The sequence below is a fragment of the Crinia signifera genome, chromosome 8 (genome assembly GCF_055691185.1).
Source record: "Crinia signifera chromosome 8, ASM5569118v1, whole genome shotgun sequence".
NCBI lineage: Eukaryota > Metazoa > Chordata > Amphibia > Anura > Myobatrachidae > Crinia > Crinia signifera.
Window position 1 is genome coordinate 55,744,242 of NC_139224.1, and position 144,179 is coordinate 55,888,420.

Below are 144,179 nucleotides of genomic sequence, written 5' to 3' on the forward strand. Positions count from 1 at the left end.
GGACACGACCTGTAAATCTTCTTGGGCTGGTTCGCGGTCTATCCACATGAGTTACACCGGATGCTCTTGACGCGTTCTGGAACGCTGCCGGTGGACCTCTTCTCCCGTGCTTTCTCACAGTCCGTGGGCATACATTGGCTCGGTCAGTGCGTAGTCGTTCTGACCTCCATGGGGGATTCCACTGCTGTCTGCGCCTTCTGCCGCATTCGCGTCGCCATCTTCTATGTTCATATTCCTCCTGTTCTATTCTCTGATCAGCTAGGGTTTTCCTCATCTCCGTCATCATCTTGATGAGTCCATCCAGTGTGACAGACATTTCACTGATGGACTGGTCATATGCGGTGGGGTTGCCTTTATGCACTTCCATGTCCGATCCTGTTCGGTATGACGCCAAGTGTAAGACCCTGCTCAGTGGGTGAGATGTAATGCACTCACCGGGGTCGCTGGTGTCGTGTCGTACCTGGTTTTCTTCTTCCTTAGCAGGAGCCTGTGGCAGAAGGATGAATACCCCAAGCAACACACCCACACAGCAACTAGCACACAAAGTGACAGTGACAACAATATTTATTAACTAAGGAATTAACTGGTCACTGCTGCAAATGTTACTACCAATTTCAAATATTCTGTATCAATGTAATACTCAGGTTAAATCACCTCTTGTAATAACTATCAGGTATAACATCTCACTAGAATATGAATAATATCAAATAACTGCAATAGTCACATATCATAAAATAACGTCAAAGATAATCATCAATCACAGCACAAATATAAGAATAAACTTTTCAGTCTATCAATCCCTTGAGTAAACTGCTCACAAGGTGGAGATATATTGCGAAGTATGAATGAACCTGTAATATATTGTTCCATGCGTGGATGTCCTACAGAGGGCGCTGTAAAGTATGGTTGTATGGTGCCCAGTATTTATAATCCAATAGGTATATTAGTACAGAAACTTGAAGTGGTGGTGCTATGGAGCAGTTATTTGCAATGTACAGCATAGGCTTCCAATAGAGGGTACTGTATATAAACAAAATCTACTAGAACAGTCTCTGTCCCTCTCTGGGCTGCTTGCACTAAGGTGTCCTTTTCCTGCAGCCTTCTGTGCTCACAGGCCTTTGTAGTGGGAGGTGAGTAAGTGTTTCTTTCAGGCCACACTGTGAGGAATTAAACTTGGTTTGCAACTGTGTGGCCTGGGCTGAGCTATCACTGGCTTCTGCAAGTACAGGGACAAGAAGGGGCCAGTGCTGCCTGATATGCACTGCCTGGGCATCAGGGATACTGTGGGGTGCCTTCAGGTGGATACAGGGTCAGTCTCTCAGGGCACATTCTGAAGGGGTTCATTGACAAGGGCTGTGTGTTATCAGAGTACCTGTACTAACTGCTGCAGTTGCTGGTTCCTACTAGTCACTTATTACTTGTGGCTCTTTCTCCCATAGGCACACACTCTGTCTGCAGCTGCTGTCTCTGTCCTCCATAGCATGCCAAGCTGTGTCCTCTCCACATGTGGTCCTGTCCTCACTTGCCACACTGCTTCTTACTCTGCTGCAGCCATGTCATGCTGCTGCTCTCCTCACTCTGTCTCAACTCCACTTTTTTCCTCTCTGACCTCTGCCCAATAGCAGCACAGCTCTGTTTCCCTCTCTTTCAGGGATTCTGACAACTCCCTTGGGTCCTAGTGCTCTACAGATGCTCTCTCTCATTTGGCTGCTCCTGTTACCAGACAACCAGGAAGGGCAGTTAGCTCCTGCAGCCCCAGTTTAAACACACAAACGGGTAACTCAGAAGTGGGGCACCACACATCCTGGTCATGAAGAGAGACCCACGGCACGGACTGGAGCAGAGAGACAGAAAGGTAGAGAGAGAGGAGGGGGGTGCCTGCCTGCTACTCTTGCATACACAAAAAACTTATGTACCTATATTGATGATTGTGTGTCTAACTCTGCTGGGGGGGGGGGTTAAAGGTCGACATGGCTCAAGGTCGACATGGCTTAAGGTTGACATGGTCCAAGGTCGACATGGTTTTAGGTCGACAGTCATTGGGTCAACATGAGTTTTTCACTGGTTTTTTTACCCGAATGTCGACACAGTCGACATGGACACAGTTGGGGTCGAACCGCAGCCCCTCGCTTCGCTCGCGATGCTTCGGGCACGGTGCCTCGCTGCGCTCGGCACACTATTTTATTCTTCCGCCACGCCCTAGTGGATGGTAGGGCATGAAATATCGCCTGTCGGCACATGTCGGCTCAAAAAACAGTGAAAAACTCATGTCGACCTAATGACTGTCGACCTAAAACCATGTCGACCTTGGCCCATGTCGACCTTAAGTCATTACGACTTTGAGCCATGTCGACCTTTAACCCTGTCGACCTTGGGGACAGTCGACCTTCCGTGGTCGACCTAATGACTGTCGTCCTAAGTCTGGTCTGACAGACGACCAGTTCCCTATAGTGTGGGGGAGCAGGTGCAAGGTTAGCAGTGATAGTATAGTGTGCATGGGGCGCAGGTGCTGGGTTAGCGGTGATAGGATGGTGTGCATGGGGAGTGAGTGCAGGGTTAGCAGTGATATACAATGCAGCGTTGGGGGCGGTGGCACTCAGAAATAAATACAAGACTGCAGGCGGTGTGAGTTACCGATGCTTCAAAGCCTGTGGGTTTTTTATCAAGGTGCTGGCAAGAATGTTCCTTTGAAACGTCGGTTTGTATTTATTTCTGAGTGCCACCTACCCCAACGCTGCACCATATATATATATATATATATATATATATATATATATGGTACTTGTTTCCTAGCACGGCCACACCGATTTCTATCGGGGTGGTCGTGTCGGAAAAATCGCGTCCATCGCATGCGGTTTGGTCACATGCGATGCGACCGACCCGATTTTTTTATTGAATCAAATGTGAATAGGGTCACTGGGACCCAATTTTACATTGGATTCAATGTAAAATATTCCCTACACCCCCAATTTAACTGCGTAAACCCCACCCCACGATTGACGTGAACCCGAAGCGTGTCGAGCGCAGCGAGCCCGCGAGGGGAGGCGGTGCACGTCCTCCGACCTTTTCATTCCTCTACTATCCACGTCGGCGTGGAGTTGAGAATATATAGTGTGGCGAGCGCAGCGAGCCACCGAGCCCGAAGCGTGGTGAGCGGACGCGTATTACTTCACAGGTATACGCGTGCGCTCGCCACGCTTCGGGCTCGGTGGCTCGCTGCGCTCGCCACACTATATATTCTCAACTACACGCCGACGTGGATAGTAGAGGAATGAAAAGGTCGGAGGACGCGCACCGCCTCCCCTCGCGGGCTCGCTGCGCTCGACACGCTTCTGGTTCACGTCAATTATGGGGTGACGACGGGGCCATATATAATGTGAAATGCGTCATATTGGCCCATTTCACATTGTTTCCTATGTAAAATGGACTTAATCAAGTCCATCTCATCTTGTGCCATTATAATGGCACAAGACCGACGCGATGCTCCTGATTTCAATTTAAAAAATATTTTAACATTGAAGCCTATGGCAAAATCGGGGGCATTGCGTCGGTCGCATCGGGGGCAATGTTAATGGTCGCGACCGACGCGATGCCCGCGATTTTCCCTTTGACGGCAAAATGAAATCAAAGGAAATCGGGTCCATCGCGGGCATCGTGTACCTTAACTTTAAGGTACACGATGGATGCGATTGTGGCCATGCTAGGAAACAAGTACCGTATATATATATATATATATATATATATATATATATATATATATATATATATATATATATATATATATATATATATACTGTATAGGAGACACTCACCAGTCTTGTAGCAAAGTTATATAAATTTAATCAGGCAGTGTATAATATATATATATTAGCTGCCACTCAGTAAGCACCCACCTAGGAAGCATTGGCATAGCGAAGGGTCCGCAGACACTGCGGTGGCTTGGGGGTGCTGGGAGCGCCCTCCATGGGGGCCCCGGAAAGTTGTTGTACCCGGGCCCATGATTTCTCTTGGCAGCCCTGAGCACGGCAGGAGGCTCAGGCTCCATCCATCAGGCCAGCCCTGCTCTCTGTCCCTGCTCCTATGCTGCCTCCCTCAGACCTTCTCCAGGAATTAACTGCTCCTCCCAGGAAGGAGCAACACAGACATGTGACTGTGCACTGGGGAGAGAGAGGCTGTGTATAATGTGTGTGTGTGTTTATAATTTAATGCAGAGGGGGAGGGGAAGGGTGTATAATGTATCACAGTGTGTGTGTGTGTGTGTGTGTGGGGGGGGTTGTATAATGTATCACAGTGTGTGTGTGTGTGTGTGTGTGGGGGGGGAGTGTATAATGTATCACAGTGTTTGGGGGGGATCTATAATGTATCACAGTGTTTGGGAGGGGGTATGATGCATCACAGTGTGGCGGGGAGGGTGTATAATATATCAGTGAGTGTGTGTGTGTGGGGGGAGGATGTATAATGTATCACAGTGTTTGGGGGGGAGGGTGTATGATGCATCACAGTGTGGGGGGAGGGTGTATAATATATCAGTGTGGGGGGGGGGGGGGCAGGGGGCTGCATGTAATATAACGTTATGGTTATGTGGACAGGCTGTAATATGGGGGGCTGGTGTGCATAATGTATTGGCTGTAATATGGGGGATGTATGTAATATAATAATATAATGTAATATAATGGTACTGTATATGTTCTGCACGTTTTTTTTTTTTAAGAGGCCTGTGATTGATGTTTATAAGTGAATGAGGTGTATGTATGTTTTTTAAAGTGACAGGTGTGTGTGGGATGTATTCAATGCTGTGGGGCAAGCGGCGACAGCGAGCAGGGCTTCCTGCTCGCTGTCACCACTCACCCTGTCAGTTTTAAATTCACCCCCCTCATACGCCAATTCCACCTCGCTCAGTTTTTTGAATGAGGGGGAATTGGCGTATGCCGCTGCAGAAGCAGCGAGACTCGCGGCTATATACAGCGGGTTCACTGCATTAGCCGCGGGTCTCGCTGTTTGGGGGAATCCTCGACGTCCTGTGACGGCGAGGATTCCCCCAGAACGTTGAATAGGGCAAGCAGCTGGCGAGGGGGTTAAACAGGGATGATCGCTGGTTTTCTGCGATCCTCACTGTTTAACCCCCACACCGGCCGCATTGAATACTACCCTGTGTGTGTGCAGTGAAAGGTGTATGTGCATGTGTGTTTTTAGTGAAACAGGTATGTGGTGTATTTAAGTGAGGGTTTTTGAGGGTTTTTAAGTGATAGAATGATGTGTGTGTGTGTGTGTGTGTGTGTGTGTGCATGTACATGTTAACTGAAAGAGGTGTACATGTGTCTGAGAGAAAAAGGTGCATGTGTTTGTGTTGAGTGGCAGTGGCGGATTTAAAGGGATCACCAATGAATGTGCCCCTCTGTCGTTTAGGTGATTTTTAGTTTTACAGTTTTTAACAGCCGACCCACATACCACCTCTAACAGGAGCCAGACGACCCGCAAGCCACCTCTCACAGTAGCCAGACGACCCACAAGCCCCCTCTTGATGGGACACACATCGGGAGCTGTGACACATCAGTGGGACAGAGGTGTGTGTTTTTATTGAGTGACAGAGGTGTCTATGTTTGTGTATATAGATACTGTATACATTGGTGAGGGGACTGTGGTAGACCAACATTTATCTTGCCTCCGGTCAAGGACCACTGATGGCGCATGCAAATGGTCGCCCTTTCTCCCTCACACTCTCTCCCTGTCTGTCTCTCTCACAAACTCTCTTTTCATTCCTCATACTCTCCCTCTCACACACATTCCCACTCTCTCTCCCACCTCTGTCTCACACACTCCGCCCCTCTGTCTCTTAAGCTGTGTACACACGGGGCGATATTTCGCACATATCGCTGGCAATATGGTCGCTGAGCGACCATATTGCCAGTGATTTCATGTGCTATGGGCGATAAATTGCCGGGAGCGCGCTCCCGTGGCCAGCCCTGCAATGGTCGCTTGTCGCAGGAGCATGCTCCTGCCCCCAGCGCTTTCCCCGGCAGTCAGCTGTTTCCCCCAGTTTCTCCTTCTCATCAGCGATCATCTCTGGTCGCTGATGAAAAGGAGACATTGAGCAATATATTGCTTGAAAACAGGACACTGAGCAATATATTGCTAAGTGATATATTGCTCCGTGTGTACACAGTATTACACATGCATTCTGGTGTCTCTTTACTTCTCTCTTTGTCTCAAGAGAGGCAGAAATATTTTTTATAAAACATATAATGCAGTGTTGCATACAGCAGCATCGACATCTGAATCAGGCCCAGAGTTTTCTTCTGCTACTGTAGGGCACACCCCCTAGTGGCAATAGGTACATCTATAGGTGGAGTTAGACACACCCCCTGGGCGGATCATGACTCACGCTCTCAGTGGCATGGAGCATTCCACTAGCAGCTAAAATCTCCCTGAAACTAGTTTTCAAAAGTAGGCAAGTATGATTTAAATGGATCCTCTTGGCGACGAGCATGAACCCTGGCTCTGCCCTGCAAAAAATCCCCATGGCAAGAATGAAACACCTAGCAAGAAGCATGTAACCCCTGGCAACAAGCGATATAGGTAAGCAGCATTTATATGGTATAATTATTTAGTTTAATGGGCATTGCGGTATTGGCATTATGTTTTATGGGCATTACGGTGATGGCTTTATGTGTAATGGGCATTACGGCGTTGGCATTATGTGTAATGGGCATTACGGTGTTGGCATTATGTGTAATGGGCATTTCGGTGTGTGGCATTATATGTAATTGGCATTAAGGTGTGGCATTATGTGTAATGGGCATTACGGTGTGGCATTATGTTTGATGGGCATTACGGTGTGTGGCATTATGTTTAATTGGCATTACGGTGATGGCTTTATGTGTAATGGGCATTACGGTGTTGGCTTTATGTGTAATGGGCATTACGGTGTTGGCATTATGTGTAATGGGCATTACGGTGTGTGGCATTATGTTTGGGCATTACGGTGTGGCATTATCTTTAATTGGCATTACGTCTGTGATGGCTTTATGTGTAATGGGCATTACGGTGTGTGTGGCATTATGTGTAATGGGCATTACGGTGTGTGGCATTATGTGTAATTAGCATTACAGTGATGGCTTTAGGTGTAATGGGCATCACAGTGTAAATTTTTGTAACGCGCATTAGGCGCGCACTTTCCCCGTTTCAGTTGTATGTGTGTGTGGGGGGAAGGATTGTTTAATCCTTGCTGCATACTAGATGGGAGAGGATAGGGTGGTGAAACGATGGCGATGGGCCACTTGCTTGTGTTGCCCCCCAGGCTGAAAGTTGCCAGCCAGCCCCTGTCCAGGGGTGATGCTAAGCGTGCCATATCAGTCCAGGGGTGATGCTAGGTGTGCCGTATCAGACTAGGGGGGATGCTAAGTGTGCCATATCAGTCCAGGGGTGATGCTAAATGTGCCGTATCAGTCCAGGAGTGATGCTACCTGTGCTATATCAGTCCAGGGGTGATGCTAGGTGTGCCGTATCAGACTAGGGGGGATGCTAAGTGTGCCATATCAGTCCAGGGGTGATACTAAATGTGCCGTATCAGTCCAGGGGTGATGCTACCTGTGCCATATCAGTCCAGGGGTAATTCTAGGTGTGCAGTATCAGCCTAGAGGGTATGCTAAGTGTGCCATATCAGTCTAGTGTTTGTGCCGCACACTTGTGTGGCTTATCATAGTTATCCAGCTACCTCGGTGCAACCTTTTGCCCTAAAAACAATATTGTAAGGTGTGAGCTGTTCAGAATAGACTGTAAATGAGTGGAAATGAATGTTATTGAGGTTAATATAGCGTAGGAGCAAAAAAAAAAAAAAAAATATTCTGCGATTTTAGCAGTTTTTATGCTTTTTTAACAAAAAAATCAGAACCCAAAACCCAAGAAATCCAAACACAAAACACTTAGGAGGTGTTTTGGCAAAACCCATTAGAACCCAAAACCTCAAGGTAATCAGAACCCAAAACCCAAAACCCGAAAAGTGGCCGGTGCACATCTCTAGTTAAACTATATAGCTGGTAAAAGAGGGGGGGGTTCTCTCCCCTTCACATCAGAAAATGCAGGGACTAGGCTCATGTCCCTGCATGATCCTGGGACCATATTCCCGGGTAAATCCCTGCTGCATTTTCTGGTGTGAAAGGGGTATTATTACAAATAGCCGGTACCTGCAGTGCTCTGAATACAGCCGGGCAGCCTCCCCGCACTCTGTCCGGCTGTCAATGGCTGTCACTTCTGCCTGGCAGCGGCTGTCCCCCAGTTACTGCGAGCATGTATTCCCCCTTGGCAATGAACATGTAATCCCATATGGCAATAAGCATGGAACCCCTGGCAATGAGCATGTAGGTCAGCAGCATTTATGTAGCTTCAATTTTAATTGGCATTATGGTGTGTGGCTTAACATGTAATGGGCATTATGGTGTAAATTTTTAATGTGCACCTTCGGCGTGCAATGTCCCTGTTTGATAAGCATATTGTAAATTTTGGCTCAATTGGTTTTGGTATAGTGTTGTATTTTGGCTCAATCCATGTGGAAAAATATGAATTTTGCCTTAATCTGTGTGGCATAACGTGAATTTTGACTCATTCCATGTGGCATAATGTGTAAGAGGCAAGTACAATAGAGGGTTACTATTGTGTTGCCGGATTTGTATAAGGGGTATATGGTGTGGTAAACTTAGTTGACAACATAAAAGATGCTGAAATGTTGTCTACCAAGTTTTGGCTTTTAGTATTTTTTTAGGACTGGAATTCCGCCTCACCCCGCAAGTATTTTAGGACATCGGCATCCTGCGGGTGCACCTTTGGAGTGCACCCGCCAATATATCTCCCTGCATCCTGGGAGTGTCAGAATTTGTAATATATATACATATATATATATATATATATATATATATATATATATATATATATATATATACCAACAATAGTGTCTTCAGCGCCCTAAAAGGGTAATGTCCAATCAATAATTCAATAAAATGGTTTCAATAAAATATTGACAAAAACAATTGAAGTGGTTCTTTTTCATATAAGAAACTTTTCTTTTATTTTCAGTACATCTGACCAACATATATATAATTAGTTTATAGTATTTACACAAATAGAGACACACCCATAAGCAGACCACTCAACCAGAACACTGGTCACGCCTGCCACATTATTAGGTGCTGGCCACAACCCCTATTATTGCGCATAATAGGCCCTTGATAATTTTCAGCTCCAGGCCCATTTAGACCTTAATCTGGCTCTGGTCTAATGCAGCCCACACACGCACCGATTTCAGCGTGCGTTGTGGGCTTAACTAGCACACACAGCATCGCATCGTATGCCTTGTGCATACGATGTGCATGCGATGCGATGCTGTGCTAGAAAAAGCAGGTACAAAAAGTATGTGCAGCACATACTTTTTGTACTGTACGATGAGGTGCCGCGGGAGCGCGCACCCCATCGTACAGCATCGCACCGCCGGCATCGGCACGTGTGTGGGCTGCATAACGTCTATGTCGTTTGTTCTGGGCAGTTTATTTGAAGTAGATGAAGTCTCTTTCTTCAGTCACCGGGCTCCGCCTTTAATTTTTTGTCAGTTACCGGGCTCCGCCTTTAATTAACATGATTCGTGGGTCATTGAGGAGGTCACTAGGAAGCAAATGAAATGCAGAAGATCTGCACACCCGTGGGTGCTGGGACCTGCAAAAATGGGCTGCGCACACGCTTATGGGCAGCTGCAGCCGTAGCCTGTTCCCTCTCCTCACACAGCAATGCTGTGAAGAGAAGGCTTCTATAGGATTATGCCAGCTGAAGCTGGTGTAACCCCTACAGCGAAGACCCGCCAGGAGGTGCTTTAGTCAATTTGAATTTTTTTTTTAGTCCATTCCTCCATAGAAGAGATGCATCCTGCAGGAAACTGCGATTACATCACCAACCAACGTTACAAACTGAGAGCCAACATCACAACCATAGGTCAATCAGGAAGTGGAAGTGGGGAACTAAGGGAGACAATGCAAGGCATTGCACAGCTGCAGATACACTATAACATACATACTTACCCTCCTGGAATGGCAGAGAGGGCAGGAAAATCTGGTCCCCCCCCCCGAAAGGGTGGGCAAGCCTCCCACATTTAGCGGTGCCCCCTCACCTCCGCCCTCTGCTAGTAAAATACCGGCATTCATGGCTCTTTGGGGAGGGGGGTGGGCTAACATGACACAATTTGTGGTATTTAGTACCGCCCCCTCACCGAAGAGCCACGAATGACGGCATTTACAGGAATGGGGGTGGGGCTAAAAGACTGCAAATCTGCATTGGAGCCCTACTACAGCCTCCATCTCTGAATCAGGCCTTTAACTGATACTGTACTTATCTTTATCTTGGCATGGTACATAATTTATCCATTCAGTTGTTCACACTACCAGTGCAAAACTTTGCACCTCTGCCAATGCCTCCATTTTAGCCGGCAAAGCCATGTTCCTGCAGGCAGTGCATCTGTGTAAAAGTTGACACTGTAGTAAAAAAGATGATTATTTGTGTTACAGGATCTAATTTGTCGGAATGTCTTGATGTCTTGATTTAATTTGTCCCATCAAAATGTGTCTTTAAATTATGAACATGTGTCCATTTAATTTAGGAAAGATTTCCCTTTTTAATTAAAGAAGAAGCAACTATCTGAGACAATCATTTTTGTTAGGGAAGAGGGCTAATTGATGTAATTACTGTAGAAGGGTAAATTGATGGCATTTACCTTGTTATTGGGCAGCAAAGCTAGATACACCCCTGACTGCTACATGTATAACTCAGCATACTACCAGAATAATCATGTGCTTCCTGCTATCATGGGCAATAGTACAGTTAACAAATGTAGATATTTTCCATCAGTTATATACAGTGTAATGTAGGCTACACACCAGAACGATCATGATCGCGAGCCGATGGTGAGACTACCATAGTGCGATGGTCGCAGGATCTGCTGGAGCACACGATCTGCTAACTATCTGTATCCGATCTGATTCCGATCTGTAGCCAGTTAAAGGTTTGTTTTCAAATCCTGACTGCAGCAGGTAGGATCTGAAAAATGACCAAACCACCAGTGGTGACGCGCATCGGATCGGAATTGGATCTAAAACATATCAAAACATGCCCGATTTACATACAATCGGTCAAGATTGTATTGAAATTGGGGGAATAGAGTCCAAATCGTTCTGGTGTGTACCCAGCATATAAATGGGGCAACAGAATAAATATTTAGAATTCTCTTATGGAATACAAAGAACATTTTTCAGGACATGAGACCAAGGGCACAATTTAGACCTGCTTTCTGGGCTGCGAGTGTTCGCTGCCACACTGCCGAACACATGCCCCTCACCCCTGTGCACACATTGATTCCCACTGAGGAAAAAACACACAGAAATGAGACACCTAGGGGTAACTTTAGTAATCTGCTGATTTCTAGTCGAGTTGCAACTCGGCTGATTACAAACATGATCAGGTCTGTTTTGCCAATAAAAGTTTTAATTATTAACTAAGATGGCCTGTTCTCAGGATTTGTGTTTTCCAATGGTGAAGTGATTCATGTTTGGCTACCGAGTGTGCCGGCAGCCAAACAGTGCAGAACATTCTGTGTATAAAAAGTAAAAGAAAGTATTTTAAAAAATTCAAAACACCTGTGAGTGTCCCCTCTCCAGTGTTGGTCCCAAAAATACAAGGCAAAATTGCCCCTCCAGGGCACCCAAGGGCCAAAAGCTAAAGCCTGTTTTTTCCTTTGAACCACAGGTCCCAGCAAGCCTTCCCCAAATGCTGGTACTTTGAGAACCACAATGTGAGGCATTAAATGACCCGCTGGTACCTGTAGTTCCACCTGTAAAATAAATATTACAATTAAAATTCGCATCCATGCAATCAGATCTGAATAACCCCCAAGGTTACCGAGGATTAGAAATAACAGAGGTTCTATTGTCATCTTAGACTGTATCTTACTTTGTTTTAATTAGCCATAGACTATAGTTTGAGTCAGTAATTAAAGGGAAGAATATTAATATGCATTTATGCTGCACAACTACTTGGAACTGTATTCATATACTGTAAGCATATATCTGAGCTATGCAAGCAGATGTCATATGTCCGCATTTCTGCTGAATCATTCACATGAATGTCACACAATGTAATGATGTATAATAGCAACATAGTAATATTTCCCCAGAATAGCTCAGTGTGGACAAAGGATTACATATTAATTGTTAGCTGACTCTGGATATTATGTCATCATAATTGGTTCTCTTGCCGTGGAAACAAATGTGTCACTGGAGAGTCATGGTAACAAATATCCCTATAATTATATAAAATTGTGTAATAAAGGCATTCTCAGTTTAGGACAATTTAATTACAAATACTGAGAACACCCTTAAAGGAGGCTTACATATATACAGTAATTTAACCTTTCAGAACACTACTGCAGACTATTGCAGCGATTTGTACAGCTATATATTATTAGATTAACCTAATCAGAACACTTCTGCAGACTATTGCAGCTATTTATACAGCCATGGCCGGATTCAAGGGGGGGGGGGGGGGCAAAGGGGGTCATCAGGTTGATGATGAAAAATGTTTGAATACATTAGAAACGTTGGTATATCCGTGTGAGCGTGTTTCTTCTTTGGAGTACCGCCCCTATTAATAGGGCCGTTAATATGAATTAATACGACATTGGAGGGTCACAAAGCAGTCATATTTGACTGCTTTGTAATTTCCCCTCCAGAACACGACTTTGCATACGACATATGCAGTCGTATTCATTTGTAGCAAGAATACAAATAAAAAATTTTGTATTCGTATTCTTAGTAAATTTCCCCCTATATGTTAAAGGATCTCTTCTGTGGCATAACATATATAAGTTGATCTGTGGTGTAACATACATAAGGGGTACTAGTCATGTGCTTTAGGGGTACTACTGTAGTGTATGATTTATGATGGGGTACTACTGTGCTGTATCGTGTATAAGTGGTACTTCTGTGGTGTAATGTGTATAAGGGGTACCACTGGTGTAACATGTATAAAGGACTCTGTGTTGTGTAATGTGACTAACACTACACTACTGTGAAGTGTAATGTGAATTTGTACTATTCTTTGGCCCCACATCTTTTCCATGAAACCACATCCCTACATAGTCCACTAAGGGGTGCCAAAATATATATTTGTTTACCAATAAATTAGAATTGAACCCACCCTAAACATAAGCATAATTACACTCTTTTCTGTGTTCCATTAGTGATGAAAAACTGGTACTTGTTTCCTAGCACGGCCACAAATCTTATGGATCGTGTACCTTTAGTTAAGGTACACAATCCATAAGATGGACCCGATTTCCTTTGAAATCAGGTCCATTTGGCCGGCTAGGATAAAATATCGGTCGGGACCGTTAACAATGGTCCCGACGTGACCGACGCGATGCCCGCGATTTTCCCATAGGCTTCAATGTTAAAAAATATTTTAACATTGAAATCGTGTCGGGAAAGGTAAAATATCGGGGGCATCGCGTCGGTCGGGACCATTAACAATGGTCACGACGCGATGCCCCCGATTTTTCCATCGGGTTCAATGTTAAAATATTTTTTGACATTGAAATAGTGAAAAAATGTGAAAAATGTGAAATGGGCCAATATGACCCATTTCACATTATAGATGTCCCCGTCGTCACCCCACGATAGACGCCAACCCGAAGCGTGGCGAGCGCAGCGAGCCCGCGAGGGGCGGCGGTGCGCGTCCTCCGACCTTTTCATTCCCCTACTATCCACGTCGGCGTGGAGTTGAGAATAGAATAGTGTGGCGAGCGCAGCGAGCCACCGAGCCCGAAGCGTGGCGAGGGGACGCGGATACCTTCACAGTTATACGCGTCCCCTCGCGGGCTTCACAGGTGTCCGTGGCGACGCGGACACCTGTGAAGTCCGCGAAGGGACGCGTTTACCTGTGAAGGTATCCGCGTCCCCTCGCGGGGCTCGCTACGCTCGCCACGCTTCGGGCTCGGTGGCTCGCTGCGCTCGCCACACTATTTTATTCTCAACTCCACGCCGACGTGGATAGTAGGGGAATGAAAAGGTCGGAGGACGCGCACCGCTGCCCCTCGCGGGCTCGCTGCGCTGGCCACGCTTCGGGTTGGCGTCTATCGTGGGGTGCGGTGTACGCCGTTAAATTTGGGGGGGTTGGGAATATTTTTACATTGAATACAATGTAAAATCGGGTCCCAGGGACCCGATTTACATTTCATTAAAAAAAAAAAATCGGGTCCAAAATCGGTCGGTCGCGTCGATCGCATCGCATGCGACCAAATCGCATGCGATGCGATCGACCCGATTTTTCCGACACGACCACCCCGATGTAAATCGGTGTGGCCGTGCTAGGAAACAAGTACCGAAAAACTTTCTGTGCAAAACAACACCAACAAAGCATTTGATCAAGTTTTATCCTTGAAAAAGCATCAATAAATGTGAAATGTGTTGGAGGTACTGGAGCCCCCAGGAGAAGTGATCAAAGACCCAGAGACCCGTGACACAGCCGCTACGAGACGCTGGTGGGTGACATCACTACTGACTGCCGTGAACTCTCGCAGCCTATAGCCATAGCATCGGCTTTTGCTTCACCCCAAAGACAGGGTAAGCTAGGGAAAGTGGCTAAATATTGCACATCCCCGGACTGATACATAACAACTGGTGCACTCCAAAAAACATTTGGGGTGAGATTTAATAGGATGAGAGATTCAGAAAGTGAGAGATTTTATGAGAAATCTCCAGTTTTTTTAAAGCGGCAATCATTTACACAGCAAAATCAAACTGATTTTGCTGTGTAAATGATTGCCGCTTTAAAAAAACTGGAGATTTCTCACCAAATCTCTCACTTTCTGAATCTCTCATCCTATTAAATCTCACCCTACATTTGCATTTCATTTTTAATTTTAATTGTATTATTTATTTTTATTTTATTTATCATTATTCCCCATGGAGGGGAAAATAACCACTCTTGATCCTCTGTGTTGTTCCTGATTGTGTGTGCCTCTTTAATTCGTAATCACCTTCTTGACACTATTCTCTTCCTCTTGCCTCTTCTTGTAATGTGAAGTCATCAAATATGGAAGTGATATGTTTGTAGCTAGCTGTGATTCGGAGAACTTGGTGATCTTTTTCCAGGGGATTCTTCTGTCACTGAAATGATTGGTTTGTTAAACTGTGCATGTCCTGTTTACACAACATAAGGGTGGGAGGGAGAGGCCAAGGATAATTCCATCTTGCACCTCTTTTATTTGTATTATGTGCTCTTTAGAGCAGTTTTTGGCACATCTAAAAAAAATTGCCATCTTGCCTGCCACTGTATTGTTGCCACTCCTAGATGGGTCACGTGTTTATGCCCACTTGTGTCACTCAGGTTAGTTATCCAGCTACCTCAGTGCAAATTTTTGGGCTAAAAATACTTTTGTGAGGTGTTCAGAATTGACTGGAAATGAGGGTAATATTACTGTAGAAACAACAACAACAAAAAAAAACAACACACACATTCTGTGATTTTAGCTGTTTTTATGATTATTTTAAAAAAAAATACAGATTAAAAACCGAAGCCAAAACACGCAAGGGTGATTTTGGTAAAACCAATCCAGATCCACAGCATGGAGGAGATACAGGTGGAAAACCAAAACAGAAAATCCTGAAAATGGTCGGGCTCACACCCCTAATACCATTTGTATTCTACCTTTGAACATACAGTAGTAGTTCCACTGTAGAAGAGTAAACATTTTACAGCACTGTTTTCCAGGCCATCCCTTTACTTGTACTACTCATAGACATCATTACACTCTGTACTGTGTGTAACGATCAGATCAGGTGATCGATCAAATTAACGTATGCCTCCTGTTATGATTATCTGTCCGGTCAATGTATGTCTGATATTGGTGTAATAGTTATGTCTCCTGTGAGTATTGGAATCAGGACATGTCTTGTATGTAAACTGTAGGTGACCCTGGTTTGAGTTTGAGGCCTGTATTCCCTCAGTGTGACATCTGTGGACTCCTCCGGAGTTAGGATGTAAGATAAGATCTGAGCCCCTCATAAACCATGGTCCAGGAGAAGAGGTTAGAGTTTGACCCCTTCCTTCACATCTCTTATCAGTGGGTCTGCTATGCAAGGAAGGAGGATCAATCACTTTGAAAACAGCAGACTGTCAAGGATACATTGCCAGGGACCTTCCACACTCCTTCAGCATGGAAAGAGTGGAATCCCAAGGGTGGGAGGGATGAGGGAGTCTGCAAGGTATAACTAAGACCTTTCTCCCTATAGTCAGTGTCACTACCTGGGGGTCTAGCAATCAGGCTGTAGGCGACGAGAGATTTCTTGTGGAGAACCCCCCCACTTCAGGATTGTAAGATACGGTTCTGTCTTTTTTCTCTTTTTATTTTATTTCTGAAATTTGCATTTAATCGTTGTGTGTACTTTTAAAATCATTGTAATGTCTTGTAACCATTTTGTTTAAAGCTCTGTAGTATTTCTAGGAATAAATAATACATATTCCCAGTTCTGGTTCTGTGTTCCTAAGACTCATTAGCCTCAGGAGAGAAAGGCTGGAAAACGTTACCATTGTTATCTTGTATTGTGTGGTCAGGGGCAAGCCAAGCCGCCCCTTGCGCAGTTTCAGGCGCTAAAATCAGGTTTTGGCTGGTGGCAGTGTACCTCAAGGAAAGGACCCGAGTGTCCTGAGTGAACCCCAGTCACGGCCGGCGCTGCTCAGATTGACGTATCGGAGCAGGCGACCGGTGGGTCCGTGACATTTGGTGGCAAGCGGTGGGGTGGAGAATTCATTTTTCTCTTTAAGAACTTAAGTGAGTGTGGGTAGAATTTTGTGAGAAATACCCACATCACCAGAATCAGAACTCAGAGCTTTACTATAGTTTTAAAAGTCACACAGTGGATGCAATTTCTGTTCCCTCCCGTCTCTTGTTTTCTTTCCTATCATTTTATTTGACAAGTGTGAGACTCAGGATGGCTGATTACCAGCAGATGAGGAGAGATGACCTGGCGGTCGTGTGTGTGCAGAGGAATATCCCTTGGTCTGGCCAGAGTAGAAAACGTATGATTCAGGCACTAGTGGATGCCGATCGGACTCTAGCTGCTGGAGGAAACCAGTCCATGGACAATCCTACCCCAGGGGCTCAGTCAGCACTGGACAGTACAAACGATTCCGCGCCAGGGTCAAACACTTCTGCTGGACCCAGCAAGTCTACACTGCCGAGCGACCTTCTAGCTGTTATCAGGCAAATTAAGAATGTGAACCCCGTATTCGCTTTGCAGCTGGTGCAGTTCTGCCAAGGCATTGTCGACAGAGAGGCTGCGGAGCGCAAAGCCACTGTGGACAGAGAGGCTGCGGAGCGCAAAGCCACTGTGGACAGAGAGGCTGCGGAGCGCAAAGCCGTACGAGAGGCTGCAGAGCGTCAGGCTGAGCGTGAACACCAGTTGGTGCTGGGGAGGCTCAGAGGCCTGATCGCTGTTGGTGAACCAGTGGAGGATGATACAGGGCATCATGATGGCGAACCTTTACGTGAGACTTTATCTGCCGTGGCTACTGAGTTAGCAGGAGATGGGCTTCGTACTGAACTTTTACTGTCTGCGGAAGTAAATAATGTGTTGGATCATGATGTGGACTCTGTTATCAATCATGGGGAGCCTAACAAGGGACAGAGGTCCCAAATGAACGCTGACGCGAATTTCACCGGACCGCGTCATGCACAGTTCCCTGTCTTGGAAGCAGACAGAGGAAGCCAAGTGAGTGTCAGCTTGGTTGTGAGTAAAGAGCTGGCCCTGGACACTACCACCGATGCTCAGAGAGCTGACATCTCTGCTAGCACCAGGGAGACTGTAGGATGTGTGGCAGTCAGGGAGACTGCAGAGTACAAATCCCCTACAGCACCAGAAGAGCCCAGTGAGTATTCTGACTGCATAGTGAAAGTATGCAGGGAAGAGACTATGTCGGAAATAGGAATGGGACTTTCTGACTGTATGCACACAAGTATGTGTGGGACTATTGATGTGGGACTTTTATTAACTCCACACATATCTGTCGCTAACCCTTCTGAACCATATGATGCATCTCAGGTAGTATGTAACCATGCTGAACATTGCAATGTTGTTATTTTGTGTGAAGCCCCTGGGATGATCTGTGATAGTGCCGTACCTTCGGTGGAGGGTGAGTTAGAGACAGGTATAGTGGGTAAACCTTGCCAGTTTGTGGGGTTAAATGAATGCCCTAAGCTAGTTGGGAATGAGACACACTCACTCACCAGTGGTAGGAGTGCTGCTGGTGATGTCATTCATGTTACTGTGCTAGAAGTTAACCCTGTTCTTACAGTGATGTCTGGTTGTGACATGGTGCCCGGGGACGCTAACTGCACAAATGGGACAGATCTGAGTTGGTTGCAGGCAGCTCATGTACCTGCCAATAAGTTACTGGTGACAACATGCTCAGATAACCCCATTCCTGCGCAGAGACCATGGGATCCAGATATAGATGTTTTGCCACGGTGCAATTGTAAGCCAGCAGGATGGGCCCCATGTGTTGTGGAAGATGCACAGGCTAATTTGCAGGTATTGCAGGATGTCTCCCCAGGTTATGATATTGATGTTACTGTTGATAATGTGATGTCTTGCGCTACTGTGGGAAATGTGGTACCAGGTATAATAAGTGACCCGGTGGGTCCTGTGTGCACTGTAGACCTGTCAGATAGGGAGAGAGTGTCCCTTACTGCAGCTTTCCCCCCAAACCCCCCTCCTTACTGTAGCCACACAAACACAGATACAGGAACACAGCAGGGGTTACCTCCAGACACTGCGAACCCTCCAGAGAGTGCATTTTTCCAGCATCACTGGATAACGGATGCCTCTCCTGAGAACCTCAGTGGCACCACCCCAGCCACAGAACCTGAGGGTCTTGGAGGGAAGGTCAGGCTCAGGAAGGTGTCCTGGACTGCCATGGAAAGCTTGGCTTTCCACACAGAACTGAGAATCAACCCTGCACAGGCTGCCCCATACCTGGGAAGTGGGAAAGATACCCCTGGGTACAGTGAGAGGGTTGTTTCAGGAATAGAGCCAGTGGCTAGTAGGGAAGCTGCTGTGTGTGACCAGAAGGGTGGGAGGGCCCGCGAAGCACAGGTAAACTCAGCTCCATTAACCTCAGAAAGGCTGAGCTTGGATGTTCCCAAGACAGGGGACAATGACCTGCTGGTATTCCCCCTTGCAGAAACGTGCCCCCCTTCACAATTCACACACACAGACACAGAGGGCGAATCTCCTCACAAAAGGATGAGGTGTGAGGTGTTGAGTGAGTGGACCTTCCCCCCAGTGAAGGGGAGGGGGGGTCAGTCAGCTCAGGAGAGGTGCTGGGAAGACATTTTTCAGTCTTTATATAGTGCTGGGAGAATGCCCCACACCTGTGGTATAGTTAAACGTGCCGAGTTACGAGTCCCAGGGGGATGGCCATTTGGGGTGTGGCGGAATGGTCTGGTACTGATCTCAGTGAGTAAGGCCAAACTGCCAGCTGCAGGGGAGAATCCATGCCCAGGAGTTCGACGCACAGCTGTGGTGGGCTGTGTCAATGCCAGCCAGGATGGAAAAGGGGGACACAGCTTCCACTATATCAGTGTGCTCACAGACTATGGGTTCGAGGACACCTGTGTGCTTTTAGTTTGCAATCTCCTGCGAGAGGGACAGGGACTATGCCCATTGCCTACCCTAGCCACGGCTATGGCGTCAGGTGGTGCCATGACAGACGTCAAGTATAGGGAAGTGTTAGTACAGATCCCGCAGAATCAGTGGCAGTCTGTCTCAGCACAGAGACCACTGCTGCCCGTCCAGGTGATGTAGTTAATAGCGCACTGATGAGACGGTGACGTGGGTCACCGCCTCTGTGCGCCATTTTAAAAGGGGGAGGTGTAACGATCAGATCAGGTGATCGATCAAATTAACGTATGCCTCCTGTTATGATTATCTGTCCGGTCAATGTATGTCTGATATTGGTGTAATAGTTATGTCTCCTGTGAGTATTGGAATCAGGACATGTCTTGTATGTAAACTGTAGGTGACCCTGGTTTGAGTTTGAGGCCTGTATTCCCTCAGTGTGACATCTGTGGACTCCTCCGGAGTTAGGATGTAAGATAAGATCTGAGCCCCTCATAAACCATGGTCCAGGAGAAGAGGTTAGAGTTTGTCCCCTTCCTTCACATCTCTTATCAGTGGGTCTGCTATGCAAGGAAGGAGGATCAATCACTTTGAAAACAGCAGACTGTCAAGGATACATTGCCAGGGACCTTCCACACTCCTTCAGCATGGAAAGAGTGGAATCCCAAGGGTGGGAGGGATGAGGGAGTCTGCAAGGTATAACTAAGACCTTTCTCCCTATAGTCAGTGTCACTACCTGGGGGTCTAGCAATCAGGCTGTAGGCGACGAGAGATTTCTTGTGGAGAACCCCCCCACTTCAGGATTGTAAGATACGGTTCTGTCTTTTTTCTCTTTTTATTTTATTTCTGAAATTTGCATTTAATCGTTGTGTGTACTTTTAAAATCATTGTAATGTCTTGTAACCATTTTGTTTAAAGCTCTGTAGTATTTCTAGGAATAAATAATACATATTCCCAGTTCTGGTTCTGTGTTCCTAAGACTCATTAGCCTCAGGAGAGAAAGGCTGGAAAACGTTACCATTGTTATCTTGTATTGTGTGGTCAGGGGCAAGCCAAGCCGCCCCTTGCGCAATTTCAGGCGCTAAAATCAGGTTTTGGCTGGTGGCAGTGTACCTCAAGGAAAGGACCCGAGTGTCCTGAGTGAACCCCAGTCACGGCCGGCGCTGCTCAGATTGACGTATCGGAGCAGGCGACCGGTGGGTCCGTGACACTGTGTTTCACAGGTTATGAAAAACCTTTTGTGCAAACAACACCAGTAAAGCATTTGATCTAATGACTTAACTAGAGTTTTATGTTAGTTTGCAGTGAACGTTCACAGAGGTTAAATGATGTATAATACAGTGGACTCCCCCCTGTTCTTTTCTAATAGAGAAATGACAGATGGGCATTGAACGGCTCCACAAAGGACCAAATGCCCCTTCTCACATTGTTCCCCTGTCTATGTCATAGAGCGAACAGAACATGCATTAATAGGAAATGAAGTGGAAAAAGCAGGTGCTGCTGTAAAGTTCTGCAGATGGGACACCGATACTGGCTTCTTTTAACACTATATACAGACTGTCCACATCATTTTCTTTTTATTATTTGGAAAACATTTCAGTGCACATATGGTATAGGAAGTTCTAAACTTATGAAGCGAGTGTTGTTCCTGGTAATTTGTAATGTATATTTTTACTGCATTTAACTTTTAAATAACAGTAAATAAAGGCAGATAGTGGCTATTGTGTTACTGTGTAAAGGGCCCCATACATCAGCAATTAATTGTGACAATTTTCAGATATGGAGATGACTGCCACAATTAATTTTAGATGTGTGGGCTCCCCCTTTTGGCAATCCCAATCAACATCTCCAATCGATTGCTTAATCAGGTTTTTAAACATGTTTAATAATCTGGTATTATCTGCAGATCTTTTTTATATGTGTGGGCATTCCCAATTCGTCTTCTTCATCTATTTACATTATGAACAGCAATCGATTGGGCAATTTCCAGATATGAAGATGCAATCTTTAGATTGTAAAAATCTGCTAATCACTGAAATAAATCTGTAATGTGTGGGCAAAGTCAGATAGATTGTAAACTCCATTTATCTGGCCAAAAAATCCCTGTATCTGGAAATCCATAAATTGTGATTGCTGATGTATGGGGCCCATTATTGTGCACATACGGCTGCCAAATACATATATGGATTGATATGAACACAAACGGGCACAAACGAGTACCAACGGCTACGACATTGGAAATTACGGTACTTATGTATTATCTGGACTCCCATGTTAAATGCACCCCATTTTTTCATACCCCTACTATCCAACTACGCATGGAGTTGATATTATATAGTGTGGCGAGCGCAGAGAGCCACCGTGCCCGAAGCGTGGCGAGCGCAGCGAGCCCCGCGATGGGACGCGGTCTCATAAGAAAAACGGGAGCCCAGATATTACATAAGTACCGAAATTACTAATGAGGAGAATACGTCAGCTTTGTAAATTTGTCGTATTCACCATTTGTATTTTCCGAGTTGTATACGGCCGATCCCGTTTGTACCTGTTTGTACGGGGATCAGCTGTATATGGCTGGCTTAGTAAATTTCCCCCAATGATTTGTGAGCTTTTATGTAAGCTTTGTGGGTAGTAAGGGGATGTCACAGCTACTATGTGTGAGTGCTGCGGCAAAGGCAGATGGCTGCGGGAGGTGAGAGGGATAGAGGTGCCACCCCCGCTATGTTTTGGGGGGGAGAGGGGGATTGCGGATGCATGTGTAAGGTGGAAGAGGGAGGTGTCATATCCCAACTGGTGTGTGTGGTGGTGGGGTGGGGGTGTCGGATGCTGGTTGGTGTGTGGAGCGGGGGGGGGGGGGGCAGGTAAGGGATAGTGGCTGATGTGATGTGGAGTTTGGGAGGGAGGTGTTGGATGGCAGCTGGTGTGATTTGGAGCGGGAGGGGGGGGAGGTGTCAGATGCCAGCTGGTGTATGTGGAGTGGGGGTGGTGGTGTTTGTGCTAGCCATGTTGTGTTCTTAGGCCAGGGGTGGGGGGTTTATCGTCCTGCCTGTGAGGTGCTGTCCAGGTGCTGTACTGGAGGAATGGCCACTGCTGTGTGCTTGGGGTAAGGGGGATATAGGACAGCTGCTGTGTGTGTTGACGGCAGGTGCTTAACAATGCCTCCCAAATTTCAGGTCCCGTGATCAGGGGCGCCTGCTTGGCGCACCCAAAAATGTGGTGTGGTCTAAGCATGAGCCCCCATCTTTCAGCACTATGGGGGCATGACTAGCTCTCTGTGAGCTTCTAGCCATGTCACCAGCCCCTCTGCTTCATGGTCTATTCCCTGCTGCTGAGCAGAGCAGTGGCAGGCAGGGGGGATCCCAGATGCCTGTGTGTATTGGGTACACTCTGTGTGATACATAAATATTAGAGGGGCTGCCTGTTCTGTATTGGGTTTTCTCTGTGTGACACATGATAATTACAGGCGCTGTCTGTGTATTGGGTACACTGTGTGACACATAATAACATGGGCTGCCTGCTGTGTATTGGGTACACTGTGTGACACATAATAACAGGGGCTGCCTGCTGTGTATTGGGTACACTGTGTGACACATAATAACAGGGGCTGCCTGCTGTGTATTGGGTACACTGTGTGACACATAATAACAGGGGCTGCCTGCTGTGTATTGGGTACACTGTGTGACACATAATAACAGGGGCTGCCTGCTGTGTATTGGGTACACTGTGTGACACATAATAACAGGGGCTGCCTGCTGTGTATTGGGTACACTGTGTGACACATAATAACAGGGGCTGCCTGCTGTGTATTGGGTACACTGTGTGACACATAATAACAGGGGCTGCCTGCTGTGTATTGGGTATGCTCACTAAGACACCATTTTTTCACTACAGAAAAATAATGGAGAAAACTTGGAGGATAAAATAGGGAAAGACCAAGACCCACTTCCTCTTATTGCTGAAGCTGCCGCCACTAGTCATGACATAGACGATGAAAGGCCATCAACGTCGTCTGCCAAAGCAGAATCCCAATATCATAGTAGAGGGCATTTCAAATCCAAAAAGCCAACGTTCAGTAAAATGACCAAAAAAAAATAATTTAAATCATCTGAGGAGAAACGTAAACTTGCCAATATGCCATTTCCAACACGGAGTGGCAAGGAATGGCTAAGGCACTGGCCTATGTTCATAACTACTGGTTCAGCTTCACATGACGATGGAAGCCCTCCCCCTCTCAAAATGAAAATAAAAAATAAGCTGGTAAAAAGCACAGCACAAAACTTTACATTCTAAGATGGTATCACAAATCCCCAAGGAGACTTCAAGTGTGTTGGTGGTTACAATGCCTGACATTCCCAACACTAGATGGGAAGTGTTGTTCCAGCATTTGCCCTCTGCAAATGCTGGAAGGAGCACACACAATACAGTTCCTGATATTGTGATTGATGGTGTCACTGTTGAAGTACACCAGGAGGAGGATATTGATGTAGCTGGTGCTGAGGAGGACATAGATGTAGCTGGTACTGTGGAAGTTAATTACAAGGATTTTGATGGTGATGTGGTTTGTTTAAATCAGGCACTGGGCAAGACAATTGTTGTTCATGGGTGTAAAAGCCCATCAACATGCCTGGGCAGAATACCAAAACATCCACTTCATGTGTCTGGAAATATTTGTACCCCAATCCGGACAACAACTGTGTCACCATATGTAGTACCATATGTGAAGGTAATCTTAGTAGGGGTAAGGATGTTAACCACCTAGGAACATCCACCCTATCACATCATCTACAGTGCGTTCATCATAAGTTACTATCAAGTCCTGACACTTAGGCTAAGAGCGTAAGCAGTCCAGTGACAGCTAAATCCCTTTGTCCTCCTGTTGTATCCAAGCGCCTGCAATCCACACCACCAATTCCCTTCTCATCAATTTCCTCCTCAATTAGGATGGAAAGTACTCCTTCAGCCCATGTCACTGGCATGACTGACTACTCTCCGATCCGGGGAGGATATTACAGTGCTACATCTACTGCTGCTGCTGCTGCTGGGAGTCATTCATCAATCCAGAGAGGAAATCGCAACACCAGTACTTTTACTAAGCAACTGACCATCCAACAGTCCTTTGTGAGGAAGTATGACAGCAGTCATCCTATTGCAACTACGGCATTGACAATTATGTTGGTGTTAGACGTTCGTCCAGTATCCACCATAAGTACAGTGAATTTTGACAATTTATGGAGGTAGAGTGTCCCGGTACCAAATCCCATCTCGATTAGGCAGGTGATACCCAGGATGTACAAAGTGTTGAGATTTTACAACAGACTTGATATGCAATAATACTGGAGGGACAGCAGGTGGAGCTGTCATGCATATGTGCATGTATTTTAGTATCTGTGTTGTATATTGTACTTGTTTGTTCCTGTGTGTGATGGAGTAGATCTGAATGTGACATGAAGGTGAGATGGAGCATGCAGTGATTGCTGCTCATATACAGTTAGCTTGTTCTGATTAAGTTTGTATTATGTATTCAGTTTCATTATATAAACAAGTTTTACTACAAAGAGCTTTCTGATGTGTGTGCCTGTGATTGAAGCAAAACTCCAGAGGTGATCCTGACAGATGGGTAAAGCACTCTATGCCAATACAGAGACATTTTAGAGAAACTGAGGGAAATCATCGCACAATGGCTTACCCCACTTATACTCTCCAGGGGATTTGTGGTATTTGATAACACCATCAATATTGTGTGGGCATTAAATCTGGGCAAATTCTAGCATGTCCCATGTTTTGCCCACACAATAAATTTGGTGGTGCAGCATTTCCTATATATACCATTTCCATTACAATCTATAAATTGCAGCAGGGCCCTCTAACCCCCAAGTCTGTCTGTTGTTACCCAGTTTGTTTTATCACTGACTACTATTGTAAAGCGCAACGGAATCTGCTGAGCTATATAAGAAACTGTAAATAAATAAATAAATTTCCTGAAAAGCGACAGAGGTGTGCAGGAGATGCTTGCGGTGGCCTGCAAAATTGAACCATTTTGCTATTGCCTGCAGAAGTCTGGAGCACCAGCAAACCCAATCACCTTAAACAAGAGGTAGTGACAAGGTAAAACTCTACCCTCTATATGCTGCAGAGAATGGAAGAGGAGCAAAAGGCAATTCAAAGCTACACAGTCACCTATGACATAGGCAAAGGAGGGGAGATGTACCTTACTCAAGCACAGGGTTTCTGAGTCATGGGGTAAGCAAAAGAATTGTCAAAGGATCTGTGGGAAAAGGTAATAGAACTGAATAAAAAAGGAAAGGGATATACAAAGATATCCAAGCAATTGAGAATGCCAATCAGCAGTGTTCAAACTCTAATTAGGAAGTGGAAAATGAGGGATTCTGTGGAAACCAAAGCAAGCACTTTCAGGTAGACCAAAAAAAATTTCAGCCACGACTGACAGGAAAATTGTTTGGGATGCAAAGAAAAATCCACAAATAACCTCAGCTGAAATACAGCTGAAGATGCTTTGCAAACCAGCATGCCTGCAGCCTGATGTAACCCTCTCCCAGTCAAGATGCAATGAGTTTGCTAAATTCTTCATCAATCTATCATCTGGGCTGGAATCCCCACAGTGACACCAAAGGAGTACCAACATGCCAAGCCTGCCAGTGTAAGACACCTGCCTTCATGGGACATCTTTGACCAAGTGGATACATTGCTGGAATTTCCAGACTCTTGCGTCCCTCTTTCTGTGATCTGGGCCCTGCCCCATCCAAGCTTCTTTTAGGGTATATAGAAATAATTGGCCCTGTATTAGCAAAAAGAGTTCAATGCTCTTTGCAGACAGGCGTTTTTCTTGAACCACTAAAGGAAGCAATAGTCAGACCACTTCTTAAAAAATCTAATTTAGACCCTATATGCATGACCAACTACAGGCCAGTATCAAATCTACCTTTTCTGGGAAAGGTTATTGAGAAAGTGGTTGCAGCTCAACTAGAGCCCCACTTGTCAACCCATGACATTCATGATCCATTCCAGTCAGGATTCAGGAGAAGACATAGCACAGAAACATCTCTGGTATGTGTGCTCAATGATCTTCTAATACCAAGGGATAGAGGAGACTGTTCAATCATAATCCTTCTGGACCTCTCTGCAGCATTTGACACCGTTGACCATGGGATTCTAAATGAGCGCCTGAAGAATTTCTGTAGTCTGGTTGGAACAGTCCTTAGCTGCTTCAAATAATTTCTCACTGGCAGGTCACAGAGAGTTTCATCAGGAGTATACTCTTCACCACCAGTGCCTATACTATCTCCCATGCTTTTTGCAGTATACATGATTCCACTGGGTGACATATTCAGACGTCATGGCCTGGTCTACCACTGCTATGCAGATGATACAAAACTGTACCTGTCCTTTGCTCCAGGCACTGATAACACAATAACAATCTTAAATGGCTGTCTAGCTGAGCTCCAGGAGTGGATGAGTGCCAGTTGGCTGAGACTGAACCTAGATAAAAGTTCTGATAATAAATCATAGGACAAGGCAGCAGCATAGCCAACTGACAGGTCTTACCCTGGGGGGCACAGGACTAAAAACTCTGATCATGTGTGGAATCTTGGTGTTGTCCTAGATAGTGGCCAGACACTTCAAAATCAGGTGTCAGCCACAATCAAATGCTCTTTCTATCATCTAAGGAACATAGACTACTGCAATGCTCGCTACCTGGGTCTCCCAAAAACACAATTGCACCACTTGCAGCTGGTAGAAAAAGCAGTCACCAGACTATTAACTAACCAGCCCCACTCCTGCCACATAACTCCCATTCTCTACACCCTTCACTGGCTACCTGTAAAATGGCAAATCTTTTTCAAGATTGGCTTACTCACTTTCAAGGCCCTACATGACCAGGGCCCAAGGTACCTGCAGCAGCTTCTGATTCTTTACTGTTTTTACTTGATCACTACGATCCGCTGAAGAAGGACTACTAACAGTACCCAGAATTTCCATGAATTCATCTGGAGGTCGAGCTTTCAACTTTGATGCTACAACTCTCAAAACCTCTGGAACTAAGTCATTTGGAGTGATGAGACCAATGGAACTTTTTGGCCACAACCATACATGTTACATTTGGAGAAAGTCAACAAGGCCTATGATGAAAGGTACACCATTCCTACTGTGGAACACGGAGGTGGATCACTGATGTTTTTGGGATGTGTACAAAGGCACTGGAAACTTGGTCAAAATTGATGGTAAGATGAATGCAGCATGTTATCAGAAAATACTGGAGGAAAATTTGCACTCATCCACCTGGAAGCTGCGCGTGGGATGTACTTGGACATTACAACATGACAATGATCCAAAACACAAGGCCAAGTCGACCTGTCATTGGCTACAGTAGAATAAAGTAAAGGCTGGAGTATCCATCTCAGTATCCTGACCTCAATTTCATTGAGCCACTCTGGAGAGATCTCAAACGTGTAGTTCATGCAACACAGCCCAAGAATTAACAGGAACTGGAGGCTTTTTGCCAAGATGAATGGGCAGCTTTACCATCTGAGAAAATAACGGGTACTTCTTTACTTTCACGGCGCCAGCATGGCCCCGCGCGTCAGAGTCCCCTTGCGGGGCTCGCTTCGCTCGCCCACGCTGCGGGCTCGGTGGCTCGCTACGCTCGCCACACTAATTAGAATCAACTCCATGCCAACATGGATAGTGGAGGTATGAACTATCCATGTTGGCATGGCGTTAACTTTGTTTATTTTACTTAGTTTGTGGCGAGCGTAACCCGGAAGTAGCGCGGCGCCATGCTGGCGCTGCGAAAGTAAAGAAGTACCAATAACGAGAGTCATTCACAACTACCACAAAAGACTTCAAGCTGTCATTGATGTTAAAGGAATCAATACACGGTATTTAGAACTGGTGTATGTAAACTTTTGATCAGGGTCATTTGGGTAGTTTCTGTTGTCATTATGATTTACAAAGAGTACACACAGTTGTTTGACAATAAATGGCTTCACCCAACCACTAACCATGAGTGAAAGAAAAGTTTGTAAGTTATCATTCATTCGTCATAATAATGGGGGATTTCAATAACATCATGGATCCAATATTGGATAGAAAAAGTGTGGGGAGTGCTGGGGGAGCGAGGCGGAGAACTGGTTTCGCTGATATGATAAAAGAGATGGGGCTGAGGGATGCTTGGAGGGAAAAATTCCCAGATGGGCAACAATACTCCTGTTTCTCTAGCACGTTTAACTCCTTCTCAAGGATCGATATGGCTCTGGTAACAGAAGAATTGATCCCTAGTATTCAGGAAATTAACTATCTAACACGAGGCATATCAGACCATTCCCCGCTAGTATGCAAAATAGACCTGGGAGAGAGAAAGGGCTATTCATTCTGGAAACTAAACACGTTTTGGCTAACACAATTTGAGTCAGGGGAGGAATGGGAGGACAGGTGGCTTGAATTCCTTTCGGTTAATAATGGTTCTGCTCCAGTAGAGATTATATGGGACGCTTTTAAAGCCAACATTAGAGGAACTTTAATAAGAAATATAGCCGGTCTTAAGGCATCAATCATAGCCAAAGAGAGGAAATTGGAAGCTATTTGCTGTAGTCTAGAAACTAAATACCTCCAGGATAATAAAGAGGAAAATAAAATTAGATGGAAGGAGGCCCAAGAAGTATGGCTTCAATGCCTATCTGATAAAGAGAAGTACCGGGAATTATATGCAGGCCATAGGAGATACCTAGATGGGGACAGACCTGGAAGCTTCCTCGCAGGTATTGTCAGACAGGACAGATCAGCCAATACAGTGACGGAGATTAAAGTAAGTGGGGGGAGCTCAGTCTTCCAAACCCCGGATATAGCTGAAAAATTTATGCAGTTCTACCACCAACTATATAAGTCTTCCCAGGTACATACAGCAGCAGAAACCCGTAGCTACTTGTCCACTATAAGTCACCCTACTTTGTCGTCAACTTCAAGGGAGGTATTGGATGCTCCCATTACTGTAAAAGAGATAGAAGATGCAATAGCTGCAATTCCAGGAGGCAAAGCCCCAGGGATGGATGGGATTCCCCAGGAATTGTATAAAAAACATAGAAATTTTTTTTCTTGTGAATTCCTGGCCTTATTCAATGATATGTACAAATATAATAAACTCCCCGCTTCAATGTCTGAGGCTCTGATAACAGTGATTCTAAAAAGGATAAAGATCCTAAAGAAGTCGAATCCTATAGGCCAATTTCATTATTGACTAATGATGTAAAAATTCTAGCTAAAGTATTATCAAACAGGTTAAACCAAGTTATAGAAGAGGTGATACATAGGGATCAGGCAGGCTTTATGCCCGGAAGGTCCACAACTTCCAACCTGAGAAGGCTATTTCTACACCTACAGGCCCAGCAAGATGGTATGAAGGATGCGGCCGTTATCACACTTGATGCGGCCAAAGCCTTCGATACCATAGAATGGGGTTATTTATGGGAAGTTATGGACTGGGTGGGGATTGGCCCAGTATTCATTAACTGGACAAAGCTCCTATACCAGTCTCCAACAGCAAGAGTTTCAGTTAATAGCTATATCTCCCCTAATTTTGAGATTAAGAGGGGTACACGTCAGGGGTGCCCGATGTCCCCTGGCCTCTTTGCTATGGCCATTGAGCCTTTGGCATGCCTCATAAGGGAAAGTACAAAAATTAACGGTATTAAGATCGGAATAAGGGAGGACAGGATTGCATTATATGCGGATGACATCCTTTTGTTTGTGAATAATCACCTTGAGGCAGTGCCGGAGGTGGTTGGGATGGTGGAGAGGTTTGGGGGACACTCGGGACTCAAGATTAACTGGAATAAGTCAGGCATTCTGCCCCTGGAGGGACCCTGCCCGCCAGTGGTGGTTACCCCGAGCCCTCTAAAATGGGTTGAGGAGTTCCTGTATTTGGGCATTTGGGTGGCAAGAGATGCCCTCAAATTCGAGGAGCTAAACATAACCCCACAAATAGAGTACATAAAATCTAAAATCGAACCATGGGGCCGACTCCCGCTTACAGTCACTGGAAGGGTGAATCTCGTGAAAATGGTTGTGCAGCCGAAGGTTCTGTATGTGCTTCAGCACTTCCCCGTATACCTTCCACGACGAATATTTCGGCAAATAGAGGGGTTAATTTCCTCCCTGATATGGTCCAATAAGAGACCTAGATTAAAACTAAAAACCCTTACTAGGCCAAAGGGGGAGGGTGGGCTGGCACTGCCGAACCTTTGGCTGTATTATCTCACAGCACAAATAGCTCACTTAAAAAACTTGATTCAAGGGGAGCCCAGAGATGACAGCATGGTAGAACTGGTTAAAATTCTGTCCACAGGGCATACACCTCTGCAGTTACTGCTGAGTGGAAATATGAAACGCAAATGGCCACCAATAGTTAAGCAGTTGATTCTAGTGTGGAAGCAAGTGGAGGGACTACTGGGGAGCCAGGGCATAGACCCAGAAACACCTCTTAATAATGCTAAAGTTCTAACACAACTAAAGAAACTGCAAGTGAGGAAAGTCTGGGAAGAGAAGGGAATTAGTGACCTAGGACAATTATATGAGAATGAGCAATTTAGGTCCTTCCAGTCATTAAAGATGGAATTTTCACTTCCTAATAAATACTTGTTCAGGTACATACAACTGCGACATGCTTGTAATACCCAATTTGGTGAAGACACCCCTAATCTGGAATCCTCCCTGACTAAAAAGCTGCTAATAAGAAGCCCTAGGAGACATGAAGTGTCCTATCTGTATGGGGCCCTCTGTCAGGAACTCCATGATGATGGATTAGTGGAGTTGAAAAACAAGTGGGAGGTCGATATAGGACCCATCTCAATGGAGGATTGGCAGGGGGCTTTAGCAGATATACGCTTAGCAACTAACCAAGCGAGTCTACAACAGATCCAGCTCTATATAGTGCATAGAACCTATATGACCTCAGAATTACTGCACAGGATAGGAGGAAGGGAAAATGCCAACTGTCCTAAGTGTATAGGGAATATAGGATCATTTTGGCACTTAATTTGGGCATGCCCGGAAGTAGCTGGGTTCTGGGAAGCCGTAATTAAAGAACTGAGCGCCATAGGAATTCCTAAAGAAATATGTACGCCCCGAGCCTGCATACTGTCTATCACTCAAAGGGGGCCAATGGATAAGTACCAGAAACAATTCTTTATCATTGCAATCACGCTGGCAAAAACCTGTATAGCGAGAAGATGGTTAGCTAAAGAAGGCCCAGATATAGGTACATGGAAAGCTCTGGTCAAGACTACCATGTCACATGAAAAATTTACACATCTAGCAAGAGGTACAGTACCTACATTTTACAAGGTATGGAGTAACTGGAGGAAAGGGCAGGAAAATGTACCTTAGAAGCAGAATACAGATAGGATGGAATAGCGTAATCTGGAGACAGAGTAGTTAAGAACAAGGAAATAGGAGTCAACCTAACGAGGGAGGGAGAGGGAGGGAGGGGAGGGAATGGAGAATTATTATGTTAGGAAGTAAGTTAAATTGTTTGTTGGGATGTAAAGGGATAACCACGAAGACTACTTGGTGACCAGAAGCTGAAGGCAATAGATTAGGATGCAATGACAATCTCTGCTATGAAACTAATTGTACTGATTAAGATAATATGGAAATTGCATGTCGAGCTCCACGGCTCTCTAATAAAGATAAGGATAAGGATAAGATATTAACACTAAAATATAAATCACGTAATAAATACATGTGAACACTGTAAATAAATATGAATATAAACACGTATAACTGGATACAACCGAGATGTGTCCTTCTTATATACACCTGGTTGTGCTATTTGTAAATTGAGAATAGAAATAGAAATAAAGCTCACTGTAAACACGGAATAAAATAATGGAAGAATCACGCACAGTGAAATTAGAGATCACGACACTAGTTTAAGTATACGACGATAGAGTATAAACACAATAGACACCTAAACCACTTGGTAAAAAAAGGGAAGAGAGACGGAGGATCTCGATATGCGACAAAATGGAAAATTGTAAAATTGAATTATGAAATATGTTAAATGACTACTGCCCGGACAACAAATGGTTAAAAATGTATAATGTAATGCCTTTTTTATATATCTTTTAAAAGAAAAAATGAATAAATAAAGTATGAATTTAAAAAAAGTTATCATTCATATTCTCTGACAAATGGGCAGAAAACCACAAATTCTGCTAGGGTATGTAAACTTATGAGAACAACTGTGTATGTATGTATATACAGTGGTCAAAGTGGGCCGGTATGCAGCGGTATGGCATACCAGCACTTTGTTTCCACTGACCCAGGGAAGAATTTTTATTAAATAAAAAGTGTACAGCAGGAGGGTGCTGCTCCGCATCCCGCCACTTGTCCCCAGCGGGTTACCTGTGGAGAGCAGTGGCTCACGTCCCTGCTTCCATCGGAGCCCGGTCCCCCTCCCCCCCGCCTGAGCAGCTAGTGCTGCTCCCCATCCCCCCGCTTGTCCCCACCGGGTTACCTGTGGGGAGCAGCGGCTCTCATCCCTGCTTCCATCGGAGCCCGGTCCCGCCCCGCGCCGCAGCCGCCGCTGGAACTCAGCTCGATGCTGCGGGAGTCTGGCCCTCATGCCTGCCGCTGCATGAACCAGGCTCTCTCTCTCCCACCGCTGCAGCCCCACTCTCCACCACAGGAGCATGGCTCTCCTATCTGGCACCGCGGACGGAAGCTGGGTTCTCTTGATATTGCTGCAGGAGCCCGGCTCTCCTCACTGCTGCCCTCTCCCACCCTTCAACCCCCTCACTCTGCATACCCTTAGTTCTCACCCTACACCCTGCACCACCCCTCTCTCATGCTGCATCACCCTGCATCCTCTCCCACCCTGCACCCCCTTTGCCCCTGCATCCCCTCTCACCCTGTAGCTCTCTCTGCATCCCTGTCCCCAATATGTTCTTCTGCCCTCTCTCCTGGTACTGCTCTCCCACAATAAATTACTCTCCCATCCAGTGGTGGTAAGCCCCCTTTGCAACGAACAACATCCTTGGCATCGAGTTTGAGGACCTGGCATCAAGCAGGAAGCCCCCGGAATCAATCATGTAACTTCAGGCATTGAGAAAGAACCCCTCTAGCAATGAGTATGTTGGTAAGTGGCACTTATGTGCCATAATATGTAATGGGCATCTCAGTGTGTGGCATAACTGTAATGGGCATCACATGGTGTGTGGCAAATGTATATTGGGCATCACGGTGTCTGTCACTTTCTCTCTGTGTTCCCGCTGTCAGTCTCTCTCTGCTGTCACTCTGTCCATTTGTCCTTGCTGTCCTTGAATTTTAGCTCATACAGTGTGGCACAATGTGCAAGGGGCACTAGTACTAGATAGTATAAGGGGTCCTAGTAGTGTGGTATATAAGGGCCATGTGGTATGGTACGCTACACTTAAAGGCACGCCCCATTTTTCAGTGACCACGCCCCCTTTTCCGGAGAGCGCGCATAAATAAATCCTTTATTTTTTCATACCCCCACTTTAAAATTTCCAATTCGAGCACTGTATATATATATATATATATATATATATATATATATATATATATATATATATATAACAAAGGATATAAGAATATAACAAAGATAAGTATATAGCAAATATATAAGACTTCATCAATGATCTGTTATACAGATGTGGATACATATGTGTCCACATGCGTCTTGGTTTTATTGTGCCATGTATGGGACACCTTACCTTGGACTCTGCAAAAATTATGCTTTGTGATTTTTCAAAAACTTTGCTTCTCTAATCTTTTACTTTATACAAATTCTACTGCTGCAGTAATTTTTTAGAATCCATCTACTTGCTACATTTGGAAAAACAGCTAAGCCGTGTTTTACATGTTGTGACAAATTGGTTGTGTTGGACCTTCCCACACTACACCTCTCTAGAAGGAGACGCTGCTTCCATTTTCAAAAACAACAGTTTTCTTCTTTTTTTTCTTTTGATTGCTATTACAATTTGATTGACTTTTAAAGTGTCACCATTTATTGTTTTTTTTTTCTAGAAGTCTCCATTTTTTGTACATTTAATTTATTTAGTAATATTTACTTGGTACAATTTTATATGCTATTCTTTTATTTTTTTCTGGTAAATTAAATGCATTTTATACTTTATCTAATATGACAGTCAGAATTTTATAGAAACTTATGCTGTGTACACACGGTGAGATTTGACATTAGATTTTGACTATATAGTCGAAATCGTATGCAGATCACACAGGTTTTTTTTCCTTGCGATCCCGATGCGATCTCCCGGGACAGCACAAATCGAAACCCAGATAAACAGGGCAGCAATGACTATATAGTGCAAATCTAATGTAGAGAGAGAGAATTGTATGTAAATAGTACAGAGATAGCAAAGATTGTATAGCACTCGAATATTAAATCGAATAGCAACGGAATCTCACCGTGTGTACACACCATAAAACACCTAAGGTCGCTACTTCTATTGCTGTGTGTTTTTCTATCTATCTTTCTACACACGGTGAGATTCCCTTGCTATTTGACTTAAGATTCGAGTGCTATGCAATCTTTGCTACAGTATCTCTGTACTATTTACATACAATTCATACAATCTGCATTAGATTTGCACTATATAGTCATTGCTGCCCTGTCTATCTGGGTTTCGATTTGTGCTGTTGCAGGAGCGCGCATCGGGATCGCAAGGTAAAAAACCTGTACAATCTGCATGCGATTTTGACTATATAGTCAAAATCTAATGTCAAATCTCACCGTGTGTGCACAGCATACTGTATCTGTCTATCTATCTATTTTATCTACCAGTATATATGTTTCACATAAAGTAACACAAATAGAAAAGTGTAATAATTTGCAGTTAAAACAAATGTGAATTTAGCATCTTCATAACTGTAACAGTTTAAACATTTTAACAATTTGTTTAGTTCATTTTTACTAATGTGCAGAGATTATTTGACTAACATATTTAGGTATGTTTTTCCATCATAGATCACAGGATTAGCATCGCAAGGATGTGACAGATAATAACTGCAGGACAGCACAGTCCAGAGCAATCTTGTGTGGACCCTCCCTTCAAGTGATGCGTCTGAGGAATAGTTTGCTAGTAGGCGGGGAACTGGTTCATCAAGAACAGGACTGACACCAACATAAACAGCCGTGCACTCCACACACACACACAGCTCTGACACCAAGAGGGCTTACACCGACATACACTGCCCGGCACTCCACACACAGGACTCAGCTCAGGACACAACCAACCCTGCATCTTACACAAAGGACAAATGCACAGAGGAAAGTTTGATTCCCACACACAGCTCTCCTTCCTTACACTGAACTTCCTCTCATGAATACATGGCTCAGAAAAACACATAGGATGCTGCAAAAGGACTTTAAGTGTCACCAATAATAGGATATCTGTGGCACTACACAGATATGACACATTCACAAGTTGCACACATTATTCCAGGCTCACTAATGTAAACAAGAACAACACAAAAGTTCAAGATGCTTAAAGTTTGTATAGCCACAGAGAGATGAGTGTTTGCATGGAACACATCAGCCATTTATTTTCCCACCGTACAGAGGACGTGACCCCCACATACATTCACCCGAGGATGCACAGGAACCCGTGATCTGAGCATGGAGCTCTTGGATGACCCATACAACCCACTCAGGCCGGCTCGCAGGACACAGTGGCTGGTCAGTGTCCTGGCTCATCACTATGGTATGGACCAGGGGCTGGAGAATGAGATTATCGTGCTAGCCACTGGGCTTGACCAGTACCTGCAGGAGGTCTTCCATCACCTGGACTGGCAAGGTGAGGGTACCATCTCCAGGGAGGACTTCCATACTTTGTGTAAGGTGCTGGAGTTGGAGCCGGGCATAGAGGAGTGTGAGGAGCTTCTGGACAATCTCCCAGAGCGCCTCACCTTTCGCCACTTCCATGCCAGGCTGTGTGGCTACTTCAGCTCTAAAGCAGGGGCACCCCGTCTGCCCATGGGGCAGGAAAGCGAGCACATTCAGGCTCAGATCCGGCTGCGTAGCCCATTGAGGAGGAGGAAGTGCCCAAGTGTGACGGGACAGCCAGGAGCAGTGGATGAGCTCCAGATGCTGGAGGATGAGAACCACAGTCTCAGGGAGTTGGTGGAGGACATGAGGGCGGCGCTGCAGAGCAGTGATGCCCGCTGCTTGGCACTGCAGGTGAGGGGCTGATAAAAGTTTATGAAGAAAACTATTTGATAAAAGGTTTAGAACAAAGATTGATGATATGTGGCTCTCCAGTGGTGACGGACTTAAAATCCAGCAAAATTGGTAGGGCATGCTGGGACTTGTGGTTCCAAAAGCAGCTGCAGAGCCACAGATTGTCTAATCCTGATCTAAAAAGATCACAAGAAGTGCAACTTTACTCAGTATTCATAACTTGCACTGTGATGAAAAAGGCGTAGGGCATAATTTACGAAGATGTGTATTCTACTTCACATGAGATGTTGCTATGCTATGGGCAACCAATCAGAATCTACTTATTTTTTTAGCACCCTCTAGATAGAAGATAGTAGACAGGATCTGACTGGTTGCCCACAGCAACATCACATGTGAAGTAGAATACACATCTTAGTAAATTTCCCCCATAAAGTGCTTAGCAAAAAACTACAAATAATTCTAACATAAAAATGAATTACAGATATTGAGTATACTATACAGAACAAAATAAGTAATATTAGTGTTTGGAGTCTTTCTATTGGTCCATTTAATAATTAGCTATTAAATGATAATTTGCAAGATTATGAGCATGTACCAAAATGTTTCTGGGCATGTAGAAATGACACGATTAGACATCCATGTGTACTTTGCCTACTGTATCTGAATGAATGACTACTGTTTGCCATCGTGCCAGTTTCTTACTTACTAGAGGGCTTTGGTAATTGGTTTGGCAGAACATACTGCAGGGAAAGAATCCCTTAATATAATATTGTGGGAATACGCTCAAACAAACTATTGACAGAAACGTTTATGGTAGTGTGTAAATATTGCAAAACCACTTAAAAAAATTCGTTCTCCTATTCAACCAGATGCTTATTTAAATGAGACTGGACCGTTAATAGCACTGTGTGTGTGTGTGTGGAGGTGTGGTGTGTTTATGTGTGTGTGTGTTTGTGTGTATACACATAGACAGTTTGGACCTTATTCATGTCGGATCGCAAGTGCCGCTCCTTTGCACTGGGACTGATGTTTTTTTATTGCGCTTGTTGCGTGCGGCCACGGTGAACAGATTGTTCGCTGGGTGCATGCAAGCAACCTTGCGGGCGGGGGGGCCGAGAGGGCTGTGGGGCAGCAGCTGCCCTATTATCATATGGGAATGTCCAGCGTTTCATGGGTATTCCCCATGAGAACGCTGAGCATTGTCATGCTAATGAGGCATGACGGACAGGCAGGGGGCGGGCAGCTGAGATCACCGGATGTCAGCTGCCCGTCTACTTCCTCCCGAGCAGACACGCATCTGTAAGGTTGGTCTGAAGCAACCTTACATATGCGTGAGCCTTCGCCATCATTCGATGGTCGGCGGCCTTCAAATGATGGGGGCGGATCCCACCAGGCTGCGAATGGATGTTACTGTGTAACATCCATTCAGATGCCCTGCATGCGAATTTACCTGGTGAACGGGTGGCGGCCAGACACCATTGGAAAGGCAGGGATTGGTGGACTCGCAAGGCTGCAAATTTGCAGCCTTGCGAATCAACCAGAATACCCCCCTATGTGTGTGAATCAGCGGCACTGCACAATGGTCTTGCGACAGCAGTCTTGATGAGAATTTATTGACAGGAATAATTGACAGGGAGCCAGCGTTTGGGTGAGTTGGGGGGGGGGGGGGGTCTGAAAAAACACAGGTGTATGTTGGACTGTTTTCTGGGTTTCGTTTAAGTGTTGCGTTACATATTCAATTGCAGTAGGAGAGGTGAAGGCTTTTTAAATGAGACACCCCATCTAAAAACAGCATAGACTTGCTCATGGATCTGATGTGATTTCCTAATTTTTGTATATAAGTGGCCGATATGAGACACCAGCAGTAACATCTGAGTGATTAACAAACACACTATGGGCCTGACCAGGGATTACTAGCATCAAACCCCTGAATCAGGCCCAGTATCTTGACATGGCATTGCCTATGCCCTCACATGTCAACTCTTATTACATAGCCACTTGTGCGTGGATTGCCAGAATTCCTCGCCAGCAGTCTGGCTACTGGTGAGGGGAGAATTGAGCAGCCTCAGTTAAATTGCAGGCAAAATGCTTTGTAATCATTGCAATATGCAGCAATATGTAATCATTGCAATATGCAGCAATATGGAATGTGGCAACATAAACACCCACAGTCATTAGACCCCTGTAACAGAAGAACAGCATAAATATTACATCCTTCATAAACAACAGGTACTTTGTAAGGCACTACAGTTTATAGTTATATACACTTTTGGCCTAATTCAGACCTGATCGCAGGGCACATTTTGTTAGCAAACGGGCAAAACCACGTGCACTGCATACCTGCAGGTATACTGGGTACACACACAAAGATGTATCTGTCCAATCTGTCTGGTGGGAACAAAAATCTGCAGGTATGGGAGAAAATGGCAATTGATGAATTGCTCCCAAACACTGAAAAATTGTAGGAAATGATTGTTTGGTTTAATTTGATAAATCAAACGACTTTAACCAATTTATCTGAATAAATTTGTTTGTTTTCCAGCATTTGGGAGCAAATTCCTGTGCTCCCATACATTGATGTTCCCCCATATAGATTGGACAGATAAATCTGTAGGTGTGTACCCAGCATTAGATGTGGGCGGAGTGTGTTTAAACTGAAATCTAAATAGCAGTGTAGGAATAAAGCAGCCAGTATTTACTCTACACAGAAATTACAAAAAACTAGTTTCAGGGAGATTATAGTTGGTGATAGAATTTTACACAGAGCCCCATTGAGGGGGCGTGTCATGCTCCACCCAGAGGGCATATCTAGTTCCATATATGGGCAAACCAATGCACTGGGGCCCCTAAGCAATCACATACTTGCCTACTTTTGAAAACTAGTTTCAGGGAGATTATAGTTGGTAGTAGAATTTTGAACAACGCCCCATAGAGGGGACGTGTCATATTCCACCCAAAGGGCGTGTCTAGTTCCATATATGGAGAGATTGTGAAAAGAGATTGTGAACGTGGCACCTAGAAGCGTGGGTGTGCACTGCTACATCTGAGAGGAATTTTTTTTAATTACTTATATACAAATGTAGATGAGCCCCAAAATTAGCAATAGATACTACTGTATAGCTAAAGTGCTAGGAAAGGGAGGGAGATTGGTAGACTAATGAGGGAGAGAGGGAGATTGCTGTCATTTCAGGGAGTCTCCTGGAGAATGCAGGGGGGGGGGGGGGGGTAGGCAACTACTGTATGCTGCACATTACATTTATCCCTCCTGCAGTGCAGCTTGGTTTTGCCCATTTGTTAACAAAATGTGCCCTGCAATCATTTCTGAATTAGGCCCTTTGATCCAGTTGCCAGAACTTGGGGCCAGTTTGAATTCAACACCATTGTATGAAAAGCAGCAGGATTAGACAACAAAACATTTACAGTGATACATTACTAAAATGCAATTTTAATAGCTGTCATTTTTTTGAAAAGGTTGCCAACATTTGGAACCCCCCTGGTACAAATAGAAAATAAACAGCAACCAAATAGTACACTAGCACTGACATCCAATGTTTCAAATGAAGTTCTATAAATGCATATACTGTATAGCGTATGCATGATATATGTACATTGTAGGACTAAAGGGTTTACTTGGGTTAACAATTTGCTGCTGTCTGTGCCACTGCAAGGGATGCAAATACACCTTGTTGCATGCAGAGTAAATACTAAACGCTCTGGCATGTTGCCCCCACATTGTGGACCGCTCAATTTTACATAGAATTTTAGTTAGACTTATAGAGGGTACACACGGTGAGATATGCACTATTTTTCTACTCGATTTTGCTTATAGAAGCAAAATCAAATAGAAAATCAAATGTTTTTTCTAATAGTCTTCTCAGGCATCTGTACTACAGTATATAGTCAAATCGAATGCATTTTACGTACCATTTGATCCCGATTAGATCCCAGTCGAATCAGGATTGAATCACAAGCAACATCGCACTGTGTGATCCCACTATAAACCATACACCTCCCACAGTTTACAACTAATCAGGAATAAGTGGCCTTTCTTCTATCCCTAGAGAGCGCCCAAAATGAGAAGTAGCACAGTGCAATCAGATAACAAGAGATGCTGAACCTGGAAAGAAAGCAGCAGATGATGAAACTCACAGGTACAATCCCTGGGCAGGTTAGATAGATGTTCGCAAGCTTTTTGGGAATCGGTACATCTGTCAGACCAGACTTAGGTCGACCCCGGAAGGTCGGCTGGCCCCAAGGTCGACAGGGTTAAAGGTTGACATGGGTTAAGGTCGACATGGGCTAAGGTCGACATGGTTCTAGGTCAACAGTCCTTAGGTCGACATGAGTTTTTCACTGGTTTTTTACCCGAATGTCGACACAGTCGACATGGACACAGTTGGACTTGAACCGCAGCCCCTCGCAATGCTTCGGGCACGGTGCCTCGATACGCTCGGCACACTATTTTATTCTCCCACCACGCCCATGTGGATGGTAGGGCATGAAATACCGCCTGTCGGCACATGTCGGCTCAAAAAACTGTGAAAAACTCATGTCGACCTAATGACTGTCGACCGAGAACCATGTCGACCTTGACCCATGTCGACATTAAGTCATGTCGACCTTGACCCATGTCGACCTTTAACCCTGTCGACCTTGGGGCCAGTCGACCTTCCGGGGTCGACCTAATGACTGTCGAACTAAGTGTGGTCTGACAGATGACCGTTTCCCGCTTTTTGTAAGCCTTGCACATCAATTCACAAATTTCCAATGGGCGGGCTTTCAATCTGGCTGGACAGTAATTACCTGATCGCAAGGCTCTGCAAATTAGCAGCTCAGTGGTCAGGTCTGAATAACCCCGCCATTGTATTTGCATATACACATTTTTATAGAAGTAAAAGTCATGAACATTCTTCTGCTTTATACTATTATGGGATGCATTTAATCAGGGGCAATGTGTAGTGACCATGTGCAGATGTACTAATCACCGCTAATTCTGGTAACTAAGCATTGCACATTTTTCTGCTCAGAGTGGATTGTGAGGAAAACTCTCAGTACTGACTGTGAGGTGCCAGGGAAATAAACCTCCTCCCCTCCCAGTTATCATTTTTAATTGAATGCACCCATTGGACTTTGTACTAAACAGATTATACCTTGTAGTCTTGAGTTCTAATAGTGGTGCTGCAATGAGAGGTTTCATTGGTTGGTACCACTGTAGTTAGACCGGTTCCACCTCGTCAGAGCGCTGTGCTCTCACATCTGGACTGGCTCACAGTCACAGCCCAGAGTTATTTCAGCTCTATAAAAAGTGGCGTTTTCTTTGCAGCTGCATAAAATAAAGGAAAATGATTGTATTACATGTGGTAGTGATTACATCCAGGGGTCCTTGCAGCAAAGGGGTATTAATCATAGACAAAACTCTCACATGTTAAAAAAAAAATATATATATATATATATATATGTTTTTACCGCATGGAAAATGAAAGACAGAAAATCAAAACACAGGAATAAGCTCATGTGTTGCATTATAGATCTAATGCAACATGTTACGGTAAAAATGGTAGACATTATCTAGGCCGACAGTCACTGGGTCAACCACTAATGGTTGACAGTGACTAGGTCGACACCTTGAAATGGTCGACATACCAAAAGTCAACCTTTTTGAGCCTATGTCGACATATGTCAACATGGGCACCTTATAAATGTAGTGCGTCCCCTCGAGTGGCTTGCTGCGCTCGCCATGCTTCGGGCATGGTGCCATGCTGCCCACTATTATAGCCACACTTCATGCCCACTTGGATAGTAAAGTATTAATAAAAAATGGGGGAAAAACTTGAGAACGCATGTTGACCTTTCCATGTCGACCATAAACGTTTGTTGACCTTTTGTCCATGTCGACCTTGGGGATGTTGACATTTCTAAGTGTCGACCTTTAGTGGTGGACCCAGTGATTGTCGACCTAGACATTGTCTACCCAGTGACCGCATTCCATTGCAACATATATGTATAATGCCAACAACGGAAATCTGTGATGATCCTTATACAAATTGTGCATGCACCCCGGTGTCAGCTTATTTATTTGAAACCTGTGTCCGCTTCTTCTCTAGAGCTAATTGAGAAGTTCTTTCCGTGACTGTCTCACCTATAAAAGCCTTGGGTTAGTTAGCAGGTGAGCTTTATGCCAGGCAGCATACTTTTAGTTTGAATCTGATGTGATAGCTGGTTCTCAAAAATGTCCTGGGGTCCTTTGAAGGGGTCTGTAAACTTACAATCATTGATCAATTCATGAACCAAGACCCCATTATTTATGTATTAAGGTGACTGAGGTTACAATGGTGAGCTCGCATTCTTTCATTTATTTAAACTAATGTTCCCCAACTTGGGTGTGGCGAGTGCAGTGGTTATATATATTTACACAGCATATATAAAACCTTAAAAATGTACATTGCTTCTTCACATATTTTAGCTGGTGTGTGTCATAGTTGCCTACCCTCCTGGATCCTGATGCTGCATCCCGTTTAGCTCCTTTCTCCTGCTGACCTGCATTATAAATCAAATCTCCTGATTCTGTTGGTTGCAACCAGGGTTCCACTAACTAATTTCTGAGCAAGGACAGTCACTAGTATGACTTCTGTTCAGTTTCATCAGCATCTGCTGCTGACTCTCAGCAAAATCTTGTAGACCCTTTGTGATAGAGAATACAGTTTCCTAAACCTGCTGGTGGTGTGGCCAAGGGAGAGTGACACATGTCAGGGGCAGAGCAAAAAATGGCATGTTGGTGGATCCAGGGGATTTTTACACACTGGTGGTGCTGGCCGAGAGACTTGCCCACTCTTCCGGTGGGCCGGGAGCAACAAACAATTTCAGTTTCAGGAGCCTCTGGGCCATTCCGGGAGAGTAGGCAAGTATGGCCTGTATCCTGTGATCTGTGTCTGATTATCTAAGCACCTGCTGCTGCTATTGTACGTAAGCTGTGGAATATTTTATTAGTAATCTTTAGTTACACACTCAAAAAGGACAATACCAAAAAATTTTCATTGAAGTAGGAATTCACACAAGGGCAAATTGCATTTGGAAGTTTATTTATCATGTATAGTGTGCTGAGTGGAATGAAAAAAAAATATCAAAGCAAATAGTTGCAAACAAGGACTCCAGTACTGCAGCAGAAATGTTAGCACCAATATTTGCAAGATTTCCCCAAAAATATATTGCTACTGATGTTATATAGAAATATTTTTCAACAAGCATTTAAGATTAAACACACCCAGCATACCGCTCTTTATGCACCACATTCTACTATAGACTATATTCTCCTTGAAACTATTTTTTTTTAAGTACTCAGAGTATGTCATGTGTTTGGAAGAGTTTTTCCAGGTCTATTTAGCTGTTTTTTCTATTTATGCTGCTTTTCAAAACAACCCCCTTGTAGCTCTTTACTGTACACTATGAGGTCTATTATATTCAGTCATGTATTATCAGTAATGTGCCCGTTACACATGGGAAAACCCTAGCTTCTGCATCTTTATTGTAGGAGCCGGACTGGAGGCAAAGCCTGGGGGGTAGGCTCCCCTGACAGGGTTTGTAGGGAGCTGACTAGCTGGACAGTCATAGAAGGGGTGTCTAAGGAGAGGGTCATAGGGGGAGGGGCTTAACGGGGTGTAGTAAGGGTATATAAGCAGAGTGCAGGCAGGAAATAGGGGTCACTGGGAGATTTTTCTGAACAGCTAAGCAGCACTGCATCTCCCATGGCTTCCCCAAACGCTGATGCTGAGGTATCTGCAGCGCTGGCTGCCCTCAGGGAGGCAGCAGGCACCAGAGGGACAGAGTGGCTGCAGCAGCAGATGTCAGGTCTGCTGGGGGGACTGGGAGCAGCAACGCAGGAGGCTGCTCCAGCGGGCGCACGGCCTCGGAGGTCCAGGCCTCCGGAGCGCTTCAGCCCATCCGTGTCCCCCAGGGTTCAGCGCCGTTCTAGGAGCCCCGTCAGGGACCCTCCAGGCCAGGCTGCTGGCCGGGCACCTTCCGCCCGCAGGACCAGGTCTGGGAGGAATCCAACATGCAGGCGGAACCCTCCGCGCGGGGGGAACCCCCCCCACGTGCAAGAAGATCCGGCGTCACGTGGGTCTGGACCTGGAGCGGCGGGGCATGCTGCTGCCCAGCGCGGGGTGAGTCGTGCCAGGGGGGCAGAAGTACAGGCTGCGGACCGCAGGCCTGGTACACGGAGCGAGAGACGCACAGCTGGCTCCGCCTCCAATGCGGTCACGCCGGCTGGTGCTATACCTGAAGGTCGGGATGACAGGAGAAGAGAGATGGCAGCGTCAGCAGACGATGGAGAGATACCTGGTCCTTCTTCATCTGGGACCCGTCAGGACACTGGACCTGCGGCTGCTGGGTTCACAGCCCCCAGGCAGCCTGGTGAGTCTGTCTCTATGTCTATTAATGCTTTAGCACAAAGTCAGGGGGGGGGGGGGGTTAGCCCCCCAGGGGGAAATGAGTAGGGGCTTTACCGAATTATTGAGTGGTTTTGCAGATTGGCTGGTGGGTTTGCGGCAGGGGGCGGGGCCGTCCCCGGCGGCAGCATGGGCACCGCAGAATTCGGGCACACCAGCTAGCATTAGTGGGGTGACGGTTAGCAGTGGGGTGTCGGTTAGCAGTGGGGTGCTGGTTAGCAGTGGGGTGCCGGGGAGCAGCGTGGTGCTGGTATCCGGCGGGGAGCAAAGCAGCAGCAGGGCAGGGGCTGAAGGGGGCAGTGTGGTGACGCAGGATGAGAGTGGGAGGCTTAGTGACACTGCGAAAGGGGAGGTGTATGTATGTTTTGAGGGGCCATTGGGGGCCCACCTGAAGCAGGAGGTGAGGGAGAAGATTTGGAAAGGGGAATATGTGGATATATTTTCATTACTACCCTTAGAGCGTTTTAACCTGGATAGGCCCCGCAAGGAGGAGAAAAAGGAGGAGGAGGAACGGCGGCGGTATTGGCTGATACCGCGGTCATTCACAAATTGGTTACAGGCATTTGCTATTTTAGCTAGTGTGATTGGGGAGAAGGCACCTGACAATTGTTCAGGCTTATTCTGTTACATGGATGCGATAGGAGAGGCATACCGTGTGTACGGGGGCATGGCCTGGCTCAGGTATGATGAACAGTTTAGGCAGAGGAAGGCGGTTCGCCCCAACATTCGTTGGGATCATAAGGATATTGCTTTATGGTTAAAGGTAACGGCCCCCATAAAAAGTGGGCAGCCCTTTCGTGGGGATGGGGGGGGGGGGCCGAGAGAGGCCACAAGCGGGACGGCCATGCAGAAGGGACTCTGCTTTGCCTTCAACGACGGGTCATGCCGGTTTGGAGCAAAATGCAAATTCAAGCATGAATGTTCATCATGTGGAGGGAACCATGGGGCAAATAAATGCTTCAGAGGGAAGTCCCGAGACAGTAGTTCAAAAGGGGGCGACACCAGTTCGGCTGGAAAGGATGCTGGGTTATCTGCGTAGGTATCCTGACCAGCAGACAGCCGCCTTGTTGGAGGAGGGGTTTAGGGAAGGTTTTAAGATACCTTCTGACGTGCAGGTGTCAGGAAGTTTTAGGAGGAATTTGAAGTCTGCTAGGGAGCATCCTGAAGTGGTGCGGGAAAAACTGTTTAAGGAGGTGCAGCTGGGTCGTATGGCTGGACCGTTTAGGGCGGCACCGTGGCCAGATTTGATAGTCTCTCCGTTGGGGGTGGTGCCAAAAAAGGAGGCGAACAAGTTTCGTCTGATACACCATTTATCCTTCCCAAAAGGGGCGTCGGTCAATGATGGCATTGACCCTGACATCTGCTCGGTGGTTTATACATCCTTTGATGCGGCCGTTAAGTGGGTGAAGCGGTTTGGGAAAGGGGCCATGTTGGCAAAGACTGATATTGAATCGGCATTCCGGTTGCTGCCTGTTCATCCAACCAGTTTGCGCTTGTTGGGATGTTGTTGGGATGGGGAGTTTTTTGTTGATCGTTGTTTACCGATGGGGTGCTCCTTGTCGTGTGCTTATTTTGAGGCCTTTAGTTCCTTTTTGGAGTGGGTGGTTAAGGATGTCTCTGGGTGCAGTTCAGTTATTCATTACCTAGATGATTTTTTATGTATTGGTCCCGGGGGGACCGGTGTATGTGATTTATTGTTGAGGACTGTTGAAAGGGTGTCGGCAGACTTTGGGGTCCCGCTTGCTCCGGGAAAGACGGAGGGCCCTGCGACTGTGATCAGTTTTTTGGGTATTGTCATTGATACTGTGAATATGGAGTGTCGCTTGCCTGAAGAAAAGTTACTGGGTTTGAAGGCCGAGGTAGGGAGGGCGTTGCTGTTGAAGAAAATCAGATTGAGGGAATTACAGTCCTTGCTGGGTAAGTTGAATTTTGCGTGTCGCATTATGCCGATGGGCCGCATTTTCAGCAGGAGGCTGGCAGCAGCGACAGCAGGGGTGGTTCTTCCTCATCATTTTGTCAGATTAGGTAGCGAGTTGAAAGGGGACTTGCGGGTGTGGGCATCTTTTCTGGAAACCTTTAATGGCAGGGCGTTGTGGATGTCAGACACGTGCGTGGCTACAGAGCTAGACCTTTTCACAGACGCCGCTGGGAGTGGCGGTTTTGGGGCTTATTGCCAGGGACATTGGTGTGTGGGCCGGTGGCCGGAGTCTTGGGTGCAGAGAGGCTTGGTTAAAAATTTAGCATTGTTGGAATTGTTTCCTATTTTGGTTGCAGTTGTTGTTTGGGGTGAGCTGTTCCGCGATAGGAAGATTTGTTTTTACTGCGATAATTTGGGGGTGGTCATGGCTATTAATCAATTGTCGGCATCTTCACCGCCGGTGGTTACTATTTGGCAGCAGTTGGTATTGGAATGTCTGGCTTTGAATTTGTGGGTTGTGGCTAGGCACGTTCCCGGTGTCTCTAACGGCATTGCGGATTCTTTATCTCGTTCACAGTGGGAACGATTCCGGGAGTTGGCGCCAGAGGCGGACAGGGAGGGGACCGGGTTCCCGAGTCGGCTCTGGGCTCTGCTGGACGGGTAGTCAATCAGCTCATCAGGGAATCCTTGGCCCCAAATACATGGTCGGCATACAATCAGGAATGGCGGAGCTGGTTAGAATGGCGTGAGGTAGTAGGTTTGAAAGAGGATGATGACGAGTTGGCTGTCTTGCTATACATAGGCCATTGTAAGGAGATTGGTTGGTCAGTGGCTAAGATCACGCGCTGTATGGCGGGCTTAGCTTTTGGGTTTCGTGCAGGTGGGAGGCCTGATGTCACAAAGAATTTCCTGATTGCGCAGGCTTTAAAAGGCTGGAGAAAAGGACATGTAGTACAGGATCAGAGAAGGCCGGTGTCCTTCCAGTTGTTGCAGAATATGGGCAGGAAGTTGGGTGAGGTCTGTAGTTCCAATTTCGAGGAAAGGTTGTTCGGGGTAGCCTTTTCGCTTGCCTTCTTCGGGGCACTGCGGATTGGTGAACTCGTGAGTCCAAGCGTCTCCAGGCCGGGAGGTTTGTTAGGGGAGGATGTGGATTTATACTCGGATAGGGTGGAGCTAGTGGTGATGAGGTCTAAGACGGATCAATTAGGGAGGGGGAAGAAGGTAGTTCTCTTCTCTGTACCAGGCTCAGATATGTGCCCGGTAGCACGGCTGAGGATATTTAAGGAAGTCAGAGTGGGCAGAGAAAGGGATCCTTTGCTGATGCATGCGAATGGGTCCTTTTTATCACGGTTCCAGTTCACAAGCGTGTTTAGAGCAGTCCTGCGGACGTTGGGCCTCAAGGGGGAGGAATACGCGGGTCACTCTTTCCGCATCGGGGCCGCAACTGAGGCTGCTAGGATGGGTTTGGGAGATGAGCTGATTAAGCGCATTGGGCGATGGGAATCGTCTCGTTTTCGTTCATATGTTCGTTTAGGGGATTGTTGAGGCTGATTGTGTTCTTTCTAATTTTAGGGCATCCCCCGTGCCTGATTTGGATTTTAGGACATTCATATGTCTTTTGGGGAGCTTTGCGGGCTGATGTCAGACCGAACGGCCGCCAGCTAGGTTTGGATAGAGAGGAGGCGGTGGTTCGATGGCTGGGGAAGCGCGGTATGGTATGGAGTGGAATGTTACAGGAATTTCACCGTTTTGTTCGGCTCGATAGGGCTCCCGACATATTAGTGTTGCACGTGGGAGGGAATGACCTTGGGAGCAGACCATTTAGGGAGTTGATACGGGATATCAAGTTTGATCTCCTACGTTTATGGGCAATGTTTCCAGAGGTGATCACAGTTTGGTCGGATATTGTGCCGCGCCGTTATTGGAGGGATGCAAGGTCGGCTGACAAGATCAATAAGGCACGGATAAAAGTCAACAGGGCAATTGGGCGTTTTATGGCTAGAAACGGCGCGGTAGTGGTGAGGCACAGGGAACTTGAGTCTGGTGCCGGTGCTTTTTGGAGAGGAGACGGTGTGCATTTGAACGCTGTAGGGATCGATGTTTGGTCCTTGGGATTACAGGAAGGGATAGAAACAGCGTTCCGGATGTGGGGGGGTCGCCCGGGGTCAAGGGCTTAACCCCGTGCTTGGTGGCGGAGGGGGGTCCTCGAGGTTAGTGGCATTGAGGCTTAATTATGCGGCGGGGAGGGCCCCATGAGGGGGCTGGACTCCCCTGGGTGAGGCTAATTAATGAGCACTGGGTGTTGACAATTGGTGCCCTCGAGCCAATCGCTATCGGCTGGGGGTAACAACTCCTGGAAGTGCTTAGAGGTGTGGATTGATTTATTGAGGGCCTCGGGGACCACCTTCCGTGGGGAATGTTTTTGATTATTGTTAATTTTGTATTGTTTCAATAAAGATGGCTGCTGTGGCCAATTTTATCCAACAAGAGAGTTATGTCATTTGTGGGGGGATAATTGGGCACAGCGATTAGACAATACCCTGTCAAGTAATAGGCCCACTCGTTATTATCCACTGGAGCCACTTAATATTCCGCAAGCTTTAAAAACTGAACATTTTTGGAGTTTGGCTGCTGAAACCTACGTCATCTCCAGATGGCATTGGTTACAGAAGCCTCACTGATTTTGATTGGGCACAGAACAGGGATAGAGCTTATCTCACCTCAGAAAGCATGCCCACTGAGAGTCATATGCATTTACTCCACACCCCACCAAAGTTGAATTGCTTAAGTAATTTGGTATCTGACTCAGCAATTTGTGGTGAGTTGGTACCGAAGTCTCTGGACATTGTAGGGACATTTTGTTGAGATGTTGAGACTGTATTTAGGTGGGTTCCAGAAGATGATTTGTGCATATAACATGCATTACAAGTATAGGGCAGTAAGCAGGTACTGGTACTGATACACATTTGATGGGTGTACTATTAGTTGACAGGCAAAAGGTCGACAAATGAAAAAGGTTGATATAAATAAAAGGTCGACACAGGCAAAATGTCAACATGGACATGGACAACACGTGGAAATGATGATACAAGGTTTTCATGGGTTTTTGAGTCTATATCAACATGTCAACATGTTCCCCCAATACTTGCCATGCACAGCGCACTATTGTATTCTCCCGAGTACTAAGAACAAGTGAGTTTAAAAAAAAAAATCATGAAAATCATGTCAACCTTTTCATGTGTCGACTATTACCATGTCGATATTTTGCTAGTGGTTGACCTATTGAATGTCGAACTATCAAGTAGGACCACATTGTATATTGAGAAATACTGTTAATAGAATGTCTTTTGTAAAATCCAGATGCACTTTATAGGAAAGTACACTGAGTGATTATGCTCAGCGTGTATGGACAGCGAGGATCACTGGGGGGAAAGCTGCAAAGTGCATACACACTGTTTCAATTTCCCCCTGCCCGGCGAGGTCAGCGGGGGGCGGACGGCTTTGCATAGTGCTGCTCTATGCAAAGCCATTCCAAAAAAACGCTCATCTGCTGCTAATACCAGCAGATGAGCAGCTTTCCCGGCGATGATGTGGGAGCGTGCATCAGAACTCATTGCCGACCGTATATACTGGTTGGCTTTGAGCTGAAAGCCGCTCAAACTTGGTGTTTTGAGTGGCTTTCAGATCAAAATTGAATACCCTCGATCAGGGGCGGATTGGCCCACCGGGATACCGGGCTTTTTCCCGGTGGGCCGGCCCATTTTAGCCATGCAGCGGCCGCTCGCCCCCCCTGGCTGGGCCGCGGACTGCCAGACCACCTTCTCCGCGGTTAGCGGCCGCGGCCACAGCACTTTTCCCAAAATAAAGATGGCCGCGGCTAGCCTCATCCCTGGCAGCAGTGATGTGTGGTCGCACACCCCAGCAGCTCCCGCGGCCCCCTTGAGTGTGTGTGCGGCTGCTGCTAAGTTGATCCCCAGCAGCCAGCGCAGCACAAGTTTTTTGCGCGCTTGGGATCAAACACAGAGGAAGGGGGCGCCGCGGCCGTTCAGGTGATGGGACAGGCGATGGCACGCCAAACAATCCAGCAGCACAAGTCGCAGTGAGTGCAGAGCGGCGGAGACGGCATCGGATCCCCCCCCCCCCCCTCTTTGGCTGAGCTACAGGTACTGCCCCTCCCTTCTGTATCCTCGCTATGAACCTGTTGGTATTTGCTGCAGGCCGGGGCTCAGGCAGTGCTGCAGGCTACACAGTGCAACAAAAAACTTTCTGCAGGAAGACTGGGGTGTGTGACAGGCGGCTCCTGGGGAGGGAACACGTCCATCCATCAGGGGCACTGGCACATACTACACTGTATGTAGCAATCATGTCATGTAAATGTGTGCTCCTATTGGCTGGCAACCCATCACATGATTTCAAACATCTGAGGGCCCGCTCTAAAGTGTAATGGTCATCAAGCTGTGCGGGATACGTATAATGGGCATCACGGTGTGCGGCATATATATAATGGGCATCACGGTGTGCGGCATATGTATAATGGGCATCACGGTGTGCGGCATATGTATAATGGGCATCAAGCTGTGCGGGATACGTATAATGGGCATCACAGTGTGCGGCATATGTATAATGGGCATCACGGTGTGCGGCATATGTATAATGGGCATCACGGTGTGCGGCATATGTATAATGGGCATCACGGTGTGTGGCATAAGTATAATGGGCATGATGGTGTGTGGCATATGTATAATGAGCATCACGGTGTGCTGCATATGTATAATGGGCATCAGGGTGTGTGGTTTCAAACAGCCGAGGGCACGCTCTAAAGTGTAATGGGCATCAAGGTGTGTGGGATATGTATAATGGGCATCACGGTGTGCGGCATATGTATAATGGGCATCACTGTGTGCGGCATATGTATAATGGGCATCACGGTGTGCGGCATATGTATAATGGGCATCACGGTGTGCGGCATATGTATAATGGGTATCACGGTGTGTGGCATAAGTATAATGGGCATGATGGTGTGTGGCATATGTATAATGAGCATCACGGTGTGCTGCATATGTATAATGGGCATCAGGGTGTGTGGTTTCAAACAGCCGAGGGCACGCTCTAAAGTGTAATGGGCATCAAGGTGTGTGGGATATGTATAATGGGCATCACGGTGTGCAGTGTATGTATGTATGTGTGTGTGTGTATATATATATATATATATATATATAGGCATCACGGTGTGTGGCATATGTATAATGGCATCATGGTGTGTGGCAAATGTATAATGGGCATCACTGTCTCCCCTCCCTGCATCCTCCACCACTTATTGACTTCCCTCCCTGCATCCTCTGCCACTCTGCATTCCCCATCCTACCCTGCATCCTGTGCCACCATGCCCCTCTCACACTCTGCGTCCTGTGCCACCCTGTGTAACTCCTCAATCCCTTCATTCTCAGCCACCCTGCATCTCCCCTCCCAGCATTGTACGCCACCCTCCGTCCCCCCTCCCTCCCTGCATCCTCTTCCACCCTGCCACTCTACTCTCACCCCTCGTCACCCCCTTCTCACCCTTCATTACCAACCCCTCTCACCCTGCACCAACCCCCTCTCATCCTGTGTCTTCTCATTCCGTTGCATAATGCGAACGTTAGCTTTTTTTTTCAACTCGGCGGCAAAAAATTGTGCGTGGCCTCGTTGAAATAGGCCACACCCCCATATTGATAGACCACGCCCCCCCAAAAAATTGAGCGCGCCTCCGGCGCGCAACGGCACGCCCCCCCCCCCCCCCCTCCCCCGTTTAGGGCTGCTTCAAGATATTTCCCGGGCTGGTTTTAATTCCCAATCCGCCCCTGCCCTCGATGATTACCACAATTGATTTCTAATAGTTTTTGCAATGACAGTTCTTCTTTGTTTTTGTGCTTACACCTCTCCCCGCATTCACACATGTCCATCATTAATGGTTTGAATCAACAATGAATTTCCACCAATGGAAGTAAGTTGGAGAACATCGATGGTGGACATCTACTGTATACATTTCTCCCCATTATACATAAGTGAAAAGCAAAACATATCTGTTTATCAAAAATTCACCCCGCTCAAAGATTTAGAAGTTTATGTATTTCTTTTTACAGCAATAATTGGCTTGCACATTAAGCTTACCCTTGGGCACCAGGGGGTTTCTGCATTGTCCTAGGACTAGGAGTCTTATACATCTACATTAGTTATTTATTTATTTTATTTATTCACAGTTTCTTATATAGCGCAGCAGATTCTGTTGCACTTTACAATAGCAGACAGTGATAAAACAAACTGGGTAACAACAGACAGACTTGGAGGTAGGAGGGCCCTGCTGCAAGCTTACAATCTATAGGGATATAGGAGGGAAACACAAGGACAGGCACCAGTAATAGCATAGCTTGTAGGTCCAAAAGAGAAGCTATATAATACATAAGTGCCTCAGAGGGTTATGCGTGTATAACGTAAATATGATAGGCTTGCCTGAAGAGGTGAGTTTTCAGGGAACACTTGAGAGTTTGGAGGCTAGTGGAGAGTCTTATTGTGCGTGGAAGGGCATTCCATAGGATGGGAGCAGCCCAATGAAAGTCCTGTAATAGAGAATGGGAGATAGTGATCCGTGCAGAAGAGAGACGCAGATCTTGTGTAGAGCGTAGTGGTCGAGATGGGAGATATTTAGAGATAAGTAAAGATATATAGGCTGGTGCAGTATGGTTAATAGCTTTATATGCGAGTAGAAGTGTTTTATATTGAATACGGTAAGATACAGGCAACCAATGAAGGGACTGGCCTAGCAGATCAGCAGACGATGAACGTCTTGCAAGGAAGATCAGCCTAGCAGCAGCATTTAAAATTGATTGCAGTGGTGAGAGTCTGTTCTTGGGAAGACCAGTTAGGAGACTATTGCAATAATCAATGCGGCATATAATGAGTGCATGGATAAGAGATTTAGTAGTGTCTTGTGTGAGATACGGTCGTATTTTGGATATGTATTTTAGATGCATGTAACATGATTTGGAGAGAGATTGAATGGGGGGAAGAAAGGACAGTTCATAGTCGAGGATGACCCCTAAGCAACGAGCTTGTGGGGTAGGGTAGATTGTCGAGTTGTCAACAGCGAGGGAGATGTCAGGATGGTAACTGTTCTTCGTTGGCGGGAATATAAGTAATTCCGTTTTGGATTAGTTTCATTATGAGCTTAAAACATGAGGTAATGTACTATAAAGCCGCAATATAATCTAACACATTGACATTCCCGTTTCTATATCAATGCAATCCTCAATTAACAGATTGTAGGTGAAATGACATTGTTTGTCAGTTAGCTTATGAGGTGGGGCACAGCTTATGTTCTTCCTAACCTAAGTATTTTGTGTAGTCGGTCCTGTTAGCAAATACTTAATAATTTATAACGCTGAAGGCTAAGCATGTATACTGTAGTGTACAGTACTGAGCATCAGGTAATATCATACGTAGTTCAGGAATGTATCTATGTATCCACATGCTGGAATCAGTAGCACTGTAACATCTAATGGGGGTTGGATGATTGCTGGGTACCAGCCTCATCACCCTGCACAACGGCCACTTCCTGGGAGGGCTCCTGGGGAACTCTCATCCATGACAGCTACATGATTTGACTACAATCAGGCCATTATGCATGAGAATGCCCAGAATTCTCATGGGAATGCCCATAAAATGCTGGGCATTTCCATATGCTAATGGCCAACCCGCAGCTCCACACCAACTCCTCCCTCCGCACGGATGGGTGCGTGCACCCAGCGAACAGTTTGTTTGCCATGGGCGCACGCACCCAGCGCATGCACAGAAATGCACAAAGCGAAACGATCGTCCCTGTGTGACTGCACACGGCCTTGTGAGCGGAGAAGAATAAGGTCCATTGTTCAGTGCAAAATTTGGGCTGACCATAATACAAGTGTACGAGTGCTGCCCACAGCAATTGGTGCTTTATTGGCCTAATGGGAAATGAACCCTTATTTAGAGGTGTTATAATAAAAAACTAACAGGTCCAAAATGCAGGGGAAACAGCAACAATTATCTGTTTAAAATATTCCTCTATATAAAACAATTTTTCTGTATTAAGCTTGTATTTTGTATATGTATATAATAGGTTGGTCTGCACAGAAGTCATGCATTGAAGAGAATGGATAGCATCCCTACCATTGCAAACAGGCAGGTGCTGTCACAGAGTTACACCGTAACAACAAGATGTGTCCAGAGAGAAGTCAATCTCATACAGAACTCAACAGATGAACAAATGGAGGAGGTGATTCAAATGAACAGAGACTTGGAAGAAGAGTTAAGTAAAACTCAGAAAGTTCTGGTTTACCTGGAGGAATGTAACCAGCGACTGATCAGGGAACAGGTGGAGATGAGGAGAAAAGTCGAAGATGTCCAACAAGCGGTTCTAGTGAGTTATGGGAAAGTTAAGGACTTAGAAGAAAAATCAAGCAAAGTCCCTGCTCTCCAGATGCACATAGACGAGCTGGAGACGGAACTACAGTATTACAGGTAAGACAATTTCAATGTAAGTTTATAATAAGCAGTTTATAACATTGATAGTATTAAAGTAAAAACGCCGCCAGCATCATTTCCAAGCATAAGCTTCCTACATTGCTACAGTAATTCATATAATGTTTCCTGATATTACAAAACACAAATTCAAGCTGGTAAATTCTCAGACATCAAAGGAAAGGCAAAGCCGCCACTGGCAAAAACCAGTAGGCTTTTTAGCACCTCAATTAAGAACTATTATTAATGATTTTGGAGTCTTTATGCCTCTGAGAATTAACACATTTTTAAGCAAAAGAAAGAAATCAATACCTGTTTTATCTGCTGCGGGTTCCTGCCTCAGGCTTCATGACTATAAAATGAATCTGTAAATGATATCCATGCACAAGGAGAGTCATTACGCCTAGAATCGTCTTTATAAATAGGATTAAATCCAGCGCCTGTTTAAAGTAAAAGATCTGCATTGTTGTGATGTCTTTGCTAGTGAATTGACTACAGTTGGACCCAATTATCTGCACGTATATGCTGTGCGCATGTCCAGTTATCGCATGTCCTATTAATTTACAGTATAATGGGGCATACACACGTTGAGATGTGAGCTATACTTTTGTGCTGAGCAATTTAGGGTTATCAATCTCCCGTGAACTTCCCAGTGTCTAGGTCTCCTATACATATATAGCGATTTGTGCTAAGTGACTATTTTGTACTAATTTGAACTCACTTGCTATAAGTGATCTGACTAGATTTTTACGGCATGTGCTAAAGATCTGAGCCGACGATGGCGATGCGCATGACTGCACATCGCCATCGCTATGGGGTGGACACACGGAGCGGTTTGTGCTTCATTTCTAAGTGATCTAGACAGATCACTTATACAATAGCCCCTTGTGTATGCCCCTTAGGGCTCTTTTCTATCTAGTTTTTAAACTGTTAGAATTGTATCTGTATATTAATGTTTTAGTTCATAATCATAATACATAAGCCGCTCAAACTTTCTATTTTCAGCTGCTTTCAGCTCAGTCGCCCAGTGTGTATGGGCCTTAAAGGGTCCAGGACAGTATCACGGGGGCATTTTGGTAAATCGGTCCCCAGTTTTTTCATGCACTTATATGGCTATAACAATAATCCTGTGTTACTGATATTGCTGTAATGATCATTTACTCATTTGGTTACTCTTAAGAGGTTTATAGCTCATACTATCCTCCAAAATAGCTGGAGAATCAGAGGTTTGGCCTTGGCTGGGAGCATCTGTTTAGAAAGCTCATTCTGTGCAAATCTATTTTAAGTAGTTCTTTAGCAGAACACCTATTCAATAGTATGTCTGCATGATGTGTACTAACCTGATGGTGGTGCTGTGATGTGTACTAACCTGATGGTGGTGCTGTGATGCCAGCACCACACAGGGGCGGATTCAGCGTTACATCCAAATTGTCTGTGATGGCGGAACCATTGTTTACATGGAAATAAATGTTGTCTTTGTCCATATTCAGGACTGCACACATCTATGTATCCATCAGCTTGATAAAGTACTCATGATCACTAGCACTGTGTATGTGCACCAAACCTTGATCCATCCAATTCTCGACAAGTCACCATGCTGAAGAGCTGCTGGACCTTAAAGTAGAATAGGGGTGGCAGTCGAAGAGTTAACTATTAAAGTTCTGCATCAATGGTTTGATCAGTGATTGATGGCATGAAACCATTTGCGGGGAAACCATCAATGGTATCACCCATCGATGGACATCCCTGCTTATAGAAGAAAGCTGGCAGCAGCAGGTGTCAGATCAGGGCTTAATGACGTGTCGAGCGTGGGGCTAAGCCTCATTCCACTCTGTGCTGGCTAAGTAAAGGCATTGCTCCCTCTATGCCATTGATCCAAAACAAACCATTGATGATCTATGGCCATCCCTCCGACAGTTCAGATGCTTCAAGTAGCTCTACAGGTTGCAGAGTGCCATTCTTACACCCCTTGCCAGAGCCCTATGCCTGAGATGTGTCTGACTCACCCATAATTGCTCATGGGATGCGGTCAATATGCCAGCGGTCGGAATCCCGGCGGCCAAAATACAGACGCCGGAATCCTGACCGCCGCAATGCCGGCACTTTGTCACTCTATGGTTGTCCACGATACCCATAGAGGGAGAATAAAATAGTGTGCCGAGCGTAGCGAGCACAGCGAGCCCGCAAGGGGTGCCGATCCACGGCCCTCCCTTGTCGGCATTGCAGCGATCGGGATTCCGGCGCCGGTATTTCGACCGCCGGCATACCATACCAGACCCTTGCTCACAGATGTGTCCTAATACATTGTTGCTTCAGTTTTGGTGTTCCTGGTCCCATGAGAATCTACTAGCATCCAACGTCTTTTTGCTTGTTTTTTTTATGAAAATGAGTCCTAGTCCAAAAGGAGACTGTGCTGATTACTTTGATATTAAACACTTGTATATATGTGTGCTACTGTATATGAAGTTCTATGATAAAAAGTCATGACTTTTTTCTATACCAAGTGTGCTCCGTATACAGACTCAGTCCCATACAATATACATATCATAAGTTACATATCACAAGTTACATATCAAATTAATCAGCAAAGTATCATGGTGCATCCTAGTCACATTAATTGTCACAAATGAATTCCGATCCTAGGAATTTTGCATGGGACCTGGTTGTGGCTCCCATCAGGTATCTCGCTCTTCATGGTATATTAGTACTCGATATATGTAAAGCACAATGGAATATGCTGCACTGTATAAGTAACTGTAAATTAATTAAGAATAAAACAACATATAAGTACCCATATGTAGGCTCAGCTTGGTTTTGCCCATTTTAAGAATTAAAACTTAATGAGCCAGTATTTACCCTGCAAAAAAACATAACTCACCCAAAACTAACTCTCTCTCTCAGCACATATTACATTTGCCCCACCTGCAGAGTAAATGGTGTTGCCCATTTTAAGAACAAATTTGTCCTGCAAATATTACTAAATCTAAACCATCCAGAAATACTATACTGTACTTATTACTAAATCTAAACCATCCAGAAATGGGTGTGGTACGGGACTCTGACAGTCAGGATCCCGACAGTCATTATCCCGACGATGGGATCCCGACTGCCCAGACTCAGACAGCATGGCGAGTGTAAAAAAGCCCCTACGCGAGCCACCTATTCTATTCTCCCTCTATGGGGGTCGTGGACCCCCACAAGGGAAAATAGCAGGTGGCTGTCGGGCACCCGGCTGTCTGCGTTTTGACAGTCGGGATCCTGACGTCGGGTAAACGACTGTCGGGAACCCGTCCGGCACCCCCAGAAATACTGTACTTATTACTAAATCGAAACCATCCAGAAATACTATACTGTACTTATTACTAAATCTAAACCATCCAGAAATACTATACAGGTTGAGTATCCCTTATCCAAAATGCTTGGGACCAGGAGATTTTTGGATAACGGATTATTCCGTATTTCAGAATATTTTTATATTTCAATGATGTATCTTGAGGTATCTTGCATTTATGTTGTACATATACATCAAACACATGAAATACACACAAATATATTTTATTTGTGCATAAAACAAGGTTTCAAAACATGAAACAAACTTTGTGTGTAATCTCAGGCACTGAATTGAAATGCCAAGCAATCATTGTCTTGCACATATATAGTGACAGTTACATAACATGTCCTCAGTAGTGCTGTTACAGATGTCCCCAGTAAGTTTTTGGGCAAAAAAATTTTTTGTTCACTTTCTGAACTTCAACCTGTACTGTACTTATTACGAAATCTAAACCATCCAGAAATACTATGCTGTACTTATTACGAAATCTAAACCATCCAGAAATACTATACTGTACTTATTACGAAATCTAAACCATCCAGAAATACTGTACTTATTACTAAATCTAAACCATCCAGAAATACTGTACTTATTACTAAATCTAGATCATCCAAACATATTATACTTAAGGTAGATTCTAATTATAACTATTCTACATCAAAGTTTCCTAATGTGGTTCCTAAGATAAATGTACTAGTTCCTTCAGCTTAAGTTCAACAAAGCACAGATCCAAGAGGAGGGGTTTTGTCAGAATAGTGGTTCAACCTATTGCAGTAGGAATTGGGCGGGATGTTGGATCGCTGGCCAGCCTGGGCACACATGTAATGGGCACACGCAACTACGGACTTGGGTTTCCAGTAGCAGATTTATCAACAAATCAATGAAAAAAAGGTAATACAGTTAGTTTATAAAACTTGATATATTTAGTAAACTAAAAAAAAAAAACTTTTATTTTCACAATAAAGCATTTTCTTCATTGATAGACCCTGCTGGATGAGATAAAAGGATTCCGTTGATATTGCAAAACACGTTGAAGCCACTGCTGGCATATGGAGTTCTTAAATATGGAAAACCCTACCGTATTTCTGCTGAAAATGCGTTTGTGGATGGAAAGGTTTACAGTATCAAGGCAGGAAATCAAAAGGTTGGCACAAAAATGTTTTTGGGTGTCAATGTCAACACCTTTCAACATGGACCCCCAATTAGTGTAGTGCATATGCTGCGAGTCTCCAGGGCATTCTGAGAGAGTAGGTACAGCTTGAGCCAGCCTCATTCATTCTGTTCCTGTCGTGCCAATCGCCGCAGTGCACCGGGGATTCTGGTGAAAGTGCATCTCCGATGCGTGTTCATCCCATTGCTGGCAATGGCATTGCGACTGTCTGAGACGCTTGTGCATCCGCGTGCACTGGCGTGACACCAGACAGATTGTAACCGCTGGTGCGCCAGTGACAATGATGGGGCTGGCTCCATCTGTAAGTGTCTAGATAACCAGGACCACTGTATCACAGGAGATGTGAGTGTCACTGTCAGAATGAAGCCGTTAAATAACTTTAACTTATTAGCAGCCTTTGCTCTCACCTCCATATTATTTTGTAATAAATGTGATTGCCGGGTTGAATGCATACACGGTACACAGACCATATGTTGCTTATCTGAAGATTAATTCAGCATTGAATCTCTGTCTTTGCCAATGTCTGACTTCCAGGTCACATATGCTCATTTGTATAATTAACGTCATATTTGTCATAATTTGGCCAAGCTCAGTGAAAATGAATTGTGAAGGCTTTATTCTGTGGATCACAGTGAAATCCATCATCAGGGAGCAAAACACAGCAAGTCTTCCTGGGACAATTCCCTTCAAAGAAAATGTTATCCATATTGTTATACTTTTTACTTATATTTTATCCTCCATATGCTTCTGCTTCTGCATTGAGGGCCTGGGCAATCCTAGCCTCCACATGCTTCTGCTTCTGCATAGGGGTCCTGGGCAATCCTAGCCTCCACATGCTTCTGCATTGGGGGCCTTGGCAATCCTAGCCTCCAAATGCTTCTGCTTCTGCATTGGGGGCTTGGGCAATCCAAGCCTCCACATGCTTCTGTTTCTGCATTGGGGGCTTGGGAAATCCTAGCCTCCACATGCTTCTGCATTGAGGGCCTGGGCAATCCTAGCCTCCACAGGCTTCTGCTTCTGCATTGAGGGCCTTGGCAATCCAAGCCTCCACATGCTTCTGCTTCTGCATTGGGAGACTGGGCAATCCAAGCCTCCACATGCTTCTGTTTCTGCATTGGGGGCTTGGGAAATCCTAGCCTCCACATGCTTCTGCATTGGGGGACTGGGCAATCCTAGCCTCCACATGCTTCTGCATTGGGGGACTGGGCAATTCTAGTCTCCACATGCTTCTGCATTGAGGGCCTGGGCAATCCAAGCCTCCACATGCTTCTGCTTCTGCATTGAGGGACTGGGCAATCCTAGCCTCCACATGCTTCTGCTTCTGCATTGGGGGCCTGGGCAATCCTAGCCTCCACATGCTTCTGCATTGGGGGACTGGGCAATCCTAGCCTCCACATGCTTCTGCATTGGGGGACTGGGCAATCCTAGCCTCCACATGCTTCTGCTTCTGCATTGAGGGCCTGGGCAATCAAGCATCCACATGCTTCTGCATCTGCATTTGGGGACTGGGCAATCCAAGCCTCCACATGCTTCTGCTTCTGCATTGGGGGACTGGGCAATCCAAGCCTACACATGCTTCTGCTTCTGTATTGGGGGACTGGGCAATCCAAGCCTCCACATACTTCTGCTTCTGCATTGGGGGCCTGGGCAATCCAAGCCTCCACATACTTCTGCTTCTGTATTGGGGGACTGGGCAATCCAAGCCTCCACATGCTTCTGCTTCTGCATTGGGGGCCTGGGCAATCCAAGCCTCCACATACTTCTGCATTGGGGGCCTTGGCAATCCTAGCCTCCACATGCTTCTGTTTCTGCATTGGGGGACTGGGCAATCCTAGTCTCCACATGCTTCTGTATTGGGGGACTGGGCAATCCTAGCCTCCACATGCTTCTGTTTCTGCATTAGGGGACTGGGCAATCCTAGTCTCCACATGCTTCTGTATTGGGGGACTGGGCAATCCAAGCCTCCACATGCTTCTGCTTCTGTTTTGGGGGACTGGGCAATCCAAGCCTCCACATGCTTCTGCTTCTGCATTGGGGGCCTGGGCAATCCTAGCCTCCACATGCTTCTGCATTGGGGGACTGGGCAATCCTAATCTCCACATGCTTCTGCATTAGGGGCCTGGGCATTCCTAGTCTCCACGTGCTTCTGCTTCTGCATTGGGGCCTGGGTAATCCTAGCCTCCACGTGCTTCTTCTGCATTGGGGGCCTGGGCATTCCTATTCTCCTCAAGCTTCTGCGTTGGGGCCAGGGTAATCCTAACCTCCACGTGCTTCTTCTTCTGCATTGGGGGCCTGGGCATTCCTATTCTCATGCTTCTGCATTGGGGGCCTGGGCATTCCTAATCCGAACATGCTTCTTCTTCTGCATTGGCAGCCTGGACATTCCTAGCTTCCCCATGCTTCTGCTCATGAATTGGGAGCCTGGACATTCCTAGCCTCCACATGCTTCTGCTCCTGAATTGCAGGTATCATTGCCAACATCCATTTACTGCTTCTCCCACAAAGGGAAGACAAAGCTTTTATTGTTTTGTTAAAAGCCACTGAAATAAAGATGTTGTTGCAAAAGAAAATTTGTCTCTTTGGGGATTTCAATAAATAGACCCCCTGAGTTACCTTTACTGATGACAAGGCCAAGCGGTACAGCTCTCCATATACTATAACATTTAATAAGTATTTTCTGGGTTGAGGTTTCTGCTCAATTTGTAATTCAGCATGAAACTACAAAGCTTATAGTCACATGTATCCTTGTATGCAGGGCTGAATTTGTGGAAAGGCCACACAGGCTGCGTCCCTTCACATCCTATTCCTACCCCCACTCATAAATTACTTCCCTTTTGTTCTTTATTTAAAGTATCCATATCCACAGACGCTTAGTATTGTAACACTGCTGGTGCTGGGCTTCACTGCAGCCATAATGTTTTAGGAGAACTGAAGGAATTAGATGGTTACACATTATAATAACACCAGCCTGTTATCACTATATACATACATTACTAATACACATAATTCTGAATCATAAAAGTATTATAAAAATATGAAAGGATTCTACATAAAGCTTGAACAGCTGCATGTGATATGGAGCAATGCTATTTCTTTATGGAGTGTTGGAAATTATTTTAGCATGTACAGGACCTTCATAGGCTGATTTTTGAATAAGGCAAAAAGGCCACGAACTGTAGATCTCATAGCATTATATAACATTGGCACATTTAGTTTTGGTTATTGAGGATGTGGGATATCAGTGCAGTGCTCTGGTTGTATGCTAGATGTGATTTTCAGTATCTGTTACTACTAATACCCATTTCACCCCAGAAATGCAGAGACCAACCCGGGAATTAAATTCCAGGGACAAGCAGGGACATTCTTGGGTTGGGACTCATTCACACATGCTTTTGAAGCAGGGACAACCCGGGTCGGCACCTTTCACACTGAACCCGGAATGACCCTGCATTTCTATGAGAATATCATTTAAAATGGTCATTTTTTGGCCCACAAAGATGAGGTAATTAGGGAGAGGGGTAAAGGGAGAGAGGCAGACATTGCAGGCTTTCAGGGGTGACATAGGAAGAAAAGAAAGTGATATTTAGCGCTGATTGATATTAAACACTGCAGCTCGTACCTAAGGGGGATTACCAAACCCCTTAAAAGGATAGTACAAGAAAAATAAGAAGGATGGTACAGCGCTGTGCTTAATATTAAATTTATATTTTTATTAAAATAATTTCAGAACATTAATTGTATCAATGTGGCCAACATTGGGACAAACAAGACTTACAAACATATAATGGACTCTCCCCTCAAAAAATAGGATCCTTTTTACTCAGTCAATGGTTAGCAGCATGCAATTTGGTTATAGTAAATGAGGGTTAGTATTGTTTAAAAGTTAGTAGTTTTAGCCCCTGATTAATTACCGGTACTGATGCTTATGAAAGTGCACAATCATTTAAGTCAATACTTAAGTTGTATCCGGATGGGCAATAGGGGTCCAGTCTGCAGTCTCCAACCAAACCTCTCCGACCGCTGATTGTAATGTTTGGTGCGGTCCTATCTGGGATGGTATGGTGGCTCTGTAAGGCGGCAGCCTCTCTCCCCAAATCCTTGATCCTCTACGCGTTTCTCTGCCTTGGACTGTCAGCGGCTTCCTCAGGAGGTATGTTGTGGTGCCACAGAGCTTGCACAGTGTCTTCCTGTATGCTGTGTGATTGCCAATGCAGACATTCTTGGCTTTCAGGCTGTCAGGGGTTAAAACGCACTTCTGGGGTCTGTGGTGCCACAGAACATGCACAGTGTCTCCCTGCACGCTGTATGCTGCCTCTGGGCGTGTCTGTGAGTGACCACCACAACAGAAATTTGCCCTGCTAGTAAATCAGCATTAGTAGAGGCAACACGGGAAGGTGGGACATGTCCCTGCACCTTTCACACCAACCAGTAGTCCGGCAAGGACCCCGGAGCAACCCTGATACCTAGTATGGTTGAAATGCTGGCAAATTTACCTGGGAATTTGTCCCTCGATCCTTTCACACCACACACCAGCGCTAGTCGCGGGTTGTTCCCGGACCCAACCCGGGAATAGGTCCACCCTATTTAGGTCGACATGCATTGGGTCAACCACGAAAGGTCGAGAGGGCTTAGGTTGACATCTGAAATATGTCAACATTGCCAAGGTCGACAGGGTTGGAAGGTCGACACAAGCATTAGGTCGACAATTGCAAGGTCAGTGAAAAGGTTGACATAAGACTTTCAAAAAATTTTGAGCCGACATATGCCGACAGGCGGTATTTCATGCCTACCGTCCACTAGGGTGCCGAGGGAGAATAGAATAGTGTGCTGAGTGCAGCGAGGCACCGTGCCCAAAGCATGGTGAGCAGACGTGGTACACTTTGACAGTGTCCATGTCGACTATGTCAACATTCGGGCAACAAAAAGGTGTCATGTGTAGGCATCTGCACCTTCTCTGTATGCTATATATGATATCTTTTTAAGTATTTGTTACAGCTATGTTCATCTACACAGTGCCACCTCTGGTACAGAACCAGAAGCACTTGGCCCATCTGGTATGTCCCAGGTTGTCCCTTGAGAGGCAGTCTCAGGTCAGGAACCACCCACCCCCATGCATGCCTCATGTACATTACCTCCCTGAACCACTGGGCACCTAGTAAATACCCATGATGCTGCACAGCCCAACACCAGGGCCAGACCCTCAAGTACTGTAAAAGCTTGTTTCCCCTACTACCTGTAATCCTTACTTATTGGCCTGCCAAACCAAGACTTTCAACACTACACAGGCTAGTAGGATGACACAATCTGTGAAAGGACAGACTTGGGAAGAATATACAAGCTCCACATAGTTGCAGCCTTGATGGGAAACAAGACCATGACTTCAGTGCTGTAAGGCAGTAATGCTGACACCATCCATACTGGTATAATAGTTACATAAAATGAGAGATATTTTAAAAAATGTCTGTATTATTAATTACCAGTTATATATATATATATATATATATATATATATATATATATATATATATATATATATATATATATATATATATGGAAAAGGGGGGTACTGTTGCTGCGCTACCACCTATATAGGGTAAGATCTTTCCACGGTAAGCTGTGCTGTCTTCTTAGACCAGTTCCTTTTGGATTGTCCAAAAACAAATATGTCCGTTTCTATAGCACTTTACAGAGAACATTTGAACATTCACATCAGTCCCTGCCCCAGTAGAGCTTACAATCCCTACCACACTACTATATTCCCTACCACATGTACACGCACACACAGACATTCTAGGGTTAATTTTGTTGGGCGCCAATTAACCTACCAGTATAATTTTGGATTGTGGGAGGAAACCGGAGTTCCCGGAGGAAACCCATGCGAGCACAAGGAGAATATACTTTATAAACTCCACACAGTTGGTGGGAATGAAACAAATGACCCAATGGTGGGAATCTAACCCATGACCTCACTGCTGTCAGGCAGTAATGCTAACCATTTACTGTCCATACTGCCCTCCTGTCTGTATATACATTTTGCAAGATCGGCATTAACATATGTTTCATACTTATCAACCCTCTCTGAATGGCCGAGAGGGTCCCAAAAATGGAGTCCCCCTCCCAGCCCCCGGAATGGTGGGCAAGCTTCCCGCATAAAATAGTGGCATTCATGGCTCTTCAGGGAGGGGGTGGGGCTAAAATGACGCAAATTGTGCCATTTAGCCCCTCCCAGAAGAGCAACAAATCACGGCATTTACCTTAATGGGGCAGGACTTAAGGACAACAAGCTCTGCCCCCACCCCCGGAAGAGCAGCAGAGAGTTTCCTATCTGGGCTTACCACGGAGAGGAAACTCAAAAAGAAGGCAACTATTATATGTTTGTGGCAGGAGTTACTTACTTTCCATAAACATCACGCTGTAGCTGCAGATTATAAATTCTACCTCTTTTCCAATAAACTGTGTTCCTTTTTCTGTCTAGACCAGGGGTGGGCATTAAGCGGCCCTCCAGCTGTTGAGGAACTACACATCCCAGCATGCAAGCCTTATTTTTGCTATTTGACCATCCTGCCAATGATGGAAGGCATGCTGGGATGTGTAGTTCCTCTGGAGGGCCACTTATTGCCCACCCCTGGTCTAGACACAAGGGGGTAAATTTAATAAAGGTTCTAAAAATGAAACCAATCAAATTCTGTTTATGATTTTTTAAGGATCCAATAGAAAAATGATAGACAGAATATCAATGGTTTCTGTGGGTAACATCACATATTTTCATCTTTAGAACCAGTAGTAAATTGTGTTGAATACCCTGTTTTATAGGTATGCCACTAGTATTGCAAGAAAAAAAACACATTTAAAAAATTAGGTTTCTAATGCCCCATACACACGGGGTAATAGAAACAGTGTGCTAAGGGACCTAGTTAAGCACAGATCACTCAGCACAGATCGCTCAGCACACAGCGATGTGTGCTGAGCGATCTGTCACTGCCCATGTTCTCAATTGAGATAACTCTGGCGATGACTAGATATACAGTATACTGCATGCAGTATAAAACCAATCAGGCAATAGCGATAATTAGGACCGCGCATTGCCGTCGCTGGGGGCCATACACACGATGCAATCCGTGCTTCATTTCTAAGCGATCTGAACAGATCGCTGAGAAATGGAACTGTAATCGCCCCGTGTGTATGGCCCTTAATTGTTTGCTGCTATTCATTTCACCATTGTGTTACACATTCTGCACTGCTATATGAGTGTGAATTCCAAATCTGTTGTATTTTTTATAAAATTGTTCAAATATCTGTTATTTAGTCACAGTAACGTGTAACAATGATCAGAGAATGTTTTTGTTACATCTAAAAGAATTAGTTCTGTACAATCCTATTAAATTGACTTCATGCTAAGCCAGTATGACTTCCAAACAAGTAACACGCCTTTGAGTATTTAAATGGAAGGTTCCCTCATTTAATTTAACAATTACCAGGGAGTCATTAACAGGATGGTTTTCCTGTATCCTAATTACTTTTAATAATGTTATATGGTTCCTTGATCTGATTAATTGGTTTCATTATGGGTAGGAAACGTAAGGAAAGTGCATGACAAACAGGCTCAAACTTAAAATAGCGTATAAAGTAAATGAAGAGTTCTCTGCCTGATGATAGCTTCCTTTGATTGGCAAGGAAAAGGACTATTCCACAATGAGGCTGATCCCATCACTATGTCATTTATCCTAAACCACTCATTTTTCAAGGTCTAACGCGTTTAATGCCAAGGGGAAGCCACAATCAACCACAGGACTGCTAATGGGCACATTTAATAAAATAAAAATGTTTCTTGAGAGAGCAGTTGGGGTCAATAGAGTGTTGGTCATTATCTCATTTGACCACAAGTGTTTTTTACCACCTCATGTCAAACACAATCAGACTTGCCATGTCACTTTAACGCAACTCTAGTAGGGAACCTGGCTATCACATGCTGGGTACGCTGTATCAAATCTAATAGAGAGATAGTTAAGAGTAATAAAGCACCTGCCAATCAGCTTCTATCGTTTTTAAAAACAGCCTGTAAAATGACAGAAGATGATTGGCTAGTACTTTATCTCTCTCCACCATTTGACACTTCCCCCTAGTCTATCCTTATTCTTCAGTCACAAGCATGGAGAAAATACACCTGGCATACAGATTTACTTCTACCTCAAGTTGTATTTAAATGTCTTCAAAGGAATTGGGATTTTTGTATGGAACGGAATCTTAAGTCCGTATTCACTAAACGTCTATGGGCACCACCGATATAGGTGTATATATAGTTATATCAGCAGTGCCGCTGGTCAAACGATATTGAGTGTACACACTGAACAATATCGGTAAATGATATCACTCAGTAATGTCAGCGGCATGTGGGTCATTAGTAATATAGCTAAAATCGACCTGCATGTTCAGCCGATGGTTAACAATAAGTGGGAGCGCACAGCATTGACAAGAGTGAGTGTACACACTGTACGATATCTGTAAAATATATCATTCAGTGACATCAGCGGGCCCTGCTTAGCATGTGGGTCAATAGCTAAAATCGACCTGCATGTTCAGCCGATAGTGGTGGGGTTAACAATGAGAGGGGGCGCACAACGTTAATGATATTGAGTGTACACACTGTACGATATCTGTAAAATATATCATTCACAGATGACAGCGGGCCCTGCTTAGCATGTGGGTCATTGGCTATACAGCTAATAATGACCTCCATGTTCAGCCGGGGGGGGGGGGGGTGGGGGTGTTGGGTATGTTTGGTTTAACAATAAGTGGGAGCGCACAATGTTAACAATATTGAGTGTGCACATTGGACCATTTTTTAAAAGATAGAAGGGTCCTTCTGAGCGATATCTTTGAAATTCTTATCTAATGTGTATGGGGCTCTAGGGAAATAAAGTATACTATTCCTCAATATGCTTTGGAGAAACACTTTCTAGTTCTGGCCTTTTGGTGACCTGGGTGAGAGAGGTTTTAAATCATACAGCTTGGATAAAAGGTGAAAAAGACAACATATCTGTGAAATGTGAAAGAGGGCGCTGGACATTGTTATAAAGCAGTCGCCAGCTGGAGCCAGATGAAAACGCTCAGCCTCCTGTTCCCTCCTGTTCATTATCACACAGTGTGGGTGTTCACAAAGGTTCTCCCAGGGAGAAGAGTCTTTTCTCAGCTAAACAATAAGAGTCTGTAAAATGGCTGAGACCCGCACACTTTGCCCTAATTCCCAAGAGTGGGAAAAGGGCCAGAGAACAGGGATCTGCCATTGCGTGTCTCACCCCTCAACGCTTTGAGACAATGGTGTGGTATAATGAGTATTGACAGCTCTGAAAGTTACATTTAATTGCTTCCCTCTGTCTAACTGGGGTTAAATAGAAGAAAATTCTGCAGTTATTCCAGTTCGGAAAAATCAAAGTTTAGTAAAACAGTTTTGAGAACAAGTCTGAGAAACTTATCAACGAATAACTAGTATGAGTATATTTGAATACTGATGCGCCATGAATTGGTGTTTTCTTTCTAGGTCGTCTGTCAGATCAGACCATCTTTGTGAACTTTTTTCAGTTGATGTGAGAATCCCACAAGAGCTACTTATCTCCATAGAGCTCTAGAAACGGCTTCCTTCATCTCGCTGTGTCTCTATCTCAGTCTCTCTCATAGGCACAGACACAATTACCGAAGATTTCCAGGTGAAGAATGTTGCAAAGCTAGCTAAAATGAACGTGAATACATTCTGCAGTTTTATCGCATATTGCAAACTAAATGGCAAAAGTTTCTGCTTGTCTCACATAAAAAAATGCCAGTGGCATTTTTTTCACTTCTCCCATGTTTACAGACTTTGTGCCAGATGCACTAAGGTTCAAAACGTGATAAAGTAGGGAGTGATAAACTACCTGCCAATCAACTGTAACATGGCCAATCTGCCATGTTACAGGGTGGGTTTGAAAAATGATAGCTAAGAGACAGAATCCTCTCATAGCTCACTCCCTGGCTGAGGTTGTGCATGGAAGGGAATGAGACTTTACTGCATACAAACCTACCCTCTCAGAATGGGCGGGACGGTCCTGAAAATCTGGTCCCCCTCCTGGCCCCCCAGAAGTGTGAGCAAGCATCCTGCATTTAGCAGGGCCCATGCATCAGCCACCGCACCCCCTCCGTCTGCCAGTCAATTACCGGCTCTTTGGGAGGTGGCAAGGCTAAAATGAAACAAATCGCATCATTTAGATTTATGATGGAATGCCCCACCTCCCAGACATGCTGACGAGAGTATCCTCTCCAGGCTTTTCCCGGAGACACTAAAGTAGGGAAGTATGCTATGCTGGGAACATTTTCAGCTGAACCTGGTTGGAAACAGGAGGTCAGAAGATGCTATGAGGGAAGGGGGTGGGAGGACAAAGGGAGCTGAGGGGGAACAGATGAGGAATATATAAAGTGGGTGTAGGTTTACCAATACCAGTCCGGGATTACTCCGAACACTCTGGTAATTAATTCCGGGTGGCGTTCCCGGACTATACAATGTCCGGAAATAGGCTTCTAGTAGCGGCCTATTTCCGGACATGGTATAGCTCCACACTCTGGACTCCGGATGCTGGTCTTAATTACAGGAGTAATCCTGGTTGGATGGTAACCCTAAGTGATGGTCCCAGAGGAGGGGCCAGCCCACAGAAATTAGCCAAACTCTGTAGGGAATGGGGCTGGGTGCAGAAGGGTCCTGGATGCAGACTGACAAGGGCTGTTGGAGGAGGTGGAGAACCTGGTAAATCTGACAGCTTTGTTGTATCTACCACAGAAACCATTGGGAGCTGTGGCTGCAGATATAGAGATACAGTATCTGATGCGGTTCCTTTTTCTTACATTCAAGGGAATCCTTAAGGGGATCCTTTACCCCCCCTAAAAAAAAAGAAAACCCAACAACAACAAAGAAGAAAAAAACAGTTTCGGGTGATATGCTGCAAATATTCTTGGCTAAATATGCACCTCAGTATATGAGAATATATAAATCTGCATACCTTCTAGTTATAATGACAGGAGAGAATCCTGTTATTCAGCGTATACACTATGCAATGTGTCTAACCAGCGATAATGGCGGCGGCAGGGACCCGGCGCAGTGCCGGCATCGGAAAGTGCATCCACACTTGCCAATGCTGGCAGTAGGGAGTGACTGAGGGAGAAAGGCTGGAGGAACAGGCGCCATGCTGCATTCTGCAATGTGCTCCCACCCCTGTACATGAAGGACAACGGAGGGCATTGTTACCGACCCACAGGAGAGTATTGAGTGTGCACACTTCATGTAAAATGCAGCGGAATATGCTGCGCTATATAAGAAACTGTAAATAAAATTTCTAAAACAAATATCAACTGATCGATATCTTTTGAAAAATTGTATGGGGCTTAAGTAAAGAAAAAGCGAGCCACCGAGCCTGAAGCTCCCGATTTTTCCGACCCGATGGCTTACAATTAAAATCTGTGGCGCCGTGCTAGGAAACAAGTACTGAAAAAATAATTAAGTACCTGGTTTAACATGAGCAGCCCTTTGGCTATTAATAAGTATATTTTCTACTAAAGATGATTATTTTAAATTGCTTGCATTTTACTTTCTGTAGTTTCCAAAGGGAAGACGGAAGCATTGCTGTGGGGCTAGCTTCAGAGACAGAATACAGGCAGCTGGGATGTGGTTTATATTTAGATTTAAGTTGTGGGCTATTAAACTTTCCAGCCCTACTTATATTATTGTCCAAGTCTTTTCTATAATAAACACAGGAAGTGGCCTGTCTGTGCTGCCACTAACTGCTAACATCTGTGATCACCCTCGGTAAAGTCCAGGGCGGAGCATTCAATTCTATCAGCCTCGGAACCCCTTACCCAACAGGCTCTGAGCCAAACTCCAGAGTACGAAATCCAGGACAGGAAGAAGTAATTATCATAAATCTTCAGGACTAAAAAACATCTGCATTCATTTACCTGATACTGAATATAGGCGCATGCAGTTTACTTGTCACAGTGATCTACAATATGCTGCACTTAGTTTGTGTATATCATTTCCTTTCCATTAAGTGTAGGCTGACCTTTACATGTGATAACAGAGGCCTGCTTTTTGGTTTTCTCCTTATCCTCTGTATTATTTATTTACAAAGTATTAGCATCTTCCCCAGTGCTGTATCATTCCTCCCAGATGTCCCAATATGATCAGGGCAGTCCCAACTTTAGGGAATTGTCCTAACGTTACAGGTTTATGGGAGCCACAGAGCAACTAATTTGTGGAGCAAACCACCAATAATATTGTCAATATGATGCTAACAATGTTATTTAAAAGTATAATGTGTGTGCCAATAAAAATATAATATAATATCACTATACTGCCCTCTGTTTGATTATGCCACATGGAGACTCCAGGTTATACTGGTGATGTAGATATTTGTGTGGGATCCTGGCCAACCTACTCCGGCTGCCCTGTTTCCAGGTCTTTCTTCACTGCATTGGAGGCCATGGGCAAAACAATGCACTGGGGCCCCTAAGCAATCACATACTTGCCTACTTTTGAAAACTAGTTTCAGGGTGATTATAGTTGGTAGTAGAATTTTGAACAGCGCCCTATTGAGGGGGCGTGTCATATTCCACCCAAAGGGCGTGTCTAGTTCCATATATGGAGAGACTGTTAAAAGAGATTGTGAACGTGGCACCTAGAAGCGTGGGTGTGTACTGCTACATCTGAGGGGAATCTTCTAAAATTACTTATATTCAAATGTAGATGATCCCAAAGCAGTTAGTAAGAGCTACTATACTTGCTAAAGTGCTGGGAAATGGTGCTGATGCTTTAATGTAAATGTATCTGTCTCTCATTCCTTTTATCCCCCAAAATGTAACAGTGTAATGTGGGTTAGGTGACATGAGAGAGATTGCTGGACTAATGAGGGAGAGAGGGAGATTGCTGCTATATCAGGGAGTCTCCTGCAGAATGCAGGAGGGTCGGCAACTAAGAGCAATCATGGCCTTCCCCTGCTGTGGTCCCGCAACATCTTGCAGCATGCTTCTTTACAGTGAATGTCTGTCAGCACTTTGGTGGATAGCTCCAGCCATTCACCAATCAGCATGCTGACAGGCATTTATGAGTGGCCTACAGGCTAGGTGGCAGGTAGAGAATGTTGCAGGAAGGCCCCTAGAAATGTGGGGCCCTGGTCAGCTTCCCACCTGCAGAAGATTCCTTAAGTACAAGAGCGGGACAGCGTCATAGCACCCGCAGATCCCACGGTAGCGTAGAGGCACTTCGTGTTTCCCGGGGGGGTGGATTTTGCGGCACAGCTGCCGGGACCTGCAGATCTGCAGGTCCCATCAGCCTGCCACTATTGAAAATGTCCCTCCCAATACAGCCTATACCTCACAGCAGACATTTAAGGATGCTAGAGGAGAGGAGGTGGAATCCCACAAATGCTTAAAATTTTGACTTTGTACCTTCAGGTATCTAACAGCCCCCCTCCATTGGTGTAAAAAAAAACTTTGCGGCCCCCGCCAGAATAGTAAAACTGCGCCCTGTCCCTTCATTGTACCTGCTTGCTGTCACAGGGTTATCCAGTGGTGGTTTTTACCTATGGGCTGCAGGGCTGCAGCCCCCCAGGTAAAATCCATCACTGTCTCTGCCTAAATTGAACCCAGATGCAGTCTGTGAGACTGCTCCGGCTTCCATGTGACTGGCAGTGACTTCCTATTGAAAGTCTGACCTGCCAGTCACTCAAGGCAGTCCCATTGGGAGGTGTTCCCTCCCTCCGGGATGCCTCTCTCTGAGCAAATGCACGGCAGCCCCCAATTCGGGTTCTGCGCATGTGCAGTACCAGAGATGATACTGCGCATGTGCCATACCCGGGAACCAGATTAAGCCTCCGGGGGCTGCTGCAGAGGCAGCCCATGGAGGCTTGGGCCAGCGCATGCGCAGTATGTATGACGTTACTGCGCATGCTCTGGCCCTGTGCAGAGGACCGGCAGCCTGGACAGCATGGGGATCACAGCGGGGGCAGTGGCGGGGGGGAGCCCACATTGCGGCAGCCCCCTCCTCCTAAATGGTAAGAGCCGCCACTGGGGTTATGTAATAACAAGCAGGCAGCATGAGGGGGAGGGTGCACTTGAACTTTCGCTGGCAGTGGGGGGGGATTTTTTGTTACACCAAAGTAGGGGGACTGTTAGGTACTTGAAGGAACAAGGTCAGAATTTTTCGCATTTTCAAGGGATAGAAATCTATTAGTCCCAAACAATATACAAGTCTATTGTCTGCATGGGCAGACCATTGTAATGTAATGCAGTAAATGTAAGAGTTAGACGAGTTATGGGCCTTAATTAGGCATTGCAGGGGCACTTAATTATTGCTCAGTGACAGACGCGGTTGTTTTACCGTGCCACTAAAATGAATGCAGGAAAGGTAAGTGGAGCATTATTTGTGCGCATGCAGCACTTCCAGCATCTGTGACACTCACAAGACCAATAAAACTTTGCTGACAATGGTGTTAAAATATACATCAGGCTGCCACACACTGCTCAATATCAGTCCTGTACTTGCATTATGTCCTAAATAGCCTTGATAGATTTACTCACAAGTAATAAAGGCTGATCTGCAATACTGTATATCAAAGAACAATTTCTCATCCAGTGTTTAATATAAAGTACGGCACAAATCATGAAAAATATACGTAGCGTAGGCTGACACTTTATTCTCCGCCAGTCATAGATGCAGCTCATCAGAATATATTACACCTAAAATTACACTTTACGGCTAGATATAGATATTTTTTTTAATAAAAAAATGAATACAGACTATACAAAATGTATGTGTGTGTGTCAATCTAGATCATTCAAATTCAAAGTTCTCCTAATAATTTTTACTATAGTTACAGATTTGGACATCATTACACTCGGTGGAGATGATTCACAGTGAATAGCAAAAAAGGCATCAGTTATACATAGCCAAAGGGCATTTAAAAGATACTGTAGCATATTTTTCTCATTCTACAGAGTATAAGCTACAAACAGTATACATTCTGCTCTGCACCAGCTATTGCGACCAATTTAGTTTAATACGCTGTAGTCTGGAAATTGCTAATAATAATAATAATAATAATATAAAATAAACAGCTTGGACTCCTCAACTTGCTCCAAATATGACCCTATTTTCATCTTAAGTGCAAATTTAAACTCATTGCTAAGGTGTTGTTAAAAAGACTAACCCCCCCCCCCCCCCCGCATGCACACTGATCCACCTTGATAAAGTTTCCCTTAGTGATAAAATGGAGAGTGATAAACAGCCAGCCAATCAGCTCCTGTCTGACATTTTTCAAACATAGTCTGTGACATGGCAGGTAGGAGCTGTTTGGCTGGCTGTTTATCACTTTTGAATCTTAGAGAATCTTGTCCCTCAGTCCTGTCCAGGTAGACGCTGGTACAATTGACCTTATAGACTATAGTCCATCATCTCTTTGATAAATTTGCTCGTTCCACAGACATTCCCAGAGCTCCAGCAAAAGCACAGGATTCCATCTATTACCATTTTTCAATACCTACAGTTGCATCACTTTATTCGCTCCCTCTTCCCAACTTCTACTATTTGAAATCTTTCACCTCTTTATTGTAACTTTTATACACCTCTATCGAGAGAGGCGACATTTCCAGTTTTTGTCATACAATACTATTCAGATTCTTTCTCCCCCTCAGCCAGTGAACAGACCTGGGAACTTGGTCGCAGGCTATGCCTGGAGGCTTGGAACCTGAGACAATGAAGCACCATCAAATCTCACCACCTCTATCAGTGTTTATATAAAAAAAACAAATAAGATGGCATATGATTCCAAAATGTTTTCAAAATGTACAATAGTGTGTCTCCCAACTGTTGGCTGCATTGTGGCCAACCTGGCACTTATTTCCATATGGGGTAGACATGCCCCTTTCTTACTCCTTAGTGGACCATGATTAAATCCCTCATAGTAGGCACCATGGGCCACTCAATATTTCTCAACCCATTAGAACTACTGCTCTGTCGTCCACCATGCCATATCCCAAACATATTGCCAAGCTAATTTACCACATTGCTTGCTGAGCAAGGTGTCAGCTAACCCCATCTCCAAACAAGATGTGGTGAATCCGGTGTGGTCCATGTGAACAGAGTGCATTATGGGTCTCCTTAACAATGACATCGATAAGGTCCATGCAGTCTGGGAACCATTCCATACCTGGTTCCTGCTGATCTCTCCCACCCCATCCAATCTTTAATACCCTTCTGATTGTCTTTATGTTGATCACTCCCCCACCCCCGACCCCTACCCCCCACCACTACTTTATTACTGTTATTAGAGACCCTTTATTTTGTATAATGTGACATATTATGGGGAAATTTAGGGGCCAGGTCACCCTAAGGCACTACATAATTGGTCATTGCTTTTAATGATTGGCCTTATCTGGCCAGAGGCCTAGCAGGGCACAAAATGTACATTGCAATACTTGTTTGTAGTACTCAAACTAAGAATGGCTGCATATACTGTACATAATAGATCTAATTCTGGTCCACGCACAGCAGTGCAAATTTTGTGGTACTGAGAAAATTTTGTTTCTCAGTACCATACAAAGGAACACTACAGGGAGACAAAACTTAACATTACAGTAAATAAATAACAGAAATAGAGTACAAGTAAAAAGAATGCCACAGTTCAGTACACATTACAGCTGAAATGTAAGTAGTGAGGACTTGATCAACGTACTACTACAGTAGGTGTTGGTGGACAAAGATGGAGATGAGTATGTGGACGAAGATGGTCACTGAGTATTTGAGTATGGGAGAGCTGCGAGTGAAATGTGAATAGAAGAGGGTTTTGACAACAGGAGGGAAGAGGGCCCTGCTCTGAAAAGCTTACAATCTAGTAGGAAAGGGAGACACAAAGATTGCATGTGGTGCAAATGAGTGGAAGGTGGCTTCATAGCAGGATTTAAGCAGGCAAAGATGGTCAAAGTTTGAGGCAGGGGTAGGTGGACCAGCCTCATGACTAGGTTATGCAGCAGAAGGGTACACTTTGATGAATATGTTATTTTTCAGTGCCCGTTGCATGTAAATTATGTATCTAATCCTTAAGCGTATGTCAGGGGTACACACCGGTGCCTGACAACTCACCGACAGTCGGGATTCCGACAGTCATTACCCCGACGTCGGAACCTTGACTGCTCCCTCGTGGGGGTCCACGACCCCCATAGAGGGAGAATATGGGGGCTTCGTTGTGCTCCCCCCCCGTTGTGCAGTCAGGATTCCGAGGTCGGGCTAATGACTGTTGGAATCCCGACTGTCGGTGTGTTATACCACACCCGTACACACAGTTTACAGCAAGAAAGTATTACTGAAATTATTATATATGAAAATAATGGACGATAAATGTGCACCCACTTAATGTGATAGCCTATAGATGAATTCAGGGAAAACTATTTAAAAAAAATCTTAACATAAAAGCACTAGAGCAGCATTAATACCTGCATTTTAATTAGTTCTAGTACCTGTAATCATCTAAAATGTGACCCATGAGGGAAACGCTTCCATGTGCCACCGACATACACAGAAATCTCTGCACTCAGATCCTAAACACCCCCAGTGACGATGGAGGACGGTCTGCAGTGTGGAATAATAATAATACCACAACTCAGGCAGTGGAAGACTGACACACCGCGTCCCTAGCTGACAAACACTGCCCTTTTGGCTTCTGTTTTACATCCAGTGGAGAAGGTCACTGCGTGCACAGACTTTCTAAGTAGCTCTCTGAGCTGCAGGGCAGGTTTGTCAGCCAGAAGGCTGGCACTAAACGCTTTCAAGGTTATGGGAGTATTTGAAATATAAACTGACTGATGCATTACTTAAAGAGATGCAGTTACTAGAATGGAACAGTTGTGCTGCGCAATATAGCTTCCCCACGCAAATCAAGCTCCTTTGCTTGGGCTTTCAGTTTCACTGCACATATGAGAACCAGGAGTGCAGTATTTTAGGCAGACAACAAGTCAACAGTTTCCAGATGGACCTGAAAAGGTCAACATGCAGAAGGTTTAGCCTGCACAGAAACAAAATAACTCACACAAATCTAACTCTCTCTAACATGTTGCATCTGCCCCACCTGCAGTGCACATGGTTTTGCCCATTTCCAAAACAAATTTGTACTGCGATCAGATCTGAATAAGGGCCAGAGTTACAATGTCAACATACAAATGGTTAGCATAATTTCTTTATATTTTTGGGTGTAATTTTGTTTATTTAAACATGTGTAAGCCAAATTGGTGGAAACATGTACCATCGTAGGCTTGCTTCACTTATCATACCACCGGCAGATTGTTATTTCCAATTGTAATCCATGTGGATGGGAACGGAGGGACTGAAAAATAATAAATAAAATGGTGTCAAGCATATTGGTGTCAACCATTGTCATATCAACCCTTTGAACCTGTCAAACTTTTGTACCTGTTAACCTTTAGACCAGGGCTGGGCAACACCGGCCCTACAGATGTTGATGAACTACACATCCCAGCATGCCTTGCATCAGTTTCAGCATGGCCACATAGCAAAACTAATGCAAAGCATCCTGGGATGTGTAGTTCAATAACATCTGGAGGGCCGGTGTTGCCCAGCCCTGCTTTAGACTGTTCATCTATTATCCGAAACCCGGCAAGAAACATGGGTAGTAAAAATTGGGGAACAGATAAAGGGGGGGCGGATGCTCTAACATCCGCGCCCCCTTACCTCCGCCCATCGCCGGTCACTGCATACATAATTAACATATAATCTAACATATGCGATAATTATCACAAAAGACAGCTCTTGCATTAAGAGCTGTCTTTTGACCAGGCAATGAGCGGCGGGTCCCAGCAGCTCCCCCCTCCCTATCTTACCTGGCTGCTGCCTGCTGCTGTTGCAGGGGGGGGGGGGGGGGGGGGGGGGGCTCTCCACCTCCTTGCAGCCAGAAGAGGATCACAGTGCAAGGAGGAGGAGGTCACAGGTCCAGGCAGCACAGCTCTGTGCTGCCCGGACACAGGTGAGGGGGGTGAGGGGCGGCGGTGGGTCTGTGCCGGGCGGCGGGGGTCGCATTAGATGCCCATAGACTTCTATAGGGCATCGCCAGATTTTTCTGGTGATGCCCCCCCGCTGCGGTAACTCGGCAGTGGATGCTTAGAGCATCCCAAAATGCAGTAAAAACCCAGATAACAGGGTTTTTTTTTACCACATTTTCAGTTTAGAGAATCTCCCCCAAAATCATTTGGAAGGTTTTAAAGTGCTGCAGGAACAGTTGTCAGCATGGAAGTAACTCCCACGGGTGACACAAGTATGCTACTGTACTTGTGCATTGTCTTTCTATTTGGCTGTAAGTAAGTGATTAGCTATAGAGAATTTATGGTTTCTCATGTGGCACTAAAACTTGTACCACCGCTATGGGCAGTGGTGCTACCACCGCTATGAATGTTGTAATGTTAGCATTACTACAGTACCTTACAGCACTGAGGTCATGGGTTTCATTCCCTCCATGATCCTAACTGTGTGGTGTTTGTATGTTGATTTTGTTTTTGTGTACAGAATTAAAATATTAGCAAGTAGAGCTGCCACCCTTAGATAAAAAGAAACGGCCACCAAGTGATCGCAAGCTCATTTGCAGCTGCGTATACAATCACAGCCTACCCACAAAAATAAGAAACATCAGCACTAAGGGCTATTCAAACTGGCCATGGCAGTATTGACTCAGTCGCCATATTTATCTGTGTACACGATTGCAGCTGAATGTAGATACACACCCTTCTGCCAAAATACACTGTCCAAACACACGGCCCATTGTCCCCATGCCTGCATGGGTTTCCTCCAGATATTCCGGTTTCCTCCGATAATTCAAATATATACTGGTAGGTTAAAAAATAAACCCTATTGTGTAAGTGTGTTTATGTACGGGGGAGGACTACTGTAGGTGAGCTAAGTGGTTCTTATATGCCACCGAATTGTATATTTCTTATCTTATCTCATTCTGCAACAGGGAGAGGAAACATGGTAGACAAGACAGGAGAACTCAGCCTAAGCTCTTAACAATTAAGGAATAACGGGAAAACTGTAAATTCCCTGCTTTTCTGGCCGACACAGCAGGATGTTCCAGGCAGGCTACAGAGAGCTGCGATGTACAATATCTCATTAGCAATGGTCATGCTTTGTGTTTTCACTTTTTAGCATTAATAATAGGAATTATTCCAGTAGCCCAACAGGAAATAGAATTAATTAACAAATTGCTGCCTTTATCTAGTCTTATGTGGGAGACTCAGCATAGTTTGCAAAAATAAAAAATAAGAAGTGTAAATGGATCTCCACTATATAATTAGTAGAAAGCAGCTTTGCAGTCAGAGTAAAAGAAGCAGGCGAGGACACAGCTAATTTCATGCTTGAAAGTGTTCAGCATAAACACAGGAAACATGAATATTACAGCGAGAGAATAAACCATCGTTACAGCTCTAAGTGAGAAAACATATTTCCCTTAGAGGCTCCGGTTTACACAATAAGGGCTGCTAATCCTATTAAATAAATGTGCATTCTCCGCATTACGATTTGGAAAGCCTAAGAATGTAAATCGGACTTAACTTAGTTGTAAGTGATATTATTAACTTGTCTCTCATTCTTATTTGATTAGAAATGATTTGTCACTGCACTAGCCTGTTGTGTGTGGTAATACATCTGTATACTTGGCTTTTCTATGTGGTGCAGATGCACACTCCATATTATTAATCAAAATCAATCAATAATAGAGGTTCTTGGTATATTCGTTGGCCAAGAAATATTTGCCCACCAACCAGCTTCACGGTAACCTCATTTCTGGTGGGTCCCTAATACTAAGAATCTGGGGCGCGGAACCCCAAAAAGGCCAGCATAAGCCAGTCACCCCAGGGCAGCACACAAGTGAAAAACTAAGCTATAAATGTGTGTTAATAAGAAAGAAGCAGGAGCTAGAGGTTAAAAAGTGTAGTGCTAGGAAGTATAATATTAGTGAAAATAAATAGTGCTAAATAATTGTAAGGGTGTGCCACCCCCGAAAGCAACTCGGTTACACCAACCCAAGGGGAGCCGCGCCCCAAATCCATCTCCAAGACTAGCTCCTGGAGAGGGTCATGTTGGGAGGTATGCTCAAAGCATTGAAGGCCTCCAAAACAGGATGGGGGCTGACCAGTGCCATGATTAGAGGCTTGGTGGCCCCTGGCGAACTCTCAAGGTGGACTTCTTATTTCATATTTGTAAACCATTAGGTTTACATATTTTTATCATATTGTGTACTCTAGAATTACAAGCCATGGCTTCGGGCCTATCTAGGTGCAGTAGCTTGGAGATGCCACTGCAACCACCGGAAGTCAGATGAGAGAGCCTCTACTGCAGCGGGAGAGCAGGGGACCCTAAGGCTAGTAAGGTGATAATGATGGACACCTCTGGTCAATGGAGCTCCCTGAAAATGTATTGATGGTGGTTACACCAAGAGTATCCTAGGGGTAGCAGCTCCAAATGCATTAATATTTTATCAATTATATAAATAATAAATTATTAAACATACACACACACATATATATCTATATATCTATATATATATATATATATATCTATATATATATATATATATATATATCGGTACTTGTTTCCTAGCACGGCCACACCGATCATGATCGTGGGCATCATTAGTAAAAATCGGGGGCATCGCGGCCATCGCATGCACTAAAAAATCGGGTGCGATGGTACCGACGCGATGCCCGCGAATTCCCATAGGGAACAATGTTAAATGCCTCAATTTACCCGCGATGCCCCCGATTTCCCATAGGAAACAATGTTAAATGGCTCAATTTACCCAAATCATCATAGGGAACAATGGTAAATGGGCCAGAAACCCCCCAAAACACCCCTGAACAGTGAAATGTCCCCCCAAAAGTAGTTAACGCCACCCCACGATCAACGCGAACCCGAAGCGTGGCGAGCGCAGCGAGCCCGCGGGGGGCGGCGGTACGCGTCCTCCGACCTTTTCATACCCCCACTATCCACGTCGGCATGGAGTTGAGAATAGAATAGTGTGGCGAGCGCAGCGAGCCACCGAGCCTGAAGCGTGGCGAGCGGACGCGGATACCTGTGAAGCCCGCGAAGGGACGCGTTTACCTGTGAAGGTATCTGCGTCCCCTCGCGGGGCTCGCTGCGCTCGCCACGCTTCGAAATCGGTGGCTCGCTGCGCTCGCCACACTATTCTATTCTCAACTCCACGCCGACGTGTATAGTGGGGGTATGAAAAGGTCGGAGGACGCGTACCGCTGCGCTCGCCACGCTTCGGGTTCGCGTTGATCGTGGGGTGGTGTAAACTACCTTTGGGGGGACATTTCACTGTTCAGGGGTGTTTTTGGGGGTTTCTGGCCCATTTACCATTGTTCCCTATGATGATTTGGTGACATTGAGGCATTTAACATTGTTTCCTATGGGAAATCGGGGGCATCGCGGGTAAATTGAGGCATTTAACATTGTTTCCTATGGGAAATCGGGGGCATCGCGTCTGGACCATTTAAGCCTTTTTTAGCAGCCTACGACGCGACCAACGCGATTTTGACTTTTTTCAATGCATTTCAATGGGAAAATCGGGGGGCGTCGCCCGCGATTGTGGCCGTGCTAGGAAGCAAGTACCTATATATCTATATAGATATATATATAGATATATAGATATATAGATATATATATATATATATATATACACACACATACACACACACACACAGAGACATAATGAGAATGCTTTAAAAAAAAATAGAAGTGTTGATAGGTTATTTTTATCAATTAACAAAATGCAAAGTGAATGAACAGAAGAGAAATCTAAATCAAATCAATATTTCTTGTGATCACCCATTGGCTTTAAAATAGCACAAATGCTTCTACACTTGTACACAGTTTTTGAAGGAACACAGAAGGAAGTTGTTCCAAACATCTTGGAGAACTAACCACAGTTCTGTAGATGTAGTCTTGCTCGAATACTTATGTCTCTTCATGCAATCCCAGACAGACTCAATGATGTTGAGATCAGGGCTCTGTGGTGGGAATATCCTCAGTACCAGGACTCCTTGTTCTTATTTAAGCTGAGGATAGTTCTTAATGACATTGGCTGTATGTTTGGGGTCATTGTCCTGCTGCAGATTAAATATACCAAGATTAATATACCAAGATCTTGGTATTATTGAATGATGGATACCTGCTTGTATTTCTCAGCATTGAGGACACATTGATCCTGATTCAGACCTAAATTCAGGCCTAATTAAGATCTGATCGCAGGGAAAATTTGTTCAGAAAATGGGCAAAACCATATGCACTGCAGGTGGGGTAGATGTAACATATACAGAGCGACTTAGGGGGTATTTAAACCCGGGAAAATTTTCAACCTTTTTTTGGTGACGTCAACTTGTCTTTTTCAATAGCAGTTCTGATTTTTCCTAGGCAAAAAATACAGCATCGGCGAAAAGTGCATGGAATTGCCGATTTTTTTTTTTGCTGCCGTTTTTGCCCATCCCGATCCTCCCCCCACACACAAAAAAAGTGAGACAGCATAGGTGAAAATGGACTCACCTGTGATTGAATACTAATTGGTGAATTGTTGATGATTTTTTTCTAGTCAGGAAATTTGGCTGGGATTGAATACACCCCTTAGATTTGGGTGAGGTGTTCAAACTGAAATCTAAATTGCAGTATAAAAATAAAGCGGCAAGTATTAACCCTCCACAGAAACACAATAACTCACCTAAATCTAACTCTCTCTGCACAGGTTACATCTGCCCCACATGCAGGGCATATGGTTTTGCCCATTTTGGGAACAAATTTGTTATGCAATAAGGTCTGAATAAGGCCCCAAATACTCAACTCAATTTGCAAAAGTGAAGCCCCAAACTGAACCTCCACCATGCTTCACTGTTACCTGCAGATACTCGTTATTGTATCACTCTTCAGCCCTTCAGCAAACAAATTGCCTTCTGTTACAGCCAAATATTAAAAAATAGTTTCATCATTCAAGAGCACCTGCTGCTATTTTTTCCCAATTCCTGCAGTATGTTTTTGTGCATAGTTGAGTCACTTAGGTTTCCATGTTGAAGGTATGGCTTTTTAGCTGCAGTTCTTCCATGAAAACCAATTATGGCAAGACTTTTCCAAACAGTAGATTAACTTGGAAGAAAGCATTATTTTCTTCCAAGTTAAGAAAGCATGTCGTGTTTTTGATCTGATTCACAAAGTTTATTTGGCTGACCACTGCATCAACGGTCCTCGACATTGCCTGTTTATATGTGATTTTAACTGAACAGCACATTTTGAAACCCCAGTCTGCTTTGAAATCTCTGCCTGGGAGACACTTCGCATGTCTGTGCACCAGTTCAAAACGCAAGGTCTGTAAAGACATGGTAAACAAACTTTCTATTGGTAGATGTGTGTTGTGTGACATCATTGCTTTAATAAATCTTATCACTAATTAACTATCATAACTAGAAATAACCACACGGACAACTGTAATGCCTTTTAAAATTGGTCAACCAGAATTTATTTAAATCTTTAAACTAAATATGATGGCAATAAGAAAGAACGGCCAGACCCACAGTGACACTACGACTTAACGCCAACACTCATGTCAACGACATGGTATTCTTTAATTTATTGGCAACGCCAACAAATGCCGGGTCTCCAATTCTCTCCCCAATACACCATAATAGAGCCGGCCAGACAGCCAAACCCCAATGACCCCCAGTAGGAAAGCCACTTTATACAATGTATTGGGCAAAGAGCGCACCCTAAAAACAGCAGCACAATAGCCACTGTTACTGCCGTTGTTTCCCGCCACAAATATAGGTTGACAAACCCCAACCGCCAAAGAAAAAACGGGTGGGGACAAAAAGGTGACTTGGGGATGGAGGGTGGGAAAAATTCCAGAGAAAGAGATGGAACCTTCTAGTGCATCTCACAAAATGTCCGATTAACCCCTCCCTGACTGTTTCACTACCTAACTGAATTATGCAAAGCTCACACAACCCCTCAACCTAGAAGTTTATAATCACTCGTGCTATATGCACTTGTTCTTCATTTCAGTCCAATCCAACACCTTTGGGGTGAATTGGAACAGAATTTGCGATCCAGGCCTTCTTGTCCAACATCAGTACCTGACCTCATAAATGCTCTACAGAATGAATGGGCAATCATTGTGACAGAAACACTCCAAAATCTTGTGGAAAGCCCTCCAAGCTGTTATATCTGTAAAAGAGGGACTAACTACAAACTAAAGTATATGTTTTTGAATACTGTGGTCCATATAGTATGTGTGTGTGTGTGTGCATGTGTATATATATATATATATATATATATATATATATATATACTCACCTCTTGAAGAAGTCTATGTGATGAAACATGTTGGGTGCTGCCTTTGATCACCTCCTACCAAAAAGTGGTCTTTGCTGTTTTCTGTATATCTTTTTATGTATTTATTATACCCTCTGTTTTTTTCTTTTTCTCGCCTATTTTACATATTCTAGACACTTAGGGGGGTATTCAATGTCTGTCGTGCTCCCGCAGCCATCCTCCGAGGGGGGAGATGGATGCGGGGCCCTATTCAATGCTGTCTTCCCCGACAGCATTGAACAGGGGTTCTCGGCAGAACGAGCCTGACTTCAGAAGCTGTCAGGCTTGTGCTGCCAAGAAAAGACGGAAATAGTCGAGCTCCCGGCCGGACCTTGACTATTACCGGCCTCAGCTTGCGGCCACGCACCCTTCTCGCCGCTCAGCAGCCGGGACATTGAATCCCGACCGCCGAGCTCAAGTTGAGCAAAGCGAGAATGGGACAGGGGCACGGCTGTCGAGCTAGCTCAACAGCCGTGCCCCTGACATTGAATACCCCCCTAAAAATGTACTACAGTATACCTGTTTTATATATACTTTGTGTTAAATATATGTATTAGTAAAACCCGTTATATTTTATTGATATATTTTGTTTTCTATCTATTATACTATACTCTTATTATAAAGCATCCCTGGTCGCTGACCCCCTATCATCTTCTGCATGCAAATTTTATCCTAGCTTTACCAAGGCTTGTTATTTAGGGGATAGCTGACACCTTTTCCATACAAGGGTTGCTCTTATACATTTTCTTTTACTGTTTTTTTAACTGCCATTGGCATATCTATTAAAATATTGGACATACGCAAGTGGCGCCTAGCATCTGCTTTTTGAAAAAGAAATAAATATATATATATATATATATATATATATATATACATATAGTTTAAATTTAAACAGGTCTTAATTTTACCTGTACTGTAGGTGACACTTGAATACTGACCTTACTAGGTTTTAAAATTTCATAAACGTTTCTGTCTACTAAATTTATTCTTGCAAAGATGCAGGCCCCGTGATTTCCAGTCTCTGAGACTAGATCATCCTGCAGCTACAGTGATTAATGTGTTCCGTTTATCACTACTCTCATTATCCTTAATTGGTTAATTAGTTGACATTAAAAAAGCAAGGCAAATTAATTTATCATTGGGTAATATTAGCAGCCTAGTCTCCATTGAGAACATCAATATCAAATGCATAAATTGGAGAAAAAGGGTAAAAGGGACATTTATCTCAATAATAAAGTTTGTATTCATGAGAACAAAAATATCTATGGGAAAACATAAAGAGGCCTATTCATCATTCCTTTTGGACCCATGACACATAGCAGGCCCAATAAGGCCGCCTAATATTCAGCAAACTTAAATGTTTTGAATTTGTAAGAACCAATGTCATGTTCAGATGGTATTTGTTCCTGAGCACCACTCCTTCCTATGTGAATATGGTCCAGAATTGTGAAGAGGACACCAAGCTTCCTCACTGCGCAACATTTCTCACTGCGCAGCATTTGGCTGTTTGCAGGTGGAAACTGCTGAGCAAAAATTTCAATAGTCATAACCTGTGGGAAAGATAAATAAGGGAAATGTACGATGGGTGTGTAATGTGTGTGTATGTATGTATATAAAAAGGGATGTGTATATAAAAAGTGAATGTTCGGTAAAAAAATCTTCACTGACATTTTCAAAAATGTATGCAAGTTTCCTTGCTTGCCTAGTCTTGTTAATTTGAATAGCTTTAAAGGGAACCAATGAAAGCCTTGGCAATGACTGTCACACATGAGTGGTCAATGACCATGCATCTGCCAGCACCAAGGTGAGCATATCGTAGGGATGAGTTCCTCCTGTCCCTCCGTGTGCTCTGTAAAACATCTGCCCAGTGCAGTGTAATCGCATGTGATTTTGGGTGCCAGTTTCTGATCGCATTGCAAATGCGATTATTCATAAATGCCCCACCCCCTAGATAGAAGGCGGTAGTGGAGGTGCTGTAGAGCATTGGACAATTCCAACTAGTGACATTTTTCATGTATTTGTGTATTGTGTAGTACATAATAATTCCGAGTTCTTTCTATGAACACAGAAACTGATTTAAAAGCATGGACGAAACCAAAACTTTGTGGACCTCATACCAACAGATTTAAAGTGCCCTGCCATAATGCTTCTTGAGAGACACTTTCCTGCAAAAGTTATTCATTTTATGCCACATTATAGTACTTAGTTAATATTATGACCCATAGTAGTGTCCTAGGTTATTTTATGAACCATCTTAGTTCGCTAGTTTTTACGATGTAACATTGTAAGTCTGCCCTTACACATTATGCCACACTGAATCCCCGGTGCACATTATGACATACAGTACAGTGTCTCTAGTTGACAATATGACATACAGTGTCCTCAGTTTATATTTTGCCACATTGTAGTCCCCCTTACCACTACAGCATCTACTACACACTTTTCTCACTTTAAATGTAATGTCAAAAAATTTAGGCTGGTAAATGGATAGGACTCAGTTGCCAAAAAGGCAAATCTTGGAAATTACTATACAACTTTATAACCAGGGTCCAGGCCCCCCTAAGCCTCTGGACCCCATAGCAATGGCACCCCACATACTCACTATAGCATGTACCTAAAGAAGTAGGGTAATGGTTACCATTCCACCTACGTCTTTCTATGTACATGTTGTGTTTGTTATGAGGAATAGTGTTAATAGAAATCCAAAGTCTGAATTCTAAGTTCAATAGCATTTATAAACTTTTAATACATAAATACTTCAGTTGAGGAACTTCATATTAATAATAGCAATATCCACTTTATGCTGCTAAATGGAAGTTAATGTTTCTAGTACAAAGTTATTTTGCAGACTATTAATTAAAATGGGGTCATCAGTTAATGAAGAGCAATGAACCCAATAATCATGTGTGTAGAAGCTTCGCACGAGTGGTGGAATTTTGCACTTATCTTGACTGTTCTGCACCGACTGGCCCATTAATTACCCTGTTAAGCGTATTTTGTTAATTGACTGTTGTGTGTTCTGCAGTGTGGCAGACTAGTGTCGGCTACAGGATAATTCTTCTGTTCTCAGATATCCATTGACCCATTGCATGCCAATGTATTTCAGCTGCTGTGATTTTCTAGTCTTGTTCCTGTGACAATCACAGTCTTTGTTCCGGTCAGTACAGTTGATTGCAGCAATTTCACCTGTGAGCGCTTGTGGACTGGTTTACATACAGTAGTGCGCACATCAATCTAAATGATATACTTGGGCCAAACCATGTGCACTGGAGGTGGGGCAAATGTAACATGTGCAGAAAGGGTTAGATTTGGGTTGGAGGGTTTTCAAACTGAAATCTAAATTGCAGTGTAAAAATAAAGCAGCCAGTATTTACCCTGAAAACCTCTTAGGAGGCTCAAACCTCTGCTGATCATAAGTACGTTCTGAGATCGGCAGGCAACAATCCTGGAGCTGTATCTGGGTGAGGTTAAGACTTTTCATGGTGGTTGCCACAGTCAGCAAAGAGATTTTCCAGGTTTCTCCAGCATAGACTGATGGCAGAAACCCCCCTCAGTTTGCCTATGCTATGCCTGACGGTATAGCAGGGAATTGTCTTCCTATCAGAAGCACTCTATCTGCAATCACAATGGCCCTTATTCTGGTCAGTGCGGTAATATGCGCGTGCGTTCGTACCGCCGATGTTTTGTGTCTGCGCATGTGCAGAGGCGTCTCTGCGCATGTGCGAGCGGGGCGTACAGCCAAATCCCGCATGAAATGTGAACACTCCGAACAGGGGGTGGAGAGGGGCGTGAAGGGCTATTTGGGCTCATTACCATATGCATACGCCCCGCGTTTCATGGGCGTTCCCATGCAAACGCTGGGCGTACGTATGGTAATGCGGCCGTGACGCACGTGTAGGGGGCGGACATATGACATCGCCGTATGTCAGCTGCCCGGCCAGATCCCTGCTTTTGCACGGAAAAATGTCCATGTGGTCTGAGGTTGCGGGAGCTGGTGGAGCACTCGGTCCTGCATTCGATGGTCTGCGACCATCGAATGATGGGGGAGGTTCCCTGAGATGGAGGAGGCGTATTCCGTGAAAAATACACGTGCGGTCCGTTCGGCCAGCTTCTTACCGCGTACGGACGGAGTTGGCGATCCGTATGGAAGGCGGGGTTTCGCACGCACGGTCCTGGCCGCATAATCGGATCCGGCCGCACCGATCAGAATAAGGGCCAATATCTGCTATCACAATACCTGGGACTGGCTGTCTAGCTGTGATGAGAAGCGAGGCAGTCCAAGAGGGGGGGGCAGCCTATAAGTATAATCCTCCACTGATTAGTCCCATTGTATATCTGCAGCACCTGTAGCGCAACATGGTTTTTCCATGGTGCACTTCAGTCCTATTGGAGGAAGAGCGCTAAATAAATATTATTATTATTATTATTATTATTATTATATATTGCTATTTCTGCTGAATCTAGCTCATTGTATACATATACAGAATTACGTTTGTAATGATCCTTTCCCCCTGCAGTATATATAATATATGCTAATACTTTCTTCTTTTTTTTTTTTTTTACATTCTCAGAAGAATAAATTATAATTCAATAGCTCTCTGGAAGCTGAAATACAAAGGAACATTTTACTTCAATGACATTAGAATGGCTGTTTATATACAATAGCAGGATATCCAGAATTAGATCTGTTCTTGTTCTCTGCAGTGGGTCTGTTGTTCGTTTCAGATCTAATATACAATCAGAAAAGAACATAATTTCATCTGTATTTATCGCTACAATCAATTGCTGGCAGTAATAGATTTGCTAATTCTGTCACCAAGGTTAAATTGCTCATTTAAATTAGCTTGACTGCTATTCATATGTGGAATTAGTGTAAGCAGTCTAAGTTGAGTACACACTGGGCGATATAATGAATGATGTTACTCATTTTGGTCCTTCTGAGCGATATTGTTTATTTTATCACCCAGTGTGTATGCTATGCCCAATGAACAATGTGCGCTCCCGATACCAACCCCTCCCATCATCGGCACATGTACAGACAAGGCAGTACATTGTTAATGAGGGTCATGCTGCAGAATGAGGGTCATGCTGCAGTCGCTTCCCCCACCAGCATTGGTGTACATTACTATTATACCCCTTTCACACTATTATACCCCTAATTACCGGGTTCATGCCGGTTTCTTGCCAGTTCGACCTGGTAATTGGTGCAATCTGAAAGGGGTTACCGGTTACATCTATCCGGTAGCGACACAGCAATACGAACCGAGTAAAAACCGTTTCGTTGCGGTGTTGCTGTGCAGTGTGAACAGTTAATCAGGTTGAGCGTCCAGTTTCCCATTCACACTATGTAGGCGGCAGCACTTGGAGAAGCACCAGCTCTAAGTGCTGCCTTGTCCTCCGCCCCCGATGACACTCCAGCGCTTCGCGGCACCCCCACATGACGTCAGGAAACCGGCAATACTGCCGATTTGCTGATGCGTTCTGAACAGACCGCACATGCAGGGTCACACCAGGACTGAACCGTTTCAAAGTCCCATGGCGACTCTGCGTTTGCGGTCTTAAAGCGGTATGAATGAGTACTGCTTCTACTAGTAGACATGTGAATAGATATATTTCCACTTCTAAAGTAGGTAGAGGCCTGCGATTGGTAGAAGCTTATTGGTTGCTATAGGCAACTTCCCCACTTGTCCATTTAACTTTCTACACTGCTTTATACATCTACCCCATGACATAGAAAATCAAGGCGAAAGGGTAATTATACTAATTAAACCAAACTGCTTCTATAGCCCGTCACAGTGATTCATGCTAACACAAAAACAACCCACAACCCAGACCCCTCCTAAATGTTTCATCCGATTGCCGCTTCAAACTATTTTGCTCATCATCACTCATTTTGTTTATTAAACTGGACTCATCACCCTCCAGGGAGGCAGTTGCACGCCTCCATGATTTCAGTAATTCCAAGTGAATTGGTGACATTTCCACATTTCTCAAAATATCGGTGTACAATACTACGACAGTGATTGGAGAACTTTAGTAAAGTTAATAAAATAGTGATAGAGGAGGGCAGCAATGATGTTTAGAAGTAGCAAGTGTCATGCTCGCTGTACTGGAAAAAAATAGAATGATTTCAGGTTGCCTAGTTAAAATCTCAGACGCTGTACAAAGAATCCCTAAATATTTCAGTTCCTACAATGTGATTTTTGTATAAATATGCTAATTTGAGGAAAGATCTACAAAGTATTGTAAATGTTGAGCGCTTTGTGTGAAATGGAGAAGCATGGAACTTTTTTTTTTCTAAATTAAATTCAATTACCACTTTCCTCTCAATCTGATTGTTTGCAGATGTTAATTTTAGCTGGAGTCTGCTTCAAAACCCATTTCATATGAGATTGTTATCTTGTCCAGCCACCATTTTCCTGAACACAAAGGCTGAAGCATGAATGAGTTCAGTTTGACCATCTCCATAGAAACACGAGTCCAGCATCTCAAACCCACAGCCCACCGGACGGAATCTGCTGTCAGATTCACAGGCACTTTCTACACCACTTTTGCTCTGATCTCTGCCCTGAGCAAATGCAGCCCCCCCCCCTTCCCCCCTACACACACACACACACTTGTAACTGCAAAGTATGAAACAGAATTCTCATACAACATTACACCAAAAAGATATTTACATTGAGGGGCCAGATATACAAATGCATTCTTTTGAAAATATCAAATATGCGGCTTTGAAACAAGATGAACTCAAGGAGATTCTGCATTGCATCAGTGTTCTGCTGACAGTTGAACGCTGGGAAATTATTACATTATATTTAATGCATAGAATTAACTGGACAAGAATGTTTGCGTTTAAGAGGTGAATTTACTAAAATGGGAGTTCTATTGAAAATGGGATGTTGTCCATAGCAAATAACCAATTCGATTCTATCTTCTAGAAGGTGCTAAATAAATACAAAGTAGAATCTGATTGGTTGCTATGGGCAACATCGCATCTTCAGTAGAACTCCCGTCTTTAAAAATGTATCCCTAAACGTGTAAAACTGTATATTATAAGATCTCTGCAATGTAGGGTTGTACTAAGAACCTGCTGTTCAGTGCAGCTCCAATACAGTTCCCATTCCCAGGCAGGGCTGCCATCAGAAATTATGGGTCCCGGGACTGACAAAATCCCGGGCCCCTTCCCCTCTGGTGTATTACAATTACACTAAATAATTAAAATTAAATAAAGGTTGGCATTGGCTGCTCCTTGGTCTCGTCCTCCTTCTTCTGGAGCGTGGTGTGATGTCATTACGTCACGTCTCATGGTGGGAGCTTTCTTTGGTGGTCCTGGCGTTCCTGCTGGCCACTGCACTGCCTGTGAATGTCCTCACGCAGTGGGAAGCAGGTGCACCGTCTCACTGAAAGTGGGAGTAATGTTGGGACTCCGGCCGGGCCAGGGGACTGTGTCTGTGCAGCGGGCTGCGGACAACCCGCGGCCCGCTGTAGTGAAGGGGGGTGATGGTGGCCATGCGGGCTGCGTGGATACAACGGCCCGGGCCCTACCCTCTGTGAGAGCGTCTGGGCCCAAGACAGTTGTCCCCATAGCACCCCCCTGATGGCAGCCCTGTTCCCAGGTCCTGATTAACTAATAGGCTGCTCAGGTTGCAGTCTGGAATGCTGGGTCCTGGGAGGGTGCAGTGCCAGCACAATAGATTGCGCTGAGATGGGAGTGTTCCTGGTGCAGCTGGAGATGGGATTGAGCAGGGGCTCATTAGATTTCTCCTTGGAACTGTGGTATTTTTAGGGACTCTGAGCCCATGCCTAGTCCATACCTCCCAACTGTCCCTATTTAGAGTGGGACAGTCCCGCTGATTGGACACTGTCCCGCTGTCCCACATGCGGGTTGCAGTGTCCCACTGGTGGGGGATCAGGTTGAGGAAGCCAATGTACAGCGCTCCCTGAGCAGTTTTGCAGCCCCCTGATCCCCTTCCTGCTTTGATAGATGCAGGTTGGGGGAGCCGGTGTGGAGCACCCAACATGTGGAGTGCCCAACTTGATAATCAGTCCATTATGGAACCACTGCACATGCATACCATTTGCATTGTGCATGCATGATGGTGAATAGAGACAGATAATGTGTATGGATTGTAAATGCGGTCCACTCTCAGTTTGATTGACAGGAAGCTAACGTTTCTGTGCGGAAACCTGATGTTTTCTGGATGTGTCAGAAAAAACGCATGCCTACAAAGGGGCTTTTGAGGAGGATCTTTAAAGTCAGCGATAACCACTTCAAGCCAGTCTCAGTTGCAGATTAGTGGAAGCCTCAAAGTTAATCACAAGTGCACAGATGGCAAAAACTGTTCGATGGTTCAGGTATTACGTATCTATTTGTGAGTGGATTGCGATGTGCAATTCACAATTCTATTGTAATTTTGCAAGGGGTGCCTTATCCACTGCAAATTCTTAATGTAGCAGTCAGTCATTATCCACTGCAAATTCTCACAGTAGCAGTCAGGTCTGAATTAGGCCCTATAACGGTTACAAACCGCTCTCGGGGCCTTTGCTTAGCAACAGGAATGATGTTTCATTAGCTGGCTGCTTCAGGATACTGATCGGTCCTGGAGTGATAAAGTTTGTAGTAGCTGGGATGATTTGCACTGTGTCAGTTTCTGTAATCATGCAGGCTGAGTTCTCTGTAGATGGCAGCACTCAGCCGGTTCTAGTCAATTTATCAGCTCCTTATAAATAGGATTTCTGTTTGCTCAGTCAGTGTTGGTGATAGCTTTATGTAGGTTGTGTCATTTGACCTGGGAAAACTACGTGAAAGATTCTGCTAAGAACTTTGGAAAGATCCCGCCTGGTGTCCTCTATGAAGATCTTGTGGCGTTACTGCTCCAAGAAGGTCCTATGCCTATGCCGATTCAATCAGGGAAGATTCCAAAGGTAATCTTGGAAGAAAGATTCCAGGTTGTATCTGTGCTTGTATGAGAGATTCTACTAGGTGAACTTTGGGAAGGTCTGTTTCTGTCTAATCTGCTGAAGGATTCTGTTGTATTAACAGTTCCATAAAGGTCCAGTGGATTCTGGGCCAGAAGATCCCTTTTATTCTCTGGTAGAAAGACTCATATCTGCTGCTTCTGTGGTGAAAGATTCCATTTGGAAGGATTCTGGAAAGACCTTATGCTGTGTGTCCATTGGAGGATCCTGTTGTTACCATCTCCAGGAAGGTCCGGTGAATTCCTGTTTAAGGAGATTCTCAGAACACCCGGTGGAAACATTCATCATAGTTCCATTCTGTGTTTTGTCCAGATAATTCATGTCCATGTCAACTGTGTATATCCTGGGATTCCTGTCGCCAGTCAAGCTCAGTCCTGGTTTATTTATCATCTGTACCAGTTGCCTTGCCATGTCCTGTTATATCTGTACTGGCCTTGGCTGTGCTTAGCCCTTCTGGCAGATACCATATATACACCACCTTGAGGGTAGCCCTAGTGACTAGTTTACAGTTGCACCTTCAGCACCTGTATTTTCCTGCCATCTAACACCACCTAGCGGTAGGCAAGAAGACCTGGTAGTGGCCTAAGTACCGGTGTGCCTACTTGCACTATGGGAAAAACGGGTCATTGTTATAGGCAGAAGCCCCTCCACTGAGGCGCTCTAGTTACTTATCGTGCAGTACAGGGTTCACTAACAATAAACTTACTTAGGTATGCTATCATGCTGGGTGTCAATGACAAGTCAACTTTAATTACAGATGTATTCTATTACCAACATGGAAATGTTGCTTGGTGACTTTGAAGAAAAATACAATTGCCATACTGTATTTCACACCTTATTAGTGACAAAAAAAATGTTAAACGGGTTAGAAGTTAATGAATGTGATAAATGGAATACGTCATTTATTCTCCTAAGAAGTTTAGATTTGTCCTGCTATGATCATTTTTTCGCAAGAGATATCTGTAGATGCCAAAATGTGTGTGATATTTTGGTTGATCTTTCACAAACTGACAGCAGCTTTTAGCTTCAGCATAATTTCTACCATTCTCTCCCAGTTATTCTATGCTCTAGACTGGTATTTCCCAACTCCATCCCCAACAGTGAATGTTTCACTGATCTCTTCAGTAAATGTGTAAGACTGTAAGGAATATACCTGTGCATCAACTAAGACATATGTAAAACATGCACTAAATCACTGAAACTCCCGTTTTTAATAGGACTGTCCTGTTTTTTGGAGGGGGGGGGGGTGTACTTTTTATTCAGGCATGGGTCTGCTGGAAGGGTCCAGGTCCCGCTGCCCCCTCCCCTGATGTGGGAAGCTGGTCAGTAAGAAGAGAGATGACAGGCTGCCACTGCAGCACAGCCTCTCTCCTCAGCTCAGCACATGCTGAGCTGAGGAGAGAGGCTCTGTAAATGGGTCTGTATCATAATTGCTGACTTTTTGGCTGGCCCAAAAGTGGATGGGTCTATGAAAAAGGGGCAGTCCAAGATGTGATTGCAGCCAATAACATTACTGGCATTGCAAATGGGAGACAAAGCTATGATGACGTGAATCACTGCTTTTACCTCCATGGCTGTTGTGGTGGTAAGCATGGGGGAAGGGGGGGGGGTCATAAAATGGTGCTGGAGTGGCCTCCCTAATTACTGATCTGAGCCGCATCACTGAGCCTCTGTAAAACATTTTGCTGGGTTGCCTTGTGGACAATCTGGGCCTGACTGCCCCGTCCATCCATTGACCTACTTGAGATGTTTCCTGTTATTGCATATAGGCTGTGAATGTGTAGGCAATTGCCAATGAGATGCAATAGTTGCAGTGGATGTCTGTTTTCATTCCTGGGTGGCAGCTTCACTATGGACGTTAGCAAGTCCATAGCCTTAAAATATGCAATTGCATTAGCCTACAAGTCTGAATCAGACCTTAGCTACATATAGATTGGGTATATAAGAGATAAAATATACCTCCCAACTTTTAAACTGCAGCACTTAGGACTTTTGAATGGCAGAGTTGCGGTCACCCGAAAAGGGAAAGCTGTGATCACAGGCTCTCCCAACTGTCCCCCGCCCACGGGACACTGCGATCCACAGGAGGGACGGACAGCAGGACAGTGTCCACACAGCAGGACTTCTCTGCAGAAATAGGGACAGTTAGGACAGGGCCGAAACTAGGTGTTTCGGCGCCCGGGTCGGCAGTCACTTGGTCGCCCCCCCACCCCCCACAAAAAAAACACACCAAATTACTGCCTTGGGGACAGGCAGCGGGGGTCCGGGGACTGGAGAAGGTTAACTCTGGCTCCTAGCGCTGCCGGCGGTGGGCGGGAAGCAGATTTTGAAAAGACTCAGCCAATCAGCGTCCAGCAAGTCTTTTCAAAACCTGCCTCCCGCCCACCGCCCGGCAGCGCTAGTAGGAGCCGGAGTTAACCCACCAGTCCCCGGACCCCCGCTGCCCGTCCCTGGGACCCCGGTAGGAGCCAGCATTAACCCACCAGTCCCTGGACCCCCGCTGCCCATCCCCGGGACCTCACACTAGCGCCCCCACCCTCCAGCGCCCGATGCGCGTGACCCCCTAGCCCCCCCCAGTTACGGCCCTGGTTAGGAGATATGGCTAATGTATCAACCAATCAGTCCCTAACTTTCATTTTTCAAACACATTCTGTAAAATGAAAGGCAAAAGCTGATTGACTGGTACTTTATCTCTCACAACTTTCTCCGGGCTATGGTACATAAACCCCCTTAATATTTATTCTAAAGAAACTGTATTTTAAACAGAGATGAGCGGGTTCAGTTTTACACGGATTTACTTGGTTCTCAAATCCAAATTCTCAAATTATAGTTGGTAGTCGAATTTGTACAGTGCCCCATTAAGGGGGCGTGTCATGCTCCACCCACTGGGTGTATCTCGTACCATATATGGAGAGATTGTAAAAAGAGATTCTCAACGTGGCACCTAGAATTGTGGGTGTGTACTACTACATCTGAGAGATGTGTCATAAAATTACATATCCAAATATAGTTGAGCCCCAAAGCAGTTTGTAAGATCTACTCTACTTGCTAAAGAAAAGTTACTGACACGTCAGGGATTGTTCATTTATTGTGTTTTACACATGGTTCCATATAAATTGCCACAAGACATGCATGTAGCCATAGGGATCATTGTGGTTTATCACCAATGCTGGTAAATGGCGCTAATGATTCAATGTAATTGTATCTATCTCTCATTCCTCTTTTTCCAAAAATGTAACAGCTACATAATATGGGCTAGGTGAAATGAGGGAGATTTCTAGACTAATCAGGGAGAGAGAGGGAGATCTCTGCTATTTCAGTAAGTCTCCTGCAGAATGCAGGAGGGTAGGCAGCTATGTGCTATGGCTGTCTGGACCAATATAAACATGTCCCCCGATTGTGGCATTACTTTACTTTTACACACAGAAGCATCTCATAGATCTGAATGATCCATGTGGACTTCATGTTCATCTGTGTTTGGCTACCAGCAAACTCGATAGCCAAATACGAGTGAGTTCTCATCAGAAAATGCAAATTCTGCAATCAGGGGATATTAGTCAAATACAAGAATTAAAAAGAAAAAATACTTGTACGTGCATCACCAGTCCAGTAGCAGAAACACAAGAGCAATGTACCGCCACGACTTTATAATAATATCTGGTTTCCAGGTGTCACAGTTAGGTGTTCCGTACTAATCTTGTATCCCATTGTTGATGTCTGTTATATGGTGTCTCATTTCAGGTCAGAAAAGATGATGGTTCACTTGGCAACACAAGAGCAAAAGATCTTGTCCCTGAGACCATATCATGCGCTCGTCAAACCGGGGCACAGATCACCCACTGAAGATGTAGATAATGTTCACAATGGTATGTAGAACTTCAGACACCAAGGATATCTCGGTTGTTCCAGCCCTCTGTAAAATTTGCATTGAGATCTAAGGTATTTACTGCCTCAGCGATGGTGCTGGCTCCAGCTGCACTGATAAGCTGCATTCTCGTTTCAGTGCAATATGGGGTGAAATGCAATAGGACAAGAGATTCAGAAAGTGAGAGATTTGGTAAATCTCCAGTTTTTTTAAAGCGGCAATCATTTACACTTCAAAATCAAACTGGTTTTGAAGTGTAAATGATTGCCGCTTTAAAAAAACTGGAGATTTCTTACCAAATCTCTGACTTTCTGAATCTCTTGTCCTATTGCATTTCACCCTTTGGGGGAAATTTACTGAAGGAAATTTGTAAAAAAATAGGTGTATTTGTATCCAGAAATACACTTATTTTTGACATTTACTATAACGAAAATACGGTAATTTGTGTTCGTATTGATGTGCTATCAATACGAATACGAATTGCCGTATTTTCGGGAAAGTAAATGTAAAAAATAAATGCATTTCTGGATACAAATACACCTATTTTTTACAAATTTCCTTTAGTAAATTTCCCCCAAAGTGTCTGACTTCAGTCTTCCATCGGTTGTGTTATACTTTTCATCCTGCGCTAAGTGGAGATATGTAAAGCTTTAACAAATCTTTCATAATAAATATTTCTCGTTGTAGTGGAAGATCAGATGTTTCGCTCAGTGGAAGGACAAGCGGCATCTGATGAAGAGGAAGAGAAATGGACCGGGGATCCTGAAGCTGAATTGCAGCGGATTCTCAGCAGAGTCTCATGTTGTCCAAGCGAGTGAGTTTGCTACAAGTTAACACCAAATCTAACTCATACAGTAGCCACCTATGTTTTTACCAGGCGCGGCATAATAGGTCAACAGTGTAAAGTTCGACATTGTCTAGGACAACCCCAAATGCTAGACATGCACAAGATGAACATAAACAAAAGGTCGACACAAGCAAAATGTCGCTTGATGTGTGGTTTTGGGGGGTATTTTTTGTGTCAATTTGTAGATTTCAGCACATGGACCCCATATTGTGACCAAATTTGTTCCCAAAATGGGCAAAACCATGTGCACTGCAGGTGGGGCAGATGTAACATGTGCGGAGAGAGTTACATTTGGGTGGGGTGTATTGAAACTGAAATCTAAATTGTGGTGTAAAAATAATACAGCCGGCATTTACCCTGCACAGAAACAAAATAACTCCCCCAAATCTAACTCTCTCTGTACATGTTACATCTGCCCCACCTGCAGTGCACATGGTTTTGCCCATTTTGAGAACAATTTTTTTACTGCGATCAGATCTGAATAAGGGCCTATGTGTAGATTTACTAAAATGGGAGTTCTATTGAAGATGGGATGTTGCCCATAAGAACCAATCAGATTTTACTTCTTATTTAGCATCTTCTAGAAAATAATAGATATGATCTGATTGGTTGGTATGGGCAACATCCCATCTTCAATAGAACATCTTAGTGAATTTACCACCCAGAGTGCCGCATCCCCTCGCAAGTCCTGCTTTGCTGTCATGCTTTGGGCAAAGTATCTCACTCTGCTACCGCTGTGTTTGGCAAACTTTACGGAATCTAACTTGTTTTCTATATACCGGTATGAGAAAGTAAGATAAAACTAATCTCATGACAATTTTTTTATGTGTGGACCATTTAACCAAGACAACCTTTCACCATGTTGACCATATACATGTCGACCATATGTTGTTCACCTATTGATTGTTGACCTTGTGACTATTGGCCTATCACCAGGATACTTTTTCAACAGACCTAACATAGCCAGAACGAAAATGTATTTATAATCTGGATTCCAATTTAAGCGGCTGGTGTCCTGTGACATACATGAAACAAGATCTTACACTCCCAGCCAATATATTAGTACTAATCAGTGGCGGCTCCAGAGGTGGAGCTACAGCACCGTTCAAAATTCAAATAGGGAAGCCACATCAACTGCCAGTGACTCAAATCAAAATGGTTGTTGGTCTCTATGGGAGGGGGAGGAGGCCATTTTTTCCTTAGTACATCTGGCCCTAAGGGGTAAAGCTTCTAAAATGAAATGAGACGATGTTGCCTATAGCATCCAATCAGATTATGTCTATCCTTTCTCTATTGCATCCTAGAAAAAAATAGACAGAATCTGGTTACTATGGGGAGAATATCACCTGTTTTCATTTTTAGAAGCTTTATTAAATTTACCTCTAAGAATACTGATGATCAGAATAATTATAATGAACTGTACAATTTAACATGGCGTAATAATAAGGTTTCTTAGCACATGGTTGGCCAACAATATGAGCCCACTTACCACGGCAAGGTGATCCTTTATCAGGTTGGTCCCTTCATCCCTAATACTGACACATTATCCAGGATTTACCTTTCAAAATGCCCATTCTAATGTATAGGCTGCTATTAACATCACCTGGGTGGGTGGGGTGCTAGTCCAGACAGAAGGAGTCGTACCTTCAAGTGTACAATATATATACCCTAGTTTCAAAAATAATAAGAGGTGCTACCATGCTGAGACTTGTAGTTGCATGCAGAAAACAAAATTATTGAGATCTTCTCTATGTATGCTAGTCCCACTAATTATCTAAGGACTTTACAGATCTATTTTACTATAGTACGTTTAGTAAGTTGTTTCGCATGGCAGAAAGTATGATAATTATAATCATGTGAGATTCATGACGGATGTGTACCTTCATGGCTAAATTTGTTATTGTTCCAGATGCGAGGACAAGAAGATAAGGAGGCTCCTATCTGATGTTGATCACAGGAATATGTCTGTGTTATTGGTTGAGAGGATCACCAGACTGACAGAAGAGCTGACAGTTAAAGAGCAGGAAATGAGGGATCTGGAGGTGATGATGGAAGAGGTAATTAAAGACTGTGTACATTGCTGATCCATCCACAGGTGATGACTGAAGAGCCGGCTGGGGAAATGATCACTTATTGTTACCTGTAGCTGACATTTATTTTACTTGGAATGTGTTAACAAAATGTAATTATAATCTATAATTAGAAAGAGGCAATTTGCTTCCATAAACGAAAAAAAAAAAAAAATCTTGATGGCTATGTCACCAGATTTCCACCCAACCACTAAGCCGCATTTACTGAGCATACTATGTTACTTACTTGGAATGACTTTGGAAATATCTGACACACCTTATTATGGAAGCATTGCCTCTTTCGTGAACCAACTCCCAACTTTCTGAAACTTTTTCCCCAAGTCTATAAACATCTCCTTATTTCCGGTAAGATTTCTCTATTCAACCACCTGCCCCCTGATTTCATCACTCCCTTTCTGACATAGCACATATAAAGGAAACATCTCCTCTTCCTGCACCATGTACCTTTGGATTTTTTATGAAGACAACCAGAAACATAGAGACGTGTGGATGTGAATTTGCCATAGACTAGTTATTCCTAATGAGGCATTGTTAATCCATCTCTCCCACCCTGTCCGTGATGTGAGACTAACTAAAGGTTGGACTTTATGTGAAACTCATAAAGGTAACTGTAGGCATCTTATGTTTTATACTTTTGCATCGGTAGTCCAATTATTCATCTCATATCCATCTTCAGATGAAGGAACCATTCATTGAGGAGCTAGACAGGAAAGACGAGGAGACTGACCTTCTTAGGATAGACCTTCAGATGCTGGAGACAGAAAGGGTTCGTCTGTCTCTAATTGAGGAAAAGCTTTTTGATGTTCTACAGCTTCTTCAACAGCTTCGAGACATGGTGAGTAATATGTCTACATGTCCTATCAGGAAAGTACAAAATAATACTGAGTACATATGAGAATACAATTATAAGGGAGGGGTTATGGAGCGGAGGATATTCAGACCTGATCGTTGCTGTGCAAATTCTCAAGGCTGATGATTATCAAATGACTTCGCATGCGTACCAATCATAGCATGCATGCGCAAGGCCAAACAGCGACAAAATCCAGCATCTGGGGGAGATTCTCTAAGCGAAAAATGCGGTAAAAACCCCGTTATCGGGGTTTTTACCGCATTTTGGGATGCTGTAAGCATCCCCCGCCGGGTTACTGCGGCGGGGGGCATCGCCAGAAAAATCTGGCTATTCCCCATAGAAGCCAATGGGCTTCTACAGCAACCCTCCGCCGCCCCGCGCCGACCCCCGCCGCTCCGCATCGCCCCCTCACCTGTGTCCGGCCAGCACAGAGCTGTGCTGCCCGGACCTGTGACCTCCTCCCTGCACTGATCCTCTTCCGGGTGCAGGGAGGAGGAGAGTCCGGCGCAGCAGCAGCAGGGAGGGAGGGGGGAGCCGCCGGGACCTGCTGGGACCCGGCGACTCTCACCGCAAAGGACAGCTCTTAACGCAAGAGCTGTCCTTTGCTATAATTATCACATATGTTACAACATATGCGATAATTAAATATGCGATGGGCGGCGAAGGGGGGGCGGAGATTCTTAGAGAATCTCCCCCCTAATCTGATCCCAAGCTGCTCACTAGTTGATTGACAGGATGCTGCCATTTGTGGCACCCACAAGTTTTCTAGAGTGTCAGAATATACGCAGGTGGGCACAGGAGTTTTCAGGGAGGTAGTGTGACATCAGCCCCGGGCTCCACCAGCCTGGTTCTATCTAGGCAGAGTAGGTTCTGGGTTACGCACAGACTGCAAAGACTTGGGAAATCATAAGATGGTGAGAGAGTCGCCAATTCCCACATTGCTTGGATCAGACAGTTTTACATGACGCTCAGAGAAATAATGCAGGACTTCTGCACCAGACAGAGATTTAGGGTGAAATTTACTAAGATGCGAAATACACTTTACAGGTCATGTTGCTATGGGCAACCAATCACATCCTCTCTACTATCTTCAAGAGGGTGGTAAATAAATAAGAAGTAGCTTCTGATTGGTTGCCCATAGCATCATGACCTGTGAAGTGTATTTCAAATCTTAGTAAATTTAATGCTGCATACATCCAACATTTCGACAGTAAAGAGAACATTTATTTTAGGAAAACTATGCTTGGCCATGATACAGTTGTACATATTACAAAAAGACAAGTTTAAATCTACTAGAATATACTGTATATGCTTCAGGTAGTCAACATGGCCCAAATGCACCATGGGAATGCGGCTGTGGCGTGACGATGCCTGCACAAGGTGAACGGCTGACGTCACATCATGCCAGCACAAGGCCCCAAATTCGGCGGATAGCGCGCATCTGAAAAATAAGTATGGACCTACCTTTCAGAGCGAAGGCTGCAGAAATCACTCGATGGTCAGCAACCTTTGAATGATTTCTCCTCCAATCGGTCACAAATGCGAGGGGATGTGTTCATGTACACATCCCTTTGCATGCTAGTGAGGAAAGTCAGGTGCCGGAGGGGGAGGGTGGCGTTCGGCGAGTCAATATTACCCCTGTTCACGAGTTTGCGAGCATACGCAACGTAGCGAATAGGTCTGAATCAGGCCCAAAGTTATGTTTATGTTCTAGGGGGTAACCTATGTATTGCAGTAGTCCCCTATCACTTTACTTACTGGGAAGACCCCCAACCATTACATTTACAAGACAAACATTGTTTTATTACTATGTGCTATGTCCTTTCCGCACAATTCCCACAGCAGACAGTGCTTGAGCATGAATGCCAGTACATTTAGTTAGAAATGACTGACAGCTGAGCAGCCACTATAGAATTCCAATTAGAAAGAAGGCAGTAGTGCTCCATGTCTACGGCTTTGATGTCATCCGACTCCCTGATGAGACAATACTCAGAAAATACCAGAATAAGGATGAGCTGTAAAATATCACTTCATTTCTGGATCTAGGGCCTGCATGTTATACAGTTGTACTACCCCATGCCTTCATTCTTCAAGAGCACATACCATCATTTATAATGGTACGTATGCTTGGCTCACAACCAGTGGAGGCACCAGAAGTGAGGCTGCAGCACTGTCCAAAAAATTCAAACATGGGGGCCGCACCAACTGCCAGTGAGTCCTTGCCAGCAATATTAGGCAGCGGCATTGGGTGCGACTCCCCTATTTGGCTTTTGGACTGCGGTGCAGCCCCAACTCTAGAGCCACCACTGCTTCACAACTCAGAATAGCTCACGACATGACTACACACAACAAGCCCACAGGACACTTCTACATGTAGGCAGGGGCCGTTCGCATGTGAACACCCTGCATTTCCTAGGCGTACCCACAAAAACGGTGGGTGCGCCCAGAAAAATGCTGGACATCCGCATGCGAACACAGGTGGGCACCTGCCTTCCAGGGGTGGGTGGATGATGTTACAGGATGTCAGTCACCCGTCCAGTTCTCGGACCAGGACACCGCAAGTCTAGGTCAGTCAAGACCTGACTTTGATTTGTGAACATGGTAAAAATCTTTCGATAGTTGGCGACCAGCGAATAATTTTCGGATGTAGTGTACGGGGGGATGTGCGGACCGTGGCAGGGGGCGGGTGGCGTTAGTTGGTTTGCTAAGCAGAATTTTTTTGCCGCTTAGCGAGTTAATCAGAATCACCCCTAAGTGTAACAGAATCAGCTCCCTAGGCTTTCATTGCGAGGGCCATGATTGCCTCTACCCCAGCTTATTAATCATTTGCTTCTATGGATTTTCAAAGCCTCATTAACAATTATTCCTATTTTCGGACAATCTCTTACCTCTCTCTGCTATTATTTTACTCCCTTATTAATTGTGAATATGTATATGTGCAACACTATAGAACTGCTGAGTCAAAAATAAACATTTATTATTCTAAATCTAAGTAATGACACGGAGCGGGAATAAAGAATTTTAGCACAATGTCAGTCCATTTACGGCTAGGATACGCTGTAAATAATATGCTTATCTCTGATATTCTCTTTCCAGAATGCCTAATGGAAATGACTTTACTTAATGTGCGCCACAAATAAAACTATGTTAATATTTCACTTTATATGCATCCAATAATCCTTTCTGTTCACCAAACGACAAATTTAGTTTAGTTAAAATTCGTGTATCCTTTTCCTATTTGTAGCGGTTTATAGAAGAGCATAAAACAGTAAGTTACAACCGTGTGGGTTTATGTGCCATCGAGGAGTGCTACGGGCTTTTAAGAATAAATTAATCACAGAATATGTTTTCTAAGAAATCAAAATAAAAAGGAGTAACATTAAACTAGTATTCTAATGAAAGTACCCATGAAAGTACCAATGAAAGCAACTAGCAGGAGGGCTATACAGGAAAGAAGGCGGCGGGATCTTTGGAGGAGGAGGAGGAAATAGGCGGGGCTGTGCGGGGTGAAGGGTGGCAGGACTGTGCAAGGAGGAATTAGGTGGGATCTGCAGAGAGGAGAGGTTTGAGTCTAGTGGGCTAAAGGACCTTGGGGATTATTCTGGTTGGCTCGGTAAGCTGCTAAAATCGCAGCTTACCAAGCACCAGAAACTCCGCCCGTACAAACGTCTGCCGCTCCCCTCCCCCCCCCCCGGCCACCGCCGAATCCCTTCCTTACATGCGAGGGGATGTGTAGTGTATTGATATCCTACACAAAAATAAGGATCAAATAAGGTTTGAGGTAACATGTTTAAAAAAGGGGCAGACTAGATGGGCCAAATGGTTCTTATCTGCCGTCAAATCCTATGTTTCCATGTAACGAAGACACATCCGCTCACGTCTCTGCTGCAGGAGAAATCATTTGATGGGAGGCTGGCTGTGCAGGCAGGGAGGAGAGGAAGGGCTGTGCAGGGAGGAGAGGAAGGGCTGTGCAGGCAGGCTGTGCAGGGTGGAGAGGAAGGGCTGTGCAGGGAGGAGACGAAGGGCTGTGCAGGGAGGAGAGGAAGGGCTGTGCAGGCAGGAGAGGAAGGGCTGTGCAGGGAGGAGAGAAAGGCCTGTGCAGGGAGGAGAGGAAGGGCTGTGCAGAGAGGAGAGGAAGGGCTGTGCAGAGAGGAGAGGAAGGGCTGTGCAGGGAGGAGAGGAAGGGCTGTGCAGGGAGGAGAGGAAGGGCTGTGCAGGGAGGAGAGGAAGGGCTGTGAAGGGAGGAGAGGAAGGGCTGTGCAGGGAGGAGACGAAGGGCTGTGCAGGGAGGAGAGAGGCATTGCTGTGCAGAGATGAGGGTGGCAGACCTGTGCAGGGAAAAGGGATGGCAGGGCTGTGCAGAGACAAAAGATGCAGGGCTTTTTAGGTAGAAGCGTGGCAAGGCCGGGTGTGGTAAACGACCCTGACAGTCGGGATCCTGACAGTCATTACCCAACTGCCCGGATTCAGACAGTGGGGGAAGCGCAACGAAGCCCCTTGAGGGCTCGCTGCACTCACCATGCTGCGGGTACAGTGGCTCACTAAGCTCGCCACCTAATCTTTTCTCCCTTTAAGGGGATCGTGGACCCCACAAGGGAGAACAGCCGGTGGCCGTCGGGACCCTGAGTGTCGCGGTTTTAATAGTCGAGATCCCGGCGTCGGGCTAATGACTGTTGTGATCCCGACTGTCAGCTATCCAGCACCCGGCAAGGCCATACAGAAATGAGGGAGACAGGGCTGTCCAGGGAGAAGTCGGCAATGCTGTGCAGGAAAGAGGGATACAAGAGGCAGGCTGCATAGGGAGAAGGGTGACAAAGCTGTGCAGGGTGGAGTGGAGCAGGGTTGTGCAAGTAGAAGAGAGGCTGCTGTGCAGAGAGGAGAGAGGCAGTGATGTGCATGGAGACAAGAGGCAGAGCTGTGCAAGAAGAGCTATGCAGGGTGGAGAAAGGTAATGCTCTGCATGGAGAAGGGTAGCAAAGGCTGTGCAGAAAAGAGGGAGGCAAGACGATGAAGGCAGGAAGAACTGTGCAAGGAGGTGGAAGGCAGATATGTGCAAGGAGGAGAGGGACAGCTGTGCTTGGAGGTTGGGCATTATCAAAAGGTCAGGAGTTTCTGCCCGTAATAGTAATAAATTCTCTGCTATTCCTATCTCAGTTTACTATGGGGAAGTCAGTGAGAAAAGGAAGCTGCCAAAGTGACAGAGGCTGATTGGTTGATATTTATCTCTCTCAACTTACAGCATATGGACAAAAGTGCAGTATTTGGACTCCTGACCAATATACCCACAGGGACTGTAATGACAGTGTATTAAAATACATATACTTTTATATGGAGTCAAACCCCCTTTTGTAGCTATAGCAGCTTCCACAAGTTTTTGGAGTGTTCCTGTGGGAATTTGTTCCCATTCATTCTGTACAGCATGTACAGATGTAGCCGGGCTAATCTTTGCAGGGGCTGGCGATTCTATTGTGGCAACAGAGCCCGCCGCCTCCCCCGCCGTCGCTGCCGGTCCTCCTCGCCACCCCGACCCACCCCCCACGCGTACTGGGCAGCGTCTCCCTGAAGCGGAGATGGGCAGGGAGATGCTGCCCAGCCGCCATGATACTGAGACGCACGCGCGTCCCAGTCCCTATCGCCGGCGTTCGCCAGTGAAAGGGATCTGGCAGGCGCCGGCAACAGATGAGCCCGGCTCCATCTGTATATGGTCAGGCACTGATGTTAGATGAGACGGTCAGACTCGCAATTTCCATTCCAGTTCATCCCAAAGGTGAGCTTGAGGTCAGAACAGTTTCTTTCACACAAATTCATAAAACTTTATAGCCCTTGCTTTGTGCACTGGGGCACAGCCATGTTATAGTAGAAAAGGGCCTTCCCCAAACTGTTGGACAAAGTTGGAAATGTCGTTGTATGCTGAAGCATTAATATCGCCCTTCACTGGAGATAAAGGTCATAGCCCAAACCCTGACAAACAGCCCCATACACTAATCCTCCTCCACCAAACTTCAGTTGGCATAATGCAGTCAGGCAGGTAATGTTCTCCTGGCATCCCCTAAACCCAGACTCCTCCATCTGGCTGCCACACAAAGAAGTGTGATTTGTCACAATGTCTGTGTGCTTTACACCACTCTATCTGACGCTTGGCATTGGACTTGGTGATGTGATTCTTGCATGCAGCTGCTCGGCCATGGAAACCCATTCCATTAAGCTCCCAGTTTTTGTGCTTTCATTAATGCCAGTGGAATTCCAGAACTCTTCAGCTATGGAATCAGCAGAGCATTGGTGACTTTTACACACCATGCGCCTTAGCAGTGAATGACCCTGCTCTGTGATTTAACTTGGGTTTCCGCTTCATAGCTGAGTTGCTGCTGTTCCTAAACGCTTCCACTTACTAATAACATCACTTACAGTTAACTGTGGAATATCCAGCAGGGATGAAATTTCATGAACCGTCTTACTTCAAAGGTGGCATCCTATCACAGTACCACACAAAGGTGGCATCCTATCAGAGTACCACACAAAGGTGGCATCCTATCACAGTACCACACAAAGGTGGCATCCTATCACAGTACCACACAAAGGTGGCATGCTATCACAGTACCACACAAAGGTGACATCCTATCACATTACCACACAAAGGTGGCATACTATCACAGTACCACACAAAGGTGGCATCCTATCACAGTACAACACAAAGGGTGCCATCCATATCACAATAGCAGACAAAGTCATCAAGCTATTCCGAATGACCCATTTTGTATCACAAATGTGTGCAAATGGAGACTGCATGGCTAGGTGCTTGAGCTTATACATCTGTGGCAACGGGTCTGATTGAAACTTCTGAATTCAATAATTAACAGGTGTGGCCAAATACTTTTGTATACAGTAGTGTATCTATCTTCAAGTTTGCTACAACTCCCCCTCAGAGGGAAGGACATGCTCTTGAGTCTGAATTTCTGCCTGCATGCATACACACAGGCACCTACAGTTAGTGACTATCCACTTACTAACATTCAAAACAATATGTCTTCTTGTGGACTTGTGGATAGGCTCTGACCCCAGAATAAAGTAGGCCATCATAGTGTTTAATAATGGATGCCGGATGACGGTCCGACAGTGGGGATCCCGACAGTCAGTATCCCGACTGCTGGTGCTCCGACAGGGGGGATCCCAACACTCATGGGCTATTCTCCCTTGTGGGGGTCAATGACCCCCATAGAGGGAGAATAAAACCTGTGGAGATTGTGTATCGAACCACCCACTTTGGGCTTGCTCCCCTGTCGGAGCACCGGCAGTCGTGATCCCGATGTCCGGATACTGACTGTTGGGATCCCTAATCTCGAAGCCCTATACCACACCCTTTAATAATATGGCCACAGCAAAACATGTCCTGTTATTATAACAATACTTTTGTAGCTTTGTTTCTGTTGCATATGAGCCATTGTTTCAACAGCACTGATTTATTAAACTCGGTGAAGTGATAAAGTGTCTGTTTTTTATCACCGGCCAATCAGCTCCTACCTGTCATTTTTTAAACCAAGCCTGTAACGTCACAGTTAGGAGCTGATTGGCCGGTGATAAAAACCAGACATTTTATCACTTCACCGAGCTTAATACATCTGTCCCTGAAAGCCTTTCAGACCTGATCATACAGCTGTGAATTTGCAGGCCGGACGGCTATGCATAGACTGCACATACGTACTGCCTGTAGTACGCATGCTCAAGGCCAGTTTTTTTTTTTTATTGCTGGCCGTACACATGACAGAAACTCAGCATTTGTGGGAGGTAAGCGGCCATTTTTTAGGAGTGTCAGGGAAAACGCAGGAGGGTCCAGGTGTCTGAAGGGAAGTCATGTGGCATTAGCTCTGACCCCAATCGTTTTTGGCTATGCACAGATCATTAGATGCGAGCAGCTTCCGAATGGATTTGCTGTTTCAGTCCTGTAATATTTTCCCAAGCTTTTCACAGCCTTGCACATTCATTCTCAGGCTTTCACAGGGCGGGATTTTACTCTAGCTGGGTGGCGATTACCTGATTGCAGGGCTCTGCAAATTAGTAGCCATGCAATCAGGTCTGAATAACCCCCAAATCTCTGTGTCTATAAATATATCAGGGTTGCCGACTTTTGAAAGCTCCTCTCTGGCCAGGAGAGGAAACTTTCAGCAGGAGTTCGGGGTGGGGCTTAAGCGTGATGTCATTAAGTCCTGCCCCTATGAAGAAAATTGGTCCGATTTGGAGAGCTCCGTGGAGGGGGCGGGGCTAAATGACGCAATCATGACACTTTAGCCCCTCCCCCCCGGAGACTGTCAGAAAAAGTTTATTTAAATGCTTCGGTCAGGGGGGAGGAAGCCGCAATCAGGGGGGGGGGGGAGGGGGGGAGTGGGGGTCCCCTAGAATCCAGGAGGGTTGCCCACCTTTCCGGGGGGCCAGGAGGGTGACCCGATTTTCGGGACCCTCCCGGACATTCCGGGAGGGTAGGCAACCCTGAAATAAATGTGTTTTCTTTAGTTTCTCCAGATGCAGTCATTGAATTGAATTAATGAATTGTAAATACATTTTTATCATCAGTTAACAGCGAGGGCTATTAAAATAGTTAAATAAGTTGAACACACATTTTAGAAGGAAATCCTTATTTATGATTTGAGGAAGAGACTGTAGTAACAGATAGGATGAGCGGAACAAACATTTATTTATGAGACTTCATCAGCATGCATCATGACGATGGCACCGAGTACTTTATTGTCTCATTATATTTTATGCATACTCCGGTGTGTAATGTTACACATAAATCAGTGCTTTATGAAAGCTCATGTTATCTGTATAGTACTGTATATTCTGATTTGCAATACGGTATTTATAAATGATTGATTTCTGACAGGTCATTTATTTTATGTTTCATCACTCTTTCAAGGAAATACCTAGACAGGAACTGGGAAGAGTATTACTGAACACCCTGAAGATGAGCAGAGAGGCTCAGCACGGTAAGAGAACATACATGTTCTCATAGTAATTAGTACATGTATGAAAGCATACAAACGTGTCCACATGAACCTCAAATCGCAGCAAATAGTCTCCTTTGGAACACCGTGGACTTTGCAGTCACGGCATCATCTTGCTACAGGAAGCTTCCACAAAATATCAGTCTTGGTTGCATTGCTAATAGGACAGTTACAATGCATCCGGTGATGTCTGCTGTCCAACCCCTGCACCCACGTCATCGGACCATTAGCATAAGAACACCCAGCGTTCTCATGGGAACACCTATGAAACGCTTCCATTTCCATATGCTAATGGGCCAGGCCGCTGTATCGAATGACATATCACGTGGTATGTACCATATGACTCACGCCGTTTACTGCAAAAAAAAATATATATATAGGTGAATGGTGCAACACGTGTGTAAAATAGATGAAGTTTCAAGTCACAAATTTCCCTATTTGTCAAATGGAGACTAGGGAACAAATTAAATTGCCTCCAGTAATGTACCGTTAATAAAGTTAATGTCGGTGCTAACCCCCTAATATCATGGATTTTGCTGAGAAAGATGTATTTTTATTAAAAAGATGATTAAACTCAAACCTGTACCAGGCCTTGAATAGCTTGCTGCTATGCATCAGATTTAACATCTTCAATGGCACCTTAACACAATTTGTTTACATAATGCACACCCATGTACACATAAATTACACACATATGCATCCATAAATAATAAACCTACCATCGGCAATCCTTATGCCCCAACACTTTAATAAACTTATCTAATCTTATCTAAACTTAACACTAAAATAAAGAGACAGACACAAGTGCTGGCGTTTCAATATGAATGTCAAATTTATTAATTGACAACTATTTATATTGATTTCTATAAAAAGAGGGAGGCGGCCCTAAAGAACGGTCATAGAGAAAAGGAGGGGTAAGATGACATCACACCATTCACACATCGTAGGTGTTCAAACTCTCCCATGCAACCCACCCGTGCGGATGGTGTAGTCCATCCCCTGTCCAAGGGGCATGGGCTAGTAGTATATGAATGACTGGAGAGCGCACCCCACTTATCCACATATGACTTCCATTTGAACAATGACCGTTCTTTACCGCCACAGCCAAGCCTTAGGCTGCAGCACCGCCACCCTAAAACGCTCAGCACTACCAACTAACAACAACAGAACCTCAAACTAAAAACCTCTAAATAAATCATCCAGGAATATGGCCATTCCCTCAGGACCTAGATGGACACCGTCCGGCCTATACAGGGAACCCCGCTTATAGACGATGGAGTCATGCCTGATGACACCACCGCTATTCGCCAACAGGTATCGCTGCATTGCAGCATTCACCTTTCTCCATGCGCCATCCAAGCGGGGAACTGACCTGGCTGTCCTCCAGACCCGCCTGGGAATCATGGAGGACCACACTAGTCTGCAGCTGGGGAGCGTCTGGGCTACAATGTGCAGGTCTCTGATAATAATCGACCTCAGCTCCAAAGCAGTGCAACGGCCAAGATCGTTGCCGCCCAGGTGCAAAATTAGCACCTCAGGGACCCCAAAGTCCCGCACTGACCTCAGCAACAGGCCCTGCAACGCTCCCCAAAGCATGCCTCGCACTCCCAACCATCTGACCTTTCGCGCTTTCGCACGCATACTCTCATCCAAACATGCACTCGCTTTCGAAGCCCAGTGGACAAACGAGTGTCCCATCACCCACACCATCTTGTCGTCTCTGCGACCTGCAAGATGTAAACAGGTTAGAACATAATCCATCAATATCTCACCGCACTCAACAATTCAAACACACTGGAGAGGGAGAGAAGAGAAAGTACAACCGTAGCCAACCAGACCTTGAGGCACACTGCACAGAAAACCCCCGGAGTAAACTATTCAGGACGCCATGTCAAATTGTAATTAAGCCGAATTGCGCCCCCGGGGGAAAGTGGACCACCTCAAGACTCCCGCTAGAGTGAGACGAGTACTTATGCGTCCAGTCTGCTACGGTCAGGCAGATGGACAGATAAACCAGGCCGAATGTATCTGCGAAACGCTGCCTACCGCCATCGACCCAGAGACTGTATCTCTGTGTTGGAGTGGCCAGCAGCAGCAGCAGATGTGGCCGCCCCGATCCGGAAGGAGTGTGTGCCAAACTCCTTCGGATCCAGGCCAAGTGATACCAAGGCACGTCCCAAAACATGGCAGAACTGGTACTTGGTCAATGAAGAACCATCCAAGTGCATCAACCACGCCCCAGGGCGGTTGGGTCGCAACAGAGAGTAGGCGCTTGCCATCGCCACTGGGCAAACCCCTTCCACCGGGCATGGCTGTAAGGACACCCATTGACCTTTCCCAGCCTGATCCGTCTTGGAACGCCGCACCCGGCACCAAATCAAATCAACCTGAATTAATACATCCTCCAACAACAGCGGTGCCGGTCGATGCCGTGATGCGGCCACCAGCTCGCCGACCCTGAAGGCTCCATGAAATGCCATGGCATACGCCAGGCGAAACAGCTGGACCTCATAATTGAAATGACATATATCCCGAACTGCCCTCAATAAAGGAGGCAGCAGAGACAAGTCAATGGGCCTTCTGCTATCTGGAGCCACAGGGGAAGCGCGCCGCCAGCCTCTCAAGGCCCGAGACACCATAAAAGACCGACTGGGGTCCGATCTCCCATGCAGCGATGAGAAGAACGACACACCGGCCAACAGCCGTCTCACAGCTGACACCAAATGCCCACCGGAGTATAAGCTCCATACAAATGCCAGCATGACATCGCTCTGAGTCTTACCTGTTTGGGATGTGGACATTCTGAATTGTTCCCATTCCAGCCAGCCAGCCTGGTAACAACGCAGAGTCCTAGGAGCAATAGCCCGCATGGCTAGTTCCTCCATGCCGGCCTGATAACCTGCCAAACATAAGGAGGACATGGCTCACCAACCAGGTCCGCCCCCGGAGCCAGTGACCGAAACCTAGCCCAGTCCTGCCTGGACAGGGCGTCGGCTATCGAGTTGTCCACCCCGGGAACGTGCCTGGCAACAAAATGCAAATTCACCTGTAGGCACCGCAACACAAGACGCGCAAGCAGACGCACCACTGGCAGAGAGGAGGAGCTTTGTCTATTAATGGCCTGCACCACCCCCAGGTTGTCAAACCAGAAGGTGATGCAGGCATCGCGCAGACGATCGCCCCATAGCTCCATGGCCACTACAATAGGGAACAGTTCCAGCAGTAGCATGTTCCTGGTAAGCCCCGCCCTTGCCCAGCCCTCTGGCCAGGTTGCAGCGCACCATGAGCCCTGCAGGAAAATCCCCAAACCAACCCCCCCCCCCCACAGCATTGATATCAAGTTGTAACTCCTCGCTGTTGCGCCGGGGGGTGGTCCAAAGTAACACCCCGTTAAAACTGCGTAGGAAAACCTCCCAAACCCATAGGTCCCGCTTGAGCTCTGCGTTCAGCCGAACGAAGAACTGGGGCCTATTTGCCCCGGACATGGCCAGCTCTAGTTTCTGGCAAAAGACACGACCCATGGGAAAGACACGGCATGCGAAGTGGAACAATCCCAGGAGGGACTGCAGCTGGCGCACCTGTAACTTGTCGGAGGCCAAGGAGTGCGAGATCGCCCCTCGCAGCCGTGCTAGCTTATCAAGTGGCAACCTGCAGCACCCGGCCCCCGTGTCTATCTCAATGCCCAAGAAAGAAAGGCACGTAGTCGGCCCCTCTGTCTTGTCTACCGCGACAGGGATTTCGAAATGGGCAAACAGCTGCTGCATTGTGTTCAGGAGAGCCCCGCAACGCGGGGAGTCCACAGGGCCAATGCACAGGAAATCGTTCAGGTAGTGGGTGACCCCCGTCTCGCCCGAACACTCCATGACACACCAATGCAGGAAGCTGCTAAAGCACTCGAAGTAGGCGCAGGACACGGAGCAGCCCATGGGTAGGCAACGGTCTACATAAAAACCAGAGGGCAGCTTAAAACCCATGAACCTGAAGGACGCAGCAGTCTAAAGGCCGACTATGTCGATCTTACCTAGCAGGGCCCGCTCCCCGAAGCCCCGCACTATCACTAATGCCTCCTCGAAGGATTGGTACCGTACCTGACACAACTCCGCCGGAATTGCATCATTTACGGAGGAACCCGGGGGATGGGATAGGTGTTGTATGAGCCGGAATTTGCCTGACTCCTTCTTTGGCACCACCCCCACCGGGGACAGGACCAAATCCGGAACCGGAGGCTCGGGGAATGGGCCCACCATCCTGCCCAGTTTCACCTCCTTCGCTTCTTTGTCCCAGACGACTTGGGGCATGTCTATTGCGGATTTTAAGTTTCTCGGTGACCCAGATGCCACCTCCCCACGTATGGGGAGAAGGAATCCCCACGAGAAACCCTCGGCCAGAAAATCCGCCTCAGTTCTGAGCGGTTACCGCTGCAGCCAGCCGGCTAAGCGGTCGCCCCTAACAGGCGAAGGGGCCTTACTTAGGAGGGGCAGAGGCAGGAGGGGCTACGGTGTTCTGTCTTGGAGTCCCTCCCTCCACCTTGGATGTGGGCAGTCCTTAACGGAGTGACTATCCCAGCACTTTGAGCACTGGTGCTTGAACTTACAGCGGTTCCCCGCTGCGCAACCTGCCCCATTGTAGGCAAAACATCTGCCGCCAGACTGCCCCCCACCAACGCCCCCGCGAAAGGACAAAGGAGCCTTGCGCGGAAAGGCCGGGGGCCGCCGTGACTGCTGCTGCAGAGGTGGTGGCTGGAGAAGTTGACGGCTTCTTACCCATCCATACCTCGACATCCTTGCACCGGAGGGCCATGATATCGCAACCCGACTGCTTACGTTGGAATTGCTCATCATAGGTCCGCCAGACGCGTTCGCCATCGTCCACATACATGGCGTGCATCATATGGATGTACCGTATAACATTCATATGTTCTTGGGGCCTCGTTTCCAGGTAACAGGCTGCGAACATAAACAGCCCCGTCTGCCATCTCTGGTACGTACAGTACGCCTCCTCGCCTATGCCCCCCCCCCCCCCGACGCTTCGCAGCGCGGTAATCTTTTTCATCCTGTGCCGTCATGGTGAAAAAGCTGACATATTTGCCTTCCCTTATCCTATCCCGAACGCTGCGCCTTAGACCCCTCAGTACCGCCGTGTTCTCACAGTGTACCACCTCCCCTCGGGGGAAAAGTGGGGAACTAGAGTCGCCACTGGAGAATTGGGAACACCTGCGATGTCTCCTGGACTGCCTGCGCCTGTGTCTGGATCTACGTCCCCCCTCCTCCCCAGAGGTCACAGAATCCGACCCCGAGGAGGAGGAGGTACGCGAGTACCTGCGCCTGCGCCTCTTGCGCGAACCGGAAGACCCACCTGTAGCAGCTCCTGATGTGGATACTCCCGTGGCCCCCGACGGGCCGGCCACCACGTCCTGTACGGCCACCGGAATGGATACCCCAGCTGTGTGGACCGGAGGGTCCGGCCGTACCCCGGCAGTGGCTGGATCAGATGTGGCAGAGGGAAGACCCAAGGCTGCCAAAACATGTGAGGAAGCACCCCGGACAGCCAGAGCCCCAGAGGAGGGAACTGCAGCAGGCTGGTCCCTAGGACCTGACCCGGAAACCTGAAGCGATGGCTGACCCGCCAGCGGCGTCAGCATCGCCACCAGCTGCTGTACTACTGCCATGTCTATACTGGAGCCCGACGCTTGTGCAGGAGCAGAGGGCAAAACAGGCCCTCCTGTAGCGGGCTGGGCCTGGGCGCCCCCTGAGGGCCTGACGCGTTGCGGGAACAAACGCGCCCTACTCAACCACCTCCTACGTGCTCTCCTTAAGGGGGTCATAGGGGATCATGTATTGGGCTGTCCCAGGGAAGGGGGTGAAGAGCCCCCTCCCCCACTCTGTGCGCGCGGAGGTGGTGCCGCCAGGCTGCTGGCTATAATGGAAGTAGTGGAGGGAGAGACAATAGCACTGGAGGGAGCCGGGGCTATAACCTGCGGGGGTAGGCACGCTACAGGCGCCCGGCGGCCATCTTGCCGCGATACCCCCCTGCTACGGGCAGCCGCCCGACCGCCCCGTCGTGAGGACCGTCCCCGGGACCCGTGGCCTAGCGCCGTGCGCCGTCGCGTCATCAGTAGGTGACGTTGCTCCCCTCGCGCCCCGCCGCCGTGTCCCTGAGCTCCCCGCAGTCCTGCCGCCCCGCCCGGCCACTACAGCAACAAGCGGGGACTGAGCAGCGGGGGAACCGGGCTGCTGGAAGTGGGCAGGGGGGTGGGAGATCCTGCGCGGGCGCGGCATGACTAGGCCGTCCAGCACCAGGGAGAAAAGGCTATCTGACTTCAAGAAGAGACAAAACTGACAGACGCAGCAGAAGGAACAGTGAAAGGAGGACGAAGGGAGAGGAGAGAGAAAAGGCACAGTGAGTTATAAGGGTGAAAAAGCAGTGAAAAGGGGGTTTTTGCAGGAGGGGTGTTCAAAACCAACCTTCTCTTATGAAAAACGGGCCAGACTAACTGGCTATTCCTAACTGTAGGAACTCCTCCCCTGCTCCCTAATTGGCTATTGCTGCAGCATCATAGCCCTTAGCAAACCACAACTTAAAGTGCAGGCATCTCAGATTCCTTCAGTAGTTTATGTCACCTCATGGCTTAATCAGCCTTCGGTTTTCTACACACACACACACACACACACACACACACTACACACACAGTCACTCACCTGGCCTAAAGCCATGTTGTAGATTGGCACCATTGTTATATCCCTCCTCTTTGTGGCATAATGCAGAGATTTGTGGATCAATCTGAAGTGGCGGAGCCAAAAGGACATGATTTTAATAGAATACTGTCATACTGTCATCAAATGCAGGGGGGTGTTTCTGGTTGCCCAGAAATTATGATAATAGCTGTGATATATAATATGATCAATAGAGCTGCCACCACATCATGCAATGTAAAGGACAAAACAGAGCTTCTGCAATTGACCAATGGTAGCAGCTTCTTCTACCACATTTACTGTATGTGTGGATCAGTGCCCTTAAACATCGCAATGGACCAGAGAGCAGCTGCCAGGAGGAAGAGATAGGAGCCTTGCCATGAAGTGGGAGATTGTGAGCTTAGAAAGTGCAGTAATGGTTCTAGTATGTCTGTCTGTGTATTTATTTATTTTATGTTTAAACTTTTTCCTGACCACTTATCTCATTTAAATGTTTGAAAGAGCCTATACTATAAACCATCTGTACTGTTAAATATTAATACTGTATTCCATACAGTATCCATTGTATAAAAGTATAAAAAGACCAATTTTCAGGGTTGTTACCACTCTCCTTTAGACTACCGTACTTACTCCAATGCACTGCAGAGTGGGAGATTATGAGTTACATTTAGAAACCCCCCACTAAAAATCCTGCATTTGCCACTGCTACATACTGGCATTTCCTTTTTCCAGTACCACTTGAGGTGATTTCACAAGTAAATGGAGCTCAGGATCAGCCTATAATGGGCATAACTATGTCTATGAGTCCTTAATAGGTTACAATTCTTAATTTTTTTTTATTTTCTAGGAAAAGAACATGTTTTTGAAGTCTTGGACATGCTGCAACATGAATTGTCAGTCTGCGAATTACTTCAGCGCCAACACGAGAAAAAAAGCAATAAAGGGCAGTCACTGGCTAACTCACTAGTTATCTCTTGTTGAGCAACAGCTCCACCTACAGTTCTGCCATGAATCTACAGCTCAGATGAGGAATAACTAGCTAGATACACAAAGGCTGAGTGAGTGTTATCAACTCAATTGGATTTCCTGACAAGGATAGAATGATGCTAATCCATCTGCCTGAAACTGCTCTCCAGTATCTGAATCACACAGTGTCAATGCAAAGCACTCTGGGTAGAGTCAAACAAATGGGAGCATTAAACATTTTCATTTGTTGATATAGATAAAAAAATTATTTATACTGTTACACCTGCAGGTGCTGTGTCATGTGGGGAACAGCGATGGTAAATTGGAATATTTTCCAGATTAAAATGAGAACACAGCACTAAAAATGATGGATTTCTCAGGATAGTAGTGACAGTCTGTAATATTGCAGTGAGGACATCAGAGCTAATAAACTTATGGCTCCACAATTTACACATCGTGGAATAACGCTGACGATTAAGCATGCAGTGTGATGAATAGATCAATAAATCTTCCAGATCATTCTGTATGGGGCATAAATGCCAAGTCTGATGGATCAATAGAAATCTCCCATGATATCTCACTTTGGGCTACTGTTTGAATATGCTTGTCATGTGTGAGGTATCTAAGTCTGTAGATGAGGTAAAAAGTCGCGTACATATCTGTACCTTTACATAAATGGGTACTTATGTAGTATCTGGGCTGCCGATTTTTTGATTGTATGCCTTAAGTTAAGGCATACAATCAGATGCGATGCGATGCGATGCGATATCGCATCGCATCGCATACGACCATGCGATGCGATGACCCGATTTTTCCATAGGATTCAATGTTAAAATGGACTGAGTCCATTTTAACATGGAATTCAATGGGAAAAGGGGTCCTTTTCATACCCCTACTATCCAAGTGGGCATGGAGTTGGATATAAACCTGTGGCGAGCGTAGCGAGCCACCGAGCCCGAAGCGTGGCGAGCGAAGCGAGCCCCGCGAGGGGACGGTATTCTGTGTCCCCTCGCGGGGCTCGCTACGCTCGCCACGCTTCGGGCTCGGTGGCTCGCTACGCTCGCCACAGGTTTATATCCAACTCCATGCCCACTTGGATAGTAGGGGTATGAAAAGGACCCCTTTTCCCATTGAATTCTATGTTAAAATGGACTCAGTCCATTTTAACATTGAATCCTATGGAAAAATCGGGTCCATCGCATCGCATCGCATCGCATGCGATATGGTCGGGTGCGATGCGATGCGATGGACCCGATTTCAAAATCGGCAGCCCAGTTACTACATAAGTACCCATAAATGTGTACATATTTGGGAAAGTCTATGTATGTTATTTAAGTATTCCAGTAATATTGCTTAGATACTGCAGCTCAAGTAGATTTAGCAAAGCTATACGATATGTAGAAATGTATTTTATATCAGGCATAAATGTATTTATATCAGAGGATTAGATTTTAGTTTTGATAGATTATGTACAACCTGTAATTTTAATATTAATAAAGAACATTTTTCATTGTCATGTTTCCCCATAGCTATTTAAAAGGGTTATGGTCAGGGGCTGGCTGGCAACTTTTAGCCTGGGGGGCAAGTCCAGAGCACCGGCCCATAAGTTACAGCGCATCGTTAAATTGAGGTTTTTAGTTTAAAAAATATGTATTAATTATAAAAAATAGGACACCACAGGCTGCTCCCCTGTATAATATCAGGACACCACAGGCTACTCCCCCTGTCTTATAATAATAACAGGACACCACAGGCTGCTCCCCCTGTATAATAATAATGCCATGACACCACAGGCTGCTCTCCCTGTATCATAATAATGCCATGACACCACAGGCTGCTCCCCCTGTATAATAATTTATTATACAGGGGGAGCAGACTGTGGTGTCATGGCATTATTATTATACAGATACAGGGGGAGCAGCCTGTGGTGCCATGGCATTATTATTATACAGGGGGAGCAGCCTGTAGTGCCATGGCATTATTATTATACAGGGGGAGCAGTTTGTGGTGTCATGACATTAATTTTATTATACAGGGAGAGCGGCCTGTGGTGTCATGGCATTATTATTAATAATAATGCCATGACACCACAGGCTGCTCCTCCTGCATAATAACAGGAGGACACAACAGGCTGCTCCCCCTGTATAATAATAATGCCATGACACCACAGGCCGCTCTCCCTGTATAACAAAATTAATGCCATGACACCACAGGCTGCTCCCCCTGTATAATAATAATGCCATGACACTACAGGCCGCTCTCCATGTATAATAAAATGAATGTCATGACACCACAGGCTGCTCCCCCTGTAAAATAATAATGCCATGACACCACAGGCTGCTCCCCCTGTATAAAAATGTATTATACAGGGGGAGCAGCCTGTGGTGTCATGGCATTATTATTATACATATACAGGGGGAGCAGCCTGTGGTGTCATGGTATTATTATTATACAGGGGGAGCAGTCTGTGGTGTCATGACATTAATTTTATTATACAGGGAGAGCGGCTTGTGGTGTCACGGCATTATTATCAATAATAATGCCATGACACCACAGGCTGCTCCCCATGCATATTAACAGGAGGGCACTACAGCATGCTCCCCCTGAACACATTAAAAGGAGGACACCTCAGGAAACAGTTTGATCCTCACCTGCTGCTGCTGCGGCTCCTAGCTTCTTTTTGCTGCTTGATGCTTCCTGCGGCCACACTCCCCGACTCCCTGTCCACTCCTCCGCCTACCTGCCTGCTGCTCCTAGTCCTACTTCCTTCCAGACGCATGGGCAGGTGGCGTCATCGTCATGATGTCCAGTCCACACCCACCATCTGCCACCGCCGGGCAGCAGAGGGAACAAGCTGCCAGGCCCTCCTCCACATAGCCCTGGAGGCTGGCGGCCATGTTCCTGTAGCCGCAGCCATATTTTAATAGCCAACATGTCCGCTGAAAGTGGAGGAAAAGGTGAGGCGGCCGCGTCTGCGGCCCACAGCACTCCTGTTAGACGGGCCTGGGGGGCACATGGGCCCCTGGCCCAGTCCACCCCTGGTTATGGTATAGCGCAGTGGTTTCCAACCTGGTCCTCAAGTACCCCCAACAGTGCACATTTTCCAGGTCACCCAGCAGGTGCACTCATTATTCAGTCACATTTTAAAAGATCCTCAGGTGGAGCTAAATATTTTGTCTGTGATTCTGTGTGGAGACCTGGAAAATGTGCACTGTTGGGGGTACTTGAGGACCAGGGTTGGGAACCACTAGTATAGCGGATTAAAGTTGTCTAGCTCAACCATGTTATGGTTGTCCACCCTTAAGGTGCCCATACATGTTATAATTATTGTATACAATGTTGCATCTCATCGCATCTCAGTTTTGAAATGAGATAAGATGAGATCTAGTACAAAAAGTATGTGCTGCACATACTTTTTGTACTAGATCTCATCTCATCGGGATGAAGCAGCCCATACACGGTCCGTTTAACGGATCCGTTTGGGACTTAAACAGCACACATCGTGTCGGATCGCATCCCTAGTGCATGCAGTGTGCATGCACTGCGATCCGATACGATGTGTACCTAGTACAAATAGTATGTGCAGCACATACTTTTCGTACCGTACTATGTGATGCACGGGAGCGCGCATCGCATAGTACAGAACGGAGCCGTACACAACGGAGCGTGTATGGGCTCCTTGAGATGCGATATTGTATACAATATTGTATACAATAATTGTAACGTGTATGGGCACCTTTAGTTGAATCGTCTAGGTAGTCGACGAGATTAACAGTAACAGAAGTTAGACAACCTTGTTAGAGCAATGGGAGTGTGGTCGACGGTCACATGGTCGAAAAGAGTTTTTCAAACTTTTTGGGTGCTGAATACACTGTATATGTGCAGTTTCCCCTCACCATGCTTCGGGCACACTATTATAATCTCACTCTATGTCCACTTGGATAGTAATGTATGAACCAAGTTGAACTGTGAATGTCGGCACAAAAAAACTCCATATGACCATCGACCACGCTCCCATAGCTCTAATGCTGGCATCTAATTTCTGTTACTGCCGATCTAGACACAGTTGACTACCTTTAGGCAACTAACTAGATGGGTTTGACTAAGCATGGTTGATCTAGACCAGTGGTTCCCAACCCTGGTCCTCAAGTACCCCCAACAGTGCACGTTTTCCAGGTCACCCAGCAGGTGCTCATTATTCAAACACATTTTAAAAGATCCACAGGTGGAGCTGATTATTTTGCCTGTGATTCTGTGTGGAGTGTAGACATGAAAAATGTGCACTGTTGGGGTACTTGAGGACCAGGGTTGGGAACCACTGATCTAGACAACGTAGATCTTTCGACCAGATACCATTTAAAAGAGGGTGGTGTATAAAATACATTTATAGAGTGGACAGACAAAGGGCCAGATGTATCAAGCTTCAAAAAGTGATAAAATAGAGAGTGATAAACAACCAGCCAATCAGCTCCTTCCTGCAATGTCACAGGCTGGGTTAAAAAAATTACAGATAGGGGGCCAGATTCTCTAAGCTTCAAAAGTGATAAAAATAAAGAGTGATAAACAACCAGCCAATCAGCTCCTTCCTGCAATGTCACAGGCTGGGTTTAAAAAATTACAGATAGGGGGCCAGATTCTCTAAGCTTCAAAAGTGATAAAATGGAGAGTGATAAACAGCCAGCCAATCAGCTCCTACCTGCCATGTCACAGACTGTGTTTGAAAAATGTCAGACAGGAGCTGATTGGCTGGCTGTTTATCACTCTCTATTTTATCACTTTTGAAGCTTAGAGAATCTGGCCCAGGAACTGATTGGCTGGTTGTTTATCACTCTCCAATTCATCACTTTTGAAGCTTGATACATCTGGCCCATACAAACTATGGCACAATGTAAGTTGCCATCTGCTTATGAGCAGGGGCATTTTTTTTGTTTTGCGGAACTCTTATTATTTTTTAATGATTCCGAAAAAACTGCAGAGCATTGCATTGCCAGATTCTTGAAAATCAGATACAGAAATATCTAAAATGATTTTGCATTTGCACTTCCAAGAACACCAGCGCTGATCTCCACACACTAACAATTATCTGGATTGCTGTGAAACAGATAGCCAGTTTATTCTGTGCTGCAGGCGGTGTGCACCTGTCACAGATAGGGAAGGCGATTTCACCTGCCGAGCTCTGGGCTTGAACTGCCTGTCTTGTTCTGACATCTCAGCAGCAGGGAGCACTTTCTTCACTAGCTCAGATCACGTTTCACACTGCACAGTCCCATATCTCCCAGTGTTTTGACCTTGACTTGTACAGGGAACATGATCCAATTTAATCTGTATTCATAAGCCTGATGTCCAGTGGGAGTTTTGTCCTCTCTAGGTTGTTCTACATATAAATGAACCAACCTGTGTGTGCAATAGATGATTCAGTGGAGGTACAGTAAATCAAGTTGTAGTTATGAGGATAAAATGAAACAAGAATTGTAATAGAACCTTTACTATATGACAATGTGAGACCTCAGCTCTGCCATGGGACTGCATCCACCTTGGTCTAGAAAGTGGACAGTGACAGCAGGGAGAGATAACCAGCTAACCCCTCACGTATCTCTTCAGGTGCCTTTTTCAGAAATGAATTTGACTGCGTACTCAAGAGAAATGTATTAATGAAAGCAAAGGGCGGTATTTAATTAGCTGCGCTAATTTACCGCAGTTAATGGATTCCCCAGGGGGCTATCCAATTATCTCCAATAGTCAGGACTTATCAGGAACAATGCTTCACAATCATGCCTGTAGCATGTAGGGGGGGAGGGGGTACTAATCACCCGGGCTTGCTGGAGGGGCCCTGTTCCAAATCCCCCCCTTCTTCACCTTCCCCCTCCCTCCCTCCTGGGCAGCAGCAGCACACACTTCTACAGCATGTGCTGTGCTGACAGCAGGCTCAGCATGAGCGCTCATTGACAGCGTGAGAACTCATGCTAAGCCTGCTATCAGCACAGCACATGCTGTAGGTGTGTGCTGCTGCTGAGGGTGGTGGCAGTGCCGTCTTTCCCATTGGGCACGATGGGCAGTTGCCCGGGGGCCCTAGGACCTAGGGGCCCCCGGCCCAGCCCAATGGGAAAGATGGTGGCCGGTATCCGGGAATCCGCTCACCCTCGCTGGGGGATCCGGGCAGGGGGATCAGGGCGGTGGCGGCAGAGGCGTAGCGAGGGCGGTGCCGGTGCCGGTGGAGCACCAGCTCCGGGCGATGGAAGCTATCCTGGCGCCGGAGCCGTCCCAGCACCGCCAGCTCGCCCGCTCCATCTCCCCCGCTAGCTCCCACCGCGGCTCGCTGTGTGCGGGAGACGTGATGCTATTTAAAATTCACGTCTCCCTCTGGACTGCCAGCCAATAGGCGCTTGCGGTCCAGCAGCCAATCAACTGGTGGCTGCTGGACCGCGAGCGACTATTGGCTAGCGGGGTCCAGCGGGATATGTGAATCTTAAATAGCAGGCGCAGCAGCACACACTAGTGCACTGTTACAGCGGGGACTGGGAGCGCCTGGGCAGCGGACAGCTGGGGGGTCCCCACTGTCAGATGTCGCGCGCAGGGGCGATCCGCGGCACTGCTCCCCTCTCGTGACAGCCATCACAGCCGCCGCAGCTAACATCATCATCCCGCCCACCCGGCTCCCAATGTGCTGGTAAGTTGTGGCCATCAGAAGGGGGACCATGCTCGAGCTCCAGTATAACAAACCTAAAAGAGGTCCAGACTCACCACCCTGGTGTTGGATGGTATGGGTATGTTGGGGACAGTGAAAGAGTAGGGTGTGTAATTGGGAGTGGTGTAGAGGAATAGGGAGTGAATGTGGCACAAACAGGGGGACTAGGGTGTATATGTGAGTAAAGCTTTATAGGGGGTCTGTGGGTGGAACAGGGTGTTTGTGGTGGGGATAGAGGGTTATGGGGTGTATGTTGGGGGACAGGGTGTTTGTGGTGGGGATAGAGGGACGTGGCAATGAGGTCTCTCCTCTTATATGGAATCAGTATGGGAATTCTGTAAGGGGCAGTAATATGGGCAATGTTTAAGGGGCACTACGAGGGGGGAATTATGTGTAAGGGACATTACGCCGGAAGCTGACTGGCTGCCGCACGGAGCCAGAGAGGTGAGGGTTGGGGAGGTGACTGTGGGCTCCTGGGCAAATTAATTGGGGGGGGGGGGGTCCAGTGAACTAGGTTGCCCAGGGGCCCTTCCTAATGTTAAGACGGCCCTGGGTGGTGGTGGGGGGCAATAACACCTCCCCCTCTTGACTTTAGAGTTTTTTTTCACCCCCCTCTAAACATTGTGGGGAATGGCCTAATCGCTGGAGGTGGTCACACCCCCCAAATTTTACCGGGGCCTGGCATACCGCTCGGCGGCCCTCATGATACCTAGGGATGGCCATTGTTGCCTTTGCCATGGATGGCAAAAGTGCAACTGGCCATCGATAGTGTATAACTATGCAATGGATGACCATCAATGTTTTTACATATCAATGGCCTGTGGTCCAATCAAAATACATGGACAGGGCTTTGCAGGTTTTTGGGGGCGGAGCTACCCTTCGTGTCCCGGCCAACAAAACAAAACAAAACTTTTCGTTAAGCTTGATATCGATGGTGGGAAACCATCTGGTTCTATTGATCATCGGCCATAAACCATCGATGAGTTGTAATCATCGATGGTCCATGGCCATCCCAAATGATAACACATGGGTCCAGTAACTTAGCACAAGTTCCATGTGCTATCTGCTAAAAATAGGGGGTGACATTTAATGAGATGCAAAAACTGCAAAATCACACTTTTTCCCGATTCGCATATTTAATGAGATGCAAAAAAACGGCAAAAAACACAGATTTTGCCGCGAAATCGCACATTCTGAAAGTGCGATTTTTAGTCACGCCGGAACTCGCATCCAGATGTTTTCCCATTGAAAAGTATACAATTCGCATATTTAATGAGATGTGAATTCAGGAAAATGTGTCTAAAAATCGCCAAACATGTAGACCAGGTTCTGATATGCGAATTGGCCAGAACCCTGCACAGATCATTGAGATCTGTGGATGGTCCTGTGTAAAAAAAATGTGTGAAAGTGTTTTTTTTTTTTTTTTTAAAGGCGTGGGGTCCCCCCTCCTGAGCAAAACCAGAGCCGCACTGACAGCAGGGTGAGCCGGCTTTCTCCTGTGCAGCTATCACCTGATAGCGTGATCATAGGCAAATCTAGAATTATGGTAATGGGTGGTCCCAGATCTAGACATAACAGTAGGGGGACCTATGCGCAGCGTAGCCGCGCAGCAAAAAAGGGGGCGTGGCCTCATGGGAAGGAGGCATTGCATCACAAAAAGGGGTGTGGTATTACACTTTAGACCATACACAGTAATGCCCATTACACATTTTAGCAAACTCCATAATACCCATTACACATAAAGCCACACGCCGTAATGCCAATAACACATAAGGCCACACACCATAATGCCCATTACACATTGTGCCACACATCATGATGCCCATTACATACTATATCCAGTGGCGTAACTACAGAGGGTGCAGGGGATGCAACTGCTATGGAGCCCGCGGCCCCGGCATCTTGGGGGGGGGGGGGGGTCCAGCAGGTCATCCCCTGCACCCTCTTAAATGTTTGTTTCTGCACAGAGGCCCTTATTCTGGTTGATGCGGTGTTTGCCGCTTGCGGTCGTACCGCCGATGGTTTTTGTCTGCGCATGTGCAGAGGTCACTCTGCGCATGTGCAAGCGGTTTCGCCGTACTTTTTTTTAGACGCCGCACAGGGGGCGGAGAGGGGCGTGAAGGGCTACTTAGCCTCATTACCCTATGCATACGCCCCGCGTTTCATGGGCGTTCCCATGCAAACGCTGGACGTATGCATGGTAATAAAGCCGTGACGCATGTGTAGGGGGCGGGCAGCTGACATCGCCGGATGTCAGCTGCCCGCCCCCATACATGATTTCATACGGACAAGTGTCCGTGTGGTCTAGGGTGGCGGGAGCTGGTGGAGCGTGCGGCCCTGCATTCGATGGTCGGCGACCATCGAATGCAGGGGCTGCTCCCAAGATGGAGGAGGCGTATCCCCGTCCACTTTCATGCGGACCGCCACATATCCGCGTACGGACGGAGGTGGCGATCCGTATGGAAGGCGGGGATTCGCCTGCACGGTCCTGGCCGCATATTCTGATCTGGCCGCACAGATCAGAATAAGGGCCAGAGAGTGAGACCTCTGACGGTCTGACCCGGATGGAAGCAGAAGTGGGGCGGTGCATATTGACACTTCCCGCCCGCTCTCCACTTCAAACAGCAGCAGCTGTGCACGGGGACCCGGCCGCGATATTCACCCTCCTTCCAGCTGCTGTAGTGATGGCTCAACGGAAGCCGCACAAGGAGCTGTACACAAGGAGCGGAGCCGCACTCTGAGACCCCCACCGCTTGACAGCTGCAGCAGGTCAGACTGGGAATGGACGGGGAGAGCTTCAGCAGTAGATGTCTGACACCTGGACCCGCAGTGAGTGCTCTGTGTGTGTGTGTGTGACAGTGGATGCATTTTCTGTGTGTGACAGTTAGTAATTTATATGTGTAACAGTGAGTGTGTGTGACTGACAATGGGTGCATGCTGTGTGTGTGTGACACTGGGTGTTTGTACATTGTATAGCGCAGTGTGTGTCTGTCCTGGCACTGCACCCCAATTCAAGAGAAAGAGCTGCAGTCAGCAGTGGGTGATAAACCACCACAGGACTTGGCAGTAGCGCACGCAGGGGGGGTTTCTGAGTACCCAGAAACCCCACTAGTCTGAAAGCTGAGGGTCCCCTCTTTCCATGGGTACAAGAATTTAAAAAATCGGCCCTTGGGAACTGGAGATATCTGACTTCAAAGCAGTGGTCCCCATCCAAGCCTGTTAATTGCTGTTCCCAGTCAAATATTTCAGGTTCTGCCTGACTTAGCGTTTTTCTGAGGGTATATTCCAAAAGCTGGGACTCCCCCCCTTTGATGAACACTAGTAGCTTGTCTCTACTGTTCCCAGAACCAGAGATATCACCCTTCCGGTAGCTGGTTACTGCTCCAGCTCCAAACACCTGGTATGTAGTTTTATATACTCGTTGGCAGATTGCTCTGCCTCCTGAACTCTGATCCCCGAGTCCCCAATACCATTTGGTAGGTGGGATTCTCTAGTTTTTAATTCCATTAAAATCTAAGAAATCTAGTTCTAGGAACTGGAGATATCTGCAGTCAAGCAAGTTGTCCTCCCACCAGAAAATTATGAATAATAAGCCCACTCCACTACACACCCTTCCTCTGCATATTAAACATCCTCTACCACCCTGGAAGTTATGTATCAGGGCCCCTTCATTCAGCCCAATGACCCCTTCTCCCACCCCCATCTCCCACTATCTGTGCAGTAAAGGGGCAATTAGTGGAAATTAGTGATCCAGGCCCTACATGCTGAGCGGTTGATATAATACCCCCTACCATCTGCGGGACATCAAAGCTTCTGCTCATAGCACCCCCCACCCCTACTGCTGGAGGATTGCTATGCCCAGGGGTCTACACTGCTGTTATATATATATATATATATATATATATATATATATATATATATATATATATATATATTATTGTTATTATTTATATACATTTGGTCTATCTATAATACTTTAACTGACATGGGATATACTGGGTCACCTAAGTGTCCATCTCCGTGCTTTGCTCGGCCCCTCTCTGGAAACCCCCTTCTGAAAATCCTGCGTTTGCCCCTGCTTGGGGATAGAGAAGAAGACTTCAGTAGGGGGTGAAGGGTGGCCATAAGCAGAGAGAAGCACAGGGGTTGTTGCCACCCCATCCTGTAATGTAACCAGGTAGCGCCTCTCCTGCTCGCACAACCTCGCTGAGATGTTCTTGATCTCCCTCTGACACTGACTGTCTCCCTCTCTCTCCCTGGTACACATTATATCCCCTTGACACCCACACTTTCAATCTGTCTGTTCCTCTTTCTCTCCCTAACACTCTCTTGCGCCCCTCTTTCTTTCTCCCTCTCTGACACTAACTCCTGCTAATTCTCCTCCCTCTCTTTTGTATTGTAGTGACTATAGCAGGGGGGGCCCTTTCTAGATTTTGCTATGGGGCCCAGAAATGTCTAGTTACGCCTCTGACTATATATCAAACCGTAATGCCAATTACATATTTGCCACATAATTGCTGCTTACCTCCCTGCTCATTGCTAGGAGGTTCTTGCTTGATGGCACCATAGTACCCATTACACATGATGCCGCACACCATAGTACCCATTACACATGATGCCGCACACCATAGTACCCATTACACATGATGCCGCGCACCATAGTACCCATTACACATGATGCTGCACACATAATGTCCATTACACATGATGCTGCACACATAATGCCGGTTACACATGATGCTGCACACCTCAATGCCCCTTACACATTAAGCCACACATTATGCGTAATGCCCCCACATACCGCCACTTGTAGCGTCCCTTAAGAAATGCCCCCAAAAGTGCCACTTACTGTAAATTTTTATATGAGCCTTCGCTGCTGCTGCAGGGAGAGATGGAGAGTGGTGCAGCTGCTTCTATGGGGAGAGGAGCAGAGCGCAGCGCAGAGCATGCTCCCACTCCCCTCCTGGTGTCCCGTCTAGCCGAGTGGACATTTGAAATATTGTGACGTCAGGGGAGCACGCCGGGCGCCGGCACCACATGATTAAAGGGGGGGCGCGCTGAGGTGAAAGCGGGGAGAAGAATTGGAGTGGAAGCTGCAGGGGTGACAGTCATTGACAGCTGGGCAGAGAGCAGGGGGCTGCCCGGCTGTATTCAGAGCACTTCCGGTCATGGCTGTTTGAAATAATACCCATTTCACAACAGAAAATGCAGGGATTTACCCGGGAATATGGTCCCAGGATCATGCAGGGACATTCCCAGGCTGAACCCTTATACACCAGCCTAGTCCCTGCATTTTCTGGTGTGAGGGGGAGAGACAACCACTCCCCTCTCCCTACCCCCCTTTAACCAACCAGCTATATCTTCAGAACCAACTGACCCATTTACATGAGACCAGTATCATATTGAAGAACTTTTGAGTTGGCTTCAAATGATTTTGGTCCCGTGAAACTGGGCTGTTTGGTTCTAGAGAAATCTGCCCTCAAACAACATAAACAGACATGAAATTTAAGAAATGAAAAAAAAAAACGGTTTAACCTCAATATCCCTGGAACCAATTAACCCATATGGATCCAGCCTGGTATCAGATTGAAGACCCAGCGATTTGGGTTTGACTGAGATCAACCTCGAGCTTCAGTGATGCCGAAGGGGGAACTGGCAGCCATTGAACTGGGTGGGAATTAGCGGAATTAGGTCGGAATTAGCGGGCCCCATGTTATCCTATAGGGAAAACGTTCCAGCTTTGCCTGGCAGTATCTCCGGTTCCCAGGGGGCTAGAGACACGGGGCTGGGCTCATTGGAAAGCCCCATCCCTCAGCTACAAAATGGGTGGTCCTGTGCACCCCCGGACCACCCCCTAGATTCGCCTATGAGCGTGATTGGCCGATGCTTCTCCATGGAGACGCATAGCTCAGCCCTGATTGGCTGAGCTATGCGTCTCCATGGAGACGCATAAGCCCAAGACGCTATCAGCCTCTGTAGCGCTGTAACAGCGCTACAGAAGGTGATAGCTGTGCAGGAGAAAGCCGGCTCACCCCGCTGTCAGTGCGGGTGAGCTGGCTCTGGAGGAGACAGACCAGTGCTGGATCCTGGATTGGTAAGTATATTGGTGTAAAAGTGAGGTGTGTGTTTGTGTATGAAATAAAGTTATACTTTTCTGTGTGTGTGTGTTTTATTTTACCATTCTTTTGCAGGTGGACTACAAGTCCCAGCGGGCCCGTTAATGCCCCGCATGCTGGGACTTGTGGTACTCCAAGTCCCAGCATGTGGGGGAGGTCTGCTGGCACTTATAGTTCTCCTGCATAAAGCAATGTTATGCTGTGTACACACGGGGGCGATAGGGGCTGAAATTGCTGGGAATATGGTCGCTGAGCGACCATATTGCCAGTGATTGGAGTGTGCACCAGCGATAAATCGCCGGGTGCGCGCTCCCGTTTTCAGCCCCTGAATGGTCACTGGTCGGAGGAACATGCTCCTCCGACCAGCGACATCCCCTGCCTCTTCACCCAGCAGTGTTTACATTTTCATCTGCGACCATCTCTGGTCGCAGATGAAAACGGGACACGGGGCGATCATATTGCCCCGTGTGTACGCACCTTTAGGTATGTGAGATTTAACCCTATCAGGCCGGCGTCCACTGGCCATGAACGCCGATTTCAGCCCTGGACGGGTGAAGCCTGGGGGGGACCCCTTTATTGGGGGGGTCCCCACTCCCCCTAGTACCCTGTCCAAGGCTGACCAGCCACGGTGCTCATGTTTTAGCTGGGGGACCTTATATAAAAAGTGTCTCCCAGCTGTGGCATGACACCGCAGGCTGTTGGAGCTCGGTGCTGGTTTCAAAATACGGGGGACCCCCAGATTTTTTTTCCCTTGTATTTTTTGGAACCAGGTCAGGCTCAATGAGCCGGGGCTGGTTATGCTCAGGAGGGGGAACCTCACACCGTTTTTTTTGTTGTTGTTATAAACACAAATTCGCACATTACCTCAAATTCTCACATTTTTATGCCTAAAAATTGCACATTATCGTACTTAATCGCACTTTTTTCCCCTGGAATACGCACCTCATTAAATATGCGATTTTAAAAAGTGCGATAATGGGCGATTGAAAAAAAAATCAGATTCTATTAAAATGTCACCCAGGATCTTTTTCTTACAAAACAAAAAAAAATCTTTCATTGGATAGCCCTATAACATCTATGAAATTGTTAGAACCCTGATGCAAATTCTTACCCTTGAAAGCAATTGAGACAAACTTACACCATCGTGAGAGGAGGATTGAGAACAGACTTCCCACTTTGGGTGTTCAATTGCATGCCCACAGTGGATTTTTGACAATAATTAATACTAGATGACCATGCCTAACTAATGATGCCTGGTATAAAAAGATTATACTGTATAAACAAATTTAAAGCAGGGTTGCCTACCTCACCCTCTCCTTCATGGAGAAAATGCTCTGTTCCTGGACTTCCTGGTAATGTATGATTGCCATCACCTGCGGGGAGCTAGGTAATTGATAAGAAAGGTGTTTCACCACAGGTAATCATAAATTATTGGTTTTAAAGTTATATACCTTTAGATTCAATCCAATTATTTAACAAAATATTGCTGTATAAATGAGACTCCTCGCACACCACATTACAGGTATTGCGGGGGTGCCTCCGTCACCGCACCGCGACGCCAGCCGCATATGTTGGTACATATGTACTGGCATCGCGGCGAAGGGTGGCGATGTGTATATTAATACATTTCGCCCTATGTAATTTTATTGTACACAATACACATCAAACATATTGTTTAAGGAGTTCAATTAAATTAAAAGCGATGAACAGGCCTAGATAATGTAGTTCTCATTTTCCTTATTTGAACAACACCTCTTGTAGGTGATGATACCATCATGATCCTAAAATAAAACGGTTAGGATTTATTAACAACAGTATGAACTTTTTTTTTTTGTATTCCAAATATTTTAAATAGAGCTTTTTGAGAAATTAGAATTTTGATTTTGAAAATGTTTTCACTTAAATTTTTATCAAACCATACTGCTGTATTATATATCATATTGAAGCCCATAAAAAGAAGTTTACCTTTTCCAATTACCCAAGTTTACCTAGCCTAGTTCAAATAGATTGGAATTGCAGCTTTATTGCTATATAACATCAAAACCAGTGTACAATATCAGCCTAATTTTTTTTTTTTTTTGGGGGGGGGGGGGTTTGGTTCTTTACACCAATGGCTGCATTTATTATATAAAATTTAATTATTATTACAGATTGTAAGGTAGACTTTTTTCCGAAGCTGCGATGATTTTATGTGAATTGGCCCCACTACACTTACAAACCTTGGCGCTGAGGCAGTTACTGTACCAATGCTCAGTTGCATTGACATCAAGGTATTTCCAGGAGGATTTGTATCTGTATAACAATTCAATTAACTGTATTATGCTCCTAATGATAATGCTGTTTGACCCTCCAGACATGTCACAATCCCCTGCTTTATAGATCCACATTCATGATTAACTGGAGGCCTTTATAGGCCGTAAACTAGGCAAGCCAATCCCAATCTAGAAATAAATGATCCAGAGTGAAGCTGGCCATACACCTAAAGATGTATTGTCTAATCTGGCTGCTTGGATAAAAATCTGGTAATATATGTGAGTAAATGACAGCTAAACATTTGCTTCAAAATGCTGGAAAGCTGACAAAATGGTTATTCAGATATTAAGAGATTTTTTTCCAACCAGCCAGATTGAACAATAAATCTTTAGGTGTATGGCCAGCTTAATTGTTTTAGTTAGCCTGAGAACAAGAGTAGACCTTGACTCTCTACCATATGTAACATTGGGATAATTCTGGGAGGACATACAGTATGTGGCATCAGGGGCACCAAAGGTGAGGTAAGTTGGTACTGTCTACCAGGACCCAGGTTTGTTGGAGGGGAATGGTGGGGGCTAGGGTCAGAAGCTAAAGTAGTAAGACACCTTAGTATTTTTTTTATTTGGAGGTTGGCTACACCTCTTAGATTTGGCCATGCCCCTAGTAATTAGCCATGTCCCCACTCACGACAGCTCTGTGTGACACATGTCCTCCCCTATCTCCACTTGTCCCACAGCATTCTCTCCATGTGTGACAAAAGCATCCTACCTACACTGCAGCAGGTAGGGGAGGGCAGCTCCCACCACTGCTGCGCCATTCATTGCCAAGCGCTTGCTGCGCCATTCATTGCCGAGTGCTGGTATATTCACATATTCACTACAGGAGGTTTCTTATGACACATTTATACTAAAGTTAAGTTTTATTTTTTTGCCTTTTTTTTTCATTTGAATGCTTTTGTTAAACCTGACAGTTGGTGGAAAAATGTAAATTTTCAGTACAAAAGCCATTATCAGACTTTTCACTGGAGAATATAAACTTACAATAGAGAAATCACGTCTCAGGCAAAATACATCCAGCAGACAGAAAAGACGACAAAGCAAAGTAGTTATCCTCTCAATACATAGAGAACACACTGAATATTCCTACATGTGTCACATTGTGGTAGAATAGCAACCGTACAAGAAGAGCTGAGGATCCTATCAACTGCAGGACGGAATCGGTACATCTGTCAGACCACACTTAGGTCTACAGTCATTAGGTCGACCCCACTAGGTCGACTGGCAGGAAGGTCGACCTGACTTAAGATCGACATGGGCCAAGGTCGACATGACTTAAGGTCGAATTTGCATAAAGGTAGACATGAGGAAGGTCGACTGGTCATAAGGTCGACATGGGTTTTTCACTGTTTTTTTACCCGAATGTCGACACAGTCGACATGGACACAGTTGGCAATGAGAATCGGACCCTCGCATTGCTCGCTTCGCTCGCAATGCTTTGGGCACGGTGGCTCGCTTCGCTCGCCACAGCTTTAATAACCTCCTCCACGCCCTAGTGGATGGTAGGGCATGAAATACCGCCTATCGGCACATGTCGGTTCAAAAAACAGTGAAAAACCCATGTTTGACCAGTCGACCTCCCTCATGTCGACCTTTATGCAAATTCGACCTTAAGTCATGTCGACCTTGGCCCATGTCGACCTTAAGTCAGGTAGACCTTCCTGCCAGTCGACCTAGTGGGGTCGACCTAATGACTGTAGACCTAAGTTCATTCTAATAGATGATCGCTTCCCATTCTGAATACAGTGTTATTATTACACCTGCTGTCAATACCAATGAACTGTCTTCTAAGCAGCCCCAAGCAAAGCTCTACAGATTCATTACCAACAGTAACGTAACAAAAAACAAATGAAGTGTGAATTTCCCATTCCTCTGCTAAAATAAAATAAATACCTAAGGGCTTGTTCATATGAGCTCTATTTCATAATGTGCCATTGTTGTAAGCAGCTACTAAATCCTGTATTCAAGACATAAGTACCCCAGAACCAGGTAGCGCAGCTTGTGTAGGGCTGCAGATGCGGAGTCGGGACCCCCTCTCCTATTAAAGACATGTGTGGTGCATCTATGTGTTTATTCTCCCATGTACCAGGTGACACACATTTTTGCAAGGGGGCTCATAAATGACTTGTTGTGCCACTGACTGTCAACTACAGGTAAAGAAATCCCTATATAATGCACACTGTCCACAAAGGGAATCTGTCAGACCAAACTTAGGTCTACAGTCATTAGGTTGACCCCGGAAGGTCGACTGGCCCCAAGGTCGACAGGGTTAAAGGTCGACATGAATTAAGGTCGACATGGGCCAAGGCCGACATGGATTTAGGTCGACAGTCATTAGGTCGACATGAGTTTTTCACTGTTTTTTTTTACCCGAATGTCGACACAGTCGACATGGACACCGTTGGAGTTGAACCGCAGCCCCTGTAGTTGAACCGTAGAACCTCAGCCCCGTGCTTCGGGCACACTATTTTATTCTCCCACCACGCCCTAGTGGATGGTAGGGCATCAAATACCGTCTGTCGGCACATGTCGGCTCAAAAAACAGTGAAAAACTCATGTCGACCTAATGATTGTCGACCTAAGTGTGGTCTGACAGATGACCGTTTCCCCCACAAAGATAGTCAGAAATAGAGGTATAATGCAGTGTAACTAACACCAGTATTAATGGTAATTATTTGCTAATGTTGCACACATATTAAACAGTGATTACCAGCATTGCTGTATATTTTTGTTGTTGCAAAGAGACATTCATGGATTATGTAGCCTAGCTGTCCTGATACTGGTTGTGCAGTACCATCAAATACTGTAGGTTGGTTAGTTTGACCCATGGGGAAACAGGTGACTCCAATTATGCCATTAGGACAGGGAGATAGCCTAGCTTTTGGAAGGTCTGGGCATTCCCAAGGGACCAGTGACGGAACTTGCGGGTGGTGAGCCAAGTGCAAAAATATAATTTGGGCTCCCCTTCTCTACCCCAACCAGGGGTGTAACTAGAATTGTGTGGGCCCCATATCAAAATCTTGGTAGCCACCCCCAACTGCTGACACTATAATGCCCCTTAGGGTGGGAAGAGACAAGAATAAGGGAAGCGGTAAGAGAGTGTCAGGTAAAAAGGGAAAATGTGGAGGGAGGAAAGGGTGTCCACGGAGAAACAGCAGGCTTCATGGAAAAAGAGGGAATGAGAGAAAGTGAGAAAATAGGGTGTCAGAACGGTGGGAAGGAATAAGAGAGGTGTCCTAGTGGGAGTGAGCATGTCAGGGATGGAGGGAGAAAGAGGAGAGAGAGCAAGAGAGTCAAGGAGAGGAAGAGAGAAGATGTCATTGAATAAGAAAGAGGGGATGTCGGAGAGAGAATGTTAAGGAGAAAAAGTGTCAGGGAGTAAGAGAGCATGCAACATGGAAAGGAAGAGACTGTCAGAGAGAATGGGAGAGAGTGTATCAGTGAGAGCGGAGTAGAGAGAGAGAGAGAGAGAGAGACCATGTTGGTGGGAGATAGACAGTGCCAGAGTGAGGGGGAGAAAGAAAAGAGACCATATTAAAGAGAGAAAAGGCGGGGGAGAGAGAGAGACAGTGTCACGAACAGAGAATGTGTCAGAGAGAGAGAGAGAGAGAAGGGGGGGGGGGGGGAGAGATGGAGGGAGAGCAAGCAGGAGCAACTACCAGATTACAGCACAGAACAAGGGTAGGAAGGGCATAGACAGACAGAGGAGAGCTTGAGTGGACGGGGGACAAGGAAGGGCAGTGCACCATATGGGTAAATAGACAGGGAGATGGGCAGATGGACAGACAGATATATTCATTAGTGTTTCAATAAACCAGAATGAGGGCCATAGCACCCCATGGTACGAAAGTTGGTATTACTATCATGTATTACCATGTTTCAAACAACGCCATACCAAATTCCACATTGGTTCATTACAGTAGGTTAGTTTTTCCCCACCTTGACACTGCACCAGGTCCCTCATCTGGGGCCTTATTTTGGTTCATTCTTTCTGACAAAATCCTTCTTAGATGGGCAAAACCATGTGCACTGCAGGGGGGCAGGTGTTACTTGTGCAGAGAGAATTAGATTTGGGTGGGGTTTTTCTTCAAAGTGAGATCTATATTGCAGTGTAAAAATAAAGCAGTCAGTATTTTCCCTGCACAGAAACAAAATGACTCACCCAAATCTAATTCTCTCTGCACATGTTACATCTGCCCCCTGCAGTGCACATGGTTTTGTCCATCTAAGAAGGATTTTGTCAGAAAGAATGAACCAAAATAAGGCCCCTGGAATTCTTGCGGCCAAATTGCATGAGTTGCGCTACGAATTGTTGCCACATTAGCTGTACTCACCCGACTTGGCACCATGCAACTTCTTTCCGTTCCCTAACCTGAAAACATGGCTTGCGGGCTAAAATTAAAACGAGGAGTTAATCGCCGAGACAGAAGGGAAAAGTGTATTGCTGTGAGAGTATGTTGAAAAATAAATAAAAAATGTTGTGAACATTTTTTGTCATCATTCTTAACACAGGTACTTATTGATCAACCCTTGTAGAATTTTGAGCGTCAGTTACATGGCTGTCCAAACCTCTGTGGGGGATGTGTTCACTCGTTGGTGGTTTCTTTATGCCTCTGGCACTGTCTATAGGGCCTGATTATGGTTCACTCGCAAAAGGAAATTCTCTCTCTAATGGACAAAACCATGTGCACTGCAGGGGGGCTGATGTAACATGTGCAGAGAGAATTAGATTTGGGTGGGGTTTGTAATTCAAGCTAAATTGCAGTGTAGAAATAATGCAGCCAGTATTTACCCTGCACATAAACAATATAACTCACCCAAATCTAACTCTCCCTGCACATGTTTCATCTGTCCCCCGGCAGTGCACATGGTTTTGTTCATTATAGAGAGAATTTGCTTTTGCGAGTGAACTAGAATCAGGTCCAGTGTTTCATATTTTAGCTAGTGAAATCGTTCTGCAGTAAATGAGCAGCACCATCTGTAGCTGCGGCAATGTTCAGATCATGTAAACTATATTGTAATGTTTGTCTAGAACCAGAATACTAATATTTTCCTTCCACTGCATGTAGGAGGATATTATATAAATGTCAATTCTTTATGTATAGGCAGAAGTATATGGTTGTTATGTTGACACATAAGCTTTAAACTGCCTAGGGTATGGGTCATTGGGTCTACCAATAGTATGTTGACATGCATTGGGTCGACCATTGAAGGTCGACATGGCTTAAGTGGACACATGAAATAGGTGGACATGGCTAAGGTTGACAGGGTTTGAAGGTCGACAGTCTAAAGGTCGACATGTTTCTTTCTCATTTTTGTGGGAGCCGACATGTGCCGACAGGCGTTATTTCATGCCCTACCATCCACTAAGGTGTGGAGGGAGAATAAAATGCCAAAGGCATGTTGAGTGCAACATATTGAATGCATGTCGACCATGATGACATTCAGGACAAAAAAGTGAGAAAAAAAAACCACATTGACCTTTTGACTGTCGACCTAGCCATTGTGGACCAAATGATTGTGTTGACCTTCCAACCCTCTCGACCTTAGCTATGTCTACCTATTTCATGTGTCCACCTAATATTGGTCGACCCAATGACCCATACCCTAGGCAGCTTAGAGATACACATGAATCATATATATATATATATATATATATATATATATCTATATGAAGTAATGAATTGCTAAAGGCATGGTAATGCAGCTCATGAGATCATTATGGGTCCCCAGGGAACAGCATGTGCTGCTGTTTCTGGTTGCCCGAAACACCCGTCCTCTTGGCAAGTGGCTCAAATCCTGATAATAGCAATGGTATATAATACGATTATTAGAGCTGCTGTTATAACTAACTTTAGGCATGATTCGTTTGCCTAACTTTGCCTCCAACCAATAAAATAAATACAGACACTAATCAGAAAAACATAAGACCTAATAAAGGTTGTGGATTTTTATTGGAAATAAAGTTGCTGCTAGCAATCTTTGCCCTTTATATATTGCTCTAATCTAAGTCAAGAAATTGCAGTATCAGGTAATTAAATTAATTGGTTACAGTTGGAACATGACCCTTTTATGAAGTATACATACTGCCACATGTAAAATTGTAAATAAGTACCAAGGTTCCAAATAACGATTACTCAATATTGCCAGAGAATCATTTCTGAAATACCCCATACTGTACCTGCACTAAAATACTTTCTTTTAAGAAGAAGACAACTGGTCTGATTGTGAAAATGTGAAGTCCCTGTTTAGCAACTTGAAATGTTGGGACATGTAATAAAAAAGTTGTGATTGTATAAGATGGGTACACACAGGTTTCACTGGGGACAGTCACACTCAATGCGCCTACAAGTCCCTCGCACAAGCTGAAAAGGAGGTGTGGCCTCATGGGAAGGTGGGTGATGCCTTGTGGTACAACCCCGTTTTCATCTCTCTGGTGGTGTGCCCATCATTCCCAGCTATTACAAAGTAGCAGGAGCCAATTGCTAAACCTAATGTCACAGTGGAGCACCTGGCTCTTGTCACTGAGGTGGGGTCAGCATTTGGTGTCACCACTTGGAGGATGTCACCTGGGTGCAATGCCACTGTGGTATTGATGATATGCCAGATCTGAATATAGTTCCAGCGCCATCCTGCATATTAATCAGTGTTATTTTGTATTATTTGTGAACTTTAAATCTGCTGTTAGGGCAACAAACGTGGTGTAATACCAAGCTTCCTAGAGCCTTCCCCTGTAATGAGCTCCCTTTCCCACAGAGCTCTTCACGCTCACCAGCGCTTTGATGCAATCAGGTCTTCAGGTTCCAGATAGTAGGGACTTATTAACTCTTACGAAAGGAACGTTATTGAATGTATAAGAGAAATGAGGTAGGCAGCTTAAAGTAATACACATGGTATGGGATGATGTGCACCAGATGCTGGACACTGGCAGACTTGAAACAGGTCCAAGGACCAGATGTACGAAGCTTGAAAAGTGACAAAATTATAAACCACCAGCCAATCAGCACTTAATTGTCATGTCTGTTAGGGTTGCCACCAAGGTGGTATAGATGGCGCTGTTGCACTTGCCCAGCGCACCTTAAAGCCTCCTGCAGGCTAAGGCTTCACCTATAACAGCCACTTTGCCCCAGCGGATTAGGTACACCAGGTACTGGGGTGCCGCCAGGTCCTCAGGTAGACAAAGCTGCTACAAGGCGGCAGGGCAAGACAAATACAGGACTGGAGTCAGACTGGAACACAAAAGACAAACACAAGACAAACAATAGACATTTAGCACACTGTGTGCGACTGGCACCGGACCACTGCGGCGGATGGTGCACACAGTCAGTATACAATAGATGTTTTAAGTAGAGGGTAGTGAACCACAATGGCAAGGTGTTTAAAAATGCAGTCGCTGTAGCGCCTAAGTACAATGTGAGCAGACAAACTGACAGAACCAGAATGCAAGCAATACCAGTTACAGACTCAAAGACAAGCAGGGCTGGTAGCAGAAGTAATCGTTAATAGCCACACAGTACCGTTAAACAAACACTCAGACAGACAGGCTCCCGTAGCGGAGTACACATTACAAGCAACACAGACAGACATTCAGCAGGACCAGAGTGTGTGGCGGTTCTGGTTACAGATAGATGAATGGGTCAAAACACATGTACAAAAACAGAAGCTCTTAACAGAGCCAGTATAGGCTGGAACACCCAGGATTAGGCACTTGCAGGGAAATAGCAAGCTTAGGGTATCACAGGCTAGTCAGGATAGTACAAGATTAGTAGGATCAGGGTTAGTCAGGAAAGAATGAATATGCTCTGCTGCAATCACTAGAAACAAGCAGTATAACCAGCACAGAGCTTAGGGCAGGCTGCGTAATATAGGGAGCAATATCCAATCAGAATAGCAGGAATGGACAAGTCTTCTAAATGAGGAAAGTCACTGCAGGGGAGCAGCCTGACACACAAGGCAGAGTGCTAATTGCCTAATTATGTGACAGGTGAAACTGCACACAGAACACATACAAGAGACAGGCTGCCAGAGGCGGCTCGTAACAATGGGGCAGATGTATCATAGCAGCGCTTATCGCGCCGCTATGATACTTCCTGCTTCGCCTCAATAGTGAGGCGAAGCAGGAAGGGACATCGACAAGATGTATTAACATCTTGTCTGCCGAAGCGGGGGAGCGTTAACTCCCCCCTTCAGCGATGTCCCTTTCTGGAGATAGCGCATCAGTTAATACTGATGCGCTATCTCCTGTCCCCCGGCCGGCCGCACTGGGCATGCGCGGGATCTCGCTGTTCACGCAAGATCCCCAGCGCAGCCCAGACCTAACAGCAGGGACAGCGCTGTCCCTGCTGTTTAGATAGGGCTTCGCCAGCCTGATGCTGGCGAAGCCAAACCTGGCTTCGTGCGGAACGGTCAGCGATGCTGACCGTTCATACATTCGGCCTGCTATCATTTTGACGGCACGATCATACATGGGGGAGAAGCGGTATCAGTGCACATAACGTGCGCTGATACCCCTTCTCCCCCATAACGACGGATCATACATCTGCCCCAATGTCACAGGCTGTGTTTGAAAAATGATAGGTAGGAGCTGATTTGTTGGAGGTTTATCACTATTTGTTTTATCAATTTTTAAGGCTTAGAACATCTTGTCCTCAGTCTGGATACATCCCATATAAACATCACTGGAACCCTTACAATCACTGCTTAACATGGGAACATCCACTATCTTAAAATTTTATTTGTGCAATACAAGCATATAATATGCATTTCAGTTTACCACTTTTCAAGGCTTAGTATATCTTCCCCAAAGCCTAGAAATTTGCAGGTAGCGAGTAATATACCAGCTCAGTAGCAACCTGAGGTTTCAGGGCTGGCAGAAGGAAATACAAAGTCAGTTCACAAGCCAATGTCAGGGGTGACAGCAAGCAGTAAACAAGCCATGAGGATAAAGAACTAAGGTGGGATAAAAAAAACACAGGTTAAAGGGGAAAGTAGAATAATCCGGTCAACAGTATACTGTATGTAAAAGCAGTGGTGCAGGGCTGATGGCTGTATAAGGGTAAAGACATGGCAATAAGAACATTGGTGTTACTGTCTTTAAGTTCAGTAGAGTTGGCTGCAAAATGGTTAATGAATCACAAACAGAAATCCAGTTGCAGATCTATTCGCAAAACCCAAACCATTGAACAGTTTTATCCACCTGCACCAGTCTAGGGCCCTTATTCTGAATCGGACGGTACGGCCCGCGTGCGGCCGTACCGCCGATGTTTTTAGTCTGCACATGCGCAGAGGTCAATCTGCGCATGTGCAGCCCCATTCGCCGCAGACGTATTTCGTCCGCCGCAAAGGGGGCGTATAGGGGCGTGAGGGGCTTCATACCCTCATTTCCCTATGTATACGCCCCGCGTTTCATGGGCGTTCCCATGCAAACGCGGGGCGTATGCATGCTAATCAGGGTATGACGCCACTGATGGGGGCGGAAAGCTGACGTCGCCGGATGTCAGCTCTCAGCCCCCATACAAGCTATCACACGGACGATTGTCCGTGTGGTCTCAGCTTGCGGGAGCTGCTGTGGCGTGCGGCCCTGCCTTCGATGGTCGACGACCATCGAATGCAGGGGGCAGCTCCCACCATGGTGGAGGCGTACGCCCCACCATTTTTATGCGGATCGCCAGCCGTCCGTGTACGGACGGCCGTGGCGATCTGTCTCGTGGGCGGGGATTGGTTTGTGCGGCCGGAGCACCGTGTGCGGCTCCGGCCGCACCAACCAGAATAAGGGCCTAGGGCCTTTACTGATCTGCTCAAGAATCAGGCTGGAGGTGGTTATTGCTGACATTAGATAATTAAAACCACCTGGTCACACCGGAGTTTTTCACAAAACCACCCAGGAAATTCAATGATTCCGCCCCTAAACTCCAGCTTGATGTCAATCAAACTGCAGCTACTCTACGACATCTATGAATTTTTATTGCTATTTGGGTATACACAGTCGTTCAATAATTTCTTGATTGGCAAATACTC

At 45.7% G+C, this 144,179-nt stretch overlaps 1 protein-coding gene across 1 annotated transcript; it reads left to right on the forward strand.

Annotated features, from left to right (window-relative positions):
* The first annotated feature begins 1,724 nt into the window (after nucleotides 1-1,724).
* On the forward strand, nucleotides 1,725-119,886 carry EFCC1 (EF-hand and coiled-coil domain containing 1). The gene is made up of 10 exons (XM_083156435.1): nucleotides 1,725-1,855; nucleotides 5,461-5,564; nucleotides 35,731-36,942; nucleotides 55,436-55,836; nucleotides 98,488-98,612; nucleotides 99,299-99,425; nucleotides 101,368-101,515; nucleotides 102,225-102,383; nucleotides 111,307-111,376; nucleotides 118,934-119,886. Exons 3-10 carry the CDS (start codon nucleotides 36,382-36,384, stop codon nucleotides 119,065-119,067), a joined length of 1,725 nt encoding a protein of 574 aa, XP_083012561.1. The 5' UTR covers nucleotides 1,725-1,855; nucleotides 5,461-5,564; nucleotides 35,731-36,381; the 3' UTR covers nucleotides 119,068-119,886.
* Nucleotides 119,887-144,179: the final 24,293 nt, after the last annotated feature.

Excerpts from the sequence above, each read along its gene's own strand:
- EFCC1 (XM_083156435.1), top strand. The coding sequence starts at position 36,382 with ATGGAGCTCTTGGATGACCCATACAACCCACTCAGGCCGGCTCGCAGG. Across the intron at positions 55,837-98,487 it reads ACGGAACTACAGTATTACAG|GTCAGAAAAGATGATGGTTC; the intron begins GTAAGACAATTT and ends GTCTCATTTCAG. Across the intron at positions 99,426-101,367 it reads GTCTCATGTTGTCCAAGCGA|ATGCGAGGACAAGAAGATAA; the intron begins GTGAGTTTGCTA and ends TTATTGTTCCAG.